Source organism: Theropithecus gelada, chromosome 5 (genome assembly GCF_003255815.1).
Source record: "Theropithecus gelada isolate Dixy chromosome 5, Tgel_1.0, whole genome shotgun sequence".
Classification (NCBI taxonomy): domain Eukaryota; kingdom Metazoa; phylum Chordata; class Mammalia; order Primates; family Cercopithecidae; genus Theropithecus; species Theropithecus gelada.
In genome coordinates, this window is record NC_037672.1 from 107,249,565 (window position 1) to 107,372,759 (window position 123,195).

The 123,195-nt window shown below is 39.5% G+C and overlaps 4 protein-coding genes across 9 annotated transcripts in view; 1 reads left to right on the forward strand and 3 right to left on the reverse strand.

Moving 5' to 3' along the window:
* The window catches only part of CASP6 (caspase 6), a 15,071-nt gene extending 15,023 nt beyond the window's left edge, over positions 1-48 (reverse strand). For both annotated transcript variants that reach the window (XM_025385311.1, XM_025385310.1), the window contains exon 1: positions 1-48. This exon is cut by the window's left edge and continues 58 nt beyond it. The gene's annotated coding sequence lies outside the window, so the exon portion shown is untranslated.
* A 6,459-nt stretch (positions 49-6,507) lies between these two features.
* PLA2G12A (phospholipase A2 group XIIA) lies at positions 6,508-26,536 on the reverse strand. The gene is made up of 4 exons (XM_025385312.1): positions 26,048-26,536; positions 15,146-15,222; positions 14,002-14,167; positions 6,508-11,006 (listed from the first exon to the last, which is right to left on the reverse strand). The coding sequence occupies exons 1-4, from the start codon at positions 26,253-26,255 to the stop codon at positions 10,888-10,890; spliced, it is 570 nt and encodes a 189-aa protein (XP_025241097.1). The 5' UTR covers positions 26,256-26,536; the 3' UTR covers positions 6,508-10,887.
* Positions 26,537-38,039: 11,503 nt separating this feature from the next.
* Positions 38,040-97,987, reverse strand: CFI (complement factor I). Of its 3 annotated transcripts, XM_025385433.1 has the most exons (14): positions 97,697-97,987; positions 69,390-69,660; positions 67,354-67,507; positions 57,077-57,252; positions 56,085-56,198; positions 55,833-55,943; positions 53,473-53,496; positions 53,293-53,313; positions 48,856-48,891; positions 45,635-45,738; positions 45,352-45,455; positions 42,348-42,628; positions 39,830-39,934; positions 38,040-38,455 (listed from the first exon to the last, which is right to left on the reverse strand). In XM_025385433.1, the coding sequence occupies exons 1-14, from the start codon at positions 97,751-97,753 to the stop codon at positions 38,238-38,240; spliced, it is 1,776 nt and encodes a 591-aa protein (XP_025241218.1). In that variant the 5' UTR covers positions 97,754-97,987; the 3' UTR covers positions 38,040-38,237. The 3 variants fall into 3 exon arrangements, with proteins under 3 accessions (XP_025241218.1, XP_025241219.1, XP_025241220.1); XM_025385434.1 differs by lacking the exon at positions 53,473-53,496; XM_025385435.1 differs by lacking the exons at positions 53,293-53,313; positions 53,473-53,496.
* A 12,647-nt stretch (positions 97,988-110,634) lies between these two features.
* Positions 110,635-120,259, forward strand: GAR1 (GAR1 ribonucleoprotein). 3 transcript variants are annotated; one of them, XM_025385650.1, is made up of 7 exons: positions 110,635-110,685; positions 111,293-111,518; positions 113,087-113,241; positions 114,169-114,228; positions 117,949-118,090; positions 119,504-119,572; positions 119,942-120,259. In XM_025385650.1, the coding sequence occupies exons 2-7, from the start codon at positions 111,305-111,307 to the stop codon at positions 119,953-119,955; spliced, it is 654 nt and encodes a 217-aa protein (XP_025241435.1). In that variant the 5' UTR covers positions 110,635-110,685; positions 111,293-111,304; the 3' UTR covers positions 119,956-120,259. The 3 variants fall into 3 exon arrangements, with proteins under 3 accessions (XP_025241435.1, XP_025241434.1, XP_025241436.1); XM_025385649.1 differs by having other exon boundaries at positions 110,652-110,939; XM_025385651.1 differs by lacking the exons at positions 110,635-110,685; positions 117,949-118,090; positions 119,504-119,572; positions 119,942-120,259 and adding an exon at positions 110,950-111,142 and having other exon boundaries at positions 114,169-114,751.
* Positions 120,260-123,195: the final 2,936 nt, after the last annotated feature.

Below are 123,195 nucleotides of genomic sequence, written 5' to 3' on the forward strand. Positions count from 1 at the left end.
CAGACGCCCTGGCCTCCGCTTCCTGAAGCCAGAGGCTCCCGGCCCCGCCCTCGGCCCTTCCTCGACGGCCCCGCCCTCTGCCCCCGAGAGTGGGGCCAGTTGGTTCTGGCGCCGCCGTAGCTACAGTGGATCGTGCTGGTCCTTCCCACAGAGTTAAAGCTCCTCCCAGTCGCTCCGGAGCCCGCGGGGGCCAAGAGCGCGGGGGCGGGGAGAGGTACGCGGTCTTCGCCCCCAGGCCGGCTGGGACATGCCAGTTGCCACCCAGGGGATACACACAGACCGCCTAGCCCGAGGCAATTTCACATCACTTGTGTGAGCTCGGCCTCATTTAATCCCAGCTGCCCCAAACATCTACTCTTCCTGACTTTCTAGAGGTACAGGCATAGATTGTTTTATACCACTTAGCAGATACTGCCTGTATTTCAACATTGGCTCGCTTTGTCTCTGTGTCACATTTTGGTAATCTCGCAATATTTAAAATTTTTTCATTGTTATTATGTCTGCTATTGTGATCTGTGATCAGTAATCTTGAGTATTATTGTAATTGTTTTGGGGCACCATGAACCGCGCTCATAGAGGAAGGGGAAATTAATCCATAAGCCCTGTATGCGTTTGGACTGCTCCACCGACCTTTCCCTTCTCTCTTCCTCTCCTGGGGCCTCCCTACTCCTGGAAACACAATATTGAAATTAGGCCAACTAATAATCCTACAAAGGCCTCTAAGTGTCCAAATGAAAGGAAGAGTCTGTCACTTTAAATCAAAAGCAAACATGATTAGTGAGGAAGTAATGTTGGTAGGCAGAAAGCTAGGCTTCTTGCTCCAGTTAGCCAAGTTGTGAGTGCAAAGGAGAAAAGCCAAGTCATGAATGCAAAGGAAAAAATTTTGAAGGAAATTAAAAATGCTACTCCAGTAAACACACAAAAGATAATAAAGCTAAACAGCCTTATTGCTGATATGGAGAAAGTTCTAGTTGGTCTGGATAGAAGATAAAACCAGCCACAACATTCCCTTAAGCCAAAGCCTAATCCAGAGCAAGGTCCTAACTCTTCATTTCTGTGGAGGCTGAGAGAGGTGAGGGAGTTGCAAAACAAAAGCTGGAAGCTAGCAGAGGATGGTTCCTGAGGTTTAAGGAAAGAAGCTATCTTCATGATATAAAAGTGCAAGGTGAAGCAGCAGCTGCTAATGTAGAAGCTGCATCAGGTTATCCAGCTCTAGCTAAAATCATTGATAAAGGCATCTACACTAAACAACGATCTTTTGTTTTTGAGATAAGAGTCTTGCTCTGTCATCAAGGCTGGAGTACAGTGGTGCGATCTCGTGCAACTTCTGCCTCCTGGGTTCAAACGATTCTCCTGCCTTAGCCTTCCAAGTAACTGGGATTATAAGCATGTGCCACTATGTCCAGGTTAATTTTGTATTTTTAGTAGATATGGAGTTTCACCATGTTGGCCAGGCTGGTCTTGAACTCCTGACCTCGAGCAATCTGCCCGCCTCAGCCTCCCAAAGTGCTGGGATTACAGGTGTGAGCCACCATGCCCAGTCAGAACAACAAATCTTAAATGTATATGAAACGGCCTTCTAGTGGAAGAAGATTCCATCTAAGACGTTCATAGCTGGAGAGAAGTCAATGCCTGTCTTCAAAGCTTCAAAGAACAGGCTGATGCTCTTGTTAGGGGCTAATACAACTGAAGACTTTAAAGTCAACATTCCTTTACCGTTCTGAAAATCCTAGCACCCTTAAGAATTATGCTAAATATGATCTATAAATGGACCAACGAAGCCTAGTTAGTGACAGCACATCTATTTACAGCATGGCTTACGGAATATTTAAAGCCCACTCTTGAGCTCTAGTGCTCAGAAAAAAAGGTTCCTTTCAAAATATTACTCCTCATTGACAATACACCTGGTATCCGAGAGTTCTGATAGAGATGTGCAGAAACTGATGCTGTTATGCTTGCTAACACAACATCCATTCTAAAGCCCATGGATCAAGGAGAAATTTTGACTTTCAAGTCTTATTTACAAAATACATTTCATAAGGCTGTAGTTGTCATCGTGATTCCTCTGATAGTTCTGAGCAAAGTAAATTGAAAATCTTCTGGAAAGGATTCATCATTCCAGATGCCATTAAGAACATCTGTGATTCATGGGAGATCAAAATATCCACTTACGGTATGTAACTAGAAACTAGAGGGGGAAAAAAAAGAAAAACGAAAAATCAAAAATATATGTATCAGCCACAGTGGCTCATGCCTGTAAACCCAGCACTTTGGGAGGCCAAGGTGGGAGGATTGCTTGAGGCCAGGAGTTTTGAGACCAGCCTAGGCAACAAAGCAAGACCCTCTTTACAAAATTTTTTTTTAATTAGCCAAGAGTGGCGGCACATGCCTGTATTCCCAGCAACTCAGGACACTAAGATGGCAGGATTGTTTGAGCCCAAGTTTGAGACTGCAGTGAGCTGATTGTGCCACTGCACTCCAGTCTGGGTGACAAAGTAAGACTCTCTTTAAAAATATATATATATTCTATTTTAATATATTAAATTTATATTTTATATATTATATATAAATATATATTATGTATATATAAATGTAAATACATATATATATATAAATATTTTTAAATTATATATACTTCAATTGGCACACTGGGTGGTATTTTATGGGCAGGACAACATACCAACCCATTTTATATATACACACAAACGTTATATACAGGCATATGTATATATACTCCACATTAACAGGAGTTTGAAAGAAGTTAATTCCAATCCTCATCAATGATGTTGAGGTGTTCAAGACTTCAGTGAAGGAAGTCACTGTAGATGTGGCAGAAGTATTAAGACAAATAGAACTGAAAGTATGGCCTGAAAATGTGGCTGTATTGTTGCCATCTCATGATAAAACTTTGATAGATGAGGAGATGCTTTTTATGGATGAACAAAGAAAGTGGTTTCTTGAGATAGAATCTACTCCTGGTGAATATGCTGTGAATACTGTTTAAATGACAACAAAGGATTCAGAGTATTAGTTGACAAAGCAGTGGCAGGGTTTGGGGGGACTGACCCCAATTTTGAAAGAAGGGTCAAATGCTATCAAACAGCATCACATGCTACAGGGAAATCTTTAGTGAATGGAACAATCAATGGATGGCCAGGTGCAGTGGCTCACGCCTGTAATCCCAGGACTTTGGGAGGCCAAGGCAGGCAGATCACTTGAAGCCAGGAGTTCGAGCCCAGACTGGCCAACATGGTGAAACCCTGTCTCTACTAAAAATACAAAAATTAGCTGGGCACGGTGGCAGGCACCTGTAATCCCAGGCACTGAGGAGGCTGAGGCATGAGAAACACTTGAACCAGGAGGCAGAGGGTGCAGTGAACCAAGATCATGCCACTGCACTCTAGCCTGGATGACAGAGCGAGACTCCATCTCAAAAAAAAAAAAGAAAAAAGAATGAAGCAAACTTCCTTATTAAGAAACTGTCAGTCACCCCAGCCTTCGGCAAATACCACCCTAATCAGTCAGCAGCCCTCAAAAAGACCCACATCAACAAAGATTATAGCTCACTGTAGGCTCAGGTGATCTCTAGCATCTTTTAGCAATATTTTAAAATTAAGGTATATACATTATTTTTTTAGACATGTTATTGCAAACTTAATAGACTGCACTTTAGTATAAACAACTTTTATATGCACTGGGAAACCAGAAAATTTGTGTGACTCTTTATTGGTGTTCTGGAACCAAACTCGGAATCTCTCTGAGGTATCCCATAGTTGGTGGCGTATATGTTCCTGTTTCATGTGTAGTCCTTTCCCCAGTGCGAGTTACTTTGTAGGACTTGCAGTAACTTATTTTAAATGCTCTTTGTTTGTATAGGAGACTTGGGCCAAAGTAAACTACAGGTAACTCCTGGATTTTTTTTTTTTTGTGAGACAGTTTTAGCTCTTGTTGCCCAGGCTGGAGTACAATGGCATGATCTCGGCTCACCGCAACCTCTGCCTCCCAGGTTCAAGCGATTCTCCTGCCTCAGCCTCCCAAGTAGCTAGGATTACAGGCATGCACCACCATGCCTGGCTAATTTTGTATTTTTAGTAGAGACGGGGTTTCTCCATGTTGGTCAGGCTGCTATCAAACTCCCGACCTGGTATCCGCCCACCGTGGCCTCCCAGAATGCTGGGATTATGGGCGTGAGCCACCGCACCCGGTTACTCCTGGATTTTTCAAATCTGGCTTTCACAGGTAGAGCTAATTCAGGGACAGGATCATGCAGAAATTCACAGAACGATGAGGGTCTCTATGGTGTTTCTTGGGGAAAGCATGTTGTCCTACCCATAAAATACCACCCAGTGTGCTAACAAGGTACCATGGCTTGCTCAATGTTGGATTTAATTTAGCTCCTCCTTGGGTGGTTGGCTATTGTACAAAATTTACTTTGACAATGCTTTCAGATTTGATGAAATGGTGGCTTTATCTTTTGTAATTCCTCTGGACTTTGTAATTTTAAAAGCAAGCAATCTTAGAGTGGGAAAAAATTAAAATGTGTTAAGGCACCATTTCTAATATATTAAAATAAGTATAAGGAATACTTAAGAAATAGGTATAAGGAACTCATCTCATGCCATTATTTGGGAGAGAAAAAATCTAATTTGATAACTTCCACATCTGCCTGTGGTTCACGTCTTGATGTCATTAAATAGAGTATGAAATCAAAGAAGGGTTTTTACTCAAACCATTTACTGTTCATTTCACTCTATGCATAAAATATCTCAGAAATCACTGTCTTAGTAACTTATTCTGCAACAAAGACATGGAATGTCTATATTTCCCTTGTATGGTGGTTGTGATGATTGGGTTAAGTGACTGTGAAGGACTCAGAATACTGCCTGCCATGTGAAGAGTTCAGTGAATATTGGTTATTACCATCTTCTTGTACTCGTTGGAAACAGGAGTGGCATTTTTTGGTTTCCTCATTACCTACCCCAGTTGCCTTGCATGTGGCTCAATATTTAGCCATTGACTACAATTCAGGGTTTTCACATTTACACTCTGGCTTTTATCCAGTCTGAATGAGTTATCTGATCACCAGAACTTACAGTCCTTTGGCCTCACTTTCAGGGTCTCTGAGTCCTGAAAACATTCCCTCTACAAGAGTGGAACTCCAGTTGGCTGACTTTCCACTTATCTGAAAAGAGCAGAGGGAAGGAATTTGTCATTTTTTTCTCCCTAAGTATCTTATCATCTCAGAATGTTACTACTATAGTCTATGTGGTTATATATTTTAAAACAATATTTTGTCTACCTTTTTTTCCCCCTTATTCACCACTGATCAGGATTTTGTCTAAAAACATAAATATAGAGCATTTTCTGGGGTACTTATTTCAGAATTACAAATGTATAATTTTAGCCTCTTAAAGCAACAGCTAGCCACAGTAAAATGGCTGAGTGCCTGGGACTGGGAAACAGGCTGCCCAGGTTCTAGTCATGGCTTCCCCATTTTATTTGCTGTTAGATATCTGACAGATAATGCAACTTAACCTCTCATAGCTTCAAACTCTTTGCTGTAAAATAAGGTCCAAATCTATTCCAGAGTTTTTGAGACAGTAAATGGCAAACTCCTATGACAGTACTGAACCCACAGCAAGCTTTCAGTACATTAGTTATTTTCAGCACTGAAGATTATCTAAACTACTTCCCAAGCTGCAGTCTGTGAACCAGCAGTATCATCCTCATCTGGGAACTTGTTAGAAACGCAAATTCTCTTGTCTACCCCAGACCTAGTGAATCAAAAACTCAGGGGGTGGGGTTCAGCAGTGTGTTTTAACAAGCCCGCCAGTGAGTCTCATGCATACTCATGTTTGAGAACCACCAACATAGACTGGAATCCTACCAAGCGCTCTCTTCCCTCTCAAAGAAAAATATTCCCACAGTAAATCCATTAAAATTCAGATACACTAAGTTAACTGATAAGATGACTGGATTCTTCCTATATCTGAATAGTTTTCCATAAAAATGACTTATTGAAACTGGTTTGCCCTCCTATCTCAATCGTGTCTTCATTACAGTTTCTCTGCGCTCAGTGTCTCCTTTATGAAATAAACAGCCATCTCTGTCCCTGGAAGAAGTGTGTCAAAAGATTTTAAAGAGATAGGCATTATTTCAAGGCAATATATTATTTTGAAATATAAATAAAAGTGGAACTTATTGAAACTGAAGGTCTTGGCTTGTCACCTATCATAGGAATGAAATATAGTTAAGTTCAGAGATAATTCTACAACTTAAAAATTTTGGTCACTAATTTTGGTGTTTACCTGTTTTCTCACAGAATTCATAGAGATATTAAATTTCTGTGATTCTGATTGCTATACTTAAAACTTGAAAGCCAACAAAGAAATGTTTGTCAAGTTGTCAACAAGGAGATTTTTGAAGGATGTAATGGAAACTGAATAAGGAAGTCTGAGGCAAAAAGTCTAACATCATTGTGACATATATAAAAGATGACACTACTGATCCCTTTATAGTTTTATTAATAACTATTATTTTTCATATACTGGTTGCACTGACTCATTTTTGCTCTTTTATTTTTTAGGCAGATGGTTGGTTTTTGTAGGATTAAGCAGTGAGGAAAAACAGCAAACTAAAAATGCTACTTCAAATATAGCACCACTCACCACATAAGGCTTAAATCAATATATTGCAAGTAATTTCTATGAATGTTGAACAATGCAACATAGTGTATGTGAAAAGATCTTGCCTAATAAGTTTCATTCTACTCCTCAAAGTTACTGAAGTCAGTCAACTATTAATAACAGAATTTTTATAGAAAGATTCCATCTTCTTTACTGTTAGATGTTATACTTGTCTTGTACTATGATAAAATAATGAGCATTGTGCATCACACCTTCTGATAATCTCATACTTCTATAAATACTGAAAGAAATAATCACTCTTTTAAATTTAGAGAGAGTGGGTTTTAGGCTAACAATTTGTTTCTTCTTTCCAAGACAGAGTCTTGTTCTGACGCCTATGCTGGAGTGCAGCGGTGTAACCTCAGCTCACTGCAACCTCTGCTTCCCAGGTTCAACCAATTATTGTGCCTTCACTTCCTGAGTAGCTGGAATTACAGGTGTGTCCCACCATGCCCAGCTAATTTTTGTATTTTTAGTAGAGACAGGGTTTTGCCATGTTGGCCAGGCTGGTCTCGAACTTCTGACTTCGAGTGATCTGCCTGCCTTGGCCTCTCAAAGTGCTAGGATTACAGGCCTGAGCCACCATGCCCAGCCTCTAACAACTAATTTTAATGAGTATTACTGGACTAGTCTACAGGTTCACTGAAAGAAAGGCTACCTGTGAAGATGTGTTTAATTAGCTTTTGCCCTCATATCTCAATTCTGTCTTCATTACAGCTCTGTGCTCAGTTTTTCCATCTATGAAATAAATACGGCCATATCTGTCCCTGGAAGAACTATGCCAAAAGATTTTAAAGAGACAGGCATCATTTGAAGGCAGTATTATTTTAAAGTATCAATATTACATTTCTTGCAAAGAGCTGCTGAAAGTTAGTTCTCGGTTTTTTGCGCTTTTAATGAGTTTATTCTGTCAATTGGGAAAATATCAACTTCAAAATCTAAATATATGCCATAAAATGTTGGGACAAATTTTGAGTTGAAGACAGCAGTACAAACTCACGTTGAGCTGTGTACACACCTACAATAATAATTACAGATGTGTACATATGCATGGGTTAATATACCTACATATTTCTCAATTCTGCTGCAAACAATGACATCCCAGTAGCAACAAGCACATCTAATGCCCAGTTCTTGGTTTCTAAGTATGATTCTCCAACAAAAGGAACCAGGGCTCTTTGGAGGAGGGGTTGATTCTAGGGATTCTAGCATTGGGGCAGGGAATATACAAGATGAACCTGGAGCATCTTGTAGTGCCAGAAAGCAAGGAAGTGCTCAAAAATCAAAAGGATGGGCACATCAAAGGGACACAGCAGCCAACCTGGCAGAACTCCTAATAGCCAAGCTGGACAATTTAAGCAACAAATAAATACTGTGCTACCCAAAATACAAAATATACATGAGTCCATACTGATATAAACAAATTAGAGTGGGAGGGAGAGACAAATTTCCCATATGCAAAAATTCCAAATACTACATATGGATATTCCCACTTCCAGGAGGTTGAATGTAATCTTCCCCACCCACCACCTCCCATGACTGGACTTAGTGACTGTTTTCCAAAGAATAGAAGTATGGAAAGGGAAAATAAACAGTAATTTTCAGCAGCAAAAAGCAACACACACTACCTTAACCAAGTGTCCAAAGTTAATACACCATCAAGCTGATAGCATGTAACTCCTGACATGATGCAGTGAGAAGGACCTTCACCTCTGGTATTCTTCCAAAAAATCCATAACCCCACTCTAATCATGAAGAAAACATCAGACAAACTCAAATTGAGGCACATTCTACAAAACACCTGATCAGTACTCCTCAAAACTGTCAAGTTTATGAAAAAGAAAGACAGTGGAACTATCACAGACCAGAGACTAATTAGGCATGATGACTAATTCAGTGTGGTATCCTAGACTGGATCCTGGAAAAGAAAAATGACATTAATTAAAAAACTAGCACAATCTGAAAAATAAAGTCAAGTTCTGTTAATAGTAATTACCAATATTGGTTACTTAGCTTCTGACAAATTCTTCACGGTTAAATAAAAGGTTAACACTAGGGGAACTGGGTGAGTGGTCACAGAAGCGCTCCATGTATCTTTGCAACTTCTCTGTAAATCTAAAAGTATTCCAAGTTTTTTTTAAAATCTGAACATAAAAACTGTTTCTACTGATTTTTGTGTAATTTGTGATCATGAATTATATTTTATAAAGATATTCTGAGTTTGTCCTTTTGAGAAAGCCAATGCTGCTAACAAAATCCATGAATTCATTATAAGTGTAAAGTTACCTGGACAAATATTTCAATAATAAATATTGACAAACCATTAAGTTTTTTTTTGTTTTTTTTAAGATAGAGTCTTGCTCTGTTGCCCAGGCTGGAGTGCAGTGGCACGATCTTGGCTCACTGCAACCTCCACCTCCTGGGTTCAAGTGATTCTCCTGCCTCAGTCTCCTGAGTAGCTAAGACTACAGGCATGCGCCACTACGCACGGCAAATTTTTCTATTTTTAGTAGAGATGGTGTTTCGCCGTGTTGGCCAGCTGGTCTCAAACTCCTGACCTCAAGTGATCCACCCGCCTCAGCCTTCCAAAGTGCTGGGATTACAGGCATGAACCACCATGCCTGGCCGATAAGCATTAATTATTAATAATGGCTTACAAAACTGTATCTTTTATAAAGGTTTGAAATAAAGAATCAATTGAGGATTCCAAACATTTAAGAGGAAGCCCAGTTTGCTCACTTAGCCACAAGGCATACATGCGCCTTGTCTCAGTGGAACAGCTGCCACCAATTCAAGTTGGAAGATACTAGGTTCCTGGCAATGACACATCTCCAAAGTTAGGAACATGGCCCTTTCTGCAGAACATATTTTTCCTTCTTCCCTGTTCTACCTGTAATGACTTACAAAGAACCGCCTCTCCCTATGCTGTCCTTCTCTGACTTTGAAAGTCATTTCATCTTAATAACTTTGGCCATGGGTTATACCCAAAGGATATATATGGCTTGAGGTCCTGGGCTACGGAAAGGTTAACAACCAGTAGTCAGAAAAGACCAGTCTAGGAAACATAACTGAGCATTCCAAGAGATTGAAGTTTTCCACATTCATAGACATCTTCAGAAGCTGTTGAAATTTTCTGGGATTTGCTCTAAACATATGGTAATAATTTTCAATGTAAATAGGAGATCTACAAGAGGCAGTTATTTATATCTTGCCTTTTCCATCCCTTTGGCTCTAGTTAAAGGGATGCTTTGATACTGAAAAGCAGTATCAAGCACAAATTTTAGTAAGACCACAGTTAGTAAAAGGTTATAGTCTTTAAAAAATCTATGATAAGAAACAAGTGCTGGGAAATAAATAACAAGGCATAACAGCAAATAGTGCCTTGATGTTAAGTATCTTTTCATTTATCTCATTAAATCCATCTTTTCTCCAACTTAACAAAGGTTATAGCAAAAGATAACATTTGTCATGTGAGTAGCTCATAAAATAGGAGTGGCTATGCTTCTGAATCACATTCACATCACCTTCTAGGCATATTACATAATACTCAGCTATCCTGGATTTGCTCCCTACGAGGTTATCAGCTGATGGTTCCAATTTTACAAGTGGAAAAATGGAAACCTTGTCCTTGTAGGTAGTCCTAATAGAAATGGGACTTACTCATATGCTCAACAGGCTACAGAGAAACAACATATTATGTTGTACTTTAATGACATATTATGTGTAATTAAAATAGAAAAAAAAAGTCCGTTCCTTCTAGGCATAAATGTGTATTTAAAATTTCATAGTAAACAAATACTTGTAAGTAATAATTTCCCCATATTTCCAAATAAGATAATGTTGCATAGACCTTATGAATTTTATATTTGATCTTTTTGGTAAATACGGTTGTGAAAATTAAGTTTATATTCTTCTTTTTAAATATTCTCCGCTTAACAAGCACTTGTTTTTGATATTGGTCAAGACGTTTGGCATAATAAGTTAGGAAGCAATGCCGGAGAAGATACCTGAGAAGACAAGTGTGCCCTCCCCTATCTCCCTCACTTTTTTTTCTTTGAGGTTTTAACATCAAGATATAAATTATTGTAAGGTCTCAAAATAATCCTTTCACAAAAATAAGACAGTTTTATGTTGTAAAAACATTATTTGTCAAAGGTTATGTTCTTCCATCTTCATCTGTCACCAGCTGTCAGCATCTCCTTTAAAGATCGGTTTTTTCTTCATAATGACACCTGCATGCAGCTCGTTGGCTGTCCAGATATGGTTTACAACCCAAATGTATAACACTGTCAAACAAGAGTTCCACTGTTGTTTCACATGCTGCAAAATAAGAAAATGGGATTACTGTTGGGCAACTGCATTGCTCTCTTTTCACCTATGTTACACATTACGGCACAGCAACAAGCATATCCCTCGTGAGCACTGAAATGTATTCTAGATGAAAGTCACCAAACTCTCACAAGCTGTAGCATATTTACATACACACATGTAGATATCTATAGACTTCCAGTTTTAGTCTCTTTATCATGCATCTTACTTTTTGTATGCATTCAACTGTTCAACCCAATTTTTTTTTTTTGAGACAGTCTCACTCTGACACCCAGACTGGAGTGTCATGGTGCAGTCATAGCTTACTGCAGTCTCCACATCCTGGGCTAAAGGGATCCTTCCACCTCAGCCTCCTGCGTAGCTGGCATTACCATGGCCAGCTAATTTTTAATTTAAATTTTTTAAATTTAATTTTTAATTTTAAACAGATACACAACACCACACCCAGCTAATTTTTTTTTTTTTTTTTTTTTTTTTTAGGGGCGATGAGGTCTCACTATGTTGCCCAGACTGGTCTCAAGCAATCCTCCCAACTTGTCTTCCCAAAGTGCTGGGATTATAGGCGTGGGCCACCATGCTTGGCCCAATTGTTTAAACTAGACAAATAAGAGTCTTTTAAAATAGCACTGATTAATCAGTGTTAACTTTCTTTTTATTTGAAAAACATAATCACTAAGAGATGTCTGATAATACTCTTAAATTTGCATTTTAAGAAAAAATGTTTTAGGTGCGGAAGAAACAAAGTGTAAAAATTGAAACCTCAAAACATTTCATTATGGCCAATGGCTTCTGAGGACTGATCATACATCAGTTAAGAGGCTTAACGTAAACGGAATCCAATCTCTTTGACCAATGTCCTAATTTGACTTGGGGATATGGGAGCATAGAAATCAAAAGTACTTTTCCCCAGTCAGGTTTGTTTATTTGTTTGTTTGTTTATTTATTTTGAGACAAGGTCTCACCTCACTCTGTTGCCCAGGCTGGAGTGCAGTAGCATAATCTTGGTTCACTGCAACCTCTGCCTCCTGGGTTAAAGTGATTCTTCCACCTCAGCCTCCTGAGTAACTGGGACTACAGGCACCTGGCTAATTTTTGTATTTTTTGTTAAAGGTGGGGTTTCACCATGTTGGCCAGGCTGCTCTCAAACTCCTGGGCTCAAGTGATCCACCAGCCAAGGCCTCCCATTACAAGCGTGAGTCACCGCACCCGGCCCAGTCAGGTTTTTAAATTTTTTTAAGACTGTGAAAAGGTGATTTATTTACTTTTCTTATTCTAAGAAACCTGAAACATCCAGGTGAGATTATCTTAACATGTTACACTAAAAGAGATATAGCACAGAGTGACTTTTAGTTATCCAAATACTTTTAGTTTCAAAATATTCATGTTAAGGAAGAAACCTGTCATTACAAAATCTTAACATTTTCAAAGTTCTCCAAAAGACGGTGCCATTAAGAAACAACCAACCACAGAAGTGGAGAGGCTATGACTATTAAATAGGAGGTCACAAGATTATTGGTTTCACATTCTTCTTAAATCAGAAAACAGGAAATAAATCCATCTATGCTTCAGGTTTACAGCTAGTTTACTTTAGCCAAAAGCTGCAAAGGGAGACAGAGGCTGTGAATTCAAGATTACCTGCAGCAGAGATTTCTTCCTTGACATGAATTATTAGGATATTAGAATCAGGACTATAATATGAGACTATTTGGAGAATACTGTGTAATAGACAGAACACAGATTTTAAAGTCAGGCTAAATGCTCACTTGGGGCAAGTTACTGTTTTCTAAACCTTCGTTTCCTTCCTTGAAAAATGGGGATAACACCACCTACCTCTTTAGGTTTCTGTTGGCATCAAATGAAAACATGAATAAAATATCTAGCACAGTATCTTATGATAAGTGCTTAAAATGTTATTTTCCTTTCCTGCCTTGCCTCTTCTGATTTCAGTGTATGATATGTTCTTTGGCTTGACAGTAGAGAAATATTATAACTATTAGTATTTGAATGGTGATTTATTTGTATTTCCACAAATACTTCGTTTCATCCTTATGACAACTCTATGAGATGAGTATCATCATTCTCCTTTTAAAAATGATACCAAAGGGCCCTTTCCCTTTGCTAGTTTGGTTTTGTATCTCTTCACCATAATACCTCATGGCAGTGAGTACAACTATATGCTGAGTCCAATGAGTCCTCCTAGTAAATCACTGAACCTGGGGGTCATCTGGGGACCTTCCCAACAGAAATAGGTAAAGACAAGTCTTCTAGAAATTCCTACTCCAAATCCGGTGTGCAATACTCTTAAATTCACTGATGGTATGGTCTGAATGTTTGTGTCTCTTCGGAGTTGAGGTTGAAATCCTAACCTCCAAAGTGATGAAATCAGAAGGTGAGGCCTTTGGAGGTGTTTAAGTTCAAAAGGATGGTGAATGTGATTAGTGCTCTTATAAAAGAGGCCCCAGAGAGCTATCTAGTCCTCTCCACTAAGTGAAGACACAGTTAGAAGGCATCTGCTGCAAACTAGAAAATGAGTCCTCATCAGACACCAAATCTGCTAGTGCCTTGATCTTGGACTTCCCAGCCTCCAGAACTGTAGAAAATAACTTTCTGTTGTCTGTAAGCCACCCAGTCTATGGTAGCAGTCCAGACGGACTAAGACAACTGGAATCAGAGTTTCAAACATTAGCTACTTTAGGTTGTTACATGATGACTGGAGATATATTTTAGGGTACAAGGTAGATGAATTCTCTCTCTTGGCCTTAGACACCCCTACTCTCCCAAGGTTTCCTAATGCTTTTTGCTTCTGTGACTATAAATCATTTTAGATTACAAAATCATCAGCTCCTCACCTCAGAAAATTGAAGTCTGTGTCACAATAGATAATATATGTGAAAGATTTCTATTGACAAACCCTATACTAAAACATAAAGCATTTGATAAAACTTTAAAAAGTACACTCATCCCCAAGCCACCAGAACATCCTTACCCTGAACATGCTGAGTGAGTCCTAGTGTTTTCTGTACATCTCGGCAGATCTTGGAGAGGCAATATTGGAATTCCTCATCACAGTCATTCTTGCTTTTGCCACAGGTCTCATAGCACCTGTCGTGTTGGTTGCAACACTTTGTCAGGGAAGGGATACCAATGTTAAGCTGCAAAAGGCATTTGGATGGATTACTGTCAATGAAATGCAAAACTCCTCTGCTGAAATACCACATTCAAATAGATTAAATAGGCATAAATGATAATGACTGCTGTATAGATAGTTCCAAAATCCATTTCTGCCTACAAATATTTTCCATGTTATAAATCTCCCCATTACACTTACCCACACCCACCCATGTTACTCTCTCAGCCATGCCTCACTGCTTCCTATTCTGCACAGGTAACACTCACAGTTACCTGTCAGTAACAAAACTTCCATTTGTCCAAAACACAAAACATAAGTTTTAAAAAAAGAAAGATAAATCTAAGTCCATTAAAGATTCTCCAGGGGCTAAGCAAGTATGATTTTTGGATATTCAAAGTGTTTTGTGGCCTCTCCTTCCAAATAAAATTTACTTTATGTGAAATATCACAGAAAACTTTCCTACAACTCAAATTTTGTTGTTTTTTGATCTTTAAATATTTCTCCATTCCCCAAAGATACTATTACTCTGAATCTATAACTTCAATTATTTTAAATAACTTTATACACAAAATCCTTGTGTCTAGGAATCATTCTCATAAACATTTTTTTCCCCATAATACTTGGCTTAGATCCAGTCTCTCCTACAACAACCACACAGCTATCCCACTTAGTCTTGTTTTAATGTAGAAAACATGATTTATCTATACTTTTTCCCTCTAAGTAGTATTACTTCTGTACTCCAAACTTTTCAACTATGTATGTGATAATATTAGGAAATATCACTTAAATAGTATGAACATCTATAAGATTCAAAAATAAAACAACTTTACTTCATTTACTTTGGTTAGGAGTTTTGCCAAAAAGAATCTAATAAACCTGATCACTCTTATACCCAGCTAAATTATTTGTGAATCTAAGAGCATGCTGATAGTCTTATATCACCAAAAGTATTACATGATTTACCAGTTATAAAACTTATCAAATAAAAGACAATATTTACATGAACACCAAACAGTGGAGAGCCACATCCATTCGGTGGGGAGGGTTTATAACCATAACGTGGGAAAGGCTTAGATCCTATAAAATATAAATGGTATCATAATTAATTTTCAAATATGATAAAAATAAAATAAATACTCAAAAAGGTCAATATGCTACATTAGTCTTAGAAATATTTAATATTTACTTGAATGCTAACGTAAGTGCATATGTCTTTATTCTGATGAGCATTAAGAACGCTAATTAGACTTTTTATTTCTCCTGTGGTGAGGAATATATACAAATGTACACATATACACATATACACATATATAGCAATTCATAAAATGTAATTATTTGTAAGCGTATGCCATACGAAACATACAAAAGCTTATCCTGGACTTCTGGAGATTTCAGAGGTCACTTCCCAGATAGGGTTCATATGTATGAAAGATAAACCCAACCTGTTTTCCTGTACATTCTAACACTGTTTTTTAGAGCTAAGATAGTATCTTCCCAATCTCCCACAAATGCTTCATTGCATACAAACCTCAATAACCATTAACTAACCAGTTTACTTGGGCAAAGCCTAAGGCTAAGGAAGACAAGGTCATCTGATGATCATTTAATAACCTTAGTACTACAAGACATTACAGGACCACACAATCTGCCTGCTGCCCTCCCACTCGGTCAACCATTCCACAAATATACTCCTTTGCCTTAAGAGGCATACTTGGTGAACTACGGTACTCCAGAAGTACTGCAGTTCTAATGAAGTATTTCCAAAGAACAGAAGACTTGGAAGGCTAATGCTCCCCAGTAGCATCAAGTGTTCAGCAACAAAGAAAAAGATGACATTATCATAGCAATCTTAAACTTTGGAAGGTACTTCAGAAACATCTCACCTCATTTAATACAAGCTTACCTCAGAGATACTGCAGGTTCAGTCCCAGACCATCACAATAAAGCCAATATAACAATGAAGCGAGTCACACAAATTTCTTTGGTTTTCCAGTGCATATAAAAGTTTGGTTTACACTATGCTGTAGTCTATTAAGCGCTCAATAACACTGTCTAAAAAAACCAATGTACAGACCTTAAAAATAATTTATTGCTAAAAAATGCTGACACAGATACTAAGTGAGCACATGCTGAGGGAAATATGGTGCCAATAGACTTGCTCAATGCAGGGTCGCCGCTAACCTTCGATTTGTTAAAAAACAAACCACAATTGTTTGTGAAGTGCATTAAAGCAAAACACATTAAAATGAAGTATGCTTGTATAGAAATCACTTCAACCTACCAGTCACCTACTGTCTCTTTGAATGTTTCCCACAACCCTCCTACATCAAGAAATAACCTATTCTACTGTGAAATGACATCAATTGTTAAGACATTCTTCTGCCTTCTTGTAAGTTCTACCTGTAAACAATCCTCTGCCCCTTGGGGAAACAGAAAAATAAGCCAACTCCCTATTTTACACAATGATCCTTTCAAATATTTGGGGCTACAATTTATCTTGCCTTCTAAAATGAGATATTCCCAGGTATTTTACCCTAAGACATGGCAATTTCCAAATATGACCCCACAGTTGGATACATATGAGTGACACAAAGTATTCTACCAATTTTCGTTTAACATTTATTGGTAGGAGACTTAAATAAAGACAAGGTTACCCTCCAAAAGTAAATTGAGGGTAAAAAAGCAACTCTTTCAGTAATCAACCACCAAAATAAGTAACCCCTCAAGGTAATCATTGAAAAATGGTTTCAGCTGGGCTCATGCCTGTAATCCCAGCACTTTTGGAGGTTGAGGGAGTAAAACTGCCTGAGCCCAGGTTTTTGAGACCAGCCTGGGCAACATGAGACCCTGTCTCTATTTAAAATATATATATGTGTGTGTGTGTGTATATATATATATATACACACACACACACATATATATATATATGAATTTTTAAAAAATAAAAAAAGAGAAAAAAATAAACGGTTTCAGTGACTTGCTCAGAAGTTCCATGCTCAACTGAGGTCACTATATACAGCCTCAAGAGAGTAGTATAACCTCATGAAGATATAAAGCTATAGCCTGGACTGGGAGCGATGGCTCACACCTGTAATCACAGCACTTTGGGAGGCCGAGGCAGGTGGATCACCTGAGGTCGAGAGTTCGAGACCAGACTGACCAACATGGCGAAACTCCATCTCTACTAAAAATACAAAATTAGCTGGGCATGGTGGCACATGCCTGTAATCCCAGCTACTCGAGAGGCTGAGGCAGGAGAATCTCTTGAACCCAGGAGGTAGAGGTTGCGGTGAGCCAAGATCGCGCCATTGCATTCCAGCCTGGGCAACAAGAGCGAAGCTCTGTCTCAAAAAACACCACCACCACCACCAACAACAACAAAAAAAAACCTATAGCCTGCTCTAAAGGAACAATCTATACAAAAAGGAATGGTTAAGATGAGTCTAGAAAAGGGAAGGCCAATGATAGCACTTAGGTCTTGTTTTTCCAACCCTGTCTATCATAAGGATGGGTCCTTAACTTCCCTTGGAAGATGAGGGTAGATGACTCAAGCTATCACAGAGAAGTCACCGTGATTCTTCAACTCCTACTTTTAGTCCTTCATTCTTTTTTTTTTTTTTTTTTGAGATAGAGTCTCGCTTTGCCTCCCAGCAAGCTGGAGTGCAGTGGTACGATCTTGGCTCATTGCAACCTCTGCCTCCCAGGTTCAAGGGATTCTACTGCCTCAGCTTCCCGAGTAGCTGGGACTACAGGCGTGCGTCACCAGGCCTGGCTAATTTTTGTATTTTTAGTAGAGATGGGGTTTCACCATGTTGGCCAGGCTGGTCTCAAACTCCTGACCTCATGATACACCCACCTAGGCCTCCCAAAGTGCTGGGATTACAGGCGTGAGCCACAGTGCCCGACCCGGTCCTTCATTCCTAAGAAAACAGTTTATGACTTGGCTTCCTACTTACAAGGGCCTACAGAGGAAGGACATACTAACTACTTGGATGTCCAGTGGGCATCTCAAACTTAAGCTGTCCCTCCTGACATTCACCTCAAATTTGCTCCATTCACAGTTCCCTATTTTCAGTTAATGGTAACTCTATCCTTCCAGATGCTCAGAGCAATAATGTCAGCCATTGTTGCTTATGTTCTTGCGTTCTTATACCCCACATTCAACCCAACATATATCCTGTTGGTATATCCTGTTGATCTACCCTCAAAATATCCAGAATCTAATCAATTCGTACCATCTCTACTACTACCAATCCCACTCCAAGCCACAATGGATTATTGCTATAAACTCCTAACTAGTTGCCCTACTTTGGTTCCCCTGCCCCACACTAACCCTCATAATCCAGTCTCCACACTGAGCATAAGTGATCTTATTAAAATATGTTAGATCATGTCTTTTTCTGCTCAGAGCCTCTCCAAAGACTTCTCATCTTATTCAGAACAAAAGCCAAAGTCTATAAAGCCTATGAAACCGTGTATAACCTGGTCCTCCCATGATTTCTCTGACCTCATCCTCTTCCTATTCTCTCTTCCTTTCTTCCTTAACCTATTCCTCTTTGCTGTTCCACAGACACTGCAAGTCTGCTCCTGTACCAGGGCCTTTGAACCTGCTCTTCCTGCATGTAGATGCCCTTTTTCCTGACACTAGTTTCTCTTTTACTGCCATGGTTTGAATGTTTGCATCACCCCAAAATTCATGTTGAAACATAATCACCAATGTGATGGTATTAGGAGGTGGGACTACTAGAGGTGATTAGGTCATGTGGACAGATCTCTCATGAATGGATTTGTGCCCTAAAAAAGTGGCCCTTAAGAGCTGCCCTGCCCCATCCATCACCATGTGAGGACACAGCTAGAAGGTGCCATCTATGAACAAGGAAGTGGACCCTTACCAGACAATGAATCTGCCAAATGCTTGATCTTGGACTTCACAGCCTCCAGAACTGAGGGATAAATTTCCGTTGTTTATAAGCCACCCAGTTTAAGGCATCTTGTTATAGCAGCCTGAACAGACTAAGACATTCACCTTCTCAGCAAGTCTTCCCTGACCATACTATTGTAGCACATATGACCTTCTAACATACTGTATCACTAATCTACTGATTTTATTATGTCTCCCCACCCTAAAATGCAAACTCCTTGAAAGCAGACATTTTTGTGTTTTGGATTCCCAATGCCTAGAACAGTGCCTGGAATAACTTTGCGATTAATTTTTGCAATAAGTATGTGATGAATTAATGAACAGAAGACTTGGAAGGCTAATTTCCATGGCGGTTGGAATATTCATTATAAATGGAGATCATCCATTGAGAAACCCTGCTGTTTGCCCTAAGGCCTCTTTTGAGTTTGGTGAGCATTCATCAGCCTCCAAAGACTGATCACTTCTAGCTTGTCACATCTCTTTAAAATACGGCACCTCAGACTGAACATTGTAGGGTAAGATGGGCTTTTTAGCCTTTTGTGGTGGATAAAGTACTTGTATTAAAACAGCCTAACATAGTATGTTTCAGCTGTGCCTCACTGCTAACATAGACAGTAGTTAAAAAAAAAAAAAATCAGTTATTTCTAAAATGGACTTTTTAATACCTACTGCTAGAGGCTTAGCACTTCTGCAATTTAATTTTGAGCCTAAATATAAGATTGTATATAGTAAGATTCAATCTTGTTTGTTTCAGTTCACCATTCTCGACTGCTCAGCAGTTTTTAAATCTAGAGCTATTCACCCAGTGTTGCCTGTTGCTCCCAGATAGTCACAAACTTAAGATGCAGATATTAATCAGGACAGGTGTCCACTACAGATGAGTCCTCTCTCTAAGCAGCAGTGAAGTCATCAAATCATATCCAGTTTTTCTCACAGGAGTATCATGAGAAACTATATATTTATCTATAGTTTTCTTTGCCCTAACACACTATAAACCTCTTCACAGAAAAGGAGAGAGGCTAGATCAGCATTTAATTATTGGGAAGCCCATTCTAGTTCCTCAAGCTTCATCATGAACCTCTCTTTCGTCAGGGGTTTTAACAATCAACTGTTTAAAATGTTTAGAAACATATCTAGAGATACACATTAAGTAATAGGTCAAGTTGTTAATCTGAAAAAAGTACAATAAATACACCAGAGAATGTTCAAAAAGTCTGGAAACAGGAATAATAGTGTATTTACAATATATATTGTTCAGATTAACTGGACTATTTTAAATTTAGAAGTATATCATCTAAAAAAGTGTCTAGTGGTTAATGAAAAACATATTGAGTGTGTCATTTGAAAATAAAACATGATGTTTATCCTATGTTTCCAACTTTTTAGACACCTTATACATTCTCCCTCCCTCCCATCTGCCAGTCTACAGATTTCTGGTACCTCACCCTTTTCCATGAGAAGCAAAGATTACCACCCTAAGACAAACGATATGGGCCTACGGCTTTAAAGACATGTGTCGCAATTGTCTTTTTTTTTTTTTTTTTTTTTTTGAGACTGAGTTTTGCTCTTGTTGCCTAGGCTGGAGTGCAATGGCATGATCTCAGCTCACCGCAACCTCTGCCTCCTGGGTTCAAGCAATTCTCCTGCCCCAGTCTCCCAAGTAGCTGGGATTACAGGCATGCACTACCATGCCTGGCTAATTTTGTATTTTTAGTAGAGACAGAGTTTCTCCATGTTGGTCAGGCTGGTCTTGAACTCCTGACAGGTGATCCGCCTGCCTCGGTTTCCCAAAGTGCTGGGATTACAAGTGTGAGCCACCGCGCCTGGCCTACTTTTTTTTTCCAATCAGAAAGATACTTCCCTCAATGTACATACAACAGCAGTACTTCTATTTTTCCTTCCCTTTACATTTTATCTAAATCCATAGACTTTGATTTCAAATCTATAAAAAAATTCCTGATGCTGGTTATGTGTGTAATGATAGTGATACATACATATGTGTAGGCATGCATGTACATATATAGACATTTTCTCATAAGAGATAATTACCTTTGAATGGGAGAATGATTGGACACAAATGAAGCCAGAAAAACTAAACACATGCCCACCATAGGAGAATAAAGAGGAACAGAGATAGTACAGAGAAGGTCAATTGGCAAAAATGGGAATGGAGGTCCAAGGAAGTAGGAGGCTGCTGTGTCAAACAGGGCTAGTGGTTATAATTCTCCTAAGAAGAAGAGCTGATAAAAATCAAGTAATAAAGAGCCAACATCTACTGTACATGAAAAATTGGATAATAACACCATGAAATTAATGCTGGTAAAAAGTTTGGCTCCCCAGTGTAAACGGTAAAAGGGGCATATGTATTGGTTCTTTAGTTTCTTTCGAAGCAAACTCCGAATGTCATTTCCTCAGAGAGGCCTTCCCTGCTTACCTCATCTAAAATAGCACCCCCTCTCTTTCTAGCATTTATTGACCTAATTAACATTAACATGAGTCAGTTTTTATGAAGAAAGGACTTAGTCTTGCTCATGTAGAAGATATTTAGCACACAGTGGGCACCCAATAAATTACCAGATTAAAACAAGGGGAAACATTCTTTGATGAAATTAAAATAATTCTTTATCCACAGCAAAAAACCAAAAACTTAGAAGTAACTAATTTCCTGATAAATTCTAAAGTATTTTGAAGTTCTAAATTCACCTTTAAATTAAAATAGTTATTTCTGAACAAGGCAAGTTATATAGATAGTTCTTTATTACAGGTTAAGTTGATTCAGACACCAATGTTACAAATGTATTAATATTTTAAATTTTGTTATAGTGTTACAGTGGCCAAGCATTTTAAAAATTAGCATTTCTACTGGTGCCAGGTTTTACAAATAAAGCAAAAACTCAATAATGGAAGAAACAAAATCAGAGTAACATCAAAACACCAACACCATGATGTTTTGGGGCCACTGTCCTCTAAAATTTGTAAGCAGATACAAACCAAAACCACTGTGTACAACTGCATGGAAAGACTATTCATTAATTTCAATTTTTGACTTAAGCAATAGCTCCTTCTCTTGATTGTTTATCATTTGTATGGAATGCTGAAATCTAAAGATTTTCATAGACTGAGACAAAGTTGATTATTTTCCACATATTTTTTCTAAATTTGATGCAAATACTTCCAAATAGACCAACTGTTTTCACCGGAAAGAATATGAAGCAGATGACAAGCACAAGAAGTAGTTTGCTGGGTCACACAAAGGTCTCACCGCAGAGTTTTGTAAGATTCCAACCTGCACTCCCAAACACTTGAGACTTTAAGTATTCATGATCATTAATCTCCAAAGGGTCCTAATGCTACTTTATTTTTCTAGTCTGTTCACTTTCCTATATTCCTCAAATCTCCAACACCCCCATTCCCATCTTCTCTGTCAGCTGATGACCTGGATTCCTACTTTACTGAGAAAAGCAGGCAATCAGGAGAACTTGAACATCCACCCACTTAACCAGCATCAGTGCTCATATCCTCTTCCCACGTTCCTATTAACTTGGCCAAATTCTCTGTGTGTACTAGAAACCACTCCCTCTCACTTACCCAAGGCTATGACTCCAACAGTTCTCTCCCTCATCAGTATTTCTACTCTCCACTGAACCATTCTCAAAAGCATACAAATATGTTATTATTTTTCCTAATGCCTGAAAACTGTTCTTTCCACGTTCTTCCCCATTTCAGTTAATGGCAATTCTGTCCTTCCAGTTGTTCAGGCCAAAAACTGTAGTATCACTTTTGATTTAACTTATACCTAACTTCCAAGCCATCAGCAAATCTTTTAGGTCCTTCCTTGAAAATATATCCAAAATCCAACTACTTCTCATTACTTCTGTTGCTACCAACCTGAACAGAATCACCCCTGTCTTTTGTCTGGACTCTTACATGTGTCACCCTGCTTCCATTCTTACTCCCCAACTTGACCCCTTTTGTTCTCGGCACAACAGCTAGAGGGATCCTAGAAAACATACATCACTGAATGAATTAACGACTTATTCATCATTCTAAAAACATTTACAAGCCAGTTTTGGGTTCTATTTTTCAAAGGAAATCGAAAAGTTTTCTTCCTTAAATCTTCCTTGCTGTAAGGGAGAAAAAAGTTTAAGAAAATAATGGATCATCAAATGTATTTCCCTAAATACTTAACTCTCAATAAGGCCTTTTTCCTATCCAAGAGAGGATGGCCAAAACTAAGGGAGAAAGTCTCCATAATGCCAGGCCCTCAGGTAAAGCAAGGACATGTTTATTTGACCAACCTCTCCCTACCATTAACTCACTTTTTTTTTTTTTTTTTTTTTTAAGCTCTCTTGATCTCTTTCTTGCAACTAAAAACACCCCTTAATCACCATGTTTCTCCAGATTTGGGATTGTTCTGTTTGGTTCTGATTTGGTCCCCTGAATTCCAAAATATAGGAAAGGTTGAATCACTGTTCCAGAGAGACTGCTCAAGTAACAGCAATTTTATTTTTTTATTTTATTTTAATTAATTAATTAATTAATTTTTTGAGACAGAGTCTCGCTCTGTCACCCATGCTGGAGACACGATCTTGGCTCACTGCAAGTTCCACCTCCCAGGTACAAGCTATTCTCCTGCCTCAGCCTCCCAATAGCTGGGACTACAGGTGTGTACCACCATGCCCAGTTAATTTTTGTATTTTTAGTAGAGACCATGTTAGCCAGGCTGGTCTCGAACTCCTAAGCTCAGCTGATTCACCTGCCTCAGCCTCCCAAAGTGCTGGGATTATAGGCATGAGCCACCACGCCTGGCCTAATTTTTTTTTTCTTTCATTGAGATCCAATTATCTATCAGTATGGTGACTTGGACTTGAAACCACATGTCTGCTAAACGTAGAGTACTTACTAAGACAAAAAAAATTTTTTCACTGAGGCATATAACATTTCTTAAATTCTCAAATTCCTTTGTGTTTTTTGTGCCAGAGACCTTCCTATAAACTCCAAATAGTAAATTTTGAGAAGACTGTAGAAGATGAAAGAGATTAAAAAGAAAGATTAAGCCTGGTATAGTGGGGGCATGGTCTACAGTCTTAGCTATTTGGGAGACTGAGGCAGGAGAATTGCTTGAGCCCAGGAGTTGGAGGCTGCAATAAGCAATGATCACACCACTCCACTCTAGCCTGGACACAGAGAGAGACCTTGCCTCAAAAATATTAACAAAAAATAAAATAAAAAGATTAAAACAGTATTTTAATAAGGCTGGTATTCATTCAATTTCAGGGATGTTTTAAATGTAAATAAACTCTAGAACCCTAGACTAATAAATTTACGAACTCGACTCCTTCCAAGTCTTCCCTATCTCTGTAAATGGCAACCGTATCCTTCCTTTGGCTCAGGCCAAAACCTTCAGAGTCATCCTTGACTGGCCTTTCTTCTCAGGTCCATTGCACTTGCTATTCCCTCTGCCTGGAATGCTCGTTCTCCAAATAACCACAGTGCCCCCACTTACCACTTGCAGATTTCTTCTCAAACATTCTTTCATCAGTGAGGCCTTTGCTGAACAACATTTAGAAGAGTAAATTGCCTCCAACATGGCCCCTCGTCTTCCCTGCTCAGACTCCACACTTCCTCTGATTTTACTTATTTACTAGTTTACTGCCCATCTCTCCCTCACCAGAACTCAAGCTCCACAAAGAGATTTTTATGTTTTACTAACTGCTGAATCTCAAAGTAGAACAACATCCGACCCACAGTTGGGACTCAAATATTTGTATAATGAATAGGAATGACTAAGTAAAACTGTAACATTTGCTTCAGGAAAGGCAACCATTTGATCCTTAAATTATGCACTTAATCCTCCTCACAAGTTCTACAAGAACAAAAACATCTTTATGAAGCATACGTTTAGGTGACAACATTTAGGCACAAATTTAAGAAGCAATGAAACATGTCTCAGCACCTGTTCAGCGCTTTAAAGTACACAAGATACAGTTCATCCTTTACTTCTATTAACATAAAACTAGAAATTATCTTGAAAATTGCAGGCAGCAGGTGGCATCACAGCTTTACATGATATCAGTTCCTTTTAAGTTCACTCCTACAACCAGGTTCCAACAATGAAGTCAGTGAATCCCCTATTATTTTCTGCTGCCAGCATAATGAGACTCTAACCTTGGCTAATCTTATTGGAAACATGATCTCCCAAGTGCTCTTTTAACATTTTCAATATCCAAACGAAAGTCCAATATTTTTCTGACCTATTAAAATATTTAAGCACTCAAAAATGTGCTACAAAAGAATCATCTGTCTGAAATACTGAGTTGATCAGTACTCATACTGCCACCAAACAAGTTCTCAGGTTCAAAGAGAAAGTTCGAAAAATATTAAAAGAATAAATGAAAATAACTGTATTAACGTTAACCAACAATGAGGAGGGGGGTCACCGATATCTAAGGAAAGGAGAGTTATCGGAACCCTTTCTCAACACGAGTACACCAAGTCTGTACAAAGGTCGCAAGTTATTGTCTGTGGGTTTGCAGAAAAAAAAAACATTTAATATCAATTATAGAGAAAGTTAATACGGCATGGTTTTTAAATTCTCAGTTTGCTTCGCATGTTCATCCAATTTACGGAAGCAAAAACTGAGCTAAAATCAGTCTGTTCCACTCCATTCCCATGATTCCTACGTCAGTAAGTTCTTGGGCAACTTGGTGCAATTGAGGGGGGAAAAGGTAATTCAGAAGCAACGCAAATGGAACGGACAGTAAACTCAGGTGACCTCTCACATTCTAACAATAGTGGTGTGAACTTGTACCCCGCTTGCTCAATCACAAGAACCGCAAGATTCTAGCAGTGGTTAAGTTTTTCCACAGCCGAAGGACACCGTCAAGGTCTGCCTTGCATCTGTCACTCACACCTCCAGGACCTCCGTCACCCCAATCCCCCGAAAGTAGGAGCCCTCGCTGGGCCCGGGTGCCCCCTCACCGTCACTGCATTTATACTGGCAGAGACCGTCCTCGCCTCCCAGGAGGTCCAAGGCAGCGTTCAGGTACGTGTCTATCTTATGAACGCCGTTCCGGATGGTCTTCAGGGTGGCCCTCCAGTCGGTGGTCTGGGCCTCCTCCTGGCACCTGACAACAGCGGCCATGAGGAGGAACAGGAGGGTGAGCGCGGGGCGCGGAAGCAGGGCCATCCGCGCAGCGCGGGGCTCTACGGGTCCGCGAGCTGCGGCGGGGGGCGCGTCCCCACAGAGCCCCCGGGAGGCGCTAGGCAGCGGCGCGGGCCCCGGGCTTGGCAGCCGCCAGCTCCATATCCACGCCTCCTTCCCGGCTGGCCGGCAGGGCCTCGTTGGCTTTACGTGAACCGCCTCGGGGAGGCAGCGCCGTCGCGGGGACGCGCCCGCTCACCTGGACCACCGCGCCCGCTCACCTGGGCCAGCGACCGTCCCTGTGCGCCTGCGCCGAAGCACGGAGCGTCAGCGGCGCACCGGAGGGGCGGGACGCGCAGGGCGTGGGGCGGGGGCGGGGTTGGTGGCGGGGAACCGGGGTGGGGCGCGCGGGGCGGGAAACGGGGGCGCGGCCTCTATGCCCACGTGGTCTCCGCGACGCCCTCACAAGGGCCTTGGTCCTGGTTCACGAGGGAAGCTTAAAAAATACCCAGGCCTGGGCCCCTTTTCTGGGGAGCCTGATTACGTTGGTCCCAGGTGGCAGTGGGCGCCGGTATTTTTTAAAAGCTCTCCGGGCTGTTAACCGTAAAGCGAGAGTGCAGAGCTAACCCGGGTGGGGTTACCTCTGACCTGACCAGTCGGGGCTCAGCGCAGTAGCCCCGAGAGACAAGCTTTTCTGGGTGTGGACAACATGGGAGAAAATAACCCCTGTGTCCCCTTCGCAGAGAGGGCTGCGAGAGGTCCAGCTGAGTTTCCGGCTTGAAGACATGGTTCCATTGGCAATGTGGACAGAGTCCGGCTGTCAGCTCGCAGAGCAGGGCTTTTCCTCCTCGCGTCCTCTCCCGGTCCTCCAGATCTGCTGTGGCCGCGGTTGGGAGCGGGATCTGGGAGATGCCAACCCAAGCCTTGGCGATGCCTGACTCTAATCAGGACGAGCTAGATGCTAGTTTAGACTTTCCGTAAAAAGAAAATAGTCCAACAGTAAAAGTCACAAAATTCTCCCCTGGTAAGGAAGAAACGGTAGTGTAAACTATAAACTACAGTTAAAATAAATAAATAAATAAAATCTTAAGGAAGTTCATTGTTTTCCTACTGAAGGGATTTTGTAACTTGATAGTTACAGTGACGTTTGTTTCTCTGTACCCACCACCCTGCCCCCAGCATTGTGCAGGATCCATAAATAACTCTTGCAGTAGTACTTTGTATCGGTTATAAATATCTGTTTATCTTAGTATCACAGCAGTTTCCAAGAATTTGACAGTAATATCCAGAGCAATGTTGAAAGTGTTGGGCAGGCCAGGGGCGGTGGCTCACGCCTGTAATCCCAGCATTTTGGGAGGCCGGGGCAGGTGGATCCCTTGAGGTCAAGAGTTTGAGACCAGCCTGGCTCACATAGTGAAACCCCATCTCTACTAAAAATATGAAAAATTAGCCAGAGGTGGTGGCGGACACCACCTGTAATCCCAGCTACTCGGGAGGCTGAGACAGGAGAATCGCTTGAACCCAGCAGGGGGTTGTTGCAGTGAGCTGAGTTTGCGCCACTGCACTCCAGCCTGGGGGGGGGGAGGGGAGAGAGAGAGAGAGAGAGAGAGAAAGAAAGAGAAATTAAGAATTGGGCATAGGTGTGTCCTTTCTATGAGAATTACCAGTAAGTTCTAGGTTTGGCCTTTCGTGTTTGTTACAAACTTAATGAGCTTATAATAAATGTTCAGTGCACAGTTCATAAAAATTACATCCCTCTTTATTGAGTGCTTACTTTCTGCCAGGCACTTCGTGAATATGATCGCTCACATTGAGAACACTGCTTTACAAGGATGCAGGCTTTGAGTAAGTTAGAAACATAGAAAGGCATTCCTCCCTACAAACTGGGTAGCCCAACAAACGGTGTAGCTCCAGGCTGGAGACCGCCTGCACTTCACTCAGGCCCTCAACCAGGAGTCTTGGGCAGTGATTAATTCCTGCCACAATGGAGAAGGGGGAAGAATGTTCCCTGGAAGGTATTATTATCCTCCTCTTTTACAGTAAAAGAGTCGAGGTGAGAAGTCATGTGACAGTATCTACTCCAAACCAAGGCCTCTGTCTTCACAAAATACCATAGATACTTTTATTTTTAAATTTTTAGATAACACATTTCAATACATTTTAAAAAGGGAACCTAGAATCATTGTCTTAGCTTTCTGGAACATTGGTTTCTCAGCTCCAAAGTATGAAAGTTGGACTAGATTACCTCTGAGATACCACTACTCGAATCCTTAAACCAGGTTTGGTTCTTACAACTCTTCTTCCAAAGAAACTCCCTAGTCCAGGGATAAGACTTTCAAAAGAAAAGATAGAATGTAGTAAAATAACCTGGTTCCAGCCCTCAGTTATGACCCAAAGCCTCTCCTTTCCCCCACTTTCTCTATTTTTTTTACTCCTTTGTGATCTCATTTCTTACACCTTGACTACAGCCTATACTCTGGGGAATTAGATGTAGTTTTCTTTGTCTGATCTCTCCTTAGGGATTAAATTCTCAAATGCCAGTTCTTCTGGCTGAGGGAGCTGTTCTCTTTCTCTCTCAAGTAAATCTTTTCCATTGTCTTCCCCATGAGAATCACAACTATTTTTATAGAAAACAAGACTCTAAGTTTTATTTTCACATTCTTTTCACATTTAATCATTATATATTTGTTGTTCTGCTGCACTAATTACAAGGTTTACTTTTTCCTCTTAATTGATGCTGCTAAATACCAGGGATCTGCATTGACAACAGACTATCTATATAATTTTTAGGGCTCAATGCAAAATAAACATACAGAGCCCCTTGCTCAAAAATTAAGAATTTCAAGGTGATGGCCGGGCGCAGTGGCTCACGCCTGTAATCCCAGCACTTTGGTAGGCCAAGTGGGCGGATTACGAGGTCGGGAGATCGAGACCATCCTGGCTAACATGGTGAAACCCCGTCTCTACTAAAAATACGAAAAATTAGCCGGGCGTGGTGGCGGGCACCTGTAGTCCCAGCTACTCGGGATGCTGAGGCAGAATAATGGCATGAACCCAAGAGGCAGAGCTTGCAGTGAGCCGAGATGGCACCACTGCACTCCAGCCTGGGCAACAGAGCGAGACTCCGTCTCAAAAGAAAAAAAAAAAAAAGAATTTCAAGGTGATAACAGCAGAGCATTAAAGTAAGTGCAGAGCCCTTTTGAGTATGGGGCCTTGTGCCGCTACACAGGACGCATGCTCTGATTCACCATATCATATAACCTTTTTTTTTTTTTTTGAGTCTAGCTTTGTTGCCCAGGCTGGAGTGCAGTGGTGCAATCTTGGCTCACTGTAACCTCCGCCTGGAGGTGGAGTTTCAGCAATTCTGGTTTGCTGGGTTCCAGCAATTTTCCTGCCTCTGCCTCCCGAGTAGCTGGGATTACAGGTACCTGCCACCACATCTGGCTAATTTTTTGTATTTTTAGTAGAGATGGGATTTCACCATGTTGGCCAGGCTGGTCTTGAACTCCTGACCTCAAGTGATTCCCCTACCTTGACTTCCCAAAGTGCTGGGATTACACACATAAGCCACTGTGCCCAGCTCATATCATGTAACTTCTAGATGACCCACTTCCATCTTTTCTTCCCAAACTTTGGCATAAAATGTTTGAAAAGAGCCTTCTATATAAGACACTTTCATCTAACCAGCAAAACCTGTTATTTTCATGACAGACATCATTAGTTGCAAATCCACAGCTGTCTTCCAGGTCTTTCCTGCTAGAGAGTGGCTAATTTGTCTATATATACTTTGACTGTGGTAGGCAGGAGCTGAAGATAGGAAGTCAGTTAGGATACAGTAAACTAGGTATGTCATTAGTATGGCTTGGTCCAGGAAAGGAGCAGTGAGGTGTGAAAAGTGGTCATATTCTAGATGTAACTTGATGGTGGAGCAGAAGGGATTTGCTGATGGACTGAATATGAGAGAAAAAGAGGAATCAAGGATGGCATTGAAATTTTGGCCTAAGCCATAGGATAGAGAGAGTTCTCACTAACTGAAATGGGGAGAATTGTGGAAGGAGCGGGTTTTGGGGGAAAATTTTAAAAATTAATTTCAGTCATACCATGTCCGAGAAGCTTATTCTGAGTCTGCAGTTCAACGTAAAGGTTAGAAATACATTTGGAAGTTGTCAGAATAGAAATGGCTTTTAAAGTCATGGCACTTAGCTTGGTACAGTGACTCACGCCTATAGTCAAAGCACCTTGGGAGGTCAAGGCTGGCAGATCACTTGAGTCCGGGAGTTCAAGAGCAGCTTGGGTAACATGGCAAAACCTTATCTCTATAAAAAAATTTAAAAAATTAGCCAGGCACGGTGGTACTTGGCTGTAGTCCCAGCTACTTGGGAAGCTAAGGCAGGAGGATCCTTCGAGTTCGGGATGCAGAGGTTGCAGAGAGCCGAGATCGTGACATTGCACTCCAGTCTGGCAACAGAGTAAAACCCTGTCTCAAATAAATGAATAAATAAATAACATGGGACTAAATGAGATCCCTAAAAAGTGAGTGTACACAAAGAAGCAGAGCTAGGTCTAAATCTTAGGAGGTCAAGGAACAAAAAACAAATAAAGGCACCTCAGAAGGAGCAGCCAAGTGCAGTAGAAGTGGAAAAGCGCTGTATTCTGGTGTGTCAAAGAAAGACAGAACCACCCATTTTACTGATACGAGGAAGGTGGGGGCTAGATATTGACTACTAGATTTAGTAACTGAGGGTTATTGGTGAACTTCACAAGAGTCTCGTTGAAGTACTGGGGAGAAAACACAGCTGTAGTCAGAGGAAGAAAAGAATTAGAAATGGCACTTACAGGCCGGGCACGGTGGCTCACGCCTGTAATCCCAGCACTTCAGGAGGCCAAGGTGGGCGGATCACAAGGTCAGGAGATCGAGACCATCCTGGCTAACACGTCTCTACTAAAAAAAAAAAAAATTAGCCGGGTGTGGTGGCGGGCGCCCGCACGCAGTTCCAGCTGCTCGGGAGACTGAGGCAGGAGAATGGCATGAACCTGGGAGGTGGAGTTTACAGTGAGCTGAGATTGCGCCACTGCGCTCTAGCGTAGGCGACAGAGCCAGACTCTGTCTCAAAAAAAAAAAAAACAAAAAGAAAAGAAATAGCAATTACAGGCTGGACGCAGTGGCTCATGCTTGTAATCCTAGCACTTTGGGAGGCCAAGGCGGGCGGATCACAAGGTCAGGAGTTCAAGACCAGCTTGGCCAATATGGTGAAACCCCGTCTCTACTAAAAATACAAAAAAATTACCTGGGCATGGTGGCGGGCACCTGTAATCCCAGCTACTCAGGAGGCTGAGGCAGGAGAATTGCTTGAACCCAGGAGGCAGAGGTTACAATGAGCCAAGATCGTGCCACTGCACTCCAGCCTGGGCGACAGAGCGAGAGTCTGTCTAAAAAAAAAGAAAAGAAATGCAATTATAGTGAATACCAAAATAAATTATGAAAATATATAGTATACTATATTTGTGCTGATTCTTGTTGAATGATATATTAATAAATACCTTGAAATGGGAAATTCTGGGTGGCCAAGACTAGGCTTTCTTTTCTTTTCTTTTTTTCAGAGACAGAGTCTCATTCTCTCACCCAGGCTGGGGTAGCATGATCATAGCTTACTGTACCCTTGAGATCTTGGGCTTAAGCAATCCTCCTGCTTCAGCCTCCTGAGTAGCTAGGAATACAGGTGAACACCACCGTGACTGACTAATTTTTGTTGTTATTATAGAGATGGGGTCTCCCTATGTTGCCCAGGCTGGTCTTGAACGCTTGGGCTCAAGTGATCCTCCTGCCTTGGCCTCCCAAAGTTCTGGGCTTACAGTCATGAGCCACCACACCCAACCCTACACTATATTTTCTATGTAGAACTTCCCAGAACAATAATCAGGATAGGCAGTCAGATCACTTCTAGAAACACCTAATGGTTTCTTCTATATATATGAACATCATGGAACATGATAGTATTGATGAGATGAGAATGCAAAATTTGTGGGGTTTAATGTACCATATTAACTTAGAATGCTTGGAAACTACAATATTAAACAATGCTTTGTGTTAAACAACAAAAAATCAATAAAATATTAACGATCAATGGCAGTTTCTATTTTTTAGTATTTTCCAATGTCTCACTAATGGCCTCAGCAGTGTTCATTGTGATGAAAATGAAAGCCACATGGTGAAAACAGTTCCAGCCATAATGGTTAATTTTTGTCCAGGATGAAAACAAAAGCCACATGGTGAAGCAATTCCATCCATAATGATTAATCTATGCCTAGTGCCAATGTTGTGGGAATCAGGTGGATGAGAGAGACTTCAGGGTAAAGCAGGAGGATCTTTATTGAGTGTACTCAGACTTACATCTGGAAAACTGGGCCTAGAACAAAGATAGCACTTGACTTTTATACACACTTCAAAAGGGAGTGGGCTAGCTTGAAGCAGGCTTACAGTTACAGTGGTGCGAAAGCAAAGATACAGAAGCAGAACAATTAATCAAATTGTGATAGGTTCATAACTCAGGATTACACATGACTGTTGCTATGCAACCCAGATGTCAGTTATCTAGGTTTTCCTTTAGTGCCTAGCATGGCTTATTCCATGACCTTCACTATGGTGTCCAGGTGGCTGTATCTCAGGCCTGCTCAGACAGTTTATGACCTTCACTCCACAACTTAGATAAGACAGAATGCTTGAAGTTGCCAATTACAGAGAACAGGAATCTATAAATTCATACTGTAAGAGAAAGGAAAATTTGTTTTTCTTCTCCTTACATTGAGGGAGTGCTGGGAGAGTCTCCAGAGCACATTCCTTTATGTCCTGACTTCTTAGATAGTGTTTATCAAGACTTTTCCTGGGTCTGGGCCTTGCCTGCTACTGCCTTTGGGATGAATCGGCCTAATACAGGAAAGCTTATTTCTTTCTCTTTTTAAGTTTTTCTTTCTTTTTCCTTCCTTCCTTCCTTCCTTCCTTCCTTCCTTCCTTCCTTCCTTCCTTCCTTCCTTCCTTCCTTCCTTCCTTCCTTCCTTTCTTTCTTTCCTTCTTTTTTTTTTTTCTTTTGAGACGGAGTCTTGCTCTGTTGTCCAGGCTGGAGTGCAGTGGCACAATCTTGGCTCACTACAAGCTCCACCTCCCAAGTTCATGCCATTCTCCTGCCTCAGCCTACCCAGTAGCTAGGACTACAGGTGCCCGCCACCATGCCCAGCTAATTTTTTTTGTATTTTTAGTAGAGACGGGGTTTCACCGTGTTAGCCAGGATGGTCTAGATCTCCTGACCACGTGATCCACCCACCTTGGCCTCCCGAAGTGCTGGGATTACAGGCATGAGCCACTGCGCCTGGCCTCTTTATTTCTTTAATTTCCAACCTCACCAAGGCTGGAAGGTTAGTCTCTAAAAGGGAACTTAAGTTAAAGAGAAATAAGTACTAGGTTCCACCCTTTGGCTAGAAAGTCAATGGCATCAATAGCTTTCAAGTTAGGATGAAGTGAAGGACAAGAGATGGCTGCACCAGATCTATGAGCATGGGCTTGTTCCATAATATGTTGAAGACAATGACCCTCTGCTTGGATATGGTGGGGGTCTACCATCAAGAAAATTTGATCAAAGAGATATTTTCAAGTTATCTTTGTCGGCACAATGTAAGATTGTTTGGCACACAGTAGGGATGGAAAGGAACCCACTTAGGTGAGACTGCAGGGTTTTAAACCATCAGGACAGAGTCCATACGTAGTTTTTCTAATTAGGGTTCCCGGCTACTTCCAAACCTCTGGTTGATTTTCAGCTTTGTATTTCCTATCATATACTGTACACCTTCATTGGGCTTCCTTAGACATCACAACTTCAAAATATCCCTAACTGTCTAAACCTGATTCCATTCCTCTACTTCCTTCCTTTCTGTACCCAGTGGCAACGCCAATCACCTCACCATCTAAGAGCCTGGGAATTATCCTAGACTCAAATCCCTCTCCCTAGTACTGTAATCTATTTGTCCCCAAATGCCATCTATTTCACTCAACATATCTAGAGTCAGTGCCATCCTTTTTATCCCTGCTTTGGTTTCTACCTTCATTATTTTTCATTCGATTACTCCAAGAGTGTCTTAACCATCTTCCCTACCCTCTCTCACCCACTTCCAATACATCTTCCTCGTTGTCTCCAGCTTGAACTTCCTAGAATCCTTTAGTGATCCCAACTCTTTGGCATGAGGCTCTCCCTGGTATGGCCTTTCCCCCTCTCCAGCTCCTTAGCTGCACCCTGGGCTCCAGTCACAATGAACTGCTCTCTATTCTTGTGTGTGGTTAGCTCCTCACGCTGCAAGGCCTTTGCATTTGTATCTGCCTGGAAAGTTCTTCCATAATTCAGACTAAGCTCACCTCAGAAGAACCCCTCTTTAATATGTCAGGCTGATTTCTAGATCTCCCTTGAGTTTTCCTTACCATTGTACCTGGCAAGGTGCAGCTTCATAATTTATTTTCCGATTTCTCTTGTAAGACAGCTCTGAAGCCAGGGTTAAATATAAGATGAAGGCAGAGCTCTACATCCAATGAGTTTTGTCCCTGGCCACCTTCAGGCTAGCTCACAGAAGCAGGAATGTCCAGTGCCCAGTCTCTGCAGTACAAGCTGTACGTGGAGATGGGGACCCATGCTAATGGCCATGGTAGTCTCTGATGGAGCAGTCCTGCAGTGTGGTCTGTGAGCATTATTTCCAGATGTGTAGACTCCAATTCTCTGGCTCTTTTGGAAATTCTATGAACTGCATAATACTTTTGAATGAATTAATTTTTTCATTAAACCAGTTAGATTGGCTTCTGTTGTCTGGAATTAGGAGCGCTGAGACAGACCTCTAAACTAGGAGAAGCTTGGAGTCAGGTCATCTCACTCCTGCTGTTCCTGGTCTCTGCCACATAGAGTCACTTCGGAGGGCTGGCTCTTCACCCTTCAAGCCTTGACCCTGGTCCACTTTTCTGTGAAGCTGCCAGATGCTAGATCACAGTGCAGACTGGCTTGGCCCTTTTGGAGGCCCCCTTCCTAGATTGGCTGAGGATGCCCTATATGCTGGGTTTCCCACCTTGTAGCACTTGAGTACTTTTCTCTTTTTTTTTTTTTTTGAGACAAGGTCTTGATCTGTCACCCAGGCTGGAGTGCAGTGCTGCAATCACAGCTCACTGCATCCTCAACCTCCTGGGCTCAAATGATCCTCCCACCTCAGCCTTCCAAGTAGCAGGGGCTACAGATGTGCGCCACCACTCCCAGCATTTTTTGTGTGTGGTAGAGATGGGGTCTCACTATGTTGCCCAGGCTGGTCTCAAATTTCTGACCTCAAGTGATCCACCAACTTTGGTCTCCCAAAGTGCTGGGATTTCAGGTATGATCCACCGCGCCCAGCCAGTTTTCTCTTTTTATCTCATACACAGACATATTCTAAGGTGCTGCATTGCTCCAGGATTGCTAAGTTAGGACAAGGTGGTTTCCAAATATGTCCATAAATTCTTTGATACACCTCCTCCCTGCTGCCATCAGGAGATGGGTTATTTCCTTTCCTTTGAGCCTGGGCAGGTCTTTGTGGTGTTAAGTGACTTCCAAAGCTGGGTTAGAGAAGGCCATGTAGGTTCTGCAGTTTCTCTTGGGAGGCTCATCGGCTGCTATGTAGGAAGTCTAGCACCCCTGGGCCTGCCATGTTGAGAGCCCATGGCGAGAGTGCATAGAGAGACATATCTGAGAAGCCCCAGCTGTCTAAGTCCTCCCAGCCGAGGTACCAAACACATGAGTGAATAAGCCTTTGTGATAACTCTGGTCCAATCCTGTCTGACAGCAACAGCATGAGAGACTGAAAGGCGAACTGCCCAGCAATAAATAACCAAATACTTTCCTGAATTTAATGGATGAAAAATCTGGGCAGCATGGGAGGGAGAAGTGGAGAGTTATAGTTTAATAGATATGAAGTTTCAATTTGGGGAGATGAAAATTTTCTGCAGATAGATGGTGATAATGATCGTACAACAATGGGCATGTACTTAGTCACTCAACTTTACACCTACAAATAGTTAAAATGGTTAATTTTATGTTATGCATATTTTACCACAATTTTTAAAAGAAAATCTGGGCAGTAACTGATTTTGGAATATATGTAAAAATGGGTATTTATATTATTAGACCAACTGGGCTCTATCCAAGACTGGCCCTAAATAACATAATAAAGGTAATATTTATATGAAACATATATGTCTGTCTTCAGGATAAGGATAGCTGTGCTTAAAAAAAAAAAAAAAAAAAAAAAAAACAGCAGCTAATGTTTATTCACTGAGCAGCCTCTGTGAGGCAAGTCCTAGGGATGTAGCGAGAAGGAAGACAAATGAGGTCTCTCTTGTTATGTATCGTATGTCGTAGTTGGAGGAGGCAGTGTTGAAAAGAGGTAGACAACCCAATCAAAACAGAATACACTGGGGGAATTCAAGTGCTATGCTGAGATTAAAGTAGGTGGTGTGATAGAGGGAGACTGGGCGCCTACGATAGCCCTGGGGTGGGGTGGGGGTGCTATTTTCTGTAGGTTAAGAAGGAGCAACTGTTGAGTTTGGGTTGACCACTTTTCTTTTGAAATGTTACTAGATATTCACATGGCAATGGTATATACTAGTGTTCAGTGGCATATACTAATCTGAGGTTCTAGGAAAGGTCAGAGCTGAAGATCCAGATTTGTGAGTCACTGGACTGTAGGCAGGATTTAAAACATAGTCTAGATGAGATTACTGGGGAAAGGCAAAGTGAGAGAAGCAACCAGAAGGAAGAGGCTGAGAACAGCAGCGAGGGAGGAGTGTGATGCCCTGAGGGGCTAATGCTGCTAGGATGAGAACATAAGTGACTGTGAGGTCTGACACCATGGAGGTAGGTGGTTTTATTGAATTATCTGTGGAGAGGTTTAGAGAGAGGGTCAAGGAATGCTTGTGAAGTAGGGGAGCAAAGGCTAATTTTTCAAGAAATTTTAATACTTAAAGAAGCAGGGGCCTGGTGCAGTGGCTCACACATGTAATCCCAGAACTTTGGGAGGCCAGGGTGGGAGGATCCCTTGAGCCTAGGAGTTCAAGACTAGCCTGGGCAAAAAAGCAAGATGCCTCTCTACAAAAATTTAAAATTAGCTAGGCATGGTAGTGTGCACCTGTAATCCCAGCTACTTGGGAGACTGGGGTGGGATGGTTGCTTGAGCCCCGGAGTTCAAGGCTGCAATGAGCTATGATGGCACTTCTGCAGTCCAGCCAAGGCAACAGAGGGAGACTTTGTCTCAAAAAAAGAAAGAAAGAGAAAGAAAAGAAAGAAAGAAAGAAAGAGAGAGAAAGCAATAAAGAAAGAAAAAGAGAGAAAGAAAGAAGGAAGGAAGGAAGGAAGGAAATGAAAGAAAGAAAGAGAAAGAAAGAAAGAAAGAAAGAAAGAAAGAAAGAAAGAAAGAAAGAAAGAAAGAAAGAAAGAAAGAAAGAAGGAAAGAAAGAGAAAGAAAGAAAGAAAGAAAAAGAGGAAGCAGGGAAATGGGACAAGAGCTGTCAAGTCAGTTATTACCCTGTGACAGGTACTATGCCAAACATTTATATAAGTATGTAGTTTCATTTTCATACAATTCCAGTTTCCATTTTATAGGTGGAAAAGGAGACACAAAGAAGATAATAAATTGTCCAGGGCATAGTAGGTGATAGAGCTGGGATTTGAACCCAACCTTATGTGAGTCCAACATTATTCAATTAGTTGTACCTTTAGTCAATAAATCACTCCTGCACTGATATAATTTAATAAAATTTTCTGATAAATAAAACTCGTATGCTTGACCAAAATATTTATTTGAGAATTATACAACAAAATTCCAATATGGCATAAACTTTGTGAAGACCTTTAAAAATATCCAGTGAGATTTGCTTCATTTTTGCCCCTAGAGAATTATTAATTATACAGTTTTATTTCCATTAAATGGAACTCTTGAGAGAAAAAGAACAGAAAGAAGAGGGAGATCACAATTTTATACATTGTGCTGAGAAATAAGAGGCCTTCCCACATGGTAGCTAATCCAGTCAAAATAATTGGCCACTTTGGTGTAAATACCTGGGAACTCTGGTTTTCCACAGTTTTCCCCCCAACTCACAACACCCCAGACATAAGTCACATTGTTGGCATCCATACAGACTAAGGGGCCTCCAGAGTCCCCTTTACAGGCATCGATGGAACCATCATATGTACCTAAGAAAGAAATGGGAAAGAGAAAATCACACATTTCCTTCCATTTTTCAAGGCTGCCATGCTTCCTCCAGGGCATTTAACGACTTTGGCTTTCTTACAGTTTCCTGACAGCAATAGCATGGGCTCTCCTTAGAGGCCCCGGCTGGGCTTGCAGAGTTGGAGAGATGCAGGTTGGAAAATGCTTTACGAGTCTTCTATTCATTCCCCCAATTCAGCATGTTCTTTCTGTGTTCTCTACTTTATGCAACTGAGTACCGAGATGGGATTGCAACCTGAAAGTTGCACCAAATGCTGAGTGGGAAAATGACAGGACTACCTAGTGCTTACTGAGTGCTAAATATTTATTAGTCACTCATTGTCTTCATTCTCACTACAACCCTGTGAGGCAAATATTATCACCCCTATTTTATACATGAGACAACTATGACACAGAGTTTAACTTGTCTAAGGTTACACAGCTACAAACGACAAGGTCTGGACTTGAACCCAGGTAGCCACACCTCAGAGCTTGTCCTCTTGACCATGATAATCCCTTTTGGGAGATTTTGTGCTGTTCCCCCCTTTTGTCCACTGTAATCCTGAACTCCATTTCAAGATAGGAGGACACTTTCTTCTCACTCATGACTTTCTGAGATTTTTAAATCACTGTATCCAAGAAGTTATAGGATGCCAATAACTGCCTTTTCAGTAATACACCATTTAGAAATGGTTTCAATAAAGCACCTAAATGCACTACACTGGCTGGTACTTTGCCTGCCTTTGTATCACCTCCAAAAGTAGGAGCTGCTATTATTGTATTGGGCAGGAGAATTAGCTTAACCATGTTATCAAAGGAGTCCGTGGCATAAGAAATGCACTGTGATTTCCATGGAGGGAAAATTTACTTCCAACTGGAAGTAAATCTTATCTCATTTGAGATGAGATAACTTGAATTTGTATTTAAAAGTAATTTAGTTTTGATCCTGGGTATACCACCTCTTGTCTGTAAGACTTTGGGCAAATTATGTAACTGCTCTGCATCTCAGATGCCTTATCTATGATCCTCAATTTTACAAATGAAGAAACCTGCTCAAGGTCACATGACTAGCAATTAATAAAAGCTGGGATATAAATCTAGGTCTGGTTCCAGAGCCCGTGCTCTTAGTCACCTTGCTGTGCTGCTATAGAATCGCTTAAGGAGGATTTTTCCTCATAGTATTAGAGGAAGAAACCTGAGCTACAGGGAAGGGACTGGAAGAGTTTGACAGTGCTACAGCCAGAAGGTCAAATGGAGGGAATTAGGGCCCAAAGCATGGGGCTGATGTGGTGGGAGTAGATGTTTGATAGGAGAAACACATACATCTTGACATCTTGGATAAACCACTTGGCACTTACCTGCGCATTCCATTTCTTTTTCATAGAAGCGATTTCCATAAAACTTAGAGCAGTTGCTTATTAGTTTAACTTCACCCCACCGAAGTGAAAAGACTTTTTCGTTATCTAAACAAAGTGAGAAAGCAAACATTTAGAAGTCACAAATGAGAAATCTAAATACATACTGTCATAACTTAATAAACCATTAGGATTATGAAAGGGTATATAGTCTTGAATATATATAAACTTTTGAGGACACTTCCTTAGCATGTTTAATCATATCATATCTCTACTTCTAAAACTGGATGGATAGTCAAGGGGGACTATTGAACATATGGTCTGAAGTCACACTCATTTAATAAAGAGCTGGTACCCTAAGTTGAATGAGATAAAATCTTTCCCTTTTGGTTGCAGAACTCGGTCAGGCAATTGGATAGGAATCAGTGGTAAGGTCTTTTCACATAAATACCTCCTATCTTCTTACAGTCCCTTATTTCTTTGAGAATGTTTGTTAAAGCGAAAACAATGTTTTAATATAAGAACTTCAAATAAAGGAAATACATATGAAGTTATCGATGTTTGTGTGTTTTTGTGTGTCTGGGAAGAAAAATCCATCTCCTAAGTGATTTGAAATTATTTAAAAGGGGATTTAGGATTTTCTTCCTCAAGTGATCTACCTCCCTCGGCCTCCTAAAGTGCTGGGATTACAGGCATGAACCATCGTGCCCAGCCAGGAAGGAGTTTATTTTTTTTTCCTTCAAGCTCTACTTCTAGTTAGTCTCAAGACACCTGCCTTCCTTAGAACAAGAGCTTCTTAAAAAATAGTAATTTCTTATTTCCCCTAATTTGGGAAAAGCCTTTAAAACTGTGAGCAATTCTTAATGGCCCAGGAGATAGCTAGTACCTTGGCACTCTTGTAAGCTTCTTGAGGCACTTGTCACATTCAGCTCTCTGATGGTAGCTGAGACAGCAAAATGGCAGAATTTTAGCTACTAGACTTTAAGGTTATCAGTAAACACCTTGAGTGCTGGACTTCATCTTTCAGCCGTGCAACTTATTCATCCCCTTGTTCGTTGACTGGGTCCATATTTTCCATCAGTGAAATCCTAGCACTTTAGCATTGTTATCTTGCACACACAGTAAATCCTCAATAAATGTGTTAAACCATGATCAACAAATGTGTTAAACCTTAATCAATAAATTAATCATTGATTAAGGACATATCTAACTACCAGTTTATATGAAGTACATGGAATAAGGGAACATGGTAAATGCTAGATCAGGCTGGGCACAATTTGGTGTTTTAGAAGTTTTGGGTATTCAGACATACCACAAATCCAGATTTATTTCTACATATATTTTACACCTTCCAATGTGGCAATTATAATGAATGTGTTGGAATATAAGTCTGCAAGACCAGTGCAATGAAGGTACTTAGAGTTTCTGCTAACAAAGAGAGTTTAAGATGTTAAAAGGAAGCTAAATTTTAAGGTTAAATCTTTTTTTTTTTTTTTTTTTTTTCTGTTATGCTTGTGGTTGTTTTGAGACAGAGTCCCGCTCTGTCACTCAGGCTAGACTGCAGTAGCACAATCATGGCTTACAGCAACCTCAACCTCCTGGGCTCAAGTGATCCTTCCACTTCAGCCCCCCTCAACCTCCAGGAGCTGGGACTACAGGTACACACTATCACATCCAGCTAATTTCTAAATTTTTTGTAGAGACTGTCTCAAACTCCTGGGCTCAAGTGATCCACCTGCCTTGGCCTCCCAAAGTGCTAGGATTACAGACATGAGCTACTGTGCCCAGCCCAAGGTTAAATCTTCAAGATGAAGGGAAAGGGTTGGCTAGTTTAATTCGAATCTAATCTCTAATTCAGCAAGTCTTTCTAATAATTTGTCTCTGAGTGTCCAGATCTTTTATTCGTAGGAAGTGTTCACCTCAAGTCTTCTTAGAAGTTCAAAAAATGAATTCCTTATGTTCTTTTTTTCTTTGTAGAGAGCGTAGGGTATGGGGAATAGGGAAGGAGGGAGGAGGGAAGTGAGAAGGAGGGTTGTGGGCATCAGTGATTCAACATACACCAAGGCTATCCCTTTGTAAACCTTTTTATCTTTTACCCACATCTCCCCAACAAATCCAAACGGTCCATGCTGTATGTCTCCCTGCCTCTATATTTTTTTTCTTGGTGAATGGCTACCCTTCAAAGTTTGCCTCAGGATCATAGAGAGAACATGTATGTTCTTTGAAAGCCTAGATAAGGACTGGTTCCACAATTTGCAGAGTCCAGTGAAAAATGGAAATGTGGAGTGGGGCCATTTCAAAAATTATGAAGAATTTCATGATGGTGACAGCACAGCAATAAATCAAGTCTCAGGGCCTTCTGAGCGTGGGGTGCCAGGCAGCTGCACAGGTCGCAAACCCATGAAGCCAGCCTTGGCTGGATGTTTGCTTTTCTGGATATGATGTTATGCTTCTCTCTGAGTGCTAGGAAATTAGCTCCCATGCATTTCTACTTCCGATTAACAAATTGTAAAACATATACCTTTTTCTCGTCCCCAGCCAGAAATGATGCATGTATCATCAGGCTGGAATAGATAAGGAGACCAGGGGACACAGGCAGGGATGGAACGAGGCAGCTCACAATCTTTTTTGTTTCCGTCTTTTTTCATTTTAATCAAAGCGATGTCATTTTGGTAGGTGCCTGCATTGTAGTTTTCATGGAAAATAATTCTATCCACGAATTCAACTAGTATATCTTTACGGCTGGGGCGTAACCAGTCTACTACTGATGTCCATATTTGATAACGATGAGTTTTACTGGCACTATAACAGAAAAAAAAAGGAAATAAAATATATTGAGAAAAAATATAAATAGGAATTCTGACACTTCACTTTTATGTTTTTCCCTTTTAAAAACCTTTTTCATTTCCCCAGATTTTTTTAAATCCTTGGTGTCATGAAACAATGAGATTAAATTTACTTAGTGCAGAATTAGGTCAATGGTAAATGATAAAGCTAGGAATAATCCATGTAAGTGCTCAATATGAGGAACATAAAGAACTCACTAACAACTAGAGATGCCCAGAAGTGGAATGAGTTTACTGCCTCTAAGGTGAGTGCACCATCATTGCAGGTGTTTGCTAAGCAGAGACGAGACAGCATCTTGCCATAAATGCAGTTAAGGAACTAGGGAGTTGGACCACACACACTCATTACTCTGCCAACCCTAGAGGTTCTCGGGGCAAAGGCCACAGCAGTCATTATCCTGACCCTTAAGACTAACTTTATCCTAACATTGCGTTGTATTTATTTGTTCACATGTCTTTCCTCACACTAGACTGTGCTGTTTGAAGCCAGAGATGGAGTCTGATTCATCTATGCAGCCCTGGTGCCTATTATTATACTTGAATCATAGTAGCTGTTTTAAAATCCTGTTGAAATGGTGAATGAGCTAAATGTTGCATATTCTTATGCTTCACTACATTTTCATATCAAATTTCTTTCTTCCTTTCTTTCTTTTTAAAACAGAGACAGGGTCTCACTCTTTTGCCTAAGCTGGAGTACAGTGGTATGATCATAGCTCACTGCAGCCTTGACTCCTGAGCTCAGGAGACACTCCCACCTCAGCCTCCCTAGTAACTAGAACTACAGGCATGTGCCACCACATTAAGCTAATTAAAAACTTTTTTTTTTCTTTAGAGATGGGGTCTTGCTATGTTGCCCAGGCTGGTCTCAAACCTACCAAAGTGCTGGGATTATAGGTGTGAACCACCGTACCTGGCCTCATACCAGTTTTCAACTCATAGTTTCAAGCAAATTGGGCATCCACCATCATCTTCTCATGGAACAGTATAGAGTCACTTCAGCAAAGTATTATAGCTTAGTTTTTTTGGTTTGATTAGAAGTAGGGTGCTAAATTATGACCTCATAGTCTAACATTTCCAAACAAGAAATTATTTTATAGAATGGCTTTTCCTTAAGCAATAAAACTTATTTTTAAACAATTTCATGGAAATCTTTTCAAAAAATGTATTATTTATATCAGTGTTCCCCAACTTTTTTGGCATCAGGGACAGGTTTTGTGGAAGACAATTTTTCCATGGAACCGTGGAAAACTGGGGGAAGGAGGGGATGATTTCCAGATGAAACGGTTTCACTTCAGATCACCAGGCATTAGATTCTCATAAGGAGCATGCAGCCTAGATCCTTCACATGTGCAATTCACAATAGGGTTTGCACTCCTATGAAAACCTAATGCTGCTACTGATCTGACAGGAAGTGGAGCTCAGGTGGGAATGCTCGCCCACCACTCACCTCAGTTCCTAACAGGCAGATCAGTACTTGTCTGCAGCTCAGGGGTTGAGGATCCCTGATCTATATAACTTCTGCTTTCTCAAACAGCATTAACTGAACAGAATTTATCTTTACATAAGGGTGATTCAGGTAATCACCTTAAATGGTGATGTCCTAGGAAATAATGAGATGTTCAGGAAGCTTTTGTTTATAGTGTTCCAAGAATACTGTCCTTCATATTAATTTTGGTTGTTTTTCAGGATCACAGGTTCTAAATATTATTTATTTAGTCAATTTATTCAACAAATACTTAGTGTGAACTTATATGTACCAGGCACTGTGTTAGGCACAGAAGTGAGCATGCAGAAATGAGCAAAATCAGAAACGGTTCCTGCTTTCATGGAGTTCAGGGTCTAGGGAAAGATGCAGCAGTAAATGGATTATCACACTGATGAAGATAATACATTCTACCATGAAAAGTGAGAGGAATGAACAGTATGTGGGCTTTTAAGAACTTATCAAGAGGGCTTTGACTTAAGGGAGTCAAGGAAGGCTCCCCAAGGAAGTAAAGATCAAGCTGAGATCTGAACAAAGGGTACTACTAAGTAGGGAAAAAGGATAAGGAAGATCATTTCTGGCAGGGGAAACAATATATGAAGGTCCCTTTGCAGGAGGGGGCAAATGCACTTGAGTAGCAGAAAGCAGTTCAGAGTGGAGGTGGTGGAACAGGAGCAGGAGGTGACTCTGTGGGGCAAGATGAGATTGGCAATGGTTAGCAGAGGTCAGAATACATGGGGCCTCATGGGCCATGTTAAAATTTTTGTTTCAATTTTTATCCTAAGAGGAATGCAAAGTCATTGCATTTTAGGTGAAAAGTAATCAAAACTAGGTATAACAACATGACTCTTGAGCCACACAGTAAAGAAAATATAGGTGGACCACAGTTGAGAACAAAATGTAAGTAGTACCTACTCACTCTCCCACCCTGCAAATAAGCCAGGTGAAGTAATTGGGCAGCTATGGGTTTGATCTGCCTTTGCCAGTGAGATCAGCAATTTTGGTCTGTGGAGGACACAGTAGATTCTACGGGACTGGCCTCTGGAATTCCGGTTGTGAATACCAGAGGATACTTTGCAATTAATATAGTGGAGTTTGTCAATACCTTTTTCAGATATGCTTTATCATCTGCCACAATCTCTATTATTCACTTCATTGTTTCAGGAAATCTAAAATGTACTGAAGACATCTTTTACCTGAGACAATGTGCAGCAGTCAGAACCCAACAGCCACCAATATAAACTCCCCCACAGGTGATTCCTTTGGCATCCTTAATTCCCACCTGCCATGGGAAGTCTCCCTGTAAAAGACATTTGTGTGGTCACTGCCATTCTAACAGATAGCGATACAAACAGCCCTAAGATATTTCCATGGCAAGACTCCCAGTCTCTTATAATTACATCATCCTCCTGCCCCCTCCCCCCCACCAATTTAGGCTGTTTCTGGGCAGTTGTGTTGTGACTTTTCATGCGAGTTTACCAGTTGTGCTGGCTTTCCTCCCACAATTCGTTTCCTTCGAACGTGCATTCTGTTTTTAACTCCACAAGATAATTTAGGTAATAATGATTTTATCCGTCTTCTTTCTTCAAGAAAGGAAGAGATTACATCATTATTATCTTGAACCCATTAACCTTTTTAACACACTTCTTGATTATCTGTGCCACAAAAACAGCAGAGTCACAGTCAGTACAAGACAGGCTGAAATCATTAGTAAATTATTTTGAATGCTAAACCATACTATTTATCTTATTTAAAAATTCTGGCTTGATATTAAAATTGGCTTGATTCTCTGAAGTTCTGCCTAAAGATGGACTAGTGGCAGAAAGGGGCTGGCCAAGAGGTTAAACATTTACCAGTCTCTAGCTTATAAAGGATGCCACATGTCCAGTCACTGTGACAGAGGCAGCTCAGAAGGGAATCACATTCTGAAATCATCAGGATAAACTAACAACATAGCAAACTGTGTCTTTTATTTTCTTTCTTTCTTTCTTTCTTTCTTTCTTTCTTTCTTTCTTTCTTTCTTTCTTTCTTTCTTTCTCTTTCTTTCTTTCTTTCTTTCTTTCTTTTTCTTTTCTTTTTTTCTCTTTCTCTCTCTCTCTCTCCCTCCCTCCCTCCCTGCTTTCTTTCCTTCTCCTTCCTTCCCTCCCTCCCTCCCTCCCTCCCTCCCTCCCTCCCTCCCTTCCTTCCTTCCTTCCTTCCTTCCTTCCTTCCTTCCTCTCTCTCTCTCTCTCTTTCTTTCTTTTCATTTTGAGATGGAGTCTCAGTCTTGTAGCCCAGGCTGGAGTGCAGTGGCATGATCTCAGCTCACTGCAACCTCTGCCTCCTGGGTTCAAGGGATTCTCCTGCTTCAGCCTCCCAAGTAGCTGGGATTACAGGTGCCCATCACCACGCCCAGCTAATTTTTGTATTTTTAGTAGAGATGGGGTTTCACCATGTTGGCAAGGCTGGTCTCGAACTCCTGACCTCATGTGATCCAACTGCCTTGGCTTCCCAAAGTGCTGGGATTACAGGCGTGAGCCACCACGCCCAGCCATAGTTTTTAGTTTCTAGAGGCTATTTATATGGAACTCTTTTATTAGTATCAATGTTAACATAGTGAGAGTCATATTAAGTACTTTCTATACGCCAGGCCCCATACTGAGTCTTTGTATATAGTTTATCTCATTTAATCATCCTATTAACCCTGAGAGGTGATGTGCCAGTGACCCCGGGACAAATGGGTTAGCGGGCTGGGGAGTGTTTTTAGCCATTTGACATGTGACAATGTTTTCTTCCTCTGTCTGTGAGCATGCAGACGTCTGGCACATTTGTCATGAGAAAACATGGTAGAGCAAAGTTTATGACATGAATTTTCCAAAGAATTTATGATGATTGAAGAAAGTAAAAGATATCCCTTTATTTCTTCTCTATATTTTAACATGTCATGAAAATTTTAGTAAACTTCTTTCTTAGCCCCAGATGAGAAAGGAAAATGAATATTGCTGTTAATAATTTTGGGCATACCAAAAAAGTTAGGCCCCCAAGAAAAAGTGGTTGTGGTATGGAGGCTAAAGCAACTCCATCTTGGATACTAATCTGCCATGTTAGCTTCTGATTAACCCCAATTCTGGGAAGGCCGCTGAGATTTCCAGTTTATCTATTATTCCCTGTATAAGAGCATGCACTTACTGTAAATCCTGCCCTTATGGTAAATTGCTACCCATTAGCTCTGAAGCATGTGTGCCCCTCCCCTACAGTATACAATCTCTGGGTCCGGAGAGAACTAGCACAAGGATCCACCATCTTGTCTCACTGTTGTCCAGGACACAGACATGGCTTCCATTAGTAAAGTCCCTATTAAATGTTTCTTTGTAAGGAACCGGATATGTTAGCCTCTTTCTTTGGCCTCTCAACTTCCTTAGACTTTGGGGGCAGATTTGTGTGAACCTGCCCACTGTGAAACACATGGATAGAAGATGGTTTTTTTTTTTGGTCTCACCCATCCTAAGAACTGGGGTGGGGGAAGATTGTGATGGCAAGTTTTTGCTTAGACCTTTGAAGGAAGAGGGATCTCATGCTCTGAGGACTGTGAAACCAGCTTAGGTAGTATCTGAAAATGAATGTTATCCTGAGTAAAAATAAAGGGACATTGCTGAAAATCCCTTTTGACTAATATCCATAGCTTTGAGATCTAAATCTTTTTTTTTGTTTGTTTTTGAGATGGAGTCTCACTCCATTGCCCAGGCTGGAGTGCAGTGGCACAATCTTGGCTCACTGCAACCTCTGCCTCCTAGGTTCAAGCGATTCTCCTGCCTCAGCCTCCTGAGTACCTGGGATTACAGGCACCTGCTACCATGCCTGGCTAATTTTTATATTTTTGTAGAGATGGGGTTTCACCATGTTGGCCAGGCTGATCTTGAACTCCTGACCTCAAGTAATCCGCCTGCTTTGGCCTCCCAAAGTGCTGGGATTACAGGCCTGAGCCACTGTGCCTGGCCTTAAATCTTTTACTCATTGCCTGATTTTTAAACATTGTTACTTAATTTTTGTTACTGACAATTAGAAAGAAGTCTACATGAACTTCATTTAAAAATCCCACTGACGGAGCTATTTTATTCCCAATTTGTATTTGAGGTTAAGTTACTCAAGTCTTACGTTTTTATAGCTAATACATAACTGAGTCAGGATTTAATGTAAGTCTGTCTGACTAGAAATCTCTAATCAATTGCTATCTTCCCGGGAACTTAATACTTTAATTTAATTTGGCTTTTAGCGCACAACTGGCCAAGGTACAGATCTTCAAAGGTCTCCTATTACCATGATTTAAAACATTGTGAAAGAATGGCTAATTCAATTAACATCTATTATTTTTTCTGTTTCAAAAAATTATGAGTCATGCTTGAGAGCTGGTTGTTTTTTGACAAAACTGACCTGGCAAAGTTCGTATCAAATAGAAAAAGCTTATGTAGGATTGGAGTATTGTTTTCACTTCAAAATTAGCCATATGAATTAATCTAGTTTTAAAAGCAATTCTCGAGAATCATTTTAGCTTACTTTTCTTAAAAGTGATACAGAAAGGAGAAGAATAACGTTATATTTTTAAATTTAAATTGATACCAAAATTAATTGTTGCTTGAATCAATTATATATACATGCAAATGACACTGAAATTACAGCCTAAACCAGTGAGCCACCAATAAAAAAGTATAATGTTAACTTACCTGCATCCATGTCAGCAGTCAAAATTTCTGTTTCTTCTATAATAAAAAAAAAGAATCCAATGTTTAAAGTTGTTAATTATGGTCAAACTTAAATCAACATTGATTATAATTTTCTGCCTTAAAACTTGGCCTCCCTTTTATAAAGGACTGTACAAAATCCCCAAGGCATGTCATCTTATTTCCTTTCTATAATTAGGTCATTGTAAAGGCTCAAGATGCACTGTATAGAAATTGCTGGCACAAGTTAGAGATATCTGTTGGTACTAGTGAATGTTGAGACTCATAGTGTCATAGTTTCCTGTAGTTAGAACGAGCAAAATGCACAGCCCAGAAGGGGAAGGCTTCTCTTTCAACTCTTTGCATCCCCAAGGTGTTTTTTTAATATATATATTATATATATAAAATAGTATATATGATATATTTATTATATATAAATAAATATATAATATATATTATATAAATATAATATATATTATTTACATTTTATATTATATAATTATATATTATATATTTGATATTTATATAAAATATATGTATTAAAATATATATATATATTTTTTTGAGACAGAGTCTCACTCTGTTGCCCAGACTGGAGTGCAGTGGCGAGATCTCGGCTCACTGCAACCTCCAGCTCCTGGATTCAAGCGATTCTCCTGCCTCAGCCTCCCGAGTAGCTGGGATTACAGGCACGCATCACCACGCCCTGCTAATTTTTGTAGTTTTAGTAGAAACGGGGTTTCGCCATATTAGTCTGGCTGGTCTTGAACTCCTGACCTCGTGATTCACCCGTCTCAGCCTCCCAAGGTGCTGGGATTACAGGCGTGAGCTACTGCACCCAGCCACCCAAGGTGTTTACATAAGGTAGGGAGCGGTCATCAGCACTGACCAAGGGAGTCCTGGGCTCACAGGAAAAAGGCTCCTCTCAGTTTGTACAGGTATGGGTTAGCATTAGGCATCTGGGATGCAGAAGTAAACGAGAAAAAAAAAATCTTTTTTTTTTTTTTTTTTTTTTTTTAGATTTTTTTCTTGAAGTTATACCAGATGTTTTCATCTTTGCTCTGCCATCCTAGAACATTTCTGTGGACAGAATCATATTTCCTTGACCTGGGTATCTGAAGGCGAATTCCCACCAACATGTTGCTCTGTCATGGATGAGGATATGGCTGGGGATAGCATAGCTCAGAATGGCAGCGTCACTTTGCTGCATTCCTGTGTCTTGTCACTGAGCTTGCCAAGTTCTCTTTGGGACAGGTTTATGAGTGTTCGTTATGCCACACACCTAAGTTGTTTTCTAGGGCAGAGAGAGGCTTTGCTCAGATGCATTTACAAAAGCACCCTTGTGATTCAGAGACGACTCAAATATTTACATTCAATACCCAACAAAGGAAGATGGGAAAGTCAAGTGTAGCTGAGGTGTACTAGGTATTAGAAGAACAGCATTAACTTGATTTTATATAATCAAAGCTGAGGTGTACTAGGTATTAGAAGAACAGCTAGTACATCTTTGATTATATAAAAATTAAGGATTTCTATTCAACAAATCTCACATGGATAGAGTTAACAGATGAGAGACAGCATGGAAGACGGTATCTGTAATGTTTAAAACTGATGATGGATTAATTTCTAGACTGTAAAAGGAACCCTTGCAAAATCAATAAGAAAGATTACAATGAAAGAAATATAAAATTAAGCAAAGGATGTGAACCAGTGAAAGGATAGAGAAAAGAAAAGGAAGATGAAACTAAAAAGTCAGTACACACATGAAGAGAAACTCAGAATCATTTGTTAATATAAAAATTCAAGTTAATAAACAATGCCATCACTTGACAGGGGGAGAAACATGCTTGACGTTGGTGAGGTTGAAGAGAACCCTCAGGCATTATTGGTGGAAGTAACGACTGGTATATAACAGCACTGCCAAAGAACAGACAGGCACTGGTAGTTAAATTAAGGATATGCATACTCCAAGACTCAACTTACTACTATGGTTTGAGAGTGTGTCCCCCAAAATTCATGTGTTGGAAACTTAATACCCAACACAACAGTGTTGGGAAGTGGGGCCTAATAAGAAGGGATTAGGTCATGAGGGCTCTTCCCTCATGAATAGATTAATGTCGTTATCTCGGGAGTGGGTTAGTTGTAGTGAGAGTGGGCTTGTTATATATAAAAGTGAGTTCGGACTCCTCTTGTTCCCTTGCTCTCTTGCCTTTCCACCTCCTGCCATGGGATGATGCAGCAAGAAGGCCCTTAACAGATGCGGGCCCTGTGACCTTGGACCTCACAACCTCCAAAACTGTAAGAAATATATTTATTTTCTTAATAAATTAACCAGTCTGTGGTATTCTGTTATAGCAACACAAAAGAAGACGCCCAGCTAGATGCCTCAAAGAAATCCTCCCACACACACTTAAGGAGAGGATATTCATCACAGTATGACTGTGGGCTGAAAGTCCATTACTGAGAAAGTGGAGAGTAAATTGTGCAAGATAAACACAGTGGAGTATTTTATGCAGCAGTTAGAAGCAACAAATTAGATGAACACAAAGTAACACAGACAGGTCTTTAAAATGTAATGAGTTGTGAAAAGAAAAAAGGAAATACAGATCTACAACACAATACTATATGAATAAAAAATGTATGCTTGCAAAACAACAATACACATTGGATAAGAATGCATGCAAACAAAAAGACGTACATATTAAGTCACTTAGAAATGATTGCCTATCAGGGGAGAGGAACGGATGTAAGGTATAGTGATAAAGAGGCATAAATGAGTCAAACAAGACAGGGACCTTGCTTGACCCCTGATGATCATGTATAAGCAGCTGAGGAGTACCATTAACGCATCACATTGCCCCTGAGATCTGAAACTAGGGAGGGAGTAGGAAGGAAAGGAGGGAGGGAGGGAGGGAGGGAAAAAAGGAATAGAGAAGGAGGAGGAGGAGGAGGAGGAGGAGGAGGAGGAGGGAAGAGAAGAAGAAGAAGGAGAAAAAGAAGAAGAAGAGAACAAAAGGAACAAGAAGCAGAGGAAGGAGGAGAAGGAGGAGGAGGGAAGAGAAGAAGAAAGAGGAGAAAAAGAAGAGAAAAAAGGAACAAGAAGCAGAGGAAAGAGGAGAAGGAGGAGGAGGAGGGAAGAGGAGAATAAGGAGGAGAAAAAGAAGAAGAGAGAAAAAGGAACAAGAAGCAGAGGAAGGAGGAGGAGGAGGAGGAACAGCAGCTTCAGAGGGCAAAATGACCAGTGAGAGAGAATACAGTGAAATAATAGGCATTTAGAGTAAAGGGTGGTCTTGAGCTAGCCAGTCCCTCAGAAATCCTAAGAAATCCTGAGGAGGTGGCTCATGCCTATAATCCCAGCACTTTGGGAGGCCGAGGCGGGTGGATCCCAAGGTCAGAAGTTCAAGACCAGCCTGGCCAAGATGGTGAAACCCCATCTCTACTGAAAATATAAAAATTAGCCAGGTGTGGTGGCACATGCCTGTAATCTCAGCTACTCGGGAGGTTGAGGCAGAGAATTGCTTAAACCCGGGAGGTGGAGATTGCAGTGAGCTGAGATCGCACCACTGTACTCCAGCCTGGACTACAAAACTGAGACTCTGTCTCAAAAAAAAAAAAAAAGAAAGAAAGAAATCCTGAGGAGGATCATGAACTTTGACATTATATGAACTGGGGATGTAAGTCATTTTACATGAATATTTTTCTAGTTCTTTTTTTTTTTCTTTTGAGATGGAATCTCGCTCTGTTGCCCAGGCTGGAGTGCAGTGATGCAGTTTTGGCTCACTGCAAGCTCTGCCTCCCGGGTTTATGCCATTCTCCTGCCTCAGCCTCCCAAGTAGCTGGGACTACAGGCGCCCGCCACCACGCCCGACTAATTTTTTTTGGTATTTTTAGTAGAGACGGGGTTTCACCGTGTTAGCCAGGATGGTCTTGATCTCCTGACCTCATGATCCGCCCGCCTCGGCCTCCCAAAGTGCTGGGATTACAGGCGTGAGCCACCGTGCCCGGCCGTTTGCATGAATATTTTTTAAAAGGGTGGTCCCAAAGAGCTAGAGGATTTGGGGACATCTGGCTGATGCAAGTAAATAAGAAAATGCCTATCATGAAAAGATGTTATCTTTTCTCTGGTTGCAATTCCTTGAGGCACTACCTTGATTTTGAGGGAAAATGAAGAGGAGAAAGGCATTCGGCAAAGGTGAAATGGGCAGGGAAGAGTCCACTCTGGGTGGTGTTTTGGTCAGCAGGCTGTGGATGGGGTGTGTGAGAGTGAGTTTATCACACTGAGAAAAGGCCTCTATGCCTAAACTAATGTTCAGGTTGGGTTATTGCTAAAATGTGGTCATATCATGCTCCATTAACAGTTACATTAAAATATAAGAAGACCATAGAACCTGAGTTTTGTTTCAATTTTTTAATATCCCCAAATTGTAATAAAAATTTTACCTTGAGCCACAGATGCAAAGCCTGAAGAAAACAAAACCAAAACCAAAAAATTTATCAAAGGATAATTTTTAACTGGGAGAAAATGCACACTATATCAATATACTATACATGTCATGAAAACCATCGCACCTTATTTCTGTTTTCTTCAGTAATAGAATTTTTTTGTAAGAATAGATTTACCTTGAATTGTAGGATGTCTAGCTGCTAAAAACAAAACAAAAAACTCACTATAGCAAAGAGATCGTTTTGATTTGAATAAAATATGCACAAATTATTAAATTTCAGATCAGTACAACTTAATAGTTAGAAGCATTACTAAAATGCAAAGGCAGAGCTCATCCCTAAATAAGAGTAAACTGAAGTAACAATGATAGTTGGCCAAATGTGTTTTTGAAATAGATTTTAAAAAGATAAAAGGAGGTCAGGTGCAGTGGCTCATGCCTGTAATCCCAGCAACATGCCTTCCAAAGTGTTGGGATTACAGGTGTGAGCCACTGAGCCTGGCCAGGGCAGGGATTTTTGAAATGTTATTCACTAATGGAACCCCAGCACCTAAGGCAGGGACTGGCACACATAGTAGCAACTGAATAAATATTCATCAAGTAAATGAATAAATATAATAAAGAGATTTTTCCTCCAGAAAGCACTGATGGAAGCAAAGAGTCAGTCTGTATAGCCTAGAATAGGTACATAAGAATATTTTTCACCATTGGAGATAACGTATCCAGAACACCAACTCATTGCTTTGAAACTTGGTAAGTAAAAGGAAAGAATTAAGCATTATTCTGCCTCTCAATAGATTTCTAGTTAATAAGTGCAGAAGGCATGATAAAATTAAAAATTGCCATTTTACAGCCCCTACTGACAAAATGGATGTAGGCAACAATTCAAAAGGCTGCTAAAGCCATTAGGCAAAATATTGTGGGGCGCTTTGAAATGGACACATCAAGTTGATCAAATAATCATCTTAGCATCACTAGAGGAGGGACAACCAGACACAAAGACATGATGTGTAATAGGAAATACATGCAAGACTCATCAAGAAATCTTGCCTAAGGCCAGGCACAGTGGCTTACACCTGTAATGCCAGCACTTTGGGAGGCCGAGGCAGGCAGATCATTTGAGGCCAGGAGTTCGAGACCAGCCTGGCCAACATGGTGAAACCCTGTCTCTGCTAAAAACAGAAAAATTAGCCAAGCATGATGGCACATGCTTATAATCCCAGCTACTCAGGAGGCTGAGGCAGGAGAATCCCTTGAACCCAGGAGGCAGAGGTTGCAGTGAGCCTGCATTGTGCCACTGTACTCCAGCCTAGGCAACAGAGCAAGACTCTGTCTTAAAAAAAGAAAATAAAAAGAATTCTTGCCTAAGATATTAAACCTTGCTTTTAAAAAAAATGTTTGTCATTGACTTGAAGCTCAAAACCTTGGTTATAATCAAGTCTCTTTAAATCCAGAATAAGAAGTATCCTATAGGCAAGTGACTCAGTTTCTCTAAAAAAAAAAAAAAATTAATAGTATGAACAAAATTGGGGTAGGGAGGTGGGGAAAGATAACTCTTGATGAATAAAGAAGACTTTGAAAATGTAATAACCAAACAGAACATTGAGATTCTTTTAGATCGTGATTTGAATATATTCATTCAAAAGAGACATTTTTGAGACAGTTGATAAAATTTGAACATGGCTGTTACTAAATGATGTTAGTGAATTATTAATATAGTGAATTATTATATCTAAAATAGATTTCAGATATACTGAGAGAATGGTGTATATGTGTATATATATATATATATATATAGTGCTTTTATCATTGGAGATGCATATAAATGATGTGATATGATATCTAAAATTTACTTTAAAATACTCCAAGAGGCCAGGTGCGGTCACTCATGCCTGTAACCCCAGCACTTTGGGAGGCTGAGGCAGGCAGATCATCTGAGGTCAGGAGTTTGAGACCAGCCTGGCCAACACAGTGAAACCCTGCTCTACTAAAATACAAAAATTAGCCAGGCATGGTGGCAGGTGCCTGTAATCCCAGCTACTTGGGAGGCTGAGGCAGGAAAATCGCTTGAACCTGGCAGGTTGAGGTTGCAGTGAGCCAAGATTGTGCCACAGCACTCCAGCCTGGGCAACAGAGCAAGACTCCACCTCAAAAAAAGTAATAATAAATAAAATAATAAAATAAAATAAAATACTCCAACAAACATACATACAAACAAATTGGAAGACAGATAAACAAGATGGGCAAACTATCAATAACTTGCAGGTAGAAAATGGGTACTTAGGGGTTGGTTCTAATGGTCTATTTTTTGTATGTGCAGTGAGAACGTCTTTTAATAGAAAGTTCTGAAATAACAAGCAGATATTCAGTGGATGAAAATATGGGGAGATGAACATTCCATAGTTCTGCAAATGCCCACTCAGTGTTCCTACTGCTACACCCATCTATGGTCCCCTTAAGATTATACTTTACCTAAAGAAAAGTTTCAGAATCCCTGGATTCAATAATGAAAAAAGTCACTCCAAGACTTTAAATTACCTTCACAGCCAACTTCATCGTCCCCTGTAATGCAGTCCACCTCACCGTCGCATCGATACTGGCTTGGAATGCAAACATCCGATTTACAATGGAAGCTTCTGCCATGGCATGCTGTGCAAACATAAGTAGGAGAGGTTTTTTCATTCCTTAAAATTGAATGAGGCACAATCTGAAATTCAATAGTAAAGTTGTTTTTCCTCTTTTAGTCAGAAAAATGAATGTAGAGGATTTAGAGGCTAGATTTATGTCTACCTTTACAACACAGTTCATCACTTTGGTCTCCACAATCATTGATACCATCACAGGCCTTCGTCTGAGAAATGTATTTCCCATTCACGCACTGAAAGGAGTCATTCGTTGGAGAATCTGTAAAGCAGGAATTATCTTTGTGAAATGTATTTATGGAGTGGTGGCATGACATCTTTATCAGATTTTTGGGATAACTGAGTCATTAAGAGAAAGTTAAACTTCAAAAAAATGTATAAAATGTATCGGTGTTATCAACATAGTATATATGACTCACACAGAAAATAAATGTCAAAGCTGGCTTACGGAGGCTCTTTTATTATCTCTGAAAGTCAGTATTTATTGTGAAAGTCTGTATTTGCTGAGATGGGGAGGAATGAAGAGTACATGCTGACACTGACAAACACTGGTTTCCACCCATTTCTTTCATGCTGCTACACTCATCCTCACCCCTACTCCCAAGACTTGCTTGGGCAGTGCCATTTGTTTACATTTTGATGGTACTTGTTTTTAGCACTGAAAAGGGATGGGTATAGGTTTGGTCTTTAAAACTACACATATGACTAAAATATTCCGGTGTCATGAAGGGGGAGAAAAGTGGCAATGACTGCCTGAAAACTGAGGCACCGATGTGGTCACTTAAAGGTTTTAAATAAATTCATATATGCTGGCCCATTTAAAGGAGATGCTGAGGTTTCTTCTTATGTTTGATTGACTTGTGCTTGCTATAGTAACTTTAATCCAGATGATCAAATGAAGCAAGGGGAATCAGGTAACTTTGCTTCCCATTTATGAACCTGTAGAGAGGCAATGTTTGAATGGCAAATGGTACAATGGGGAAAGGCACCAATTTAGGTTCTAAAGCCCAAAACTTGATATAATCTATATTATTGCCTCTGTGACTGGCAACTAGGCATCGATCATTTGTTTACTATAGGCTTGGTGTAAAATAAACAACCTTCAAGGAAGGGAAAATAACTGGCAAATACTCCACCAACCTGCTTTCTGTGTGTAACACACCACATCAGCTAAATCCTGGTAATCCACAGTTCTTCTCTTAGTAAAAGTACATTCAGCCAAGCTGGTCTCTAATCCTCGGCAATGCACATGTAGACATTCAGTGGACTTTATAGAGAGATGAGACAACTTAAACTTTCTTTCACTATCAGCACCTCTGCAAATAGAATAAAGAAAACATTATGGTAGAATAACTGTACTTGGCATGTATAACCCTACTGTAGCAGGTAAGAAACTAGAGTAATGTCTTCTCATTCTCTATATAGGAGTTACAGATTGGGCAAGATACTGAAACTCTGAGCCTCAATACCTTCATCTATAAAAGGCAATATAAGTACCTCACTGGATTTTGTAAAGATTAACTAAAACTTGGCTGGGGGTGGTGGCTTACACGTGCAATCCCAGCACTTTGAGAGGACAAAGAGGGTGGATTACCTAGGTCAAGAGTTTGAGACCAGCCTGGTCAACATGGTGAAACTCCCATCTCTACCAAAAATACAAAAATTAGCTGGGTGTGGTGGCCCACACCCGTAGTCTCAGCTACTCGGGAGGCTGAGGCAGGAGAATCACTGGAACCCAGGAGGCAGAGGTTGCAGTGAGCTGAGATCACGCCATTGCACTCCAGCCTGGGCAACAGAGCGAGACTCTGTCTCAAAAAAAAAAAAAAAAAAGATTTTCCATCTTTTCCTTTTGGTAATCTCTCTGCCTGCCCCATGCTGTAAACTTTAGGTGGTTGGTTCAATTATTGCCTAAGACTTGGGAGGTTAGGTTAGTTTAATTCCTATAGGTCAATTTTGCTTTTACAGTAAGCTACATCTTCACTTCAGCCTTGACAGTATTAAGGTGCTATTTTGGCATCTGTGTGCCATTGCTTGGACTTCTCAATTTGTTCAGAATTTGTGAGAAGAGACTGCCTCAGTGACGTATCATCCTAGAGATGATGATTTACAGTGAACTATTCTTCTAGGACATTCAATAGTTCCTTGCTTCTCTTTAGAAGTAAATGGGGGGCCGGGCGCGGTGGCTCAAGCCTGTAATCCCAGCACTTTGGGAGGCCGAGACGGGCGGATCACGAGGTCAGGAGATCGAAACCATCCTGGCTAACACGGTGAAACCCCGTCTCTACTAAAAAATACAAAAAACTAGCCGGGTGCGGTGGCGGGCGCCTGTAGTCCCAGCTACTCGGGAGGCTGAGGCAGGAGAATGGCGTGAACCCGGGAGGCGGAGCTTGCAGTGAGCCGAGATCCGGCCATTGCACTCCAGCCTGGGCGGCAGAGTGAGACTCCGTCTCAAAAAAAAAAAAAAAAAAAAAAGAAGTAAATGGGGAAAATAGGTTAAAAATAAAAAAATTGACCAAAGATGCATCAGGTAAATGGAAACAAAAATAGAACAGTAATGACAATATAAATATTAGACTAACTAGGATAAAAGGCAAAAGTAAAACAAGGTGAAGCCAGGATTTGTAATTATTTCAGACCATGAGGCTGTGCAATGAGAACAAACAAGAGCCATTTGAGGCAATCTTACAGGTTAATAATCTGAAAAATGTACCAATCTAAAAATATCTAAAAATACTATATAAGAGGGCACACCCAAGATGGCCGAATAGGAGCAGCTCCAGCCTCCAGTTCCCAGTGTGAGTGACACAGAAGACGGGTGATTTCTGCATTTTCAACTGAGGTACTGGGTTCATCTCACTGGGGAGTGCCAGACAATCAGCGCTGGTCAGCTGGTGCAGCCCGACCAGTGAGAGGTGAAGCAGGGCAAGGCATCGCCTCACCTGGGAAGTGCAAGGGGGAAGGGAATCCCTTTTCCTAGCCAAGGGAAACTGAGACAGACAACAACTGGAAAATCGGGTAACTCCCACCCTAATACTGCGCTTTACCAAGGGTCTTAGCAAATGGCACACCAGGAGATTATATCCCACACCTGACCCAGAGGGTCCCATGCCCACGGAGCCTCCCTCATTGCTAGCACAGCAGTCTGAGATCTAACTGCAAGGTGGCAGTGAGGCTGGGGGTGGGGCACCCGACATTGCTGAGGCTTAAGTGGGTAAACAAACCTACCAAGAAGCTCAAATTGGGTGGAGCCCACCTCAGCTCAAGGAGGCCGGCCTGCCTCTATAGACTCCTCCTCTGGGGACAGGGCATACCTAAACAAAAAGCACCAGAAACCTCGGCAGAGGTAAAGGCCCCTGTCTGATAGCTTTGAAGAGAGCAGTGGATCTCCCAGCACGGAGGTTGAGATCTGAGAACAGACAGACTGCCTGCTCAAGTGGGTCCCTGAGCCCTGAGTAGCCTAACTGGGAGACATCCCCCACTAGGTGCAGAACAACATCTCACACCTCACATGGCAGGGTACACCACTGAGACGAAGCTTCCAGAGTGAGAATCAGACAGCAACACTTGCTGTTCAGCAATATTCTATCTTCTGTAGCCTCTGCTGCTGATACCCAGGCAAACAGGATCTGGAGTGGACCTCAAGAAAACTCCAACAGACCTACAGCTGAGGGTCCTGACTGTGAGAAGGAAAACTAACAAACAGAAAGGACACCCACACCTACACCCTATAAGTACATCACCATTATCAAAGACCAAAGGCAGATAAAACCACAAAGATGGGGAAAAAGCAGTGCAGAAAAGCTGGAAATTCAAAAAATCAGAGCACATCTCCCCCTCCAAAGGAACGCAGTTCATCACCAGCAATGGAACAAAGCTGGACGGAGAATGACTTTGACAAGCTGAGAGAAGGCGGCTTTAGTCAATCAAACTTCTCAGAGCTAAAGGAGGAATTATGTAACCAGTGCAAAGAAACTAAAAACCTTTAAAAAAGAATGGATGAATGGATAACTAGAATAATCAATGCAGAGAAGACCTTAAAAGAACTGAGAGAGATGAAAACCGTAACACGAGAAATACGTGACAAATGCACAAGCTTCAGTAACCAACTCAATCAACTGGAAGAAAGAGTATCAGTGATTGAAGATCAAATGAATGAAATGAAGCGAGAAGAGAAGTGTGGAAAAAAAAGAGGAATAAGAAATGAACAAAGCATCCAAGAAGTATGGGATTATATGAAAAGACCAAATCTACGTCTGATTGGTGTGCCTGAAAGTGAGGGGGAAAATGGAACCAAGTTGGAAAACACTCTGCAGGATATCATCCAGGAGAATTTCCCCAACCTAGCAAGACAGACCAACATTCAAATTCAGGAAATATAGAGAACGCCACAAAGATACTCCTCGAGAAGAGCAACTACAAGACACATAATTGTCAGATTCACCAAAGTTGAAATGAAGGAAAAACTGTTAAGGGCAGCCAGAGAGAAAGGTCGGGTTACCCACAAAGGGAAGCCCATCAGACTAACAGCAGATTTCTCGGCAGAAACTCTCCAAGCCAGAAGAGAGTGGGGGCCAATATTCAACATTCTTTTTTTTTTTTTTTTTTTTTTGAGACGGAGTCTTGCTCTGTCGCCCGAGCTGGAGTGCAGTGGCCAGATCTCAGCTCACTGCAAGCTCCGCCTCCTGGGTTCACGCCATTCTCCTGCCTCAGCCCCCCGAGTAGCTGGGACGACAGGCGCCCGCCACTTCGCCCGGCTAGTTTTTTTTTTGTATTTTTTTAGTAGAGACGGGGTTTCACCATGTTAGCTAGGATGGTCTTGATCTTGTGACCTCGTGATCCGCCCGTCTCGGCCTCCCAAAGTGCTGGGATTACAGGCTTGAGCCACCGCGCCCGGCCTTCAACATTCTTAAAGAAAAGAATTTTCAACCCAGAATTTCATACCCAGCCAAACTAAGTTGCATAAGTGAAGGAGGAATAAAATCCTTTACAGACAAGAAAATGCTTAGAGATTTTGTCACCACCGGGCCTGCACTACAAGAGATCCTGAAGGAAGCACTAAACATGGAAAGGAACAACAAGTACCAGCCATTGCAAAAACATGTCAAAATGTAAAGTCCATCAATGCTAGGAATAAACTGCATCAACTAGTGAGCAAAATAACCAGCTAATATCGTAATGACAGGATCAAGTTCACACATAACAATATTAACCTTAAATGTAAATGGACTAAATGGTCCAATTAAAAGACACAGACTGGTAAATTGGATGAAGAGTCAAGACCTATCAGTTTGCTGTATTCAGGAGACCCATCTCACATGCAGAGACACACACAGGCTCAAAATAAAGGGATGGAGGAAGATCTACCAAGCAAACGGAAAACAAAAAAAAGCAGGGGTTGCAATCCTAGTCTCTGATAAAACAGACTTTAAACCATCAAAGATCAAAAGAGACAAAGAAGGCCATTACATAATGGTAAAGGGATCAATTCATCAGGAAGAGCTAACTATCCTAAATATATATGTACCCAATACAGGAGCACCCAGATTCATTAAGCAAGTCCTTAGAGACTTACAAAGAGACTTAGACTCCCATACAATAATAATGGGAGACTTTAACACACCACTGTCAACATTAGACAGATCAACGAGACAGAAAGTTAACAAGGATATCCAGGAATTGAACACAACTCAGCACCAAGCAGACCTAATAGACATCTACAGAACTCTCCACCCCAAATCAACAGAATATACATTCTTCTCAGCACCACATTGCACTTATTCCAAAATTGACCACATAGTTGGAAGTAAAGCACTCCTCAGCAAATGTAAAAGAACAGAAATTATAACAAACTGTCTCTCAGACCACAGTGCAATTAAACTAGAACTCAGGACTAAGAAACTCAATCAAAACCGCTCAACTACATTGAAACTGAATAACCTGCTCCTGAATAACTACTGGGTACATAACAAAATGAAGGCAGAAATAAAGATGTTCTTTGAAACTAATGAGAACAAAGATACAACATACCAGAATCTCTGGGACACATTTAAAGCAGTGTGTAGAGGGAAATTTATAGCACTAAATGCCCACAAAAGAAAGCAGGAAAGATCTAAAATTGACACCCTAACATCACAATTAAAAGAACTAGAGAAGCAAGAGCAAGCACATTCAAAAGCTAGCAGATGACAAGAAATAACTAAGATCAGAGCAGAACTGAAGGAGATAGAGACACAAAAAACCCTCCAAAAAATCAATGAATCCAGGAGTTGGTTTTTTGAAAAGATCAACAAAATTGACAGACCGCTAGCAAGACTAATAAAGAAGAAAAGAGAGAAGAATCAAATAGACACAATAAAAAATGATAAAGGGGATATCACCACCAACCCCACAGAAATACAAACTACCATCAGAGAATACTATAAACACCTCTACGCAAATAAACTAGAAAACCTAGAAGAAATGGATAATTTCCTGGACACTTATACTCTCCCAAGACTAAACCAGGAAGAAGTTGAATCCCTGAATAGACCAATAGCAGGCTCTGAAATTGAGGCAATAATTAATAGCCTACCAACCAAAAAAAGTCCAGGACCAGATGAATTCACAGCCGAATTCTACCAGAGGTACAAAGAGGAGTTGGTACCCTTCGTTCTGAAACTATTCCAATCAATAGAAAAAGAGGAAATCCTCCCTAACTCATTTTACAAGGCCAACATGATCGTGATACCAAAGCCTGACAGAGATACAACCAAAAAAGAATTTTAGACCAATATCCCTGTGAACATCGATGCAAAAATCCTCAACAAAATACTGGCAAACCGACTCCAGCAGCACATCAAAAAGCTTATCCACCATGATCAAGTGGGCTTCATCCCTGGGATGCAAAGCTGGTTCAACATACACAAATCAATAAACATAATCCAGCATATAAACAGAACCAGAGACAAAAACCACATGATTATCTCAATAGATGCAGAAAAGGCCTTTGACAAAATTCAACAGCCCTTCATGTTAAAAACTCTCAATAAATTCAGTGTTGATGGAATGTATCTCAAAATAATAAGAGCTATTTATGACACACCCACAGCCAACATCATACTGAATGGGCAAAAACTGGAAGCATTCCCTTTGAAAACTGGCACAAGACAGGGATGCCCTCTCTCACCACTCCTATTCAACATAGTGTTGGAAGTTCTGGCCAGGGCAATCAGGCAAGAGAAAGAAATCAAGGGTATTCAGTTAGGAAAAGAAGAAGTCAAACTCTCCATGTTTGGAGATGACATGATTGTATATTTAGAAAACCCCATTGTTTCAGCCCAAAATCTCCTTAAGCTGATAAGCAACTTCAGCAAAGTCTCAGGATACAAAATCAATGTGGAAAAATCACAAGCATTCTTATACACCAGTAACAGACAAACAGAGAGCCAAATCATGAATGAACTCCCACTCACAATAGCTTCAAAGAGAATAAAATACCTAGGAACCCAACTTACAAGGGATGTAAAGGACCTCTTCAAGGAGAACTACAAACCACTGCTTAGTGAAATAAAAGAGGACACAAACAAATGGAAGAACATACCATGCTCATGGATAGGAAGAATCAATATTTTGAAAATGGCCATACTGCCCAAGGTAATTTATAGATTCAATGCCATCCCCATTAAGCTACCAATGAGTTTCTTCACAGAATTGGAAAAAACTGCTTTAAAATTCATATGGAACCAAAAAAGACCCCGCATTGCCAAGACAATCCTAAGCCAAAAGAACAAAGCTGGAGGCATCACACTACCTGACTTCAAACTATACTACAAGGCTACAGTAACCAAAACAGCATGGCACTGGTACCAAAACAGAGATATAGACCAATGGAACAGAACAGAGCCCTCAGAAATAATACCACACATCTGATCTTTGACAAACCTGAGAAAAACAAGAAATGGAGAAAGGATTCCCTATTTAATAAATGGTGCTGGGAAAATTGGCTAGCCATAAGTAGAAAGCTGAAACTGGATCCTTTCCTTACTCCTTATACGAAAATTAATTCAAGATGGATTAGAGGCTTAAATGTTAGACCTAAAACCATAAAAACGCTAGAAGAAAACCTATGGAATACCATTCAGGACATAGGCATGGGCAAGGACTTCATGTCTAAAACACCAACAGCAATGGCAACAAAAGCCAAAATCGACAAATGGGATCTAATTAAACTAAAGAGCTTCTGCACAGCAAAAGAAACTACCATCAGAGTGAACAGGCGACCTACAGAATGGGAGAAAATTTTTGCAATCTACTCATCTGACAAAGGGCTAATATCCAGAACCTATAAAGAACTCAATCAAATTTACAAGAAAAAATCAAACAACCCCATCAAAAAGTGGGCAAAGGATATGAACAGACACTTCTCAAAAGAAGAGATTCATACAGCCAACAGACACATGAAAAAATGCTCATCATCACTCGCCATCAGAGAAATGCAAATCAAAACCACAATAAGATACCATCTCACACCAGTTAGAATGGCAATCATTAAAAAATCAGGAAACAACAGGTGCTGGAGAGGATGTGGAGAAATAGGAACACTTTAACACTGTTGGTGGGACTGTAAACTACTTCAAACATTGTGGAAAACAGTGTGGCGATTCCTCAAGGATCTAGAACTAGAAATATCATTTGACCCAGCCATCCCATTACTGGGGATATACCCAAAGGATTATAAGTCATGCTGCTATAAAGACACATGAACACACATGTTTATTGTGGCACTAGTCACAATAGAAAAGACTTGGAATCAACCCAAATGTCCATCAGTGACAGACTGGATTAAGAAAATGTGGCACATATACACCATGGAATACTATGCAGCCATAAAAAAGGATGAGTTTGTGTCCTTTGTAGGGACAGGGATGCAGCTGGAAACCATTATTCCCAGCAAACTATCGTAAGAACAGAAAACCAAATACCACATGTTCTCACTCATAGGTAGGAACTGAACAATGAGATCACTTGGACACAGGAAGGGGAGCATCACACACCAGGTCCTATTGTGGGGAGGGGGTAGGGGGGAGGGATAGCTTTAGGAGATATACCTAATGTAAATGATGAGTTAATGGGTGCAGCAAACCAATATGGCACATGTATATATATGTAACAAACCTGCACATTGTGCACATGTACCCTAGAACTTAAGGTATAATAAAAAAAAATACTATATAAAATGCCATCGTTTTCCTCAATGAGTTCTTAAGGAAGTAAGGGAAATCTGCGCTGGTTAAAATTAGAGATGTCTGTTCAAGAGCTTATATAAGAGCAAAATACTGAGAAATCAAATACTGAGAGAATCTACTAGTAGGTTGAACCATAAGTTGTAGGTAACAAACTGATGAAACTCAGAAATAGCCTATAGCTTAATTTAACAATATAAGAGACTCTCACTAGTGAACTACTAGCAGATGTGGTTTAAGAAGAAGAAAATTGAATCCAGAAAGAAGGAACAAACCAAGAAGTTGGTAAACATGAAGTAAATCTGAGTAAGCATTGTCTTAACAGTAGCGATAATGGCTTATTATATCATCATAGCGATTAACTTCTGGGATATAGAAAAATAAGGTGGAACTAAATATTAAAAACTTGATGGGTTAATTACATTTTTTTCTATTATTACTGAAGATGGTGAGGACTTCCTAAATCAATGATTTATGGTATAAATTCAAATGAAACTAAAGAAATAGAAATATAATGCATAATCATCAAACCAACTAGAGGTGGAAAAGAGGAAAGATTTTTTAAAATCTTTAATTTAGTAGAAATTATAAAAGGAAAAAGACAAAAGCACACAAAAAGCAGGGTAAATAATAAGCCTAAAAACAAGAGAAAAAATAAATTCAACAATATAAGTAATTATAATAATGTAAATGGACTAAACTCTTCAGTTAACAGTGATTGTAAACATTGAATTAAAACAAATCTAGATATGTGCTGTTTATAAGGAACATGCTTAAAATCTAAAGACATAGGAAGATTGAAAGTAAAGAAATAGAAAAAAATCTAAACAGAGCAGCTAACAACTTTGCTAATTCTATTAATAATGAGTAACATATCTATTATCTAGAACCCTGCATGTGGAGCATTTGAAAAATATTCAACCACAAAGCAAGTCTCAACAAATATTTGAAAAAATTGTTATCTTACAGGCATGTTCTCTAACCACACAGAATAAGAAAATCAATAACACAAAGTTAACCAAAAGCAAACTAACATATTAATTAAAACTAATATTATAATAAAGAAAACTTCTAAATTACATATGGGGCAAAGAAGAAATTATATTGAAAGTTAGAAGATATTTTGAACCAAATAATACATAAAATACCACTTATGAAGGCTGATAGCATGTAGATGAAACATTACCTAGAGGGAAATGTTTAATCTTAAATGTTTACGTTAGGAAAGTAAGACAAATTGAAAATCGTTGAGGCAAGTATTCAACTCAAGGAATCAGAAAAAATGCAATAGGGAAAAGAAGGGAAAGTCAAAGATAACAGCAAGGATTGATGAAGTAGAAGATAAAGAAACAAAAGACCATTTTACAAATACGAAAACCTCTACAGGGTTTATCAAGGAAAAAAGAGAAAAGGCATATATAAACTATGCTATAAACTATAACTATATAAACTATAAACTATACTAGTTATATATAAACTATATAGTTTATACTAAACTATAAACTATACTGTATAGTATAGTTTATATATAGTTTATATACTATACTTATAGTATAAACTATATGTATATAAACTATACAGTACATAAAAACTATATAGTATATATAAACTACATAGTATATAAACTATAAGTATATAAACTATAACTATACTTATAGTATATAAACTATATAGTTTATAAACTATACTATAAACTATAAACTGTAGTTTATCCTAACTATATAGTTTATACTGTAACTGTATAGTTTATACTCACTGTATAGTTTATAGTATATAGTATAGTTTAACAATACATATATAGTATAGTATAACGATGCTATAGTTTATGCTATAAACTATATAACTAAAAACTATACTCACACCCAGTATATAAGCGATACTAAGTGTGAAAAAATGTACATAATTGTAGATGAGTAGGAGACAGACAGAAATGAATGTGTTTGTGACTCTCAGAATCACTAAAGGATTCACGTCCAGATACTTCAACAGACTTATTATCCATGCTTTGTGGTCAGTAGGGTTCCAAGTGTTGGGTAAACATGAATGCATATCATCCTCATAGCAATGCTATGATGCACATAGTTAATTTTCTTAGGTTATATATGTGGAAATTAATACACAGAAAGATTAGGTAATCAAAAAGCAAACAGAACAATTAAATCAACCATGAGAAAATCCACTGATACAAGCACTCACTGTTGAAATCCAAGGTCAAGGCAGGCCACGTTGGCTTCCCTCATGCTCCAGCTGCTTTTGCATACGAACATTGCTTTATCTTGGTCCACAAGTTTTACTTCAACTATTCCCTCTGAATCTGTATTTCCATGCTTCAAGGAAACACTAAACTTTCCTAAAATAAAAAAACAAAATAATATGCAATACGTAGCCATTCACTTTTTTCTCTTAATTAAAAGTCTTTAAAAATAATAATGTACTTAAAGTCAAGTGAGCTTTGAACATCATGACAATTTTAACAAGTAATAGTAAGCAATTATTTTATGAGTGCTTATTATGTGTCAGTGGCTGTGTTATTCAGCTGTATAGAGGATCATTAAATCCTTACATCAACCCTATGACGATAAAGCCTGTTTATTCCCATTTTTACACATGAGGAACCTAAATCTAGGGGAAGTTAAGCTCCTGGCCCAAGTGGTGAAGCCAGGATTTGGAACCCGCTCAACTGATCTCACTCCAAAGTCCATGCTCTCAAAAGTAAGCCCAACAGTGAAAATGTAAAATGTAGAAAGGGTTTATGTATTCTCATATATTTAAGGCATTTAATGCCTCAAGAGAAGAAAAGTCTGACACTGATGAAATGACTTCCACTATTGCCTTCCGCCTTTCCAACAGGGATTACAGATGAGCTCAAACAGGGAGCTTTTCCCCTCCTTTTCCACAGTATCTCAACATCTTAACTCATCTTAACTCAGCATCCCAAAAACATACAGCATCTCAAAAACATGAACTGGTATATGTCATGGTGCCTTTAAAAAGAATGTTTTAAGCGTTCCTAAGGTCATGAAGTGTCTGTAATAACTTGCTATCAGAAGACAATGAGCCCAAGCTTTGCTGTCATACATAAAATGTAGCAAGTACTTTCTGCATGCCAAGCACTGTATGAAGAGCTCTGCATACATTGTTTTATTTAATTTTCACAAGAATTGTACAACTTAGAAACTTCACATTTTACAGACAAGGGAACTGGGGTCTAGTAAGGTCCAGCTTGTCAACAACCAGGGTGGGGTTTGGAGGGACTTGAAACTCAACTGGACTGACAGTGAAATCCTTAATCATAACTGCCCACTAATTTAAGTGCTAGGGCCCCAGCCTCCTCAGCACACGAGGCACCTGGAGGGACTGTAGACAAGCTCTCTGGTCTGACATCTGGGTTTGCTAGGTTGGAGTATGTCCCAGGTCAGCAGTGGCTCAAGCAACCCTTGGATATTTAGGGACAATGGGGTCAGGGCTGGGGGAGAGGGTTGGGGGATGGGGGGATGGCTGTTGAAAGAAATTATTGGGGTAGGCCATGCGCGGTGGCTCATGCCTGTAATCCCAGCACTTTGGGAGACCGAGGCGGGCGGATCATGAGGTCAGGAGATCGAGACCATCCTGGCTAACACAGTGAAACCCGATCTCTACTAAAAATACAAAAAATTAGCTGGGCATGGTGGCAGGCACCTGTAATCCCAGCTACTTGGGAGGCTGAGGCAGGAGAATGGCATGAACCTGGGAGGCAGAGGTTGCAGTGAGCCAAGATCACACCACTGCACTCCAGCCTGGGCGACAGAGTCAGACTCCATCTCAAAACAAAACAAAAACAGAAATTATTGGGGCCACAGGGGGACCTGAGGCCTGACTAGCCTACATGTGAGTACCAACCTTACTTGAAGACTTTTCACTGGGTTCTGAACCAACTCAACGGCCCTGGGAATAATCCCTTCAACCAAGTAGAAGTGAGTGTGGGGACAATTCTAAAGGGCTGGGCAGTGGGGAGTGGCAGGGGCAGTGAATGGAAGGTCTGGACTCAACATCCTATGGTCTGCACTCAAAGGCTGGTTGGATTCTGGCGACCCCTGATTTCTTTAGTGATTACCCCAATTATTATTGAGAGTCTAGAAAAAATTTTGAGTTGTCATCATAACATACATAAAAGAATTATTTTCTGATAGAAAGTATGGCATACGTATGCCCTTTTATATCAAAGAATGACTTGAAAACTAGGCTTTTACTACCTCCGGCTGTGCATGTTCCATTATTTAAAAACTTTGTCCCTGGACGAAGACACTCCAAACTCTTTTGTTGACAGTATGTTGGGAAGCTTCTCCCGTTAGTTGCACACACCACGGTGCCATTCTTTGGGCACTGATACGGCAGTTTACAAACACAGGTGCCCTCAATGCATCTCTGCCATGGCTGGCAGAAGACTTTATTGCAGGAGAGGTGAGTATATTTTTTTGCTAAGCACTTTTTTTCCACCCGATCCTCTTGAAATGTGGAAGTGACCTGTAAAATACAAAATAAACATTAACTTAGCAACAAACTAAAGACTCCCCTTTGAAGATGAGTAAGTGAAGGAAAAGAGCAAAACAGATACAGTCCACAGTAGAGGGTGGTGTGGTCTGGTGGCTTTAAGAATCAGACAAACCTGGCTTCTAGACCCAGTTTTGGCACTTACTGTTATATGGCCCGTGGCAAGTGACCTTTCTGAAACGCAAATTTTCTCATCTGTAAAATGAGATAATACCTCCTATTTTGCAAGATTAGAAATACTATGTGTGTAATGGCTGACAGATACTAGACATGAAATTAATGAGAGCTATTATTACCCTAATATTACCCTGCAGGACTCCAGTAGAAATAATATGAGGGCTGGTAACAGGCCGATTGGGCCAAAAGTCAATCCGCGAAGAAAAGTCAATGCTCTCTCCCTGTCCCCCAGAGCTTCCTGCTGAGGATGCGCCTCCTGTCCTCTAGTCTCCCCTGCTGCCCGCAGTGAGCCCCGCTCCTTCCTCAGTGCCCTGCAGCTGCAAAGCATCAAGCTGGGCAGACAGAAATCAAAGTCTTTAAATGCCATTATGAAGGGAAATGAAGAAGCTAATTAAAACCATGCAAAACTTTGCAAAGATTGTTAAAGTCATTCTCCATAATTTGCTTTTCAGGAAACTTTACAAATTGCTACACACACACACACACACACACACACACACAAATGACAAATTGGTCATTCTGAAAACTGGCTTTTGACACAGTGATCTAGAAAGAAATATGCCAGTCACACACTTTTCATGGTTCCACATCTCTTTTTGGCACTTATTAGAGTTGGAATTTTTGTAATAATTTCTCTCATGTATCTTCCACTGATCAGCTTGCAAGTGTCCTGACAGCAGGTTTTACATATCACCTTTATATTGAAACAATGATGCTCTCATTGGGTGAGAAATCTAAGCAACTTGATTTTTTTTTCTACCTTTATTCCTTTAAATCCTTTCTGAAATCTCATTCCTCCTTGATCTTTGGATAGAAACTTTGGTGAGTGTCATAACTTTTTCAGTCACTCTTAGATTTAAACAAAAACAAAAAAATTAAAAGATGTTTAGTCCCAGGAATAGTCACTAAATAGCAATGACAATGTCTAGTGCTGTGGAACCATTGAAGCTCTGACCTTCATGTCAGATGAAAGCCTCTCCTTCCTCCCAGCTCAGACTTGCTTCCAGGATGTGTGATGGGTCCTTTCTGAGCTCTCCTCCATTCCACAGCTTTCAGGTCATGCTTCCCACCTCTCAGGAGAGGAAGAGAGGGACAGCAGCCAGGTCTCGCCTGATTCGTATGGCTGAGAACTAGCCTTGGTGAGGTGGGGGTTGGAGCCAACTCTCTCATGCGGGGTACTATGAGGTTCTCTAGAGATTACACTACTGGGGAAACTTGATGTCTATTCACTCAGTGCTGGCAGTGTCTCTCCTCCAGCTGGCTGCTCATGGTCCATGTCTTCTCAGCTCTAGTATCCAACAGTACTAGCCTCTTTTCCACTGAGGTTGCTTACCTTTGGCAGGGAGCCTCTTGGGCAGGGGTCCTATTTCTGATGGTCCCCAAGTCCATTCCCTCCTGAGGGCCCACACCTGTCTGTTGCCTTCCCTGCTGCCTACCATTGAAAGAGGGCTTGCTCCAACACAGCCACCTCTTTTTTTCTCTGCCACCAGGCCCCTCCAGCCTTGGGTCCTTATTCCTTTCAGGTATGGGTCAAGTACCAGTTCTTTTTTCTCCTCAGACTTCAGGGAACCTGTGTGAAGCCCTTTCACAATGAATAGAAGTGGCAGCACCTTCCATCCTCTTTGCCTGGGGTGGAGGTGGGGGATGGAAGGGAAAATACTACCTCACTCTGTTACATAAAATTATGGGAAGCCATTTTTTTGAACTGCACTCTTGCACCAAGCCCCAACAGACCAAACCAAAATGGAGTCACTTATGCTAAGTGGCATGTAATTAAACTGAAACTTTAAGGAAATGGGAAACCACATATTGGTGAGTTGAGGCTGGAATGGGAGGTGAGGAAGTGGAAGTAAAAGCTTGACTGGTTTTGGCCAGGCACAGGGGCTCATGCCTGTAATCCCAGCACTTTGGGAGGCTGAGGCGGGCAGATCAATTGAGGTCAGGAGTTTGAGACCAACCTGGCCAACATGGTGAAACCCCATCTCCACTAAAAATACAAAAATTAGCCAGACATTGTGGCACATGCCTGTAATCCCAGCTACTGAGGAGGCTGAGATAGGAGAATCACTTGAACCCGGGAGGTGGAGTTTGCAGTGAGTGGAGATTGCACCATTGCACCCCAACCTGGGTGACAGAGCGAGACTCCATCTCAAAAAAAAAAAAAACAGCTTGACTGGTTTTGCCATTTAGACATGAAAACATGAACACAGACCAAAAAAAAAAAAAAAAAAAAAAAAGAAAAAGAAAAAGAAACGCAAAAAAGAAAGTCTCTGTCTCCTCTCCAAGCTCTGTTAAATTGAGAATAAAGGAATTTTTTTAAAGGGCATAAACCATAAGGTCAAAGAGAATGGGGAGAGGACTGTAGGACATAAGATATCAAAATGTTGGAAGCTGGAAAACAGATGGGCTAGTGGTAATGGATTTAGCAGACCAAAGAGAACTGAAAGCTAAGCCCCACAGAACCCCAGAAAAGCTTAGGAACTAGGAGACCTAGTACCTCTGAAGAAGGAATGGTTAACAAACAGTAAATTGGTTGAAATAAATGGTTGTATGAACATGTTACTGAGGAATCTGTTGTAAACAGCAGAAGAAACAGCAACGATTGGAAAGTGCTTGTCCCTGGAGATAGAGTTGGGGGGGGAGAGGGATGATAGGCGTGTTTTTCATTTTAAGTAAGGTCTGATGTCCTTATGCTTTCAGTAGAGAAGTGGAAGATTAGGGCCAGACACAGTGACTGACTCCTGTAATCCCAGCACTTTGGGAGGCTGAAACCGGCGGATCATGAGGTCAGGAGTTCGAAAGCAGCCAGGCCAGCATGGTGAAACCCTGTCTCTACTAAAAATACAAAAAAAAACAAAAAACAAAAAAACACAGGCAGGCTGGGTGCGGTGGCTCAGGCCTGTAATCCCAGCACTTTAGGAGGCCGAGGTGGGCAGATTGCCTGAGGTCAGGAGTTTGAGACCAGTCTGGCCAACATGGTGAAACCCTATCTCTACTAAAAATAAATAAATAAATAAAAAATTAGCTGGGTGTGGTGGTGTGCACCTATAATCCCAGCTACTCAAGAGGCTGAGGCAGGGGAATTGCTTGAATCAAGGAGGTGGAGGTTGCAGTGAACCGAGATCGCACCACTGCACTCCAGCCTGGGCAACAAAGCAAGACTCCGTCACACACATACACACACACACAAAAGTACAAGATTAAGTGCCAGGCTCTGAAGCAGGAGAACATTTGATGGGATAGTAGCATAAAGGGCCACAGAGTAAAGAGAATTTTGTTTTCGTTGGGATAGAAGATATTTCATCATGGTTATAGGCTAAGAGGAGGAATCTAATAAAACGGGAGATACTGCATTTTCAAGAGGGAGAGAGAGGAGGAAATTGTTGAAACAAGGTTGAGGAGGGGATAGAAGAAGCAATCAGAGCATGGCGAAGTTCACCTTAGAAATTAAACAGTTTCCTATACTTATAATTTCCTATTGTAAGTTGGAAGCAACTTTATGATAACATTACCATTTTAAATTTCAGATGGATGGTAAAGGATAACACGAACACAGTGGCTGTTAACAAGGGCAACATTAATCAACAGAGAGACAGAAAATTACTGTTGAACAATAGCTGGGCATAGTAACAGTGCGGTTTATTTATACACTGTCTAAAACACGATGACAGTAGCTTTAATTTAAAAGAATTGGTAAGTCACATGTATCTCAATGTCTAGAATAGTGGTTGCCAAAATATGGGCTGATGATTTTTGAGGATGTTATTAAAGAGGTTTGTAAATGCGTACACCAGGCTCCACCTGAAGACAAAATATAAATGATGTGGGTATGCCTCATATGTTTATGTACACCTATGTTTTGAATATATGCAAATGCTATTATGGTTAATAAGAAAAATTATTTAAATCATCATTGAAACCATAGTGACTGTCATTTCTGTCTCTCTCACAATAACAGATATTCAAATAACAACTACTATTATGTGTGTTTTTGGTGGTATAAGATGGAGTGGTGAATCTGATCTTTTTTTTTTTTTTTTTCTTGAGACAGAGTCTCACTCCGTTGCCTAAGCTGGAGTGCAGTGGTATGATCATAGCTCACTGTAATCTTAAAGTCATAGGCTCAAGTGATCATCCTGCCTCAGTCTCCTGAGCAGCTAGGACAGACATATGCTACAATGCCCAGTTAATTTTTGTTTTAAATTTTTTTTTTGTAGAGATGGGGGTCTTACTATGTTGCCCAGGCTGGTCTTGAATGCTTGGCCTTAAACAATCCTCCCATCTCGGCCTCCCAAAGTGCTGGGATTACAGATGTGTGCCACCCTGCCTAACCTGAGAGTCTTTTAATGTTTAGTTTTGTGGTAAACATTAATACTGTTTACCAAAATCGTATTTTCCTCTGCTTCTGGGAAAATGGAAAGATTGCATTTTCCCCTTGAGGTTGGGCATGATGATTTCCTTTGGCCAATGAAATGTAAGCTGAAATAATTTGCTGGGTTCAGAGAGAAGCATTTAATCGCCAGTGCTCAACAACCCAACTTCCTCTTCCTGTGTCATGTGATCATGGGAACGCAAATTGTAGAGATACCATAGAATCAAAGCAGCCTAGAATGCAGGGCCAACACATGTAAGATGGGTTCCCTACAGAGCCACCTGGACCCACAGTAGGCTTTGCATGAACAAAACATAAATTTTGCCGGGCGCTGTGGCTTATGCCTGTAATCCCAGCACTTTGGGAGGCTGAGGTGGGTGGATCACGAAGTCAGGAGATCGAGACCATCCTGGCCAACATGGTCTCTAATAAAAATACAAAAATTAGCTGGGCATGGTGGCATGTGCCTGTAATCCCAGCTACTCGGGAGGCTGAGGCAGGAGAATCGCTTGAACCCGGGAGGTGGAGGTTGCAGTTAGCTGAGATCGCGCCACTGCACTCCAACCTGGTGACAGAGTAAGACTCTGTCTCAAAAACAAACAAACAAACAAACAAAACATAAACCGTTGTGTTAACCCACTAAGAGCTGGGGATTGGTTCTTACTGGTGCACAACCTAGCCTATATGGAATGATACACTCTTTATAATTCAAACCCTCGAGAACTACTGGTGTAGAAAGTATGGGACTTAAATCATTCTCTGTGTGAGGCATGTTAAAGAAGTTTTTTCCCCCCATTTTTACTGAGTCTGCTGTTAAGAGCTGAAATAGGAGACTATCAAACACATGGATCAAGTATTCCTGACTGTGGCCCTAGACTAGTTGCATCAAAACCACCTGAGGTACATTATCCTACAAATGCAGATTCTGGGACCCAAACAATTCTTAATCAGAATCTCTGGGACAGATCTTGGATTCTGCACTGTAAACAAGCTCCATAAATATTCTTATGTGTCCCCAAAACTGAAAACCACTATTATAGCCCAGTAATTTCCAAAGTGGCTTATTCATGTCTTGGGATATATGAAAGAATCAGTGGAATATGGAAAAAATATCAGAAATGTTATTAATAAAACATATAGATTATAAGTTTTATTTAAAAAGTAGTAAGAAAAAAATCTTTACTAATATTTAAACATGGATTATCACTTGGGCCTGTATTCATAGCATATTCATTCAATATTTATTGAGAGCCTACTATGGCCAGTCACTGTTCTAAGTCCTGGAGATACAAAAGTGAGCAGGACAAAGTTATAGAGTTTACATTCTGGTAGGCAAGATAGACAAAAGTAAATATATAAGATGACATAAGGTGATAAAGGCTATGTAGGGTAAGAAGGATACAGAATATGGAGAGTGAGGGGAGAATTGCTGTTTTTATAGGGTTGTCAGAGAATATTTTGGAGAAAACCTTCCCTTGGGCTAGGGACCTGAAGGTGAGGGAGCAAGCTATGCAGCTCTCTAGGGGTGATGTATCACGGTCAGAGGAGATAGCAAGGGCAAGAGCTCTGAGATAGAGTGTATGTGGTATATTCTTGGTCAAGGGGGCCAATGTGACTGGAAGGGAATAAGTAACAGGGGGAATAGGAAGAGATCAGGTCAGAGAATTGGAGGAGTGGGTGACAGATCTTGTAGGAACCTGTTGGCTACTGTAAAGATTGGCTTATCATCTGAATGAATCACAAAGCCCTTGGAAGGTGTAAACCCTCCAGCGTGTAGAGGTTGAGCAGATGATGCAGAACTATTAAAGGAGACTGAGAATATGTGGTCAGTGAAGCAAAAGGCAAATAAATGGCAGATGGCACAAAAACAATAAAAAAGGAGTGAGTTTCATTTAGTTCTGCTCTGATCTTGGTTATTTCCTTTCTTCTGCTGGGTTTGGGTATGGTTTGTTCTTGTTTCTCTAGTTCCTTGAGGTGTGATCTTAGAATGTCAGTTTGTGCTCTTTCAGTGTTTTTGATGTAGGCATTTAGGACTATGAACTTTCCTCTCAGCACTGCCTTTGCTGTATCCCAGAGGTTTTGGTAGGTTGTGTCATTATTGCCATTCAGTTCAAAGAAATTTTAAATTTCCAACTTGATTTTGTTTTTCACCCAATGAAACTGAAAAAAAAAATTAAAGACAAATGAAACAAGAAGATGGTTCTTTGAAAAGATAAATAAAATTGACAGACCATTGGCAAGATTAACCAAGAAAAGAAGAGAAAAAAATCCAAATAAGCTCAATAAGAAACGAAACAGGAGATACAACTGACACCACTGAAATACAAAAGATCATTCAAGCCTACTATGAACATCTTTACGCACATAAACTAGAAAACCTAGAAGAGATGGATACATTCCTGGAAAAATATAACACTTGTAGCTTTGGAAGAATTAGATACCCTGAACAGACCAATAACAATTAGCCATATTGAAATGGTAATTAAAAAATTACCAACAAAAAAAAAAAGTCCAGGACCAGACAGATTCACAGCAGAATTCTACCAGACATTCAAAGAAGAATTGGTACCTATCCTTTTGACACTATTCCACAAGACAGAGAAAGAAGGAACCCCCCCAAGTAATTTGATGAAGCCTGCATCATCCTTATACCAAAACCAGGAAAGAACATAACCAAAAAAGAAAACTACAGATCGGTATCTTTGATGAACATGGAAGCTAAAATCCTTCACAAAATACTAGCTAACCAAATCCAACAACATAACAAAAATAATTTACCATGATCAAGTAGGCTTCATACCAGGGATGCAGGGGTGATTTAACATACACAAGTCAATAAATGTGATATACAACATAAACAGAATTAAAAACAAAAATCACATGATCATCTCAGTAGATGCAGAAAAGGCATTTGACAAAATCTAGCATCGCTTTATGATTAAAACTCTCAGCAAAATCGGCATACAAGGGGCATACCTTAATGTAATAAAAGCTATCTATGACAAACCCACAGCCAACATAGTACGGAATGGGGAAAAGTTGAAAGCATTCCCTCTGAGAACTGGAACAAGACAAAGATGCCCACTCTCACCATTCCTTTTCAGCATAGTACTGGAAGTCCTAGCCAGAGCAATCAGACAAGAGAAATAGTTTATTTCTTTTTCTTTATGGGCATCCAAATCAGTAAAGAGGAAGTCAAATTGTCACTTTTTGCTGACATAATGATTACCTTGAAAACCCTAAAGACTCCTCCAGAAAGCTCTAGAACTGATACAAGAATTTAGCAAAGTTTCTGGATACATGATTAATGTACACAAATCAGTAGCTCTATACACCAACAGCTACCAAGCAGAGAATCAAATCAAGAACTCAGCCCCTTTTACAATAGCTGCAATCAATCAATCAATCAATCAATTAATAAAATACTTAGGAATATATCTAACCAAGGATTTGAAAAACTTCTACAGGGAAAACTACAAAACACTGCTGAAGGAAGTCATAGACAACAAAAACAAATGGAAACACATCCCATGCTCATGGATGGGTAGAATTGATATTGTGAAAATGACCATACCGCCAAAAGCAATCTACAAATTCAGTGCAATCCAAATACCAAAATATCGCTATCATTCTTCACAGAATTAGAAAAAAACAATTCTATAATTCATATGGAACCAAAAAAAGAGCCCACATAGCCAAAGCAAGACTAAGCAAAAAGAGCAAATCTGGAGGCATCACACTACCTGATTTCAAACTATACTATAAAGCCATAGTCACCAAAACAGTGTGGTACTGGTATAAAAATAGGCATATAGACCAATGGAACAGAATAAGAACCAGGAAATAACCCAAATACTTACAGCCAACTGACCTTTGACAAAGCAAGCAAAAACATAAAGTGGGGAAAGGACACCATTTTCAACAAATGGTACTGGGATAATTGGCTAGCCACATGCAGGAGAATGAAAGTGGATTCTCATCTCTCACCTTACATAAAAATCAACTCAAGATGGATTAAGAACTTAAACCTAAGACCTGAAAGTATAAAAATTCTAGAAGATAACATTGGAAAAACCTTTCTAGACATAGGCTTAGGCAAGGATTTCATGACCAAGAACCCAAAAGCAAATGCAATAAAAACAAAGACACATAGCTGGAACTTAATTAAACTAAAGAATCTTTGCACAGGAAAAGGAACAGTCAGCAGAGTAAACAGATAACCCATAGGGTGTGAGAAAATCTTCACAATCTTTACATCTGAAAAAGGACTAATATCCATAATCTACAACAAACTCATACAAATCAGTAAGAAAAAACAATCCCATCAAAAAATGGGCCAAGGACATGAATAGACAATTTTCAGAAGAAGATATACAAATGGCCAACAAACATGAAAAAATGCTCAACATCACTAATGATCAGGGAAATGCAAATCAAAACCACAATGTGATACCACCTTACTCCTGCAAGAATGGCCATAATAAATCAAAAAACAGTAGATGTTGGTGTGGATGTGGTGATCAGGGAACACTTCTACACTGCCGGTGGGAATGTAGAGTAGTACAGCCACTATGGAAAACAGTGTGGAGATTCCTCAAAGGACTAAAAGTAGAACCACCATTGGATTCAGCAATCCCACTACTGGGTATCTACCCAGAGGAAAATAAGTTATTATTCTGAAAAGATACCTGCACATGCATGTTTATGGCAGCACAATTTACAATTGCAAAATCATGGAACCAACCCAAATGCCCACCAATCAATGAGTGGATAAAGAAACTGTGACATATATATGACGGAACACTACTCAGCCATAAAGACGAATGAATTAACAGCATTTGCAGTGACCTGGATGAGACTGGAGACTATTTTTCCAAGTGAAGTAACTCAGGAATGGAAAACCAAACATCGTATGTTCTCATTGATATGTGGAAGCTAAGTTATGAGGATGCAAAGATGTAAGAATAATACAATGGACTTTGGAGACTTGGAGGGTAGAGTGGGAGCGGGGCAAGGGACAAAAGACTACAAATATGGTGTAGTGTATACTGCTCAGGTGATGGGTGCACCAAAATCTCACAAATCACTTCTAAAGAACTTACTCATGCAACTAAATAACACCAGTACCCCAATACCTTATGGAAAAATAAAATATAAATTAAAAGAAGTGATGAACAACTGTGTTGAATACTTCCCCATTGTGACTTTGACAAATGTAATTTTAGTGGAATGGGGAAAACCAAGCCTAATTACATTCAAGAGAGAATAGAAAGAGGGAAATAAGCATAGCAAATTTTTGAGAGTTTAGATGTGAAGGGGCACAGTTTAGAGAAATGGGGCGATAGCTGGAGGAGGGTATGGGGTTAAAGGAGAGTTTTTCTTTTAAGATAGAGGATCATATACATGAGCTTGATTAAGGAACTTTATGTGATCTAGTTTTAGCTAAATTAATCCTCATAAACTGGTAAGTGATTTAAAGAGATTCTTGTTGATAGATGAATCCTAGATTAAAAACAATGCCAAAATACACCACCAGTGAAAACCAAAAAATGTCAGTCTACACTCCTGGCATCAGTAGAAGCTGTTCATTAGCCATATTATGAGAAGAAAAACAATGAAAAGCTAATCAGATATGACAAGAAGTCAGCTCTTTCTCTCCATCAGCAGTACTAAAAAGATTACTTGAAATACAGACTTACATCTAATACATTAACGATGAACCCCCACTATGTATTCATTGTGCATGTTGCTCTTTCTCAAGTATCTTTTGTCAGGCCTCTGAGCCCAAGCTAAGCCATCATATCCCCTGTGACCTGCACGTATACAACCAGATGGCCTGAAGCAACTGAAGAACCACAAAAGATGACATTCCACCATTGTGATCTGTTCCTGCCCCACCCTAACTGATCAATTGACCTTATGACAATACACCCTCTCCACCCTTGCGATAATGTACTTTGCGATATTCCCTCGCCCTTAAGAAAGTACTTTTAATATTCTCCCCACCCTCGAGAATGTACTTTGTGAGATCCACCCCTTGCCCACAAATTGTTCCTAACTCCACTGCCTATTCCAAACTTATAAGAACTAATGATAATCTTACCACCCTTTGCTGACTCTGTTTTCAGACTCAGCCTACCTGCACCCAGGTGATTAAAAAGCTTTATTGCTCACACAAAGCCTGTTTGGTGGTCTCTTCACATAGACACGCGTGACATCTTTCCCAGTCAATATGCTATTGATATCAAGTGAAAAAATTTAAAAATAATGAAGTGTGATTAATGGCATTATTCCATGAAATAGTAGTAGTCAAAATTGTTATTAAAATATTATTTTTGTGTTGAAAATTTTGTTTTAAGTACATTTCTTTGTACAGCACTTATTATTTATACACAAATACATTCATATATATTAGGAGCACATATTCAGAAATTTATTTATTTATATTTTTGCTCCCCACCCACTGTTTTTTGCTTTCCACTCCCCCCCCCAACATTTTTTTAAACAATTATTTATCAGCCTGGTCATCTACAAAACATGATTCCATCTCCTCTAGCTGCTGTTGCTTCTCTGTGTATATGGGTGATATGGTTAGTCTTTGTGTCCCCACCCATATCTCATCTTGAATTATAATCCCCATAATTCTGTGTCAAGGGAGAGACCAAGTGGAGGTAATTAAATCATGGTGGTGGTTTCACTTATGCTGTTCTCATAATAGCGAGTGAGTTCTTACAAGACCTGATGGTTTCATAAGGGGCTCTTCCTCCTTCACTCAATACTTCTTCTTGCCACTTTGTGAGAAGGTGCCTTGCTTCCTCTTCATCTTCCATCATGATTGTAAGTTTCCTGAGGCCTCCCCAGCCATGCTGAACTGTGAGTCAATTAAACCTCTTTCCTTTATAAATTACCTAGTCTTGGGCAGTTCTTTATAGCAGTATAAAAATGGACTAATACAATGGGCTTTTAAAAAATTCTTTTTTAAACAAAACAAAACAAAACAAAGTCTAGCTCTGTGAGGGAGTCCAGTGACGCAATCTCAGCTCACTGCAACTTGCGTCTCCAGGGTTCAAGCAATTCTTCTGCCTCAACCTCCTGTGTAGCTGGGATTACAAGTGCCTGCCACTATGCCCGGTTAATTTTTGTGTTTTTAGTAGAGATGCTGTTTCACAATAATGGCCAGGCTGGTCTCGAACTCCTGACCTCCAGCAATCCACTGACTTCAGCCTCCCAAAATGCTGGGATTACAGGTATGAGCCACCACATCCAGCCTAAAAATTATTTCTTTGGTATTTGCAGTGACATAGCAATTATTTTTATGTAAACTTTATTTTTTTTTCCTCTAGGCAGGAGACCAGTGAAACAATTTTAGATGGTCGTTCATTAGAAAACAAACAGGAAATAAAACAACCTCATTTTCTAGACCTTATCAACCCTGTATATAGCTATATACCTTATCCTCAAGTTTCTTCATTGACCTCTTTTGTTTGTCTTTTCCATATTTAATCTATAAACAAAGAAAAAAAGATGATCAATTATGATTAAAGCAAGGAAAAGTCCACCCCTTTCCCTTTTTTCTGGGTACTATTGGAATGTTCCCCTTCTATTGCTAATTAGCTGTGTGATCTTAGATAAGTGACTTTATCCTTTTGATCCTGTTCCTCTTCTATAAAATGTGGAAAATAAAAATAATGTTCACACAAAGATATTGTGAGGATCATATGAAAAATACATGGGAAACTCAAATAAACATTTAAGATCCTATATAAATGTGAATACGATGATGATTTTGGTAGGTTGCCTACAGCCCCCTCCTTGTTCTATCCTCATTTCATCCTAGTTCTTTACTGTATGGTTTACTGGGCACAGGGTGTATTTCCCTGTTCTTTGAAAGATACTTGGAAAGTACTTGTACAACTGGGTTTGTCCTTGTGTTTCTCTGAATAGCTAGGAGAAAAGCATGACCAGGCTAGCACAGGCATAAAAAGAAGAACCAGCCCTGCTGAGCCCAGTATAGGCCAGCTGACTCCCCACTGACCTACAGACTTGTATACCTAATAAAGTTGTATACCACTGAGATTATGTAGTGCTTTTATTATTATGGCATTAACCAACTGGTACAATGACAATTTCCCTGGAAAACACTGAGAAAAAAATTGGAAAACTTTCAAAAACAGTCAACAATGTAACTATTGTCTTTCTTCCAGAAGTGAATAAGCAACTTGGATCCCAAGAGTTAACAACCATATCAGAAACCTTTCCATTGAAAGAGTTTTAGGTCCCCTATGGCCTTATTTATCCCAATTATGGTCTTTACTAGCAATTTTTCCTCCACTTTTTTCTCTCCTTGGAGCTGCCCATTTTGCATTGTACCTGGGAGCAGCCCTGCTTTTGTGATGCCACAGATACCCCACAAACTCCTTAATCAGCAACCATTCTATTCAGATTAAAAAGTAGTTAGGGAGAGAATGTTTCTCTGGTAATACCTAACAATGAATTGTTCCAATTCACATAAGAAATTTGATAAGGTCTTTTGTTGTTTTTATTATTTTAAAGATAAATATTCATCTTTTTTCCAAAATCAGAATGTTGTTAGGAATTGTGGGAAGATGACTGTATGCTGTGGTCAGGTAGGATGGATTCTTGCGTGCTAATTTTCAGTCTCTCTAAAAACATGGAAATATTGTTTTGGGGTCAACTCCATTATTTTTGTCTCAGAGATTAAAAAGAAAATCACTTGTCCAGTTTTCTGGTCTTGTTTTTTTTTTTTTTGTTTGTTTGTTTTTGTTTTTTTCATAATGAATGTAAGATAGCTAATAGATTTTTTTGAATAGGAAACATAGAGAATTGTTCGAAGAGGTTCAAAAATGTGCCTGTAAAAATTACATTTCCTTCCTTTCCTTATCCTCTCAATCCACTCAGGCCCCACTTCAGAGGTAACCACTTAACAGCTCTTTGTGAGTCTTTCCAGAGATCATAAATGTATACATGAGCCTATGTTACTCTCCAATCTGTGCCCCAACATCAGTGCATTTGTAACTAGTGGCCCTATAATCAGCCCCCAAAGGGCAGTTAGATAGTTTCTCATGTTTTACTATTATAAATAATGCTATGATTAATCTCCTTATATAATACACATCATTTCTTACATATGCTAAGTATATCTGCCAGATACTTCCCTGGAAGTGATACTGCTGAATCAAAGGAATGAGTACTTTTAATATCCTGAAAGATATTGACTAATTTTCCTCTATAGAGGTTGTTTTAAATTGCATTCCCATCATAAATATATGAGAATATCTGGTTTCCATACTCTTGACTACAGAGTATATATTATTAAACTTTTTAATCTTTGCCAATTTGATATGTAAAAATGTTACCAGAGCACACTTTTACTTGCATTTTTTTCCTATGAGTGAAGTTAAGCATCTTCAGTATGCTCAAATTTTAAGAAAGATTTTTTCTTCCTTCTTTACATCCTAACCATATCTTTCAGTGATATAGATTTTTTCTTGTTTTTTTGTAGTAACTCTTTATATATTAAAGAAACTAGCAATTTATCTGGAATACGAATTGCAAAAATTGTTTGTGTACTGACAAATGGCAAGTTTAGTGTATTTGTCCCACAACACAGACACTTTTAAAACAGCCCCATACAAGAAAATTATTTTTAATAAAAATCATGAAATGAAAGGAATAATGAATTATGAAGAAAATGCAAACAGTGAATATTTTAAAATGGAAATTCAGATATATAATCAAGTCTGTAAAAAAATTAAAAAGTAAATTTAAAATACATATTACAGTACGAACAGCATCCAACAAGGCAAAATTCATATTTGACATTTAATACAAAATAGTAGGCATCCGAGAAGTCATAAAATATGACCCATGATGAGGAGAAAAAACAGGCAATTGAAACTTACCCAGAATTCTAAAACAGATGTTAGCATTAGCAGGCAGGGAGATTTAAAAAGTTATTATAACTGTATTCCACATGTTCAAAAATAGAGACACGGATGATATGAAAAAGATCTAAATTGAACTTCTAGGGATAAAAACTACAATACACTTGATGGAACCAAAACCAAATCAGATATGCAGAAGAAAAGACTGGGAAACTTAAAGACACATCAATGGAAACTATCTACAATATAATTTTAAAAAATAAAAAAATTAAAGAATAGAGTGTAAATAAACTGTGGGGCAACTTCAAGCAGCCTAGTACATCTATAATTGGAGCCTCCAAAAAAGAGGACAAAATGAAGGAACAAAAAACATATTTGAAGAAATAACGGCTGAAATGTATCCAAATTTGAGAACAAATGGGGAATGAACCCCAAGCAGGAGAAACATGAAGGAAACTCCACCAAACCACGTCACACTCAAATTACTTGGAAACCAGTAACTAAGAGAAAATCTTCAAAAGAGTCAAAGAAAAAAGACACACTATGTACAGAGAAACGAAGATAAGTATGACATTTCTCATCAATAATGCAAATGCGAAGACAACGCAGCAACATTTTTAAAGTACTGAAAGAGAAAATTCACAATCTATAATTCTATACCCAGCAAAAATATCATTCAAAAATTTAGGCAAAAGAACAACCTTTTAAGACACACAAAAGCTGAAGGAATTAGTCAGCAGCATACCTGCACTACAAGAAAAAGCAGAAGGAAAATTATCACAGAGGGAAATCTGGATCTACACAAATAAATTAAGAATACTGGAAATCTTTGGGAGTTTTTGATTTGGTAGGAAGATAGTCTTTATCTCTGTTTTGCAATTTTTCTTGTGGTATCTTTGACTTTGCTATTATGGTAATTTATTGGCCTCACAGAATCCATAGGAAGTGTTCCCTCCTCTTTACGTTTTGAAAGTGTTTGAGAAAAATCAGTGTTAATTCCTTTTATATGTTTGGTAGAATTCACTAGTAAAGCCATCTGGTTACAGATATTTCTTTTTTGGGAAATTTTTAAATTACTGATTTAATACCTTTACTTGCTATAGGTTTGTTCAGATTTTCTATTTCTTCTTGAATTAGTTTTGGTGATTTGTGTGTTTCTAGGAATTTATTAATTTATCTAGGTTATCTAATTTGCTGCCATATAATTGCTCATAGTGTTCTCTTATCATTCTTTTTATTTCTGCAAGATCAGTAATAATATCTCCAATTTCACTTCTGATTTTAGTTATTTGTATCTTCTCTCTTTTTTCTTTCTCAGTTTAGCTAAAATCTGACAATTTTGTGGCTATGTCCAAAGAACCAACTTGTGATTTCATTGATTCTATTGTCTTACTATATATATATATATTTTTGTCTCTACTCTAATCTTTATTATTTTATTTATTCTACCTTTGGGTTTAGCTTGCTCTTCCTTTTTCTAAAGAAGATGTGCTTCTTAAGTTGTAAAGTTAGGTTATCAATTTGAGATCTTTACTCTTTTTTAAAACATTTAAGTTCAGGGTTTGTTTTATAGGTAAACTTGTGCAGGTTTGTTATATAGGTAAGCCTGTGTCATGGGGGTTTGTTGTACAGATTATTTTATCACCCAGGTATTAAGCCTAGTACTCATTAGTTATTTTTCCTGATGCTCTTCCTTCTCCCAGCCTCCATCTTCTAATAGGCCCAGTGTGTCTTATAGGCCCCTCTATGTGTCCATGTGTTCTCATAATTTAGCTTCCACTTATAAATGAGAACATGTGGTATTTGGTTTTCTGTTTCTGCATTTGTTTCCTAAGGAAATGGCCTCAGTCTCCATCCGTATTCTTGCAAAAGATATGATCTTGTTCTCTTTTATGGCTGAATAGTATTCCATGGTGTATATATACCACATTTTCTTTATCCAGTCTACCACTGATGGGCATTTAAGGTGATTCCATGTCTTTGCTGTCGTGAATAGTGCTGCAATCAACATATGTGTGCATGTATTTTTAAGATAGAACAATTTATATTCCTTTAGGTATATACCCAATAATAGGATTGCTGGGTTGAATGGAATTTCTCTTTTTAGGTCTTTGTGGAGTTGCCACACTGTGTTCCACAATGGTTGAGCTAATTTACACTACCACTAAATGTGCATAAGCATTCCTTTTTCTCCACAACCTCCCCAGCATGTTATTTTTTTGGACTTTTTAATAGTGCCATTCTGACTCTGTGAGATGGTATTTCATTGTGGTTTTAATCTGCATTTCTCCAATGATCACTGATGTTGGGCTTTTTTTCATATGATTGTTGCTGCATATAAGTCTTCTTTTGAAAAGTGTCTGTTCATGTCCTTTGCCCACTTTTTAATGGGGTTGATTTTTCTTGTAAATTTGTTTAAGTTCCTTTTAGACACTAGATGTTAGACCTTTGTCAGATGCATAGTTTGCAAACATTTTCTCCCATTCTGTAGTGTGTCTGTTCACTCTGTTGATAATTTCTTTTGCTGTGCAGAAGCTCTTTAGTTTAATTAGATCCCATTTGTGAATTTTTGCTTTGCTGTGATTACTTTTGGTGTCTTTGTCATGAAATCTTTGCTCATTCCTATGTCCAGAATAATATTGCCTAGGTTGTCTTCCAGGGTTTTAATAGTTTTGGGTTTTACATTTAATTCTTTAATCTATCTTGAGTTAATTTTTGTATATGGTCTAAGGAAGGGGTCCAGTTTCAATTTTCTGCCTATGGCTAGCCAGTTATCCCAGCACCATTTATTGAATAGGGAGTCCTTTCCCCATTGCTTCTTTTTGTCAGATTTGTAGAAGATCAGATAGTTCTAAGTGTGCAGCCTTATTTCTGGGTCCTCTATTCTTTTTTAATGTAGGCATTTATTGCTATACATTTATCTTTGATAACTGCTTTTGCTGCCTGTCATATGTTTTGGTATGTTGTGTTTTGTTTTCATTTATCTCTAAGTATTCACAATTTCCCTTGTGATTTCTTCTTTGACCATTGGTTGCTTAAGAATGTATTGTTTAATTTCCACGTATTTGTAAATTTTCTAATTTTCTTTCTGTTATTGGTTTCCAGCCTTATTCCACTGTGGTTAGAGAAGCTACCTTGTATAATTTCAACATTTAAAAAATTTATTGAGACTCATTTTGTGACAAGTCTTATATGGTCTATCTTAGAAACTGTTCCACGTGCACTTGAGAAAAATGTATATGCTGCTATTATTGAGTGCAGAGTTCTATATATGTCTAGTTATTAGGTCTACTGGGCTTATAGTGCTGTTCAAGTTCTCTATTCCTTATTGACCTTCTATTCATTATAGAAAGTGGAGTATTGAAGCTTCCAACTATTATTATATAATTGTCTATTTCTGGTCAGGCACAGTGACTCACGCCTGTAATCCCAGCACTTTGGGAGGCCAAGGGTGGATCACCTCTGGTCAGGAGTTCAAGACCACCCTGGGCAACATGGTGAAACCCTGTCTCTACCAAAAATACAAAAATTAGCCAGGTGTGGTGGTGCACACCTGTAATCTCAACTATTTGGGAGGTGAGGCATAAGAATCACTTGAACCAGTTGCAGTGAGCTGAGATCATGCCACTGCATTCCAGCCTGGATGACTATATCTCAAAAACAAAAACAAAAACAAAGCACAAAAACAAGAATTGTCTATTTCTCTCTTTTATTCTGTCACTTTTCATTCATATCTTTTGGGGCTCTATTGTTTAGTGTATAAAATTCATAATTGTTATATATTCCAGAAGAATTGACCCTTTCATTAATATATCATGTAATTTATCTCTTGTAACAGTTTTTTACTTAAGGTCTATTTTGTCTGGTATTAGTATAGACACTGTAGCTCTTTTTTGGTTGTTATTTATATCTTTTCCATCCTTTATTTCTTTGGACCTAAAGGGAGCCTCTTTAGACAGCATATAGTTGGATAATAATTTTTTAAAAATTGGTTTTTCCAATCTCTGCCTTTTGATATTAGAATTTAATCCACTTCCATTAAAGTAATTGTTGATAAGAAAGGACTTACTCTTCTATTTGCTATTTGTTTATTGTACGTCTTATACTTTTTTTGTTACTCATTTTCTCCATTACTGCCCTTTTTGTGTTTAGTTGATTTTTTCATAGTCAATTACTTTGGTTCCCTTTTTATTTCCTTCTGTATATATTTTTTAGATACTTTCTTTTTGGCTACTATGGAGATTACAATTAATAGTGATTACATTTATAGTAATCTAGTTTGAATTGATAATAACTTGGTTTTGAGAGCATACAAAACTCTGTTCCTATACTGCTCCATCCGCTCCTTTACGTTGTTATTGTCATATGTTACATCTTTATATATTGTGCACTGTTAACACAGAATTATAATCGTTTTATATAGTTGTCTTTTAACTCATGTGGGAAAGGAAAAGAAGGAATACAAGCCAAAATAATATAATATTGGCTTTTATATTTACCTATGTAGTTACCTTTACTGGAGTTCTTTATTTCTCATATTACTTCAAGTAACTGCCAAATGTCCTTTCACTTCAGTATGTAGGGTTCTCTGACTTGTACTGTATTTCTTTATTTTAACTTAATTTTATTTTAGAGACGATCTCACTCTGTTGTCTAGGTTTGAATGGAGTGGTGTAGTCAGAGCTCACTGCAGCTTTGAACTCCTGAGCTCAAGTGATTCTCTCACCTCAGCCTCCCAAGTAGCTGAGACTACAGATACATGCCACCACACCTTGCTAACTTTATTTTTTATAGAGATGGGCTCTTGCTGTGTTTTCCAGGCTAGTCTTGAACTCCTGGGCTTAAGCAGTGCTCCTGCCTCATTCCCCTAAAGTGCTGGGATTATAGGCAATGAGCCACCACATCCAGCCACTTGTAGTGCATTTCTTGTAGGACAGGTCTATTAGTAACTAACTCCCTCAGCCTCTATTTATCTGTGAATTTCTTCATTTCTCCTTCATTTGTGAAGCATAGTTCTGCCAGATACAGAATTCTTGGTTGACAGTTTTTTACTTTCAACAAATAAAATTTTCATCTGGCCTCCATGGTTTCTGATGAGAAAGCTACTGCTAATCTTATGGAATCTCATGACTATGTTGTTTTCAAGACTTTCTTCATCCTTGGTTTTGACAATTTGATTATAATGTATCTTGGTTTGGACCTTTTTGTGTTTATCCTTCTTGGATTGCATTGAGCTTTTTGAATGTGGACAGCCATGCATTTGATCAAATGTGGAAAGTTTTCAGCCATATATTCTCTCTTACTTTCTTATTTCTCCTTCTGGGATTCCCATTATATATATTTTTTGGTATGCTAGATGGTGTCGCACAAGTCTCATAGGCTCTGTTCATTCTTTGTCATCCTTTTTTCTTTCTGCTCCTCATACTGGATAATTAATTAAATGGAGTGATCATCAAGTTTGTTGATTATTTCTTCTGCCTGCTCAAATCTTCTACTGAAACCTATTAGAAAATTTTTCATGTTTGTTATTGTGCTTTTCAACTCCAGAAATTTTGTCTAGTTTCTTTTTAAAATTTCTATTTGTTGGCCAGTCACAGTGGCTCATGTCTGTAATCCCAGCACTTTGGGAGGGTGAGGTGGGTGGATCACTTGAGGTCAGGAGTTCAAAATCAGATGGCCAACATGGTGAAACCCCATCTCTACTAAAAATACAAAAATTAGCTGGGCGTGGTAGTGGGCACCTGTAATTCCAGCTATTCAGGGGGCTGAGGCACGAGAATTACTTGAACCTGGGAGGCAGAGGTTGCAGTGAGCCAAGATTGTGCCACTGCACTCCAGCTTGGGTGACAGAGCAAGACTCTGTCTCCAAAAAAATTTCATTTATTAATATTCTATATTTGTTTATACATTATTATCAGGGTTTCTTGTAGCTCTGAGCACATTTAAGACTGTTGAAAAGTGTGACATTGGCAAGATGGTGGAACAAAATGTCCCAGCACTTGTCTTCCCACAGAAACACCAAATGTAACAACCATCTATGAATAAAAATACCTTTATGAGAGCTCCAGGATCAAGGTCACAGGTTATAGCATGCAAGTAGAAAAAATATATGAGAAAATATTGAAAGGGTAAGAAAACAAGTTTCACTTTATAGAGTCACCCTTTACCCTACACAGCAACACAAAGAAAGAGATTCCTTTGGATCATGAGCTCTCTTGTGGAGGAAAAACAGAGCAACCCTGCCCCTGGACACTGGCATCAAGACTGTCCACCCATGCAGTGACAGTGGCACTAGGCCCACTGGTAGACCCAGGCACCAGGCTCACCTACACATGGTCTCAAGCAACAGGCTGTTTACATGGGCCCCACCAGCTGGCCCACCCAGAATCTCTGGCTAACTGATTTGTGAAAAGCTTTTTCTGCAAAAGTGAGTCTGTAAAGACTGAAAGAGGTGGCTGCTTCTTCAAATATCCAGACACTAATACAAGCTACAAGGATTATGAAGAAAAAAGACACCATCCAAGGAGCAAATAAAGCTCCAATAAGTGACTCAAAAGAATTGGAGACCTACAAATTGCCTGACAAATAATTCAAAGTAACATCTTAAAGAAGCTCAAAGAGCTATAAAAGAACACAGATAAACAACTACACAAAATTAGGGGAAAATAATTCATGAGCAAATGAGATATTCAACAAACAGAAACCATAAAAAAAGAACCAAAGAGAAATTTTGGAGGTGAAAAGAATACAATAATGGAACTGAAAAATTCAATAGAGAGCTCGAACACCATACTTAGTCAAACAGAAGAGAGAATCAGTGAACTCGATGATAGGTTATTTGAAATTATATGGTCAGAGGAACAAAAATGAAAAAAAGAATTAAAAAGTATAAAGAAAGACTACAGGACTCATGGGATACCATCAAGCAAACCAATGTATGCATTATGTTATTTACAGAAGAAGAAGAGAAAGGGAAAAGGAAAGAAAGCTTATTTAAATTAATAATGCCTGAAAACATCTCAAATCTAGGGAAGGAAATGGACATCTGGATTCATGAGCCCCAAAAGGATCACGAAGATATCTAACCTAAAAAGGTCTAGACTGAGACACGTTATAATCAAATTGTCAAATGTCAAAGACAAAAAGACAATTTTGAAAGAGAAAAGCAACTTGTCATATACAAAAAAAAAAAAAAAAAAAAAAACAACAACAACAACCCTATAAAACTATCAGTGGATTTATTCTTCAAATTTCTTCTTCTTCAGAAACTTTGCAGGCCAGGAAAGAGTGGGATGATATATTCAAAGTGTTGAAAGAAAGAAAAAACCCCCAAACTACTGCCAACCAAGAATATTACACCCAGAAAAGCTACCCTCTAAAAATGAAAGAGAGATAAAGACTTTCCCCAATAAACCAAAACAGGAAATACATCACCTGCCTTATAAGAAATGATAAAAGGTTTTATTCAAGTAGAAATGAAAAGACGATAAACAGCAACATTAAAGCTGCAGGATACAAAATTAACATACAAAAATCATGGTGTTTCTATACACCAATAATGAACTGTCCTAGAAAGAAATTAAGAAAACCATCTCAGGCCAGGTACAGCAGCTCATGCCTATATCCCAATGCTTTGAGAGGCCCCACGGTGGGAAGATCCTTTGAGGCCAGGAGTTCGAGACCAGCCTGGGCAACACAGCAAGGTCCCATTGCTACAAAAAATAAAATTAGTTGGCATGGTAGTGCACTCCTTTGGTCACAGTTACTTGGGAGGCTGGGGTAGGAGGGTCGCTTGAGCACAGGAGGCCAAGCCTGCAGTGGGCTATAATTTGCCATTGCATTCCCACCTGGGCAACAGTGCAAAACCCTGTCTTTAACAAAACAAAACAATCTAATTTACAATAGCAGTTAAAAGAATAAAGTACTTAGAAATAAATTTAACCAACAAGGTGAAAAACTGGTACCCTGAAGACTGTATAACACTGATGAAAGAAATTAAAGTAGACACAAAGAAATGGCAAGACAACTCACATTCCTTCACTGAAAGAATTAATATTGTTAAAATGTTTATGCTATCACAAATAATCTACAGATTCAATACAATCTCTACCAAAATTGCAAAGGCATTTTTTTTACAGAAATAGAAAAAATAATTCTAAAATTTATATGGAATTTCAAAAGACACTGAATAGCCAAAACAACTTTTTGAGCAAGAAGAACAAAGCCAGAGGCATCACACTTCCTGACTTTAAAAAATATCACAAAGCTGCAGTAATCAAAACAATATGGTACTCTCATAAAAACAGACATATAGATTTATGGAACCAAGTAGAAAGTTCAGAGATAAACCCATGCATAGATAGTCAACTGCTCTTCAACAAGGAAGCCAACAATGTACAATGGGTGAAGGACAGTCTTTTCAATAAATGGTAATGGGAAAACTGGAAATCCACATGCAAAAACTGAAATTGGACCCCTATATTATCCCATACACAAAAATCAACTCAAAATGGACTAAAGACTTACACATACACCTGAAATCATAAAACTTTTAGAATAAAACATAAGGGATAAGCTTCTTGACATTAATCTTGGCAATAATTTCTTGACTATGACAACAAAAGCACAGGCAACAAATGCAAAAATAGACAAGCGGGACTACATCAAGCTAAAAACCTTCTGTACGCAAAGGTTACATTTAACAAAATGAAAAGACAACATATAGAATGGAAGAAAATATTTGCAAACTATACATCTGGTAAGAGGTTAATATCTATCTAAAATACATAGGGAATTCCTACAACAAAAAACCAAATAGTCTACTTTAAAAAGTGGACAAAGGAGCTGAATAGACATTTCTTCAAATAAGATATGTAAATGGTCAACAGGTACTTCAAAAGGTGTTTAATATCACTAACCCATTAGGGAAATGACAATCAAAATCACACACCAGTTAGGATGGTTATTGTCAAAATAGCCAAAGGTAACAAATGTAGCTGAGGATATGGAGAAAGGGAAATTCTTCTACAGTTGTGGAAGAATTGATAAAGAAAATGTGGGCCGGGCGCGGTGGCTCAAGCCTGTAATCCCAGCACTTTGGGAGGCCGAGGCGGGCGGATCACGAGGTCAGGAGATCGAGACCATCCTGGCTAACATGGTGAAACCCCGTCTCTACTAAAAATACGAAAAACTAGCCGGGCGTGGTGGCGGGCGCCTGTAGTCCCAGCTACTCGGAGGCTGAGGCAGGAGAATGGCCTGAACCTGGGAGGCGGAGCTTGCAGTGAGCCGAGATCGCGCCACTGCACTCCAGCCTGGGTGACACAGCGCGAGACTCCGTCTCAAAAAAAAAAAAAAAAAAAAAAAAAAAAAAAAAAAGAAAATGTGGTATATACATGCAATGAAACATTATTTGGCCTTAAAAAAGAAGGAAACCCTGTCATTTGTGACAATATGGATGAACCTAGAGGACATTAATCTAAGTGAAACAAGGCAGGGACAGGAGGATAGATACCACATAATACCACTTACATTAGGAATCTAAGATAGTCAAACTCATGGAACCAGAGAGTGGGATGGTGGTTGCCAAGGACTGGGTGAGGGGGAAACAGGGAAGTACTAGTCAAAGGTATAAATTTTCAGTTATGCGAGATGTATAATTCTTAGAGATCTACACTACAGAATAGTGCCTATTGTTCATAATACTGTATTGTATACTTAAAAATTTGCTAAGAGCATAATTTCATTTATGTTAAGAGTTGTTATATGTACACACAAAATTATAAGAGGGTGACAGGAAACTTTTGGAAGTGGTGAATATGTTTATGGCATATGTTGTGATATTTTCACAGACATATATTAATCTCCAAACTCAAACTCATCAAGTTATGTACACTAAATATGTATAGCTTATTATATGTCAGTCATAACTCAATAAAGCGTTTTTCTTTTTTTAAAGACCACTAAGTCTTTGTTTAGTGAGTCCAAAGTTTGTGCTTCTTCTGGAACATATTATATTCACTTCTTCTGTAAATGGGCCATACTTTCTCGTATTTTGCATGCGTCATAATTTTTAGTTGGAAACTGGACATTTTGACTCTTATAGTAACTCTTGAAATCAGACTCTTCCTTCTACTTGGGGTTTGTTTTGGTTGCTTGGTGTTTGTTTGATTACTTCTAAACTATTTTTGGTAAGTCTATTCTTTATCACATGTGGTCTTTGAAGTCTGTTCCTTTGACTTATATTCGGTTAGTATTTAGACAGAGATTTCCTTCAATGCAAGAGGAGAGAGAGAGACAGAGAGAGAGAAGAAAAAGAAACCCAGAAAAACAAATCAAAATCTCAAAATCTCTCCCAGTCTTTGCAGATCGTTTCTGTCCTGGGCACTTATCCAGGCCATGTACAACTCTACATTAGCTTTCACTTCATACTTGGACTGAACCTAGACATCCACCAGAGGTGCAGGCTCAGAGTCTTCTGAGGTTTTCCTGAGCATGCATCCTGCCCTGAGCATGTATGTGGCTTCCTAAACTCTCTCAATACACACAGGCACTTTTGAATGCCCTAATTTTCCATAAGATCTTAGCTTTTCCCCATGCTTTGGTGCTCTCTTGTGTACCTCCACTGTAATCCTTTGCCCCAGACAGCTGAGATTGCTCATTAATCTTACAGTGCCTGTCCTTTGCAATACTAATGCTTTTCTGCTCTGAGTTCTGAGTTAGATGAAACCAAGACAAGTGCCTGGGGTCTGTCCTTCAGGTAGGCTTTAGGATAGAAAAGACAAACACATTATTTTTGAATAAGGTCTTCTGTGTTCTTTCTAGTGCTAGGGAACAGGGTCCCTCCCTGAGTGAGAAACATAGATAGCTACCCTTCAAGACCACTGCCAAATCAGGGAGTGTACGGTATAAGGACACAAAGGACACATGTACAAAATGCCACAAAGCTTTCCTACCATTTTTAGTTGCCTGTTCCTTCATTCAACATTTGCTTGGGTGCTATAAACCTTTGACTGTTTTCCACAGTTCTAAATAAAGTTGGTTCTGACAGCTTCTCTTTGGTTTTTGTGGAAGTGGATTTTTGGTTTTTGGTTTTGGTGGATCTGCCTACCCTGCCATTTCCACTGCTATCACTTGCACTGTATACCCTCCTGTGTGCCCCCTTCGTTTCCAGGATGTTGTCATTCTGCTTAACATTACTCCAGTTCTTTCTCTCTAAAATGCCACCCATATATGCCTGAGTTTTTAACAAAATTTTAGGGTAAAATAAAATTTAGGGTATCAGTTGGTGATTATGTCACAGGACAATTACAGTAAGTAATCATATCAACTGAAACATTTGGCTTCTGTTTTTTTTTTGTTTTTTGTTTTTTGTTTTGACAGGATCTTGCTGTGTCACCCAGGCTGGAATATGGTGGCATGATCATAGCTCCCTGCAGCCTCAAACTCCTGGACTCAAGCAATCCTCTTGCCTCAGCCTCCCAAAGTACTGGGATTACATGTGTGAACCCCCTCACCCAGCCAGTTTCCTTGTTGTTGAACATCCTTTGGTTATTCCTACCATCATAAGGCCCTATTCCTACCACCTGCAGCCACTCCCACTGTGCTACGGGTTTCTTTTTCATCTTTTCTGAATCCTCTAGTTTCCTCGTCTGAGGTTCAGTAAAACTGCTTTTCTTCTTTCACTATTCAGAGCAACTTAATTCTATCTCACTGCCATCTATCCCAGTCATTGACATCAACCACCTTAGCATCAGTCCATCAAGACGTTCTGATTAAAAAATAATAATAATAAGGAAGGGGATACTTTTTACCCCTTAGGCAGAAACTTACCCTCAGCTCTTAAAAATGTATCCCAGCTGCACATACTTCATTTCATTTTGAAAACTTAGATTTGTTTTAAAACTATATGAACACTAATTATATTGTCTTTAAGAGTAACCACTTAAAAATGGTTACTTCTTAGCAAGTAGAATTTAAAAATTCCACTTTCTTTCATAAACAAATATTTTAAGAAGTTCTGAAATTTTCATGAACTTGAAATTAACCCTTCTTAAAATGCTGTTTTTCTTAAAGCACTGAAGGCAACTTTGTTTTTGGAAGACTGTTCAATAAAAGAAAGAGGCTCTTTTCAGGAATAGAAAAGGGAGCTGAAATTTTTCTTATTTTCAAAAAAGTAATTTTTCTAATTATAAAGTAATACACCTTTGTTTTAAATAAAAAAAGAATAAAAAAAGTTTGAATTCTGAAATTCAGAAATGTATAAAACAGAAAATAGAATCACCAGTAATCTTATTAGCCAATGATAGCAACTATCAACTATTTAATACATATACTATAAGATCTTTTAGTCATATATATAAGTAGGTATAAGTATGCATTTATATATGTATGCATATAAACACACACACACGTGTGTGTGTGTGTGTGTGTGTGTTTTTCTTCAATAAAAATAAAATTGTAGTAAGGACTTTTTATTTAGATAAATTGTCATTTCAATGGCTACATAATAGTTCAATTTTGAATATACAATAATTTAACCAGTGTCTTATTAATAAGCATTTAGTTATTTCCATTTATTCTCTATTATAAACATTGCAATGATGATAGCAAATATTTTAGAAGTTACAAGAATCTTAAAATGTGTTTTCTTCAGTAGTTTTCTTTAAATATTTTCTTCTACAAGCTGGCATTAAGACAAGATAGTTTCGGATTGCCACCAAAGTTGGCAATCATCAGTAAGTATCTAAAATGTTATAAACATTTTTCACCTTAATAGATGACACTCTAACTTCAATACAACATGTCACTTCAGTTTCGAGTTCCTTTGTAGCCCACAAACCCTTCATTCTGATCAAATGAATTCATTTATTTGGAGGGGCCTGGTGTGTTGCTGCCTTCCTATGGTAGCACTTGCTGCTTTTCCTGGCTAAAAAAGCTGGAAATCACTCCTTTTTCTCACCACTGATCACATGTAATACAGAATTAAAGGTTCAGCTCAAATCCTACTTGATCCATAATCTCTTCTTGACCTCTCAGCATGAAGTGATTTGTCCTCTCATTAAAGTCCTTTACCACATATTTGTAACACTTTTGACAATTAAATGTATACTGTCTTGTAACTTGTACTTTTGTGTTTTCAGATGTTTCAAATTTGCTTATTATTTCCCCTTTCTATAACTATAGAGTGTACTAAAAGGTTATTGAAGGAAGAGATCAGTCTCACTGTCTTTCTAGTACTGTACCTTACACACAGGAGGAACTTGGTAAATATTTTTTATTTACTACAATTACAATAAATCACAGCCTTGTATTAGTAAAACTCTTGTTCAGTGCAATGCCTCTGCATATATAAGCACATAAAAAGAGCTATTTTTTAAAAAAACTATTTTATCAAGATACTAATATAAAACATTTGTTGCTGACTATCGGGTGGTATGGTTGGTAACTGAACTATGTAATATTTAAGTCAAAATTATAAATTTAAGATTATTTTCTATATTTTTACAACGTTTAAACTATCAATTAAAATTGTTTGCATAAAGATTGAATTGCTTACCTTGCAAAAACTGAAGTGGAAGCACAGAAATAACAGAAAAACATGAAGAAGCTTCATGTTGGAAGTGTTCGGGGTCTTTGTCTCTGCTGAGAACTCTTTAAAATTTAATTTTTAACCTCTGAAAAAATATTTCAAAAGAACAAGCCTCCTAAAGAACTCTGTACTTTTGAACTCCAAAAGAATCTGGCTGAAATCCAGAGAGATTTACCGTAACTGAAACCAAAAAATGGCCTTCCCAGTAAAGAGCAGAGGGAGGTGACCAATAGGAACTTGTTTCCACTAGAAGAGACTGATTTCCTCCCACCCTGTTAATGAGCAATGACTCAATTCTCTATTCCAGGGAAGACAGAAATTATATTGGAAGCAATATATATATATTTTTTTGTAAAATAAAAATAAAATTCTTTAAACTTAAGGTTGAAGACTAGGAGACAGTAAGAATAAAAGCAGATCATAGCAAAGGCTGCAAAATACATTTAAAACTCTAGAAACCAGCTTCTTTACCATGTATTTGTTGTGCTGTGATCAAATTTTATTTTTGGAGTATAAGAAATTTCAAAAACAGGTATTCTTGTGCCAGTACCAACTATCATGCAGGATTTATCTATTTATGAAATAAATCTGTGATAGCAGAAATGCTGACACAATTCGGTTCACCAGAAGCAGACTTGAGACAGTGAGCATGGGGTACAAGTGTTTCTTAGGGATCGATACCCGTACAAGCAAGGGAGGGGAAGCAGGGGTGAGCAGAGGGAGAAGTTGAACTGGCCTGAGTGTGACCTGTCACAGGGCCCCTGATTTCAGTATAAATGTCTGCGCCATTATATTCTGCCTTGCTCGGTCCCCTACTATATATTGCCCAAGAAGGGCATATACTTAGGTGAGATAGTTTTCTGTAGCTAAGGCAGACATGGAAGGATCTGACAGTTATGTGCTATCAGGAGGAGGTATCTTCTGACTACATTCTTTACAGCCAGGTAGCAAGACCTTCCCTGACAGGGGTTCTGGGAAACTCATCTCTGTGTCTTTCAGAGTACATACTTGCACCTTTTAGATCTATGTTCCATATATACTCCAGGAGTGGCTCCTTAAAAATTTCAGTGGGCCTCTATTCTTGAGAGAAAACTTAGAAGAGGAAGTGAATGGGAAAAACTACAGCTCCCACCCTTGCAGTTGATCTTGGGGCTGTAGCTGATACTCACCCTTGGCCCCCTTCCTATCCATTTTAGATTCCCTTTACCCTGACCTCCCACTTTTGCTGGTCTCGGTGACTTACTGGATGACATGACCCACAATCTCCTTCACGAGCGGTCTAAGCTCCTGGTTACCTTTTGTTTCTCAGGCAAAAGTTGCCATTTGTATCCCTACTGTCACAAGAGCAGGCTGGACATGGTGGCTCACTCCTATAATCCCAGCACTTTGGGAGGCCAAGGCAGGAGGATTGCTTGAGGCCAGGAGTTTGAGATGAGCCTGGGCAACACAGGGAGAGGTTGAGGCTGCAGTTAGCCATAATTGCACCACTGTACTCCAGCACGAGTGACAAAGAGAGAGCCTCTCTTAAAAAAGAAACAACAACAACAACAAAAAGAGGTACCCCAGTAGGTTATGTGGGTTCTACACATCCTCCTCCCTGCCCACATTATAGTAATAGCAGCCCTACCTCCTCGGAATGATCATGGTCAATTACCCTTGTGGATTATGACTCTTTCTTTCTTGTTGGTCCCTAGATACAAAGAGCTCAGTGTACACCAGGCAACAGCTCTAGTTTATAATTCCATGGGACTCTTGCTTGCCCCTGGTGAAAGTATAGTCCTTTGGAGACAAAGACAATGAACCCTGCAGAGTCTACAATTGTGGAGACAAGATGCACAAAGTTCCCAATTGGTTAATGGGGGTGATGGTAAGTGTGGTCATTCTTGCCTTTATTCCTTGGTTCCCAGGCCCACGTATTCTTCCTATTGGGAATACAATGCTATATGAAAGTCTTTGATTGAATGTATATACTGCTTCCTGGAGGATAGCACCCCATTCTCACAAAGTTTTGCATTTAACTGGCACCTAAGCTCTGCCCTCAGCAGCCCATTCCAACATTCTGTAAGTCCACCAGCTTCTGAGTGGTGTGGTATGTGATATGACCAGGGGATTGCATGATCACAGGCCCACTCCTGGGCCTGCTTTGCTGTAAAGTGGGTAGCCTTGTCTGGCAGGATGTGATCTTTGGTAGATAATTAAGCACTCTATAATTCTCTGGATTATGGTGCTAACGGAGGCCCTGCAGGCAAGAAAGGCACACTCATACCTCAAATATATGCCTATTCCTGTAAGAATAGACCACTGACCCTTCAAAAAGTGAAAGAATCAGATGTAGTTAACTTGCTACTAAGTGACTAGTTGGTCTCCTTGATGAATTGTGCCATCTTGTGGGGACAGTATTAGTGTCAGCTGCTGTCAGGTTGGGCATTTGTTAATGATGTGAGCTAGATAAGCCTCGGGGTCCATACTATTGGTGTCATGGGTAGCCTCTATCTCTGCTACCATGGGCACTTCATTCTTGTGCCCATTGTGCCAGCACTGGGGTGGCTGATGACTGAGACTCAGTCATTTTGGCTCAATAATTTTGTTGGGCCAAATTGGCTGAGCCATTTTGTTGGTTATTTAGTGCCTTTTCTCGGTAGATGCTTTCTGGTAGGCATGAACATGTGATACAAAGATTTTTATACTTCATGCCCACTCCTGTATGTACATGCATCCATTCTAGATTCCCTTCACTCTGACCTCCCACCTCTGCTGATGTCAGTGACGTACCTGATGACATGACCCACAGCCTCTTTCAGGAGTGGTCTGAACCCTTGGTTACCATTCACTTCTCAGGGTAAAGTTACTGTTTGTATCCCAGAACTTTTTGCTCTTGATCTTTGAATATTTTTCATTTCAGGAACAAAAGATGATCAGGAAATCACTATTGCCTGTGATTCTACATAAAGTCTAGCCTCAGGCCACCTCCCTTTCCACACCAAGTGGATGACCAGGTGTACCACCTGCAGCTCTGCCCTTTGGGAGGACTTTCTCTCACCACTGTCTTTCAAAACCACTCCAAAGTGTGGCTGTAATGCAGCCTCTGTCTATTTTCAACTTGTACCTATATACCAAGCCAACCCATCTGTAAACAAAATGTGACCTTTTCTCTCCTCCTTCAGCTGGTCATACCAGATTCCCCAGGAAGCTATAGGTGTGAGATGAGGAAGCGGCATGAGTGCAACTGTTTGGATGCTGGGGACAGGGGCAGTCTGGCCTACCTGCTACCTGTTTATGCACCTTGCTCATACCTCTGGTCCTGTTTGTGTTTGGCTCTGGATATCACACTTCTTTCTTACAATACATTTTTGCTAGGCCTGCTTTGTGGGTCCATTTGGATCCAGAGAATAATAGGCAGTTCTGGCCGTATGGTGATGTAGTGTCCTATGATTCTCTGCTGCAGATGGCATGGCCTTGCTCAGAACCCTGAGATCCTATATTGTGGTTCTCCTACACGATCTTCCTCAAACACCTCACAGCATTTTTCCCCCATCACTGAGTCTTCTGATGCTATACAGTCTGCTGGACCACTGCAGAAACCTTTTCTGCTTTGGCAGCTGGAGCAGTATTCCCTAGTGCAGAATATTCGCTCCCAACATCCAAAAAGTCTCATCAGGTTTTGTGCTTCCTTCTTTGTTAAAGAAAGTACAAGATACAAAAATTTGTCTTTTACATTAGAGAGGATGTTCCAGCAGGTTCCTGAACACTGGTTTCCTAAAAATTTTACTGATGTGCCAGGCTTTATTTCCTACTCTCTGGAGCACATGTGTCTTACCAAAGTATTTATCATGCTACTTCCTCATCTCCTCTGATCAAAGTAATGCTATCAATGGAAAAACAACCATGGTGACTTATGGAAAATCCAGATGATCCAGATCTCTGACTATTATATTATGTCAGAAGGTGGAAGATAAGGCCTGGGGAAAACTTTAAGTGTATATGTTGCCTGTTCCATGTGAATGAGGACTGTTTCTGATCCTTTCTGATTAAAATGTCTCCTCTCTCTTGCTCCTACTCCAGCCACGTAATATATGTGCTTTCCATTTGCCTTCTGCCATGATTGTAAGTTTCCTGAGGCCTCCCCAGAACCTGAGCAGATGCCAGCATCATGCTTTCTATACAGCCTGTGGAACCATGAACCAATTAAACCTCTTTTCTTTATAAATTATCTAGTCTCAGGTATTTCTTTATAGCAGTGCAAGAATGGACTAATACAGCAGTTAACAAAAAGAAAATGTAAAGTGCTCATGAGGACTGAAATTTTATTCAGTTTAAGTCTCTTTCCTCCTATGATCTCAATGAAAATAAATATAAAAATAAAAGTAATTCCACTGCACCATTGAAAAATGAAGAAGGATTCATTAATAGGACATAAACAGTGAGGAATTACTAGAATACATATAGTAGACAGGAAAAGATTAACTGCAAAACTTAAATGAGCTTAAGAAGTGTCAAATTCATATAGGTGACAACAAGGTATCCAAAATACAAAAGACCACAGAATAAATAGAAACAGTAGAATCTGAGAGAAGTGATGGACTAAGTAATTAATAAATAAAGGGAAGAACATCTGAGCCAGTGGCCCACACGGGGGCAACTTGAGAATTTACTCCAGGCTAAAGCCTACAGTAAGGCTCTCTGTAGCACATGTTCTAACCCAGAATCCCTTGAGTGGACACTGAGGCAGAAGCAGAGAAGCATTCTAGACGACACCAGCCTCCATCAAGTTGAGGGAGACTCTGCACTTAAGAGGCAAGCCATAGGCAAACCCCTGAGGCCTCGTATCCCACCCTTCTCCTGCAGTCATTGAAGGCAGACTTCTATAATCAGAATCTACAAAAACAGAAGTACAGCACAATAAAAAGAAAAAGACCAACCTCACTTATGAATATAGACGCAAAAATTCTAAACAAAATATTAGCAAACTAAGTAGTATTCAATAGTCTTACCGTTAATAATACTTACTTGACAACATATACATACATATATATGTGTGTATATATATATATATATGGAGGTTAAGGCAAACAAGTAATTATGCCAATGTCGTAAGAATTTCAGGGTAAGACAAACACAAGTTTAAATTCAAAGAAATGGAAACCCTGTAGACTTAACTTTGAATTGGAAATGTCACTATGATCCCCAGTTTTTTTTCTTTCTAAAAATAATTACCTCTTAGTTGTCCATTGTGTCCATTGATAGGGCTTAGAAGTCCTAACAATGCAGAAGCAATGAGCACTCCTTAGTGGCAAGATTGTCTTCTCTACATACCATTTTCCATTTTAAAAAACAAGGCTCTTTGGAGAAAGTGCGATTCCACATCTGGGGCATAAAATGTAAAAGAAATATTTTGTACCGGAAAGCAAGGAAGCCATCGCAGGCTAGTTGGTGGTTCTGAAAGACTTGAAGGGGCTCTCACAAGCCAAAGATTAAATATTTTAAGCATTGCAAAGAACAATGATAGCAAAAAATTGAAATAAAAAAGGAAATTTCTTTATTTCAGTTAATAATTGCAAAAGAAATGATAGAATTATCATATTACTATTTTGCACTACCTTATGAGCCAATGGACCTAGTGATGATCACCAACAGCTGCTAAAACCATTAGGTGAAAAGCTGGCAGGGAACTCTAAGAGGTGGATGAGGCTGATAACACTGATCCCGCTGACTGATATCACCCCCAAAGAGAGACAACCAGACATTATGTGCCTCTTCATGGGACAGCAGGAAGTATTCTTGCAGAAGAGAGAAAAAAAAAAAAAAAAAAAAAAGAACCTGAACAATCAAGTCTGTAGATCTCACTATCAATTAACTACCAGTTTATGGGAAATACAGAGGATAGAAAAACAATTTATACCACCACAAGGATGTAATCAGTGAGAAAGTGGGAAATTCTACATGACAAAAGACTCAGTTTTTTCAACAAATAAATGCCATGGGGTGGGGGTGGGGGGGGAACAGGGAGAGGAAACTGACATAGAATAAAAGAAAATTAAGAGACATATCAATAAAATACAATGGATGGCCCTTGTTTGGATCTTCATTTGATTGATCCAACTATTAAAATATATTTTGAAATAACTTGGGAAAATTCCACATGGACTGGATATTCGCTAATACTAAGAAAATATTATTTTTGTTAATGGTTTTGTGCTTATGTTTTTAAAAAAGTCCTCTGCTGAAGATTTATGAACAGAATGTTTACTATAAAACACTCTAGCTATAATAATTTTAATAATAACAGTGAGGAAATGGAGGAAAACATTTGCAAAAGGCTGATTGAAGGTGAGTGTTGTATAGAGAAAGGTTCATTATATTGTTCTATCAACTTTTGTTTATGTTTGAAATTTTCATAATAAAAAACAAATAAAAGAGAAAGTCATGAGTTCACATTAATATTTACAATTAATGGCACCTTGACTAAGTACTTTTTTTTTTTTTTTTGAGACGAAGTCTTGCTCTGTCACCAGGCTGGAGTGCAGTGGCATGATTTTGGTTCACTGTAACCTCCGCCTCCCAGGTTCAAGTGATTCTCCTGCCTCAGCCTCCCGAGTAGCTGGGAGTACAGGTGCATGCCAACACGGCCAGCTAATTTTTGTGTTTTTAATAGAGACGAGGTTTCATCATGTTGGCCAGGATGGTCTCGATCTCTTGACCTCGTGATCCACCCACCTTGGCCTCCCAAAGTGCTGGGATTATAGGTGTGAGCCACAGCGCCCAGTCTTTCTTTCTTTCTTCTTCTTTTTTTGTTTTTTTAGGTGGAGTTTCGCTGTGTTGCTGGAGTACAGCGGCGCGATCTTGGCTGATGCTGACTACAACCTCAGCCTCCTGGGTTCAAGTGATTCTCCTGCTTTGGCCTCCCCAGTAGCTGGGATTACAGGCCCATGCCACCAAGCCCAGCCAATTTTGGTATTTTTAGTAGAGACGGGGTTTCACCATGTTGGCCAGGCTAGTCTCGAACTCTTTACCTAAAGTGATCTGCCCCCCTCAGCCTCCCAAAGTGCTGGGATTACATGCCTAGCTTCAGCTAAGTACTTTTACAATTTTGTTCTAATATAAAAATTTTCAGTCCTATTCCTAGCCAGCAGCCCTCTTCGCTGCCATTAGCAATACAGTCTCCCAACTTACAATGGTTACACTGAATAATTTGTCTACTTTACAATGGTGTGAAAGCAATAAGCATTCAGCAAAACCTGTACTTCAAATTTTAAACTTTGATCTTCTCCCTGGCTAGTGATACGCATGCAATATTCTCTTATGATGCTGGGCAGCGGCAACAAATGAGACTTTCCAGTGTGCTGTGCTGCCAGATAGTTTTGCCCAACTGTAAGCTAATGTAAGTGTTCCAAGCACCTTCAAGGTAGACTAGGCTAGGCTATGATGTTCAGTAGGTTACATGTATTAAATGTATTTTCTACTCAGATATGTTCAACTCATGATGGGTTTATTGGGATATAACCCCATCCTAAGTTGAGGAACATCTGTATCTCCTTACTGGGTATTTTAATTAGATGGCCTAACCTTTCACTAAAACAACTGGATGGACACCTTCTCAGATCTTGAATACCACAACTAGACTGTACATATATACTTTCTTCCCTCCTTTTATATTTTCTTTGTCTTTTTGACCATCATTCTATGATCATTTGTTAATAAGTAGGTTTTCAAGGCATGAGCAGAAATTCAAAGCATAGAGGAATTCGGTTCCATTTAACAAATATTTATTGGGCATCAATTTTATTCCAGGCACTGTACTAAGTACTTAGCATACCAAAACAAAGATGATGTAGTTCTCACTCTTCAGGAGCTTATAGTCTAGTGTGAGTTTCTGCAGATGTTATCAGGAGTCTAGGAGCGGTGACTAGGGATTCCAGAAGAGATTGGAATTTTTTTTTTTTTTTTTTGCATTCTTTTGAACTTCTTTCTCCATGTAATGCCAACACTTGTAGTGATGACTAGTGATCAAGTAACTCTATTAGGAATTTTGCTAGAGGTCATTCACAAACATGACAGTGCTCCACACAACTATGTTCATTTCACTGAGTCCATTCTCAGCTTTTGATGGAAGGCAAGGGGTACTGTTGATGACTGGTGGGTGTTGAATTAAGAAGGAGGGACAATAGGTTGAGGGAGAGGGAGAGAAAATAGGTTGACAACATCAGCCTATTCTTCCTGATTTACATTTCCTGATCTTCCCTGGCCTCCCCTTATTCACAGTCAACTGACAGCTAATGAACTCTCCTGACGTAATAGATAATCAAAGATAATATTTTAAGGAAGGAATTTTAATGCCCCATAACTCAAATGCCTCCCTGTTGCTTTGCTAATGTTGTAAACATTGCAAAACATGGTGTCACGCACGTCCATGTGAAGAGAGTCCACCAACAGGCTTTGTGTGAGCAACAAGGTTGTTTATTTCACGTGGGTGCAAGTGGGCTGAGTCCGAAAAGACAGTCAGGAAAGGAAGGTAGGGGTGGGACAGTTTTATAGGACTGGGGTAAGCAGTGGAAAGTTACAGTTAAAGGTGGCTATCTATTCTCAGCAGAGGAGGGGGTCACAAGGTGCATGGTGGGGAGATCATAAGACTCATGGTCCAGAAAAGAATGTCACGAGGTCGATCAATCCATCGGGTGGGGCAGGGCAGGAACAGGTCATAATGGAATGTCTAAAGGTTGGTCAATCAGTTAAGACAGGAGCAGGCTGTTTCACTTCCTTTGTAGTTTTCAGTTGCCTCAGGCCATCTGGATGTATGCATGCAGGCTTGGCTCAGAGGCCTGACACATGGAGCTTGTAGGTTAAAAGTGAATTGCATTTGAAGATATAATTTTTTTTTAAAATTTCCTTATTTAGTTTGCTTATTTTATACTTTATTAGCATCTGTGTTCTACAAACATGACTTATAGTCCAATGTGGTGATTTTTGAAGATGAACTGGGAGATGGAAGAGAATTCTAAATCTTAATAATTCTGATAAAGTTAGTAATGAAGAATCACAACTTACAAATGAAGCGATGGCCCCAGCAAAATTGAAAAGACACTTAACTGCAAACCACAGTAAAAGAGCAGATAATTTTATATGACCTTTGGAAACCCAGAGTAAAGAATGTATTTTTTTAAGTGACCTTCAGTAAAAAGGTCCAGAAAGCAAGTTATTTAGCAGAAGAACTTTTTGACCCGAAAAGGAAAAAGCCCCACAATTGGTGGGACCTCATAATTTCAGTATGTATAATTACAGAGAGTAAGACGCCAGCATATGATGTAATGACAAACTAAAACGGTTTCACTTTCAAAGTTTGATAAACTGATGTGATTGATGACATGTCACATAATGCTGCATAGCATCAAAAGAACCTAACAATTTCTCATCCAGGTTGATGAATCAACAGATTTCAACAACAAATGTCATAGAGTAGCATTTGTAAGATTTATAAATTATGGCAAAATTCAAGAAAATTTTTCTTCTATGAAACACTGCTGCAAAGAAGCAAAGGTAAAGATATATTTATTGCCTTGTCTTCATATTGGAAACAGAAGGTACATTTTGGAAGAACTGTGTCAGTATCTACTTACGGTACCCTATCAAGGACTGGTTCCTTCAGAGATTTCAATTCTCATTAAAATCCTGACATATTCACAACTCACTGCTTTCTTCCCAGAGAGTGCTGGTGTCGGAAAGTTTTGGAGCAAAAATGAAAAAAGTTCTAGATGATGCTATGAAGAGGACTTATCAAACGCAGGGCAATTCACTTCTAAAATTTTTTTTTAAACTATGTGAAAACCTGGACAAGGCCCATATAAATCTCCTTCCACATGCATAAATCTTATGGCTTAGCAGATCGTTTTGGGGGAAGCCAGCTGGCATGTCATGTCAGTACTCAAGCACCCTGTAAAGAGGTCCGTATGGCAAGGAACTGGGGCCTGGCAATAGGCAGCATCAGCTTGCTAGGCATGTCAGTGAGCTCCCTCAGAAAAGGATCCTCTAGCCCTACTCAAGTCTTCAGTGGACTGCAGCCCCAGGTGATATCTTGATTGCAACCTTATGAGAGACCCTGGGTCAAAATCATCCAGCTAAGCTGCTCCTTAATTTCTGACCTACAGAAATTATGCAAAATAATGTTTATTGACACTATGGACTGGAGTGAGAGAAACTAATACAGATTCTGCTCCTTAACAGGACGCTTGACCTAGAAAGTGAATCATAGAAATACATTCAAGAAAACAGTAGCCCAGATTTTACCAAATTCTATGAAGATGAAGAATGGCTGCAGAAACTAGCATTTTTTTTTTTTGCATTTATATAAAAAAATGCCCAACGCTAGGTAATTTATAAAGAAAGAGATTTAATTGGCTTATGGTTCTGGAGGCTTTACAGGAAGCAAGGTGCTGGCATCAGTTTCTGGTGGTCTCTAGAAGTTAACAATCATGGTGAAAGGTGATGGGGAGCCAGCATGTCACATGGCAAGAGTGGGAGCAAGAGAGAGATGGAGGAAGTCACAGACTCTTAAAACAACCACATCTCAAGTGAACTGAGTGAAAACTCACTTATCACCAAAGGGATGGTGCTAAGCCACTCATAAGAATTCTGCCCCCATGATCCAATCACCTCCCACCAGGTCCCATCTACAACACTGGGAATAAAATTTCAGCATGAGATTTGGAAGGAACAAACATCCAAACCATATCACCTACTTAACAGACATTTTCATCACATGAACTAGTTGAACAAGGATCTTCAGGCCCTGGAGAAAATCGTTTTACTTTGAGTGACAAGATTTTTGGGTTTAAATAAAAATTGAGTATTTGGAAAAGTTGTATTGCAAAAAGGGATCTTGAAATGTTTCCACTGCTGCTTGGACTTTAGAATAAGGAAGTCTCAAGTCTTACTGAAAACCACCAGAGGGAATTGCAGAACAAAACTGAACAGTATTCTCCTTCCCCTTGAACACAACTGTATGACTAGATGAGGAACCCTTTCCTTGAATCTTCTCAGCCTGAGCACCTGACTTTGAGAAAAGAGGAAGAACTTTGTGAAAGTATGACTGTAGATATAAGATGAAATTTACTTATTTGTGTTTCTTCTTCTTCTTTTGATACAGATTCTCGCTCTGTTGCCCAGGCTGGAATGCAGTGGCGCGATCTTGGCTCACTGCAACCTCTGCCTCCCAAGTTCAAGCGATTCTCCTGCCTCAGCCTCCCAAGCAGCTAGGATTACAGACGCCCACCATCACGCCCGGCTACGTTTTGTATTTTTAGTAGAGACAAGGTTTCACCATGTTGGCCAGGCTGGTCTTGAACTCCTGACCTCAGGTGATCCGCCTGCCTTGGCCTCCCAAAATGCTGGGATTATAGGCGTGAGTCACGGCGCCTGGCCTGATTTATGCTTCTACAAGTTTTGGATTTCTGAGAAAGAAGAGCAGCTTGACATGTTTAGGACAGTAATAAACATTTTGACATACTTTTAAACTTCTTGTTCAAGCAAGCTTTTTCTAAGTTTTAAGAGTAAAGACAGAAATCATCTCATTTCAGTTGAAAATGAAATCTGTATGTGACAATCTCAAGTTCAATTCAGAACTGAGCCAATACACAGCAAAAGACAAGCAAAGGTTTCACACTAAATAGGTAATTTTCATTTTTTGTTTCAAAAATAATACACTTACACGTATATAGGCCCGTAAAAAGATCAACATCCGTTAAAATCAAATTGCAGCATTTACTAAACTAAAAGAAAAAGTAAAGTTTCTTCTCTCATTTATTTTGTTTGTTTTGAGACCAAGTCTTGCTCTGTCGTCTGGGCTGGAGTGCAGTGGCCTGATCTCGGCTCACTGCAACCTCCGCCTCCCGGGTTCAAGCGATTCTCTTGCCTCAGCCTCCCGAGTAGCTGCGATTACAGGCGTGCGCCACCATGCCCGGCTAATTTTTGTATTTTTAGTAGATAAGGGGTTTCACCGTATTGGCCAGGCTGGTCTCGAACTCCTGACCTCAAGTGATCCATCCGCTTCGGCCTCCCAAAGTGCTGGGATTACAGGCGTGAGCCACAGCGCCCCGCCTACAAAGGTACTTTAAAATCCCATTTACAATAACCCTCTCAGTTAGATAGGTACCAAGTTCCACCCTCTTCTAAACACGATGTCAATATCAAGGTAAGGTCTCAGAGGGTTTGGTTGTAAAAGGCTCCAGCCAAACTTAATAAATGGGAAGTGACTACCTTTATTTGTGAGAGAAGCTTTGGAGAATGCGGAGGAAGCAGATGTCAAATATAAGGGGCTTAAGGCGAGAAGAGGGAGAGGAGCCTCCAGCACAGTCCGCTTCACATCCTGTCGGTGCTCAAAACATACTTGAATGAATACCCGGTACAAAAGATGGTTTGGTTTTCTATAAGACAGCATAGTTTCTTTAAAATTACACAAACACATGCATTGCTTTTTTCCCTCTAATTAGTGAGACCATAGCACAAAAGAACAAGCACAGCTGAGCGCTGAGTGGTGCGAAAATCAAAAGGTCGGGAAGAAACAAGAAACTCAGACAAACGCTTCTGCCGGCTGTGACAGGTTCTGAGGCGACCAGATCCACTGGACATAGCGCGGCTCAGATATCTCAGAGACCTGTCCACACAGTTGCTGAAGTTAGCAACAAACTAGTGAGCGCTGTTGGGGACCATTTAGTCTGAGAAGCAAACGCGCAAATGCGCCCAGCCAGTCGGCACGGACTTCAAGAACCTACCTTGTTTCTTGCAAGGTGCTAGCAGTTGTTCCGGCAGTCAGGGCGGGAACCAAACAGAAACCTACCCAGCCTCCGGAAGAGAAGGCGGATCCCTAACGCCAGCTATCTCCAAGAGCAACATTGCCGCACCACTTCCGGGACGTCGTGCTGCGAAGGACGCAGCTATTATACGTCACTTCCACGGCGCGGCGTTAGGCAAGTTGACCTCTCTGTTGTAAATTAGTGGTTAAGGTTAGATATTATTGCCACTTTTCCAAAGCTAAAGGCTGTTTTGGAACCAGTGTCGCTGGTTCCGCGCGTGACTGCCTTTTTTTTGCAAACCAGTTATTCAAGTTTCTGGTCTAAAAAACTCTGTGGCTGTACGGTAGCCGAGGAGGTTCCAGCGCGGCGGAAGTACCCAGTGGGTGGGTGTGCGCGCAAGGCCAGGGCCAGAGGGGCACGTGGCGCCGGTGAGTGACCGTGGAAGCCGGAGGATTTGAAAATGGTGGACGCGGAACCCAGCTGCCGGAGGGAGGGAGGAAGGAAGGGGATGCAGTGCGAAGACCTTGCTGTCTGAAGGGGGAGGAGGTACTAATCCTGGGGCGGCAAGGCTGGTATGTTTGGTCGGTCGGCGCTCAGGAGACCATGAGGAAGTAAACTCTTCACCCATCAGGTTGGTGGTCACTGGCTGTCTGACCGTGGGTGAGGTGACAGGGCTGCTTTTGTCCCCTTTATGGTGTTCTCACCGCGGCTCCGAGGGGTTGGAGTGTACTCAGATGCTACAGTGATCAGAAGACACGGGTCGTTTTTTTTTTTCCACCAGGGAGGAGAGAGAATGTCTTTTCGAGGCGGAGGTCGTGGAGGCTTTAATCGAGGTGGTGGAGGTGGCGGCTTCAACCGAGGCGGCAGCAGCAACCACTTCCGAGGTGGAGGCGGCGGTGGAGGCGGCGGCAATTTCAGAGGCGGCGGCAGGGGAGGATTTGGACGAGGAGGTGGCCGCGGAGGCTTTAACAAAGGCCAAGACCAAGGACCTCCAGAACGTGTAGTGTGTATGCAGTCTTCAATATTTAGCCTATTTGAAGGAATAGGGGTGGGTTGTGGGTTTGTGTTATTAGTCCAGCAAGTTTGGGATACACAAGCCTGTGTGGAGAATGATGTAAACTGACATAATCGTACACTAGCATGTAAGGGTGGGGTGGGGAGATCAAGAAAGCTGAGGGATACTTAAAATGCATCATGCAGGTTGAACTTCAGGGTTGACAGGAAGATATTAAATAGGTAATAGTGAGTACTTATCCCTAATTCCCCGATTTTACAGATGAGAAAACTATGATTTAGAGTTAAGTTTTTATAGCTGAAATATAAGTATAGCTGAAATACAGGCTGGGTGCTGTGGCTCACGCTTGTAATCCCAACACTTGGGAAGCTGAGACAGGAGGATCACTTGAATCCGGGAGTTAGACACCAGCCTGGACAATAAAGCAAGGACCCTGTCTGTACAGAAAAAGAAATACAAAGCCAAGTATTCTGACTCCAAAGCCCATGCTTTCTATTACTACTTAAAAGTAGATAAGTGAGAAAACAATTTGCTTGAGAGGGAAACTGCCAAAGAGGAAGTCGAGAAAAAGACCCATTTAGGATAGTTTTATAGTAATTAATAATGAGATGGGAATGGACGTCACAGAGAGTGAAACTTACTACATTAAAGAGGAGAGAGGGTGAAGAGTGTCTAAGAATGGTTGGATGAGTATGCAGGATGGTTTGAAAGGAGCAGTTTCTAGAATAAAAGGTCCCAGCCTGCAAGCTGTTGTACCAGTCCATACACGAGGCATTGAGAGCCTGATTCAGGATGGTGAGGAAAAAAAGGAAAGGTTAGATAGGAGAGCGATTTCAAAGGAAACAAAATCGGTAGAACTTAGCTAATGCTGATAATAAAGGGTTCCAGGTTTTGCGCTTGGGTGATAGGAATGAAGAGTTGGTTTTGCAGGAATGTGTTAATTATTTTAGTTTAGGGGGACAGTCTAGTTAGTTAGAACTAAAGGTAGTTATTTTGAGATTCCAGATGTCCTTGAAAACAATGAATCATTGTTAAAGAGGTGGTAGTGGGAATGGGAAATTTCTGAGGCAAGAGAAAAAAAAAAGAACAAAGGGTAATTCTTTTAGGGGTTGAAGAAAAGGGAGTGAAGAAAAGGAATAACCAAGAGAATGAAGCAGAGTTTTGAATCAGATAATAAATTTTAATAAGATAACTGTTACAGGTGGAATGGTCTCAATGTGCCAGGCACTGTTTTAAGCACTTGACATTGGTTATTCCATTGAGTCCTTACATTACTGTATATTAGGTATAGCTGTACATTATATGTTACTAGTGTCTACTAAAGAGGAAACACTGAATTAGAGAAAGGGTGGGTAACTTCTCCTAGGTCACTTAGCTAGTGTGTTGTGGAGTTGGTATACCAGCCCAGAAAGTCCACACTCTTAATGACTATGGTCTTCTGCCTCAGAGGAGAGCAGGTATGGTGAAGTCCCAGGTAGCCAAGAAGAAAGCTTCCAGAAGAAGTTGGTCAGTATCGTTTGAAATAGTTCTGTGTTTTAATATTTTCTTGTCCTATTTCAGTATTAGGAGAGTTCCTGCATCCCTGTGAAGATGACATAGTTTGTAAATGTACCACAGATGAAAATAAGGTGCCTTATTTCAATGCTCCTGTTTACTTAGAAAACAAAGAACAAATTGGAAAAGTGGATGAAATATTTGGACAACTTAGAGATTTTGTATCCTTTTTCATTGGAAGACCTAATAATATTCAAAGGTTGCTATTTGTATTTTTGTGAGGAGGCGGTTAAGTGTAAATTAGACTTGTTGCTTCATTAAATTAGACAGGATTGCTACAGATTGGACCATAAAGGAGAATCAAGGGGAGAATGTGTTCATCCATAGATATTAAAATGACAGACCCTAGAAAGGTGACTGTTTTTGGAAAATTCTAGAAATGATGGCCATTTGGATAAGTACTACAGGATTAAGTTGGCTGATTTGGATGTAGTGGTGCCACTGGAAATGTTGAATTAGAAGCTGTTTGGTGCCCCCACTACCCTGGAAACTCCTTCCTTGCTTTCTCTCTTTCTTTCTCTTTCTCTTTTTTTCTTTCTCTGTCTTTCTCTTTCTCATTTTCTCTTTCCCTGTCTCTTTCTCTTTCTCTCTCTCTCTCTTTCTCCCTCTCGCTCTTTCCCTTCCTCCCTCCTTCTCTTTTTTTCTTTTTTCTTTTTTGTTTTTTTTTTTTTTGACAGAAACTCTTTCTGTTGCCCAGGGTGGAGTGCAGTGGCATGACCTCAGCTCACTGCAACCTCCGCCTCTTGGGTTCAAGCAATTCTCATGCCTCAGCCTTTCAAGTAGCTGGGATTACAGGCGAGCGCCACCGTTCCTGGATGATTTTTGTGTTTTTAGTGGAGGTGGGGTTTCACCATGCTGGCCAGGCTGGTCTCAAACTCTTGTCCTCAAGTGATCCATCTGCCTTGGCCCCCTGAAGTGCTGGGTTTGCAGGTGTGAGCCACCACACCCAGCCCCTGGAAGTTCATTTCTTATCTTTCCTATATATGTCTATATATTCTAACTTTGTTTTTGAAATTATACATCAATTCAGAAGGTTTGATAGCGTCTTTCATCGTAATTGCTCATTTGTTCCTTAATAAAAATAATAGTATTTTTCAGTTAAATTGTCAGAAAACATGAAGGCTTCATCCTTTAAAAAACTACAGAAGGTGAGTCAAACTTATGATACTTGGGATCCTTGGTTTTATAAGGGAATGACCTATCTTAGGAAAGTCCTACTTGGAGCGCTTGAGATTTTTCCAACATATCACTAGTAAAGCTCTTAAACTGAAATGTTCTGTGCTATAAATATTGAACATACTAATCTTTGAAAGTGATTTATTTGATACAGCCTTTTAGAAAGTAAAAATCACTACTTTTGCTTATATTACCAAAATCTGTAAACTGCTAGAGTAAGAGTTTTTTGTTGATGTAAAACTCTTACTGAAAAGCATTCATGACCAAACATTCTAGGTGGAATCTTAATTTATAAAACTTACGTTATTTGAGAGAAGGTAGGTACTAAGTGATTTCACAAGAACTTCAATAACATGATATATGCTGTGAAGGAAAAATACAGGTTGCCATGAGAAGCTTTGTAGTGCCACCAACTTTAGTCTGTAGTGTTTGCTGAAAAGGTGAGCTTGAAACTGAGGTCTGATTGTTGACTAAGAGCAGTTTCCACAACTGGTTGCATGTCGGAGTTATCTTGGGGAGCTTTTAAGAAGATGGACTTCCAGTTTCCACTTCTGGAAATTTGACCTAGGAGCTCCTAAGTAGGGCCCAGGAAAAGCTCTTGGATAATTTTTTTTTTTTTTTTTTTTTTTGAGATGGAGTCTCGCTCTGTCGCCCAGGGGGGAGTGCGGTGGCACGATCTCAGCCCACTGCAAGCTCCGCCTCCCGGATTCAAGCCATTCTTTGGCCTCAGCCTCCCGAGTAGCTGGGACTACAGGCGCCAGCCACCATGCCTAATTTTTTTTTTTTTTTTGAGACGGTGTCTCGCTGTGTCTCTGTCACCCATTCTGGAGTGCAGTGGTGCAATCTCAGCTCACTGCAAGCTCTGCCCTCTGGGTTCACACCATTCTCCTGCCTCAGCCTCCCGAGTAGCTGGGACTACAGGCTCCCGCCACCACGCCCAGCTAATTTTTTTGTATTTTTAGTAGAGACGGGGTTTCACCGTGCTAGCCAGGATGGTCTCGATCTCTTGACCTTGTGATCCACCCGCCTCGGCCTCCCAAAGTGCTAGGATTACAGGCGTGAGCCACTGCGCCCGGCCAGCACTTGGATAATTTTGATGTAGTTAGGCAAACACTTGAGAGTTTCTGAGCTAGTGAAAGAGGAAGAGGAAAGTGCACTCCAAGTAGAGAGAACAGTGTGTGCAGTCTCTGAGAGCAGGCAACTGAAAGGATACAAAAAGGCAGACGTATAGGTTAGGAATGAAACATTTAGGAGAGGTGGGGAAAGTTGTGAATTAAGACCAGAGAGGTAGGAGGGGGCTTGATTAACTTAAGCCTTCAGGTCATAAGAAAGAGTTTAGACTTTAGTTTCAATTGTGTTTTATTTTTGAATGACGGGATGACACAGTTAAATGTATGCTTCAAAAGAATGCTGGGAAGATACAAAGGCACCTTGGGAAGAGGTCAGTATTGTGTGAGAGGAGCCAGGTAGGAGGCTATAATAGTAGTTCTGAAAGAGATGATATTTTGGACTTGGTAGTGACAGTGGAAATGGAAAAAATGGATATATGAAAGGTACAGGAAGTAGAATCAATAGGACCTTGTAATTGACTAGCTATCGAAATTAAAGAGGTAAAAAATATCACCATCTTTCAGATGTCTGACATCAACATCTTTGTGGGTGATGGTACCGATTAATTAAATGGGCAACAGTGCAGAAGATGGGGATTAGGGGAAGATAATGAGTTTGGTTTTGGACATAGTGAGGTTGAGGTACTTGTGAGACAGTCATGGTCAGAAGTTGAAAGGAAGAGTCTAGACTGGAAATAGAATTGGGAATTTGTTAACAATGCAGGAAGAAAGAATAAAAGGAAAAGAGCACCTATGAAAAGTTTTGGGGCACCTCCTAAAGCTAAATGTCTGTTAGTGGAAACTCAGAAGTAATTGCCAGTTAAAAAAAAGCAAACTACAAGCCTGTCATAAAAGTGGTATCACAAAAATTGAGAGTGTTTCCAGGAGGGACTGCTCAGCTATGGCAAAATGATGCAAAGTGTTCATTGGAAGACAGCCACATAGACATCAGGGAGTCATGGAGCCAGTGCAGTGGTGGGCCCAGGAGCCAGAATGGAATAGGAAATGAGAAGGAGACAATAGCTTGTTGTTAGCCTATGGCTACTAGTTGTAGAAACCTTGGCAAATACTCACAGGATTGACTGCTTCTGGCATGCCTGGAGCTATTGAGCCCAGAAAGAAACAATGCTGAAAAGGGATTCTCATCTTGTGACCTGAAAAACAAAAAAGCTGGTAATAGCCACTTAAATTCATCAGAATCCCTGTCCCTTTTCTCAGAATTATTTATTTGAGGGCTTAGTTTTTTGGGTTTTTACTTTTTAATTACAGATACTAACTTGAGTACATTCTACCTCCCGGTTTGCGTACCCCCTGCTATGTTGAGATTCAGCCCTCTTTACCCAGCCTGCATTATTATGAAGTCTGTAGACTGGTGCTCTCCACTTGAACTTTCTGCAATGATGGGAGTCCCTGCCTAGTAAAGTAGCTCTTAGCCACATGTAGCTATTGAGCACCTGAAGTGTGGCTCATGTGACTCAGGAACTGAATTTTTAATCATTAATTAATTTAAATATAAGCCACCTGCGGCTAGCGGCTGCCATATTGAACAGTAGATCTAGACAATATTTTTGAGATGATGGGCTGTGAAGGGAAGATGAGTAATAAGGTGATATCTAGAGAGGGATGCAGATATCTTATTATAAGTAATATATTACAGTTTTGAAATCCTCGTGTGTTTTGTGTAGAAGAACTGTGATACAATATGACCTTTACATTTCATTATCTGAGAAATGTCCTCTTTAACCCCAGTTATAGGATGGGTATAGTTTTTGTATATCCTTCATTACTTTGTGTGTTCAGAAGATAGTTACCCTTTTGATCTTTATTAAAGACTTGAAACAGCTAGTATGCGAATGCTTTATTTTGAATTTTAATGCTATGTTTTAAATAGTTTTATTTTTCTTACGGCAGTTCTGTTGAGTGGAAATGTTAAATAATCTTTTTCTAAAGAGAAATGAGATTGAATTGGTCTTGATTTTTTTATATGCATGTAATGCTTATTGTGTGCCAAAGTGCAAGTGCCTTATATACGTCACTTTTTTGATCATCACACAAACATGTGAGATAGATACTCTATTCTCTACATTTTACAGATAAGGAAACTAAGGTAAACTAACACAGGAACAGAAAACCAAACACCACATGTTCTCACTCATAAGTGAGAGTTGAACAGTGAGAACACATGGACCCAGGGAGGGGAACATCACACACCTGGGCCTGTCAGGGGGGTGGGGGGAAGGGGAGAGAGAGCATTAGGGCAAATACTGAATGCATGCGGGGCTTAAAACCTATATGATGGGTTGATAGGTGCAGCAAACCACCATGGCACATGTATACCCATGTAACAAACCTGCTCGTTCGTTCTGCGCATGTATCCCAGAACTTAAAGTAAAAAAAAAAAAAAAAGAAAAAAGAAACCTAAGGTAGTAAGAAATTAAGTCCCTGCCCAGAGATACATAGTAGAAAGTGGTAGGGTTGGGGGGGTTTGAACCCAGGCAGTTTTGACTCTATCATGTAGCTTCTTAATGATTATACTATACTGTCCCCCAAGTCGTACACTAATTGCTTTTATTATGTTTCCAGTTTTATATAGACCCATATAAGCTGCTGCCACTCCAGAGGTTTTTACCTCGACCTCCAGGTGAGAAAGGACCTCCAAGAGGTGGTGGCAGGGGAGGCCGAGGAGGAGGAAGAGGAGGAGGTGGCAGAGGTGGTGGAAGAGGCGGTAAGTTACTTGGGGAAAATTTCTGATGAAATTTCAAAGTCATAGCTGATTAATATAATACAATTTAGCTTTGTACATAGCAAACCGTCCCTTATGGTTCTTTTTATTAAAGCTGTTTTCAAATATTGGCAGATTGTCCATAATAATAATGCTTCATTTCAACAACTTGCTTAAAAAGAAAAAAATCTACTAAAGTATACTTTTGAGGGACTTCATTTCTTTGGGTTATTCATGTTTTCTTGGGCATTTTAATAAACCATAGGATTATCTTAATTTTAATTTCTTAGTTAATATCATTGAGTGTAGACTGCATACTGAAAGTTGGTCATACATTCTTTTAATTTCCGTGTATATTCTTTTAATACTCAGCAAAAGCTTTTGAGATAGATGATATCCTTATTTTATGAATGAGGAAATGGAGACTTACAGAAATTAATTTGCCCCAGTCAAACAATTGGCAGACCCAGAATTAAAATGCGTATCTTCTGATGTCGTGTCAAGAACTAATAAATTCATTGCTGTGATCTCACTGTTTAGATGTACGCCTTTCCCCCAAGGTTTTGGCACATTCATCATTATGGGCAGCTAGGTGATCAGCAGGGCTCTGGGGAGTGAGACTGCCATGCCCTGGGAGTAGGAGGACGGGGAGTGATGAGGTAATGGGCAGAGCCGAAGTGGAAAGAGAGAGGAACTGAAAGTTGGGCTTAGACAGCTTTTGTTACTGGAGCCGAAAAAGAGAAGGAATGCTTTACTTTGGCATCTCTCAATTTAATCATCATTTCACTCTATAAAGGTACTTTTTTGTGTCCAGGTAGGTAGGAAAATTTTCAGGGGTACCTTCTTGAGAATTTGATAAATAGAGATTCCCCTGTTCTCATTTGATGTTGAGTATCATTTAACATTTCAAAAAATTCACAACTATCTTATTTTTTTTAAATCTTACTTATGTAGCTCAGTTAACCTTAACTATCATATTTATTATCGTGCCCCCAGAACAAAAGCACCCGTATCTGCCATCCGTTGTTCTTAGGATACAAAGCCTTAGTTCCATCAAACTATCCTTAGTGGAATCAAAAAGTATTTATCATAAGCAAGAGCTAAGGCAATAATCATACATTTAACAAGACTGAATCATACTTTAAAGTAACAAGTTTTTCTAATTTATTGAAATTGAATAATCTGGGGATTTAACCTGTTGCCCAGTTGGTAAACTACTAGTTTCTTCATTTTTGTCTTGTAAAATTTTTTCTGTGATAAAATATGTGAATCTATATTTATTCATTATAATTATAGTTATTGTATTGATCTTTGTAGACTTATCAGTATAAGAGGTTATATAGTTAATAACTGTTAATGTTTATTATTTATCTACTATTTAAATATTTTGCATTATTATTTAATAAATGTTTTTAGGTGGTTTTAGAGGTGGAAGAGGAGGTGGAGGTGGAGGCTTCAGAGGAGGAAGAGGTGGTGGTTTCAGAGGTAGGTATTATCTTTAAGTTGCTTAATTTTTAGAATTGATATTATCTGGCATTTTGTTTTTGCTTAAGTTTAATTTTTTCTGCCAGCAGGTATATGGACCACTATGGTGTTCTTTGCTTAGCCTAATTTGTGGTTTCATTTTATATCACTTGTTTTTGCGTTTTCAGTTTTTTAACCTAATTCTAATTTGTTTTGCTTTATTATTAATTTGGAAAAAAAGGTATATATGAATCTGACAGTTACATTTGGTAAAGTATGGTTGCTAAACATTATAGGAACTAATGCTGATTTTAAACTTGAGATTTACGTTATAATACTATTAAAAATCCATTTTCTGTGCCCTTAATACTTTAATTTTCTCTTAATCAGGAAGAGGACATTAAGTGAAACAGTTGACAGACATCACCAGTTGACTTCTGTATTAACCTGCATGATCTGTTTCTACTGTGGATTGGAAACTTGGTTCTTGAGCAAGTCTTGAAGATCTTGGTCATTTTATGACAATGGATCAAAAATGTTAGCATCATGCAAAGCAACGGAATAGTGAATCTTGCTCTAAAAGAGCATGAACAAATCTTCCTAATGTTTTGTACAGTGCCTGGCACTCTGTGGGTGCCTAATAAATGGACGAGAGTTTTCATTTGAAGCATATTTGAATTTTTAAAATAAAGTGTTTTATTCCCTTAAGTTATTTAGAGTGTGTTTATTAAATGAAACCCATTTTTTGAAGTAGAAAGGAATAACTAAAACACAGTGAATTGCAGATCGAAAAAAGGATTTATTTGTATTACTGATCTTTTAAAAAATAGGCTGCTGTAGCAGTACTTTAAGAGTATTTACAAATTAACACCCCCTTTCAAAACTTTGGCCTTTTATGTATGAGAAGATAGCTCTGTATTTCCCTTTTGTATTTTAATACATAAATCAGTTAAGCTGTTTCTCTAATTGCAATTAATAATTGATTTAAAACTTTTCCATGTTAGTAACGTGTTAAAGATGGAGTAGCTCTGTTCAAGTGAAAAACTGTAGCAAGAAATTTTTAAAAAGCAGTTACTTTTTCTCATCCAACATGAATATTAAAAGTTTTACTGAATGTTATTTTTACTTTTTTAAAGGGACTCTAAAAGTTTAAGGTGTTATTGACTACACGTGAATATTTGATTGCATACTACATGTTCAGATTGCTGGGTAAGGATGTTAAAAATGAAATTAGTTTTGGTCACCATTGCTAGTGAATGTAAAGAAATGACTGTGGTAGCAAGTTAGAATGATGTGATAGCCATTTACCCTGCCATTCATTTTTCACTTCTCAGAAGGAATGATGTTTCTGTATCATTTGTTAAATTATCAACATGCTCATGGAGGAATGCTCTTGAATGCTTATTTCAGGAGCATACAGTGTTGTCTTTGTCAGTATTTGGGGTTTTATCTTTTTTTGATTGATGGAATTGCAGCAGAATGAATTAATATATATGAGGAGCAAATGTGTTGAAAATTACAGTTTTTACAGTAGTAGGCAGTTATGCTTTTACAGTTTAGGACAGGAGATTATTTGATTTAAAACTGTGGTGATGAAATTTTCATGCAGTGTTAGGGCCAGGGTTTTTGCTTTTGGTTTGGAAAAGATGTTAGTGAGCACCAAAGGGTGATGGCATTGTCCCAAGGACAAATAATAATAGTGCAACATTTCTACAGTTTTTTTTTAACATTAAAAATAAATCTAAAATGGCAATAATGGAGATAATGTATATTTCAGTAGACAAACCACTTGGAGATTTTACCTTTTAGCTTATGCATATCTTTTGGTCACTGGCCATCTTTAAGCTTTTATCTCCACATCTTTTCCCTTTTTTTCCTTATAGTTTCTGTTTTTTTGAGATAGAGTTTTGCTCTTATTTCCCAGGCTGGAGTGCAATGATGCAATCTTGGCTCACTGCGACCTCCACCTTCCAGGTTCAAGCGATTCTCCTGCCTCAGTCTCCTGAGTAGCTGGGATTACAGGCATGTGCCACCATACCCGGCTAATTTTGTATTTTTAGTAGAGACGGAGTTTATCCATGTTGGTCAGGCTGGTCTTGAACTCCTGACCTCAGGTGATCTGCCTGCCTTGGCCTCCCAAAGTGCTGGGATTACAGGTGTGAGCCACCACACCTGGCCTAGTTTCTGGGTTTTTTGAGGCATTCATTTTGAATCAAATTCACATGTATTTCTAAGCCTTATCCCAATATAGCTTTTCTGTATCACCCATGAAGGAAGCATAAAAAAGAACTTCGAATGCACATACCTCATATCAAAATTTTCATCTGCAGCAGAAAGGTGACTATCTGAAATTACATATTTCTCAGTTTTTAGAATAATTATTTCTGGAAACGTTGTCATGGATGCTACAACTAGGTATACCTTATTATAGAAAAGGAAGGTAGTATGACCCAAAGCAAATTCAGAAATTCTGAGTTTTATTTTGCATACCGAATGAAAGAAAAGACAGATTTTTTAAAGGGAGTGATTTCCTCTTGGGTATTATGTTTATTGCTCTAGGGTCATTTGAAGACACGATGCTGATGAGATTCGCTTTTCTAGTATAAGTATAACAACATTATATTTATAAAAATGTGAGTACTGGTAGCTATAAGATTTGGGACAGATAAATCAACCTGTTCATCTTGAGTTTATACACATGCAAGATAACTGAGGCAAAAGGATTGTCTTAGGCTTCTCCTGTGCCATTCTAGGATTTATGAAATTAAACTAAGTGGGTAAATATAGCCCTCTAGTGGTTCTATTTTATGCTTACACTATTAACTTTGGTGCATCTAAGCATTTCTCTAATGTTTACTGATTTTAAGAAACTGAGGAGAATCAGATTTTAATAATGTTAATAACATAAAGAATATGGGGAAAAGGTAATAGGGATACCTTATCATTCTAACAAAATATGTTCAGGTTAGTTTTCAGGTTCTAATGCAATAATCCAGAATATTTTTATTCTGTACTTTACAATATCAGTGATTGAATTCAGATGCTTTGGCAAAGTATACAATGATTACTATCAGATAATATTAATTACTCATGTGCATATCAAACTATAGGGGAAATTAACAGGTGGATGGTGGAGTTGATCATATTATATCCATGCTATGAAATAGCTACTAATAAATTAGACTATTAGATTCTGAGTTTATTGACTTGGAATTTATAATACAGCCTTAGGGGAAAACAAGTTGCATTATACATATACACATATATACTTATTTTTTTCCCCTCATTTTATTCACACAAGTGGAGGAAACCTCAAACACTTGTATGAATATATGTATAAGCAGAGAAAAACGTAAGAAAGGATATACACCAAACAATACTGGTAACCTTTAGGAGAGTGAGATTTGGAAGTTGGAAGGAGACTACTTCTTTATTACTAATATTTAAATTGTTAAGAGAAAAAAAAAAAAAAAAAAAAGGAGCCGAAATGGAAAAACTGGAAGGGTCAACAGAAAACAGGGACCTTAATCCGAATAGTTTTAGAGGACTAAGGCTGGCTCTTAATTTCCAGCAAAAATCAGTTAAGTCTGATCCTATACTGATTTCCTGAGTTTGTTTATTGTTTAAATGGGATGTGTGTGCTT

What these genes read in the sequence shown, in the direction of transcription:
- CFI (XM_025385433.1), bottom strand. Translation starts at nt 97,753, where the DNA reads ATGAAGCTTCTTCATGTTTTTCTGTTATTTCTGTGCTTCCACTTCAGT. An exon ending in TCCACTTCAGTTTTTGCAAG is followed by an intron (nt 69,661 to 97,696) that starts GTAAGCAATTCA and finishes TGTATTTTACAG; the next exon opens with GTCACTTCCACATTTCAAGA. An exon ending in TGGAACATGCACAGCCGGAG is followed by an intron (nt 67,508 to 69,389) that starts GTAGTAAAAGCC and finishes TTTTTATTTTAG; the next exon opens with GAAAGTTTAGTGTTTCCTTG.
- GAR1 (XM_025385650.1), top strand. Translation starts at nt 111,305, where the DNA reads ATGTCTTTTCGAGGCGGAGGTCGTGGAGGCTTTAATCGAGGTGGTGGA. An exon ending in CCTTTAAAAAACTACAGAAG is followed by an intron (nt 114,229 to 117,948) that starts GTGAGTCAAACT and finishes TTATGTTTCCAG; the next exon opens with TTTTATATAGACCCATATAA. An exon ending in CAGAGGTGGTGGAAGAGGCG is followed by an intron (nt 118,091 to 119,503) that starts GTAAGTTACTTG and finishes AAATGTTTTTAG; the next exon opens with GTGGTTTTAGAGGTGGAAGA.
- PLA2G12A (XM_025385312.1), bottom strand. Translation starts at nt 26,255, where the DNA reads ATGGCCCTGCTTCCGCGCCCCGCGCTCACCCTCCTGTTCCTCCTCATG. An exon ending in CTCCACTGTTTGGTGTTCAT is followed by an intron (nt 14,168 to 15,145) that starts GTAAATATTGTC and finishes TGCCTTTTGCAG; the next exon opens with CTTAACATTGGTATCCCTTC. An exon ending in ACTCACTCAGCATGTTCAGG is followed by an intron (nt 11,007 to 14,001) that starts GTAAGGATGTTC and finishes CTTATTTTGCAG; the next exon opens with CATGTGAAACAACAGTGGAA.